We start from the raw sequence: 144179 nt of genomic DNA, 5'->3' as shown, positions 1-144179 counted from the left end.
GTTGTTTGTGGTAAGAACACTTAAATTGAGATCTACCTTCTAAGTGTACAATACAGTATTATTAACTCTACACACAATTTTATATAGTAGATCTCTAAGACTTTCCTTTTTGCTCTTTTAGTGTTATTAGGTTATAATAAACTAATATTGAAAGTGAAATAACATTTTTCATCCATCAGATTGTCAAGAATAATAAAGATTTATAATATATAATATTGATAATGATGAGAGAAAATTAGTATTATGCACTTTTGATGAAAGTGATATATTTTGAAATACATTGTTCTGGGTTACTAACATGAGGCTATCACCGTAATCCCAATTAGGAACCCCTTCATTTTTCATAGTCTGCCTTAGACCTCTCCCATCAAAATTTTTAAATCTCGGAAACAGGAATTACTCACCTATATGGTTCCTTGACCGAAACTCAGTGTGTTAGAGAACATGGTTTCAAAGAGAGTATACTGCTGGCTCATTTTCCTCCAGGCTCATCACTCTTAACGCATCTGTTAGAAATGTGGTGAGAGCTGGCCAGGATATCAGCTCTACTTTATTCAATGCTCTTATAATGTTAATTTTTTTTTAATTTTCTTCACATTTTCTTTTTACCTAAAATTAAATTCATAGAAGTGAAACCAGATGGACACTGATTTTGCCTTCTCTGAATTGAATAAGTCACTTTTTTGATTAAGTCCTATTAATTTGTCTTTATATGTTAAGCAAGTACTAAAACACCAGAAAGTCCACATTACCTGTTATCCCCATGGATGCAACCCAGTTATGACTCTAAGAGTCAATTTCACTTCCCACATTCTTTGAATTTCTACTATTACTAGTGTATCTGGTTACAGCATGGTTTATCAATATTAGACTGGATATTAATTATATGACAATAATATTGAGTGAAATAAATGAAAAATCAGCACATCCTTTTATGGTCTATAAAATTTAATTATATCTAAATATATACAAGGCACAGTGCAAAAGGCTATATAAACATAATACTATTCTAACTTCTATTAGTTACTGTTTGCATGGGATAGCTTTTTCCCATTCTGTCACTTTCAACCTATTTGTACCTTTTGGTCTAAGGTGAATCTCTTGGAGACTGCATAAAAATGAATCATGAGAGGTGTTTGTTTGTTTGTTTGTTGTGGGTTTTTTTTTTAACCCATTCTTCTAATTTATACCTTTTTATTGAGGTGTTTAATCCATTTATACTTAAAGTAAATATTGGTAAAGAAGGATTTACAATTGCAAAAAATATACCTTATTGCTAGTTTTGTATTTGGGATTTACTTACACATTTGTCTTCAATCTTTGAAGTTTGCCTACTTAACACTGACATTTTCTGATGAGAGGACTTACCATTTCATTAAAAAAATATTTTTGTCTATTTTTGACAAATACTAAAAATTTCTGAAACGTAATCATCTTATATAATTATACCTGTTGAATAGAAATTCCCCATTTTCCCCTCCTCTCTGCCCCTGGTAACCACTACTCTCTGCTTCTATGTTTTTGACTATTTTATGTATGTCATATAAGTGGCATCATGCAGTATCTGTCCTTCTGTGACTGGTTTATTTCACTTAGCATAATGTCCTCGGGAGTCATCCATGTTATCACATATGGTGGGATTGTCTTCCTTTATTTTTAAAGCTAAATAATGTTCTATTGTATTTTCATACCACATTTTCTCTATCCATTCATCTGTTGATGGAAATTTGGATTGTTTTCACATCATTGCTCTTATAAATAATCCTGCAATGAATACAGGAGTACAAATATCTTTTCAAGATCCTGATTGCAATTCTTCTGGATAAATGCCCAGAAAGGGGATTATAGGATCATATTTTTAATTTTTTTGAGGAACCTCTATATTGTTTTCCATAATGACTACACCATTTTACATTCCCAATAGTATACAAGGAAAACAAAATAGTATACAATTTCTCCACATCCTCATCGACACTGCTATCTTTTGCTTTTTTGCCAATAACTATCCTAACAAATGTGAGGTGATATCTCATTGTATTTTTTTAAGATTTGTTTAATTTTTAGAGAGAGAGTTCACGAGCAGAGGAGAGGGGCAGAGGGAGAGAGAGAGAATCTTAAGCAGACTCCACACTCAGCATGAAGCCCAACACAGGCCTCTATCCCATGACCCTGGGATCATGACCTGAGCCAAAATTGAGTCAGACACTTAACGGACTGAGCCTCACAGGTGCCCCTCATTATAATTTTAATTTGCATTTCCCAAAAGGTTAGTGATGTTTAGTATCTTTTCATATACCTGCTGGCCATTTGTATATTTTTTTGGAGAAATGTCTATTCAAGTCCTTTGCTCATTTGTGTGTATGTGTGCTATTGAGTTAAAGATTTCTTTGGATATTAACCCTTTGTATTGTTAATATACCAGCTAATATATCATATATACTCTATTTATTGTTTGCAAATATTTTCTCCCACTCCTTAAGTTGTATTTTCACTCTGTTATTGTTTCCTTTGTTGTGCAGAAGTTTTTAGTTTGATATAAACCTAATTGTCTGTTTTTACTTTTGTTTCCTGTGCTTTTGACTTTATATCCAATAAATCATTGCCAAGACCAATGTCATGAAGGTTTTCCCATATGTCTCTCCTAGAAGTTTTATAGTTTCAGGTACTGTGTTTAGGTCTTTGATCCCTTTTGAGTTGCTTTTTGTGTACCAGTTAAGATAAAGTTCCGATTAATTATTTTGCATGTGAATATTCAGTTTTTCTAACACCATTTTTTGAAGAGGCTGTCTTTTCTCTATTGTGAATTCTTGTCACTTTTGTCAAAGATCAGTTGACTTTAAGCCTTTCCACATCATGTTAAACAAAGGCTAGGATCTCTAAAACATCTTCTTCTATGAGTTTTAGGGCTTATGATATTATTGATAATGCCTAGTGGTATAAAATAGAGATTAAAATACTGATAAGCACAGCATCCACGGCCTTGACAGTCTACTACCACCAGTGGGTAATTTATGTTTTTTTTTTTTTTCTGATCTAATTAATCCCTCTGCCTTTTCCCCCACTCATATAATTGAGATAATGTTTATAGGCTGTGCTTTGGGATACTCAGATGAAGGATGTTATTAAATGTATAGAATATTTTGGAGATATAATCTAATTAACCACCACTTCACTTCTTGGGTTAAGTGTCTCTAATTATTTCTTTGTAAATTTGTAAACTAGAAATGATGAGGTTAAGTGATATGCTGAAAGTAATATTGTAAATTAGGTACTGTGTTAGAAATACAGCCTAATGATTATAAAACTTACTGGTATAAATCTGAATAGAATCAAATAAATTCCTTGACTGTTTTAGCTAGATTTTTCTGACTGGTTTGGTTTAAAAAGAATGCCACTCTAATGTAAAAAACGAGAGTATTACAAAACATTGTTTTCTTTTAAAGTCCTTATATTTAATAGTCACTGCTATTATAGTTATGCAAAATCTGTGAAAATTCTACAGACAGAATGAGATAGTAATCCAGGAATGGAGTTAAAATGAAAATGCTTTTGAGGTACCTGGCTAGTTCAGTCGGAAGAGCATGCAACTCTTGATCTCAGAGTCCTGAGTTCGAGCCCCATGTTGGGTGCAGATAAATAAAATGAAAATCCTCTGAGTGTTAATTTGAACAGTGAGTTTAACATCTAACTTCTATTCCTTTGGTGAGAGAAATCGTGAATTTTATACATCTTGAATTAAAATATTTGTTCTCCATCCTTTTTATCTCTTGAATGTTTTCTTAAACTTTATTCTGTACATGTTTTGGAATATCTCTTTTACATGATATATTAGCTTTCTATTGCTGTTGTAAGAAATTACCCACAGCTTTAGTGGCTAAAAACAACACAGATTTATTATCTTATAGTTCTGGAGCTCAGGAGTCCAAAATGGGTTTCACTGGCCTAAAAGCGAAGTGTCAACAAAGCTGTGTTCTCTCTGCGCTCTCTAGGGGAGAATCTTCTTGCCTTTTCCAGTTTCTAGAGGCTGCCCACATTTCCTGCTTATGGTCCACTTCCATTTTCAAATCCAGCAATGGCTGGTCTAATCTTTTCCCTGTTGCTATTTTACTGGTTATCTCTCTTTTGTTTTCCTCTTACACCTATAATAACTCTTAAGATTGCACAGAGCCCCTCACCCAGATAATCTAGGATAATCTCCCCATCTCAAGGCCAAGTGATTAGCAACTTTAATTCCATCTGGTTCCTTAATATTTCTTTGCCATGTAAGGTAACATATGTTCCCAAATTCTGGGAACTACAAATATAGACATCTTTGGAGGGCCATTTTTCTGTCCACCACAGATGCTAAGAAATGAAGACTCTCCAATGAATAGTAGGGATAGGAAACTGTTGCCATAACTAATCTTATTAACCTCAAAAATTTTAACTTCTTTTTAGCATGTCTAAATATCATTTTAGTTGCTTAGGAAATATTTTTTGAATATCAAAGCTTTTGTTTCTTAAATTTTTTATGATTAAAGAAGATGAAAATATTTCTGGCTGATAATTATCTGAAAATATGCAACAAATTAAATAATGTAATTATATGTGACTGATAACAATATCAGCTAGTCAGCATACATACATAGAATTTGTAAATCTGCCTGGTAATAAGAATACAATCTTAATCCAGGAGAAAAGTGAGAATTTTAAAACAGAAAACACAGCCTTATAATGATGGTGAATGGTTCCTTTCTTACAAAATTATATTTGAAAGTGATCACAGACACTTCATACATCTTGAAGACTTTGTTCTTCTCCTTTTTATTTTTCTAATCAATAAATCTCTGCATTCAAGCTAGAGAGAAACTTTGTTACAGGCAATTTTTAATTATAAGTATAATTTATATCCATATGATTATCAAAAAATATTGATTGAAATAAATACATTTCCAAAGAAATTTTCCAAATTTACCATTTGAAAACATGAGTCTGGGGTGCCTGGCTGGCTCAGTCCTCAGAACATGTGACTCTTGATCTCAGGGTTGCGACTTCAAGCTCCATGTTGAGTGTGGAGCTTAAAAATAAAATAAAATAAAATAAAATAAAATAAAATAAAATAAAATATAAAATAAAATAAAATAAAATAAAATAAAATAAAATAAAATATAAAATAAAATAAAATAAAATAAAATAAAATAAAATAAAATAAAATAACAAAACGTGGTAGGCTCTAAAGCATTTGACATTCGAAAAATGTGGGTTCTTTCCAAACGTCGTCATTGTTTGTTGAGGACAGCCATCTTCTTCTAGACACTCAGTGTCACCATGTACACTTCTCTTTCCTTTATCCAGGTATTTAATTTTGTTATTCTTTTTTTTTGGAAATGATATTCTCACAGATGCCTTCCATAAACCCTAATCAACCTATACCAAGATTACTATAAGAACATATCACAAGGATTAGTCTACATTGATTCTTTTTTATTTGAAGGTGAAGGGGAAAACATCATTGTAACATTTATTGAACATTTTACTATGTCCTAGGCTGCATCCCAAATGTTTTAAAATATAAAACTCATTTGATGCTCACCTGGCCCTATGAATTAAGTACCTTTTTAACCTTGTTTACAGATGATAAAACTAAGATACAGGGAAGTTAAATAATTTGTCCAAGCTCAGGCAAATATAAGTTGTAAAGCCAGAATTCAAAATCAGATAGTCTGGCCTGAGAATTTCCATCAACTTGCTCATGATTCTATCTGGAAAGTTCTATAAGGCGCAAGTAACTCTGTGTCTTGGGGGCTTGTGTGACCAACCATACTAATTCTAATATTTTCTCACTCAAACAGATTCCACAGGGACCTGGAGGGCATATTTAATAGAGACAAGTGTCCACTGTGTAAAAGGGCCTCCATCACCAAAGGAGGAGAGAGGAGTAACAAGTCTTACCACTGTCAGACACAGACCAGCAGAGTCCTGCCTCGTCCTCCTCCTTTCAGCCTGCCAGGTGCTCCCGTAGTACCTCTTACATCATGTTATTCTCCTCCCCAGTAATCTAAACTGACTTTGTAATGCTTACAGGAGCAAGTCTGAACTACTCATCTGGCACTAAAGATTCTTATTATTCAGCTCCATTGTATTTATCTAATCGTCCACTTCTTTCAAACAAAGATTTTGTAATTCCAAAACCTGAGTCATCCTCAACTCCTCTCTGTCTCTTACATCTCATAGCAAGTCTATCAGCAAATCCCACTGACTCTAACTTTGAAACATATCCCAAATTCAATCATTTCAACACCTTCACTTCCACCACCCTACACCATGTAGCTATCATATCTTATTTGGACCATTGACATAGCTGCCTAACTGGTCCAGCTGCTTCTCACCCTTACCTTTCTACAGAATCTTCCAAAGACTTCAGTGGAAACACTGCTTTAATATAAATTATTCCTCTGGTAAAATCCCTCAAGTATCTTCCTATATCAACGGTATAAAAATCCAAAGGCCTTACCAGAGTGTGAAAGGCTTTGCATAATCTGGCCCCAGCAATCTCTCTGACTTGATCTCTTTCCACTCTTGTGCTTGGTCACTTTGTATTAGTCATATTGGTAAATAGTATTGTTAGTAGATGCGTATTTAGGAGCAATTTCTGAAAATAGAGTGTCACTCCCTGCAGTGTTAGGATAAAGTAAAATGGAAACCTTGGGTTTTATATAAAAATATTGGCTGAAAATTCTAGGGGTAAAAATAATTATCATTATAGTTGAACTTGTGGTCTTTAGAAATACAGTTTTTTATACAGTTCTGTTTACAAAAAAAAAAAAACAAACAGATTAAAGGTCATCCTTAAACTCTTTTCTAGATTATGAAAAAACTTATTTTTATTTTAGCTAGATATAATGTATTAAAGAAATAACATAGCATAAGAGATGTTAATAAATTTTCATTTTCTGGAGAGAACTTATGAAAAGAAAAATCTGACTCTGACTTATCTTTTATCTGGTTTGAATTTTGGCAATTCCTAGCACAAAGTAAGCCTTAGGGTATCCCCCTTTTTTCCCCTTTCTGAAATAAAATCGCTATTAAAAATAATAAAAGCAGATTTTTTTATCTGCCCCTAAAATAGATATTTCAGAAAAGTCTTCATAATGGTTTTTTTAAACCTTAAAAAATAAATTCGATTTTAATGGAATTAGTATACAAGCTGAATAAATTAATATAAACAAATCAGCATAAAGCTGAATAAATAAATATCATTTTTAGCATTTCTTATTCAAAATTGGCCTGGCTCTTGCAACTGAACAATGGATCCAACATTTAAATCAACAAAGTTAAACTATAAAGCTTATTAAATGATATAAGGGAGTAATTCTGCTTGCTTAATTGTGGTAAAATATACATAATATAAATGTTAGCATTGTCATTATTTTAAGTGTATAATTCAGTAGAATTAAGTGCATTCATATGGATGCCACTTAATTCCATTTTCAGAACTTTTTATCATCCCACACCGAAACTGTACTCACTAAACAGTAACTTCCCAGCCCCCTCCTACCAGGCCCTGGCAATCACGACTGTACTTTCCATGTCTATGAATTTGCCTATTCTGATTACTGCATACAAGTAGCCTCATATAACAGTTGTCCTTTTGTTCCTGGCTTATATCATTTGGCATGATGTTTTTAAGGCTTATCCATGTTGTATCATGTATCAAAATTTCCTCCCAGGGCGCCTGAATGGCTCAGTCAGTTAAGTATATGACTTTGGCTCAGGTCATGATCTCATGGTTCATGAGTTTTTGCCCTGCATCTGTCTCTCTGCTGTCAGCACAGAGCCTGCTTTAGATCCCCAGTCCCCCTGTCTCTCTGCCTGTCTCCCACTCTCTCTTTTTCTCAAAAATAAGGAAACATTAAAATACTTTCATCCCTTGTTAATGCTGAATGATATTCCATTGTATGGATGTACCACATTTTGTTTATGCATTCATCTGTGGATAGGCATTTGAGTTTTTCCACTTTTTGGCTGATGTGAATAATGTTTCTTAAATATCATTCAAATTTTTGCTTTTAATTCCTCTGTGCATATACCTAGAAGTGGACTTACTGGATTACATGGTAATTCTCTGCTTAATTTTTTGAAGAACTGCCATATTGTTTTCTATACAAGCTGCACCATTTCACATTTCTATGAGCAAATGCACAGTGGCTCCAGTTTCTCCGTATCTTCTTCAACAATTACTGTTTTCTGTTTTGTTTTTTTTTAATAGCCAGCCTAAGTGGTATAGGGATAATTCTCTTTTTTTTTAATCCAGCTTTGTTGGGAAACAATTGGCATACATCACTATATATGTTTAAGGTGTACAATATTATGGTTTGATTTACATATATTGTGAAATGATTACCACAATAGGTTCAGCTAACATCCATTTTTCATAATGATACAATAAAAAAAGAAACAAAAAGGAAAACAAAATTCTTGCTTTGAAAACTCAAAATTAACTCTCTTACCTTTGTTATATATCATACAGCAGTGCTAGCTATAGTTATCATGCTGAATGTTAACCCCTAGTACTTATTTATCTTATAACTGAAAGTTTATACCTTTTATATGCCTTCTTCCAACTCTCCCTGCCCTCTAGTAACCATAAGTCTGATCTCTTTTTCTATTAATTTGTTTGGTTATTTTTTTTCTTTTTTTAGATTCCACATATAAGTGAGATCATACAGTGTCTTTCTCTGTCTCACTTATTTCACTCAACACTTACTTCATTCAATGGCCTTAAGATCCATGCAGGTTGTCACAAATGGTAGGATTTCCTTGTTTTTCAGTGCTTAATAATATTTTATTGTATATATATACCACAATTTCTTCATCCATTTATTCGTTGATGGACACTTAGGTTGTTCCCATGTCTTGGCTATTATATACAATGCTACTGTGGACATGGGAGGGCAGATATCTTTTTGAGTTAGTGTTTTCATTTCCTTTGGATAGAATCCCAGAAGTGGAATTGCTGGATCTCATGGTAGTTCTATTTGTGATTTTTTGAGGATCCTCCACACTCTTTTCCATAGTGGCTGTAGCAGTTTACAATCCCACCAACAGTGCACAAGGGTTCCCTTTTTGCCACATCCTTGCCAGCATTTGTTATTTCTTGTCTTTTTGTTCATGGCCATTCTAACAGGTATCTCATTGTGGTTTGGGGATAATTCTTTTTTAATCTCAGAATGAGAAAGACTTTTCCAAATATAATACAAAAATAAAAAAAGAACAGAAGCTGTGAAATAATATATCAATGGATTTCATTACTTAAATATAGACAAAGTAGAAAATTATTGTAATTTTCAGACAAAGGGTTAATTTCCCTAATTAAAAAAAAATTCCTTCAAATAAGGAAATAATCATCAACCAATTGAAAAGTGAAAGAATAAAAATGCTAACAGAATAAGAAAGGCAAATAGATCTTAAATATATGAAAAGATAGTATGTGTCTCAGGTATATAGTTCAAAATGGTCTAATGATATTAATTGTATTAGGCTAATGTACAGAATCAATAGTAATTAGTCAATAAATTTTGTATGTTTTATTTAAAAATTTTTTTTTAATGTTTATTTATTTTTGAGAGAGAGAGAGAAAGACAGAATATGAGGGGGGAAGGAGCAAGGAGAGAGGGAGACACAGAATCTGAAGCAGGCTCTAGGCTCTGAGGTGTCAGCACAGAGCCAGATGCGGGGCTCAAACCCACCAAGGAGAGATCAGGACCTAAGCCGAAGTTGGAGATTGAACTGACTGAGTCACCCAGGTGCCCCTTGTGTATTTTAATTAACAATCTAGAGTCTCCAGGAAATAGAGAAACACAATCTACTTAGGACTAGGATAAAAGAAAATTAAAAGTTCTTAACTTGGAACTCAGCTTAAAAAAAATTAATTTCTTTAGAAGCAAGGTAAGAGATAAATAACAACTCTAAAGTATTAAAATATGAGCCAGATTATTGAATTTGATTAAGTCAAGTTAGTTTCAGTATAGTTGTAATTACAGAACAGAAAGAAGATAGGGGAAATTTTCAACCAAACGTCTGTTTCTAGAAGAAAACTTGAACTTCTTAGATATTAGTAATAGAAAACTATTGGAGGGAGAACTACAAAAATCTCATTCAATACTCCCATCATCAGAGTTTGAAATACCTAATCACATCATTCACATACATGAAGATCTCTAAAAGCCTTTGCTCACCATAAAGTGTGGCTTTAGTGAGTCTTTAACTATTTAGGTATAATCCTAAGAAGCCTCATTAACTTTGAGAATGATTTCTTCTTGAACGAAACTTCTTGGCAAGGAAAATCTATTTAAATTTCATAAACGTTTGATATGGAGGTATGTGTTTAACTGTCTTGTTCTGCATCAGGAGATCAGAATGATCAAAAACATTCACATGGCAGCACTTCTAATCTCACCCATGAAGCCATTATTAAATGAGTAATTAATATTCTTATAGATGTCTACATAAAAGCAAAGCTAATGAACTCAAAAAAGTTATTTTCTGCAACAGACTTTAACTTTTTCCCACCTCCCATCAATAAACTTAATTTACTCCCTCATTATATCCTAAATGCCTTCTATGTGCCAAATGCAATTCATCACAAGCATGATGAAGTCTCTGCCCTTGAAAAGACTACATACTAATAGGAAGAGATCACAAAAATCAAACAACAACAACAACAGCAAAAAGTTACATAAGAGTAGGTTTATAAAGAAAAATAAAGAAGGGTGAAAGCAACTAGTAAATGAGTGGAGATGGTTCTCTTGTGTAGAGTGGTTGGAAAAGACCTCAGTAATGAGGTCAGACCTAGGAAGCCATGTGAATATTGAGGGAAGTCTAGTCTAGCCAGAAGGAATGCTGGGTGCCAAGGCCCTGCAGTGAGGCTACATTGTGGGATGTGTAAGCAACACCAAGGAGGACAATGCATGCATAGAATAGTGAGCACGGGGAGGGTGGGTGGGAAGTCAACGACAAATTAAATCATAGAGGTAACCAGAGGAAAATTTGTATATGACCTTTCAGGTTACCGTGAGAACATCACCTATGACTCTGAGTAGTATGAGATGCCATTAGAAAGTTTTAGAATGATATGATCAGATATATACTTAAATTTTCACTCTAGCTCCTCTATGCAAATAGCCATTAGGGGGGCAAGAGTCGGGAGATCGGCTAAGAGGCTCTTCCAGTAATTAAGGTGATAGTCTTTTTCTAGTCATGTAGTGATTAGGTATCTGGACGGTTGTTTCCAAAAACAGCTACAAGTGCTGAAAAATACACTGTGGGAAAGTGTGGCAGAAACTGTTAGATGCCTCCCAATATTTACTTTCCTCTTATTCTTCGGTAATAGATCATTAGCTCAAGATATCAATGGAAGAATAAACGTACTTCCCCAGTTCTCTTATTGTTAAGCATGGCCAAGTGACAAAATTCTGGCTAATAATAAGTGAAATTTTATGTGAAACTCCTTAAAGAGTGGGAATAAGCTCTTTTTTGTGCTCTTCCCATCCAGCCCCTTGCTCCTCAGAATACAGACCAGTGCCCAGGCTGGAGCAGACATCTTAAATTGTGGGGCAATTCTCTTAATATGATGGAACAGTGAGATAGAAGTCCCTGCTGACTGTGGAACCTCCTGGAAAGTTCTTTCTTGTTCATACCACTCCTTGTGTATTCCTATTAAATATAGTGAGATGAATGCAGGTTGACAAGTGTGGAGGTTTGTGCAACAGTCCAAGTAAGAAATGACCAGAATTAAGAGACAGTGGAATAATAATAAGTGGGGAGATTCATAATATATTTTAAAGAACAATCCAACAATATTTGTTGGTGGATTGAATACAGATTATATTGTAAAAGGAGGAATCAAACATGCATCCATATTTTTATCTGAAATAAAAAGAAATGGAGTTACTATTTACTGACTTGAGGAAGATTACAAGTAGGGCAGAATTTTGTTTTATTTTGCTTTGTTTTTGAAGTCTTAAAATAACCAAGACTTCATTTTGAATATGTTGGTTTTAGATGCTATTATACTCCCAAATTGAAATATGGTGGGGGCATCTGATAAATAATTCCACCGTTCAAGGGAGAGGACTGGGCTGGAGACAAAATTATGGACTCATCAGAGATCACTAGGGAATAAGTATAGATAAAGAAGTGATCAAAGGATGAGCTGAGAAGCATCACTGTATATGAATCCAAAATATGAGGATGAATCTGCAGAGAAAAATCAGAAGGGACAGCCAAGGAGGTGCCTTAGAGGCCACAAGGCATGGGGTAGGGGATTATGTTCCAAGGAGACTAGAGTGACCAACTATGACAAATGCTGCTGATTAAGCCAGTTAAATGTAAATCAAGAACTGACCATTGGCACTGGCAGCATGTATGAAATGAACATGGATGATTTTGTCAAGAGTTGTTTTTGTTAAGTGGGGTGGGTGGATGGGGGTCGGGGTGGAGGTCCTCATTGGAATGGATTTCAGAAAGAATAAGATAGGCATTAGAGACTCCTGGTACAGACAACTCTTTTTAGCACCTTTGTTATAAAGGGGAACAGAGAAATGAGGAAGTCACTTTTTTTTTAATTTTTTTCATTTTATTTCATGTGGTAAATACTATAATGTGTTTATATGTTCAAAAAAATATTTAATAGAGAACATCAGTAGAAATAATGAAGCAGGAGAGAGAAAGCATGTCCTGCCTTTGGGTGGGTGCCAGGGGTTGGAATCCAGTGCACATGTGGAGGAATTGGCCTTTAGCAGGAGTAAAAATAACTCATGCAAAGGTTAGAGCAGGATTTTATTTTTAAGTTTTTACTATTTGGTTGCTGGAATGTTGGGACATTTTCTTCATGTTTCTTCAGTTCTCTCAGTAAAATAAGAGAAAATGTCATTAGTCAAGATTGGAAAGATATTTGAGGTTCAGGGACAGAGGAGAAAATGGGAAATAGAAAGTACAGTGTGGAGTGAATTATACAAGGGGAGTAGGGGGGTTGCTCTAGGTGTTTCTGGAAGTTAATAATCATAAATATAAACAGGGACCAGTCAGCATGGTGGTGAGCTTTTCTCCAGCTGTAGTCTCTCCTTGGGTGTAGGTGTAGAATAGGTGGAGGGTTGTATTCACTCAGGATTGGGCTCTTGACCAGGATAATACCATGGAGGGAAGGAGGGCAAGGGAATTGGGAGTATGCATAAGGAACCACTGTAATGATGAACTGTGGAATCTAAGGCAAGGAGGGGAAAAGTGAGGGATGAAGAGGCAAAGAAGAAGGGAAGGTGTTGGAGCTGATGAACTGAAGGTCTACTAGAGTTAGAATCTTAGATATCAGAGGTGTAGTGGGAACAAACAGAAGAATGAAGGTGGTGCTTAGAGAGTGTGATGTCTGGCATTGATATTATAGAAGGGGCATCTTTGAGGGTAATGGCAAAGTGCAAGGTGTGACCAGGAGAGTGGTTCCTTGAGATAAATTGAAGGCTAAAATTGTTGAAGAGATTAAAAACCTGGTCACCGGCATACACTAGAAAGTTGATCTATGTGGATATTCATTCACCAAAGAATTCGAGAGCAAACCAGGTACCAGAATCTTTGAAGAATTAGAAAGGATAACTAAGTAATCCAGATGGCAGCAATAAAGAGAGGTGATAGGTAGCCAAACAACTCATGTACTTCTCAAACAACTCATGTACTTCTCAAACTGAACAGCCTGAGGTATGTGAATACACTGGAACTCTGAGGTAATCTTGTATTTAATATTGATTCATTTTAACTGTTTTTATCAAGTGCTCACAATGTACTAGGCACCATAGAAGGAAAGGCAAATAAGGGTGGCACAGTTTCTGATACTAAGGAAATCATTCTAACAAGGGAGATAAACATGAAAATAAGTGGTGATGCAGTGAAAACGCATTCCAGCAATCTGTGGAACATTAACAAGAAATTGTGATCATAGTGAATTGTTAAAATGAAAGCTTTCTGGACCATATAAAAGTCATCCCTGGGTGCAGTTCAAATTTGCATCTACCTTTCATGGATTTTCTCAAAAATATCTAGTGAGTACTACGTAAAAGTGTACAAAGTGTGATGGAAGATACAATGATATATTAGATTCAAACCCTGTCGTTATTTTGGGTTATTTTATGATGAGTCATGTCATTGGTAAGATTTCCTATGGTTGACCTTTTTTTCCAGATAATTTTATTTAGGCAGTCACGTGAGCTCCGTTCAGCAAGGGCAAAACTGTTCTTTCATGTTACATCAAATTGTCTGAGTCATGTAAGCGTTTATTTAAAATTTAAAGCCAGAACTTCAGCTAAGAAAAATATCAGGGGAAAACAAAACTGGGTACTGAAGACAGAATGCACTAAGTGCTATCTCTCTGAGCATATTCACAAGATTTTTACTGAAAACTTAAAGCAGTGGGGTACCATTTTTTGTTTTGTTTTGGGGGACTTTTTTGGGATCTGATAATGGAGTCTGTCAAATGACTCATAATGCCACCTGATGGCTGATATTTACCTCTTAATAACTATCATACTATGCTAGTGAATAACCAATTCCAACAAAAGAACTTGTTCTCTTCCTGGGATTTATTCCTTACCTTTTCTGTTGGAAGTTTATATCACAGTTTATTTAAAGGAATTAGATAGTTATTGATTCTTTAATTTGTGATAATAACTTACTTGAAGACTTTCTCAATGAGACACGTAACGCTATACGTTAACATTCATTTCATCACATTTAAATTGGGGATAATAACGTCTATCTCACGAGGTTATAGTGAGGATTAAATGATCAATGTGAAACTATGAAAAATGCTCAGCAAATTTTAGCTAACGTGGCTATTATCATTACCATCAAATTATTATTATAACACAGTCATTTTATTTTGAAACATCTGGCTACAAGTGAACAGAAACCAACTACTAGTAAGGCAAGAACACAATGAAGCTTAATTGAATGTGCAGAAATCAAAGAACGACATAAGGGTTGGAATGGCATTGAGCCTCAGAAGACAATAGGATTAGGCCCAGGAGAGCCATCAAATTTCTCTTTCCGTCTCTTTTGTTTAGCCCTGCACATCTGCATCAATATTTCATCTCTGCATAGTGGCTCTCTCTGCTTTTCTCTGAAAAGGCAGTTTATATGTTATGACAACAGGTTAACTCACAGGCACTGCCACAGCCCCTGTGTTTACCTCAAGGTAAACTCAATGTTGTAGTTCAGGTCACATGCCGGGACTAACTACCTAACTCTCAAAAACGTTTCTAAATAGAAGAGAAAATGTGATGAGTCCAACTGGATTCAGGAATCTCCTCCTGACCTTGTTAGGATCAAAGAGTTGATATAATTTAAAAATGACTGTCTTCTTGCCCTCATGATGTTTAGGACAGCTTCTGGACAATGGAGAATTATTTGTAGCACTGCAAAAAAGACCTACTATGTCTTGCTCTTGATTTCTTAGCACACATATGTTTTTGTTTCCATATATCCAAATATATTCTATCCATGCTTCACCTGTTTGATGCATAACAATGCACACTCAACTGCTCCATCACTGGAGGAAACCTGAAACAAAATCTGTCATTTCACCCAGAGGCATGCCACAGGGCACGTATCAGGACTTTTTAGGAGAGAAACAACTCAAATTAACTTAAAATGGAAACTTATTAAATCATTTAACTGGGAAATCCAAAGATATTTCTAGATTTAGGCTCATTTAGATTGCAAAGTTCAAACAATTTTCCAATATGTGTATCTCTACATCCACTGCTTCCCTCTGTATATTGCCTTAATATTCTTTACTTCAGAAGGACTTTATCCATGTGTCCAGGGGTGACAGATCACTATTAGATTCATGGTTTATTATCCCAGTTTTCTCTCCACTATCAAATATACATTACAGAGAAGGACTCTTCTGATAGATCTTGATTTGGTCATAGGCCCACTCAGAATCAGTTGTTTTATTTAAGAAAAATGGTGTTCTGTCTATGTGCAGGCCTGCATCATCTGTTTACTTCTGAGGCTGGGCATATTTAGGAGCAGTAGGGACGTGCTCTATGATTGACAGCCCCACTGGAACCTCATGATTGGGAAGAACAGATCCACAAAGGTAGAAGTGCTGGCAAAATACTTCCCAACTCATTTCTAAATTCCAACCATGGTTTCCCAGCATCAGCATTAAGACCAATTATTAAATGTTTTCACCTAACTTGCTATACTACTTACAAATGTCAGCAAATATATACTCAGTCCCTCTCCAAAGGACAACAAATCAATATCACCTTTAGATGGCACAGCCACAGATGGGTACTCCTCCTGGAACAGGTCCAGATGTGGGTCTCTATGATGTACTTAACCACAATGAGGGGGGATGGGATAAGCCTCTTATTTGTGATAAAGGGGAGAAGAAAAAATAGATAGCTGTTACTGAACCTCAGCATAAATCATATGCTGTAGGAAGTGATAGTAAGGAACTCCTCTTTGGCTGTGGAGTAAATTCTAGGTCTGGAGTAAATTCTGATCTGCCTCCCTTTGCTCTCACTGCTAGGAAGATTACAAGGGTCCATTTTTTCACAGTGGACATGTCTAAAAGGAATATATAAAGGGCTCCCTCCATAGCACTGTAATTGCTTAATCTACCCATTTTCTTTAGATATGGTCACAATGACTTGAGTGTTGAATTAATGGTTGAGCAATAATAGATCCCTGTTTCCTGGCTTGAGGGTTCTCTGAAAATTAAATTTTCTAAAATTCCCACTCTTCTACTTGTTAATTTATTTCTGAAATTTCCACAGAATAATTAGCAGTAGAAATCCTGGATCAAGAACACTGAATCCACTGATTTTTCTCCCCATAATTGTTCTAATGCTCTGCTTATCTCTCAAAGTCACTGCTACAGGGCTTCCACTTAGCCCTCAGCTGATGGTAGTAAGGATAAGCCCACCTCTGCCCTGTCCTACTACATCTCAGAAGATAATGCGTTCATTATTTGCCTCCTAGAGAGAGTATTAACTCTGTCAGTCTGGGTACAAATATTAGGAGATGTTTGGAAGATGAAGTCTGTAACTTAAACTATTCCTTGATACCAATATTATTTTCTTATCTCTACTTTCACTTGTTCTCACTTTATGGGGGGGCAAATAATTTGTTCTGTTTTACGATTAACAAAACACTGGTTCTCTTTCAGCCATCTCAGATTCCTATGTTGTGCTTTATCAACAACTCTAAATGCTGTTCTCCTTCTGCTTACAGATTTCTGGCTTGGGAATCCAACCTTGTCCCATTCTTGCAAGATCTCACTGGAGGCTGCTAAATTTGCTACTATTCTCGTATATTTGCTAGGGCTCCAAAGGTTCCACCTAAGGAAGGCAGGGGGTCTGAATTCTAGGATACATCAGAGACGTATCAAATATTTCTGCCTTTCAGTCCAGAGACAGAGATCATTGCTGATCACAATGACATCTGGACTCAATTTCCTATTTTAGGGTCCTGTTACCTGCAGAATTCTTTTTCAAGATACTGTGGGGAATCAGCTTAGGAATCCCCTGGGCTTACACCAATGGGTTAACAAGGCATAAAGAAATACAAAGCCATTGAATGCTCACACCTGAATTTGGGTAAACCAGATTGGGACCCCAAGAATAGGGAGGTGCAAAGGCATCCCAGAATATAGAGGGAGGGTCAAAGACCCAAAATAGGAATGGGCACAAAGTATCCCAATACAAAGGTATATGAGGTAAACAAAGTTAGGCATGCAGGGAAAAAATGGCCCCCAATTTAGTACTATATCAGAAAAGCTGCTTTCACAGGAGGAAAGGGCCAAGTTAGGTAAACAGGTGAATTGGACTATGGACCACTGCACTGCAGGCAAAGCAGCCTAGAGCGGAGATGGTTAACAAGAGAAAAAGTGCCTTATTAACCCTGAGGTTATTCCCCCTATCTGTCTCATCCCCTAGGCTAGCTAAGATAAATGGACCCAGCACCTCCTGTCTGCCATTAACAACCATCTGCCCATTTGTCCAGCACCAGGATTTTGTTTTATATTGACCCAAACCCCAAACACTGTATTCCTTCAAAACCCCCCTTTTCCCTCACATCCCCAAGTTAATGTTCCCAGTTTCTTTGTCTCTTTATACACAGCTATCATGTTTGTAAACCTTCTGATCTTAATAAATATGGGGCAAGGACCCTTATTCGGGGCTCTTGTCTTTTCCCAGACATTAGCAATCTTTCACTTTAATCCTGCATCCCCCCCCTCTTGCTAGACAAGAGAGAACATTAGACTTAGAATCTACGACAGACACCACTTTATATATGAGGATTCTTTGAGGTGAAAGTGTCGAAACACAACTTGGATAAAATATAGCACAGAATGGGTTTGATGCTTTTATACTTGGTTGTATCTAGAACTCAATCATCATATAAAATTCCTCCCTCCCTCACCCTCCTATTTATGGTTTATTTTTCTTCATAAATTGGTTTAATTTCCTCCTCCATCATTCCTTCATGCAGTTAAGAAAGGAGTCCAGTACTCCCGGCTCCTTCACCTTAGAAGGAGCTTAGTTTGACAATCTCAGGAGAAAGACAGCTTCTAATTCTCTAGTTGCATTGCGATATTTTGTTATAGTTTTAAGCTTTACAACATAATCCTCTATGTCACTTAGGGATGCATACATATGTGAAGAAAGAAAGTGTCAGGATACACATGAGAATGAGAAACAACAAATCAGAGAGCATGATTATCTCTGTGAGACCACGGGAGAATGAGCTATGGTGGGGTACCTAGGAACTTTAGCTGTATTGGTTTACATGGATCTTTGTTGTTTTATTCCTTATACATTTTAGTATGCCCAAGATATTTTATAATTTAAAAAAGAAAAAAAATGATGTTAGTGTTGGAAGTTCGATTCCAGAGACAATCTGATTGGCCCTATTTAGGTGATTTGAGCAGCCTGTCCCCCAATTTTTTCTTTTCCAATAAAATGTGGAAGGCTAGGTCATATGCTGACATCATGGATGTGGGTGGAATGAAGAGGTGCTGTGATCCTCAACCCGTTAGCTACAAAAGGAACAGGAGAAATATGGTTTTCCAAAAAAAGGGGGTTATTGGTTGGATAAAAAACAATTGAGGGGCTTTTTAATGGGTTAATTTTCCCCAAATGAAATTCATTCCTTCTCTAGTTCATTTGAAGCCTATCCCGGTATGGATTCTCATCACATTATATCTCATGACCTAAAAGTAAAACATTAACCATGGTCAACATACCTGATAAACAATGATGGGGAAAAAAAAAACAAGATGAGTCTTTAATGAAGTAAATCTTAATCTTTTCCTTGTGCAGTACACTTCCGGGCCACCCCCGAGAGGAGCATGAGGAAGGCTCCTCCGTGTGTGGGCGTGTGTGTATGCACACACACATCGGCATGCAAACACCCCTTACTTCCTGGTGGTGCTTGGATTTGGGTCTGAGAGTGACCCAAGTGGATAACACTCCCCATGCTATTTGTTATCATGGCTCACTGTTCCTCAGAGTTTCACACTGCCCTGAAACCTCCTGGACTGTCATCTGGCTTCATTTTGGGGAATTCAGTTTGTTTAAAAAACGTTTCCACAAGACACTACCTGTAAGGACGCTCTCCAAAGCCTATTTTACCATCAAAGTTCTCTGCCTGTAATCATGGGCTGTCACCATTTCTCAACCATCCCCATTTCTCTCTGATGTTGGGCCTAAGCCACAGATCATGATGGGTAACAGTGGGATCCTTCCTTACCAGGACCCCATCCTGGTCCTTTCTCATGACAATGTAGTGATGGAATGAGCTTTACACTGAAGTGCAGAGATCATTACTATCAGACACAAATGTCTGAAGGCTGCTTTAAAGACGTAAGAGTGGGAGAGGGTGATCAGGTTTGATATATATGCTCTCAATATTTGGATTCTCTAATTTAAAAAAAAAATTTAATGTTTATTTATTTTTAAGAGAGAGAGAGCAAGCTGCAGAGGGGCAGAGAGAGAGGGAGACACAGAATCCGAAGCAGGCTTCAGGCTCCAAGCTGTCAGCACAGAGAGCAATACGGGGAACCCACAAACTGTGAGATCATGACCTGAGCGGAAGTCGGATGCTTAACTGACAGAGCCACCCAGTCACCTCTTTTTTTTTTAATGTTTATTTTTATTTTTGAGAGACAGAGGGAGACAGAGCATGAGCAGGGGAGGGGCAGAGAGAGAGGGAGACACAGAATCAGAATCAGGCTCCAGACTCTGAGCTGTCAGCACAGAGCCCGACGTGGGGCTCGAACTCACCAAGTGTGAGATCATGACCTGAGCTGAAGTCAGATGATTAACTGACACAGCCACCTAGGCCCCTGGATTCTGTAGTTTTTTAATCCGTGCCTCAATTTTATCCATAGTACCGGTAAATCTACCAATTGCAGTTCATGTGATTCATGATTTTTTTATTTTGTTTAAACCTCAAATATTTTAAATAAGTGACCCAGGTTTTCTTTATATGCTTGCAGCTGAATGAAGGACTGAAGCATATCCTGGACTAAACCTAAAAATTTCAAGGTGCAAACAACACACTCCCACCCATGCCCTTATTTCCACGAATGTTCGTCATTGGTAGGTGCTCAAAGTCTCAAGAGCCAGCAGATAATAGCTCAATCAAATACTTTATTGTGGTATGGTATGGACTATCAATTTCTTCCTCTGGCATGAGAAAACCCTCCCTGAACCTGACCCTTTACTGACTTAGCCAGTTCCACATTCTCTGAAGGTCTATTATTCTCGCCTTTCACCTGATACTAAAATGAGTCATTAGTTAGAATTTCCTAGATCACAGGCAACAGAAACCAGCTTGTATTTACAAACATAGGAATGGAAAATACATTATGAAACTGGACACATGTCCCATGGTCCCAGGGCAGGATTGCATTCAAGCCCACAACAGAATCTCAATTTAGGAAATGGAAAACAATTAGGACAAGTAGTGTCGTCTTTTGTTCCTACTTTGCACTGCCTCTTTGTGTCCCCATCCTCTTTGCAAATCAGGTTTGTTTTTCTGTCTATATGACTAAATACAGTTACTCCACAGACTGATTTGATAGCTCCAGACACACACTGAAGTTGTCTCTAAATTCCAAGAGAAAATCCGATTGGCTTAATTTAAGACAAATGCCTTCCTTCCCTTATTTCATAGGTTGTGCAAAGTGAAAAATTAATTTCTGGGGGGTTATTTTGAGATATCAGATGACCACTTTAGAATATAATCATCCTAAATGAAGCATCAGAATGCAATTCTGAGACATAGATACTAAGACTGTGTTTCTGTTTTAATTCATCATAGAGCTTGCCTTGGCTTTGATGTTTGCAATAGATGCAAAATGTCTGTAGTAATGATATCCATAGTAATATCGGATTTTTGTATGCTAATTGCAGGTTTTCTAAGCTACCCAACATCAATTTAAGATCAGTCAGCATTATTATAATTATACCAGATCTAGGGATGTGGAAACACAAGAATTTAAGTTGCCATGTTAAGGACTCATGAGTCACCCAGGATTTGAATGAAAATCACGTGGCTCTAAAACATGGGCTCAGTAAATTTAGGTAATGGTATTATAAATCAATCTCTGTTCCATCTGAATTTTTATTATCTTCTTACCATTTTTTTTATGCCAGATGCTCAGTATCCCAATAATTGCTTTTTATAAGAGATTTTTAAAAAGTAAAAAACTGTATTCCTTGTATAGTAGCAAATACCATGTAATCTGTTTATGGAAATAGTATTCTATATATTTTTGTAACTTTTTTCCCTTTGGTTAAACATTCTCTCTTAATTCTCTCTTAATTCTTTTTTTCCAACTAACAACCATAATGATGGTGGATTTTATTTTGCCTATGTTTGTAAGCAGAATTGGAGCCTTAGGGAACATCTGCTTAAAGTGAAGTTTAGTGTATTTAAATTAAATTCCAGTTTAATCTCCACTAGGGAAATATACTTTTGTCATAAGGGGAGAGTGGTGAAGGCAGAAAAGGGCACTGTTCGAAAGTGTTTCTGCTTGTGTTTATGTATGAATAACTACTCTCTAGTGGTTATAAAAATGATTAAGAGATAAATTTTGATATTGAAAGTTTGATATTGAAGAATGTAGAAATCACATTTTTGAAGCTCACAGTCTCTTCCATTTATCCTTTTCACCCTTGTATCAATTCTCAATTCTCAGAAGGAAAGAGGAAATGTCAGCTACAGGAGTTGTTAAGAGATAAAAAGGGAGAGCATGCCAGCATTACTTGTAACAATGAAAGACAGGGCATACTCAGGTATAACACTTAATGAATTCATTTACTTCATTCATTCTCTCCTTCATTCTTCATGTATGTATTGAGTCCCTACTATGCACTAGGGGTACAATGATGATGGGAACAGATGGATGCTTCTCTGGGAATTAGTGGGGGTTCTCTGGGAACAAGAGAAGTCAGGCTTTGCATAAATAAACCTACAATTATAATTTTGATAGTTTTTTTTTTTAAATTTTGATGTTTATTTTTAAAGGAAAGAGAGACAGAGCGTGAGTGGGGGAGGGGCAGAGAGAGGGGGAGACACAGAATCCTAATGGGCTCGAATCCTGTGGGGCTCGAACTCACAGACTGTGAGATCATGACCTGAGCTGAAGTTGGTCGCTTAACCGACTGAGCTACCCAGGTGTCCCAATTTTGATAGTTTTTAAAAAAATGTTTTAGTGTTTGTTTATTTTTGAGAGAGGGAGACAGAGTGTGAATGGGGAGGGGCAGAAAGAAAGGGAGACACAGAATCCAAAGCAGGCTCCAGGCTCTGAACTATCAGCACAGAGACTAACACAGGACTGGAACCCACAAGCCGCAAAATCATGACCGAAGTTGAAGTCAGACGCTTAACTGACTGATTCCCCCAAGCGCCCCTAAGTTTGATAGTTTTTAGGAAGAAAAGGAACATGAAATTTTATAAACCTAGAACTCATCTGGCATGAAAAGCCAGAAGGCATTCCTTGGATGAAAGCATCGTTTAACTCTGAAGGAGGAGCTCATAGATTTTTTTCTTTTTAATATATAAGAATATTTAGTTCAACATTGTAAAAAATAGAAAAAATATCATCAACATAAAATTCTAATAAATAGGGGAATGCCACATATAGAATAGATATCCTCACAAAAGGATAATTTAAACCCACTAAAAAAAACTAATTGGCGTATTACCTTTGACACAGGGATTTCCATGAAGTGATATTGAGTAAGAAAAAAATACTTTTTAAAACAAATACAGGAATAGTTTTACAGAATAAGTTCCTCAAAGAAAAAGAAGGGGAGCAGGGTCAAGATAGTTTTTTAGGCAAAAGAAAGATCATTTGCAAATGCCCTGAGGAAGAGAATCTGTTGAAACAAATTAACTGAAAGGGTTGATAGGGCTAGATCTCAGAAAATAGCAAGTGTATGGGGCACCGGGGGTTCAGCTGGTTAAGTGTCCAAGTCTTCCTTTTGGCTCTGGTCATGATCTCATGGTTCACGAGTTCGAGCCCCACTACTCTGCTTTGACAGTGGAGACCCTGCTTGGGGTTCTCCTGGCTCTCTCCCTCTCTCTGCCCCTCTGCCACGCGAGCTGTCTCTTTCTCTCTCTCTCTCTCTTTCAAAATAAACTTAAAAAAGGAAAGGAAAGGAAAGAAAAGGAAAGAAAAGAAAGGAAAAGAAAAGAAAAGAAAAGAAAAGAAAAGAAAAAAAGAAAAGAAAAGAAAAGAAAAGAAAAGAAAAGAAAAGAAAAGAAAATGGTGGGTAGAGGGGGGTGGGGGAGGAGGGGAGGAGATGCCCTGTGGAAGCAGAGTAGCAGGCCAGACCATGCATGAATATCCATGTGAAGGACTTAGTTGTTATCATTCAGTAAATGTTTTATATTTTTGAACTATTCATTCTTTTATCACTTAGCAGTTCTATGCCATCACTATGCTGGCCCTGTCAAGTACCAGGTATATATTAGAATCTAGGATACCATGCACGGTACAGAGAAATTCCTCGGTGAATCCTAGTTTTCTACTTGGCTAACCCCTCCTTTCTGTCCTGCTTCTCCCATAAAAGGGCATATAATCTGTTTCTGTGGTTCTCACCACTCAGACCCAATGCCCCTCTATGATTCTGAACAAATTAGGTTAACAAGGTCAATGTCCCCTTATTATAGTGAAACAGAATGAAATTTCTTGATAAAATAACCTATGTACATATTTTTAAAAAGTGATGTCATGCCTAATTATTATAAGTATAAGCAATTTACAAAACATGCTCTTTTGTTTTAGTGTATAAATATCCACACACAACTAAGACAGAAAACATGAAGTTGTGAGAGGCTTGACGTACAGTCTCCTACATCAGGAGACGGATGAGTTTTATTGGTAACTCTGATGCAGTTCCATTAGTACTGTGATTTAAAAAAAGGAAAGAGAAAATGTCTAAATTAAAAAATATAGTGTAATTGGATTCCTAGGATTCAATATATGTTCAAACTGTGCAAAAAAAAAAAAAAAAGTCTTGTATTTGTATGCAAAAAGAGAAGTCCTAGTCTTAGCTAGTCTTAGGTAATTATTAATGGCATTTTCACCTTCATTATGTCCAGCAGGACAGCTGTTATTTGTACAAGACATGGGGTAATTTTCCATTGTGAAGGACATATTATAGGACATATATTATTCCAGACCTCATCCACCAAGTTCCTGTAGAGCCCTGAATCATTATAGCGTTTTCCAAATATCCCCTATGGGTTGGTATCTCTTCTACCAAGAACTACTGATCTGATTGGAAGACAAGACAAGACAGAGGGAAGATTAAATTATACCAGAAGATAACAGCCCAGAAAACAAAACAAAACAAAACAAAAAGCAAACAAAGAAAACAAATAAACAAAGACAATAATAGGGATGTTAAAAGGTCACATATCTTTGGTAGCAAAGTAGAAAAGGGATTAAAGCTTAAGCATTTTAAGGAGCCCACACCAGCAAAGCTAAGGTTAGAAGCGATGGAATAGAGGTGAGTCTTGAGTGATGGCTATCCTACAAAGAGGCAGAAAGGAGCAAGGGGGCATCACAGGCTGGAGACCCACTGAGCAGGGGTAGACAAAGGCATGCAGTGCAAATAAACCTGCTATATCTGGGAGACATCAGTGATCCAGAGTTGCAGACATCTGCAAATTAGACCTTCCGGAAAAGGCAGATGGAATTGGCAGTTCACTGATTCTCCCTCTCCTCTCTCTCTCTCTCATTCTCTTTTTCTTTTAATTACAAAAGTACAATTTATATTGCAGACCTCAGTTGACCTCTGTGAAATCTAGTGCGGGTAAATATTGCCTCTAAGGACACCTAGAATGATCACTGCTGATGTATTCCTACATAATTTATACAACATAGGATAACAATGGATGCCTGTGATTGTGTTAGTTAAATTGGAAAATATTCCTATGTTTTAGCAAATACTGACCAAAAAAAAAAAAGACTAATAATGAATATTTAAAACGTTGAATAATTACAATAATCAGTTCTTTATATAAAATGTCTTCTATTAGCATTACTTCATATTCTGTCCCTCCACTTAATTGCATGACTATGCATTTTACCAGTAATACTGGCAATATTTTAAAAACCCCTGTGTGTGTGTTATGGAAAATGCAAACAACCTTATACGTCTTTTCATATATTTGATCTGCTGAAAAGAGAAAGAAAAGAAGGAATGTCTTCATGCGAGGATAGGACCTAATGAGTTTACCTATTAGAGAGGACCATGGTTTTCTCCTGTTTTGTCATTTTATTTCTCTACCCCATTCCCTGAAATAATTTGTTACAATGATCTAACATTTTAGATACTTACAGATTAAAAAAAAAAAAAAAACAACTACATAGTACTACATAGTAATTTTGAAGAGTGGAGAAAGTACAAAGTATAAAAATGTATTTTTCCAGGCACCTGGGTGGTTCAGTTGGTTCAGCATCTGACTTCAGCTCAGGTTGTGATCTCCCAGTTTATCAGTTCAAGCCCCACATCAGGCTCACTGCTGTCAACATAGAACCTGCTTTGGATCTTCTATCCTCACCCCTCTCTGTGGCTCCCCAGCTCACACTCTCTCTCTCAAAAATAAAAATAAATGTATTTTTCATTCATTCTAAAGGAATTCAGTGATGGAAAATAATTTTTAACTTATATATCTAATTTTATTTAATTATATTTTTCCACACCTCTTTTTCACAACTACTGTAACATCTTTTTGAACTTTTTTTTTAAAAAAATACATCTTTGTAGACTTTAAATTGAGTTTAAGTTGTTCTATCTTGACACACACCATAAGCACACACAAGAATTCAGATAAACATGAATGAATCCTAGTTACATCTACTATGCTTTATTAATCTTTTTATCCTCTGCCTAGTGCCTGGCACAATGACTTTCCTACAGAAAACGCTCTATGTGTTGAACTAGTAAAACTTACATAATACCTTATGTAACAATTTACATGTGGCAGATATATGAAATGATTATAAAGTCAATAGTTTTCACAGCAGTCTTAACATGGAACGTCTCAAGACTATGAAACTAATGTGATGATTCAGCCAGTAGTAGGTTTTGCCAACACTATTAGTAATTTTACTTCCTAACTTCCCTCCAAGTACATGGGGGAAATGTTGTGTTTCTTCTTAAATGTCTATTTATTTTTGAGAGAGAGAGAGAGCATGAGCAGGGGAGGGGCATAGAGACAGGGAGAAAGACGATCTCAAACAGGCTTGGGGCTGCCAGCGCAGAGCCTGACGGAGGAGGAGCTTGAACTCACTAACCATGAGATCACGACCTGAGCCTGAGTCTGACACTCAGCCGACTGAGCGATCCAGGCGCCCAGGAAAAATGTTTTTGATAAACACATCTAGTTTATTACTCTGTGTGTGTTTTTTTGAAGAGAGAGAGAGGCAGAGAGACAGAGAGAGACAGATAGAGGGAGAGAATCCCAAGCAGGCCTGCACTGTCAGTGCGGGGCTCAAACACACAGGGTCATGGGGCTCACACGGGGCTTGCAAGGGCTTCAAACTCACAAACCGTGAGATCACGATCTGGGCCAAAATTGAGAGTCTGATGACTAACCTACTGAGCCACCCAGGTTCCCCTAGTTATTGTTATAGGTGACATTCTTTCTGTTAGGGGTGGCTTTATCTGCCTTGAAGCCTTGTCTTAAACTGCATTAAAATATGTATATTTTAAAAGTCTTGAAGGGGGGCACCTGGGTGTCTCAGTCGGTTAAGCGTCCGACTTCGGCTCAGGTCTTGATCTCACAGTTTGTGAGTTCGAGCCCCACGTCGGGGTCTGTGCTGACAGCTCAGAGCTTGAAGCCTGCTTCGGATTCTGTGTCTCCCTCTCTCTTTCTGCCCCCTCCCCACTCACGCTCGCTCTTTCTCTCTCTCTCTCTCTCTCTCTCCCAAAAAGAAATAAACATTAAAAAAAAATTAAAAAGAATAAAAGTCTTGAAGGGACACAAGCTTAGTCTATTGATACTCGCTTTTGTCATTATTCAGTTCAAATTCCAACAGTTCTGTGAAGCCATCAGCAATCCTTAATGATGTAAGCAGTTTATCATTTCTTCCTCTTACCTGTTAAATAAAGATCAACGTGCTTTCCACTTCTAGTTCCTCACACTGGCTTGTGCTATTAGCTCCCTTTCCCTGAGCTTGTGTCCCCTCTTCACCTGGCTTAGGCTCCTTAAGGGTCAGGTCAATTTTACATCTTCCATCCCTCTAAGGGCAGAAAGCCTTTAGCATAGTACCTTTAATAGATTCTCCCTCTCCACTTACACTTTCCTCTCTTTTATTAGCTATTTAATAATTAACACTTTAGTAGATATCCTTCTTTGAGATTTCACTTGATTTATGTATGAATGAATATCTTAACAAAATTAGATTTCCTATGGGCCCATTGTAACTTATGTGGTCTAAATATTCTTGCTATTTTTAAGTAAGTGTATATTTATGAATGCAGTCCCAAATGCTCATAAGAAACATTCAGAATTATTTTTGCACATTGAGAAAGCAAACCAGTAAGTGAAATACCACACAGATAACATAAATTGAGTGAGTCGGATGATTGTGTATCAGAAATGAAGACCAGGATTGCAAAAACATTGGGGTGCTTGGGTGGCTGAGTCAGTTAAGCATCTGACTTCGGCTCAGGTCATGATCTTGCAGTTTGTGAGTTGGGGCCCAGAGTCGGGCTCTGTGCTGACAGCTCAGAGCCTGGAGCCTGCTTCAGATTCTGTGTCTCCCTCTCTCTTGTCCTGCCCTGCTTGCACTCTCTCTCTCAAAAATTAATAAACATTATAAAAATTAAAGTATATATATTAAAAGGTTAGACATGTAAATTACAGGAACAGAAGACAAAAGTCACATATATAAAAACCAAGATAATTCTCTAGATACTGTGGAAAAAAGCAAACTATAAATCACAGATATCACAATCTGGAAGCCTACTTTTGTTCCTCTTGGAACTTGCTTTTACTTTCTGACTTAGTCCTTTGCTCGCTGCTGCTTCAGCATCTAGAATATGTAAATCTCATCCTCCAGTCTAAGTCTACTTACTCATCAATCAAGACCTAACTCAAATCCCAATAGTTTCACATTTTCCCCAAGTGTTTTATTCAGGGCAAAATATCCACAAAAGTCATTTTTAAGGTCAATTCCATTTTATGATAATTTACATACCATGCCAAAAGCTTAAAATGTGCTTATTATGACCCTAAGTTTCATTTTTCCCGTACTAGGCTGCATTTTTAACGTTTGCTGCAAGTGGCTATACTTCGAAGACTATATGGTTATACAATCATCAGAAACATTCCTAACAGATTTATGGAGCTATAGACAAATTTTTAAAATAAATTTTATTTAAATTATTAATAATTGCTGTAATTATTTTGTGTTGAAACCAAATTGTAATGCCTCTATTCCCCTAACCTTGCTCCTAGAGTGACCTGCTTTTCACGCAGGTATTCCTATTTTAAAGAATATCTTTTCATCTCAAGTCAGCAACCACAACAGTCCAGAGTGGATGCCCAATCTTTGATGATGTTTAAAACTGCTCTTTCACACAAAAAGGTACCTGCACAAGTACGGTTTCTACCGCCTTTCCACCTCCTGGTCTTTTCCAAGACTGGAAACACTCAGGCGGTTGGGTAGGGGCCCGCATTGCTGGGCTGATTGGAATTATCTACTGCAGGTCCCGTCCGCCCCGCTGTCCCGAGGGCGGTGCAACCCTCCCCTCCCCCCCAACCCTGCGGCCCCCTCAACCTTCCCCCCCACCCACCGCATTCCAGAGCCTAGGACGCAGGGGGGCGGGGGGTGAGAGCTCAACCCGCTCTCCCGAGGCCCACCCTTCCCAGGTAAGCGCGGGGGGTCCTCTGGGGTCTCCAGGTGTCGGGACTCGCCATCTCCCGAGAGCCCGGAGGGCGGAGGGGAAGGAAGACTTTGTACTTGGCGGGTGGAGGGTTGGGTTTCTGAGTTCAGACAGGTTCCGAGGCGCTTTCTGGCAGCGCGGGGTTTGGCGTGACACGACTCGGGACTTGTTGCAACTGGTCCGCCCGCCCGCGCTCACTTAGCTGTGCACCCAGGCCGGGGAGGCGCGGTCGGGGCCGGATCCCGCTTCCCTCCGCCGACCTGACGCGCGGCAGGTAACTCCCCTCCTCTCCCTCCCTCCGCCTCGCCGCTTCCTGGGAGGCAAACGTTCGGCGGCGGGCACGGCTGCGCGCGGCTCCGGGGCGCTCCTGGCCGTAAGTGGGGCTCCGGGCTGCCCTCCGCGGCCCGGGCGGGCGGGGGCGGCGGGGTCCCGAGGCTGCACCCACCGCGGGCCCGCCCGGCAGGGGGAGGGGAGGGGAGCTCCCCTGGGGAGCCCGCGCGGATCGGCATTTCGGTCTCCTCTGTTGGGTGTACTTTCTCTCATTCGCGTGTAGGTGAGAGTGCGTCGGGAAGTTTGAAAAGTTGTCTCGGGCGGGGTGTGGGCTCGGGTTTCCCAGGGGACAGGCGCCGCCCACCGTGGACGCGGGGTCTGTTTCCCCCGCTGCTGTCCGTGCAGGCGGCGGACCCCGGGAGGAAGCGGTGGCGAGGGTCTGGGAAGCGCCTCGTGGGAGGAAGTACAGGGGGGAACGTGGTCGGGCCGGGGGCAGGGGTGCAGTGGGGGGCGTAGGCTGGAGAAGGGCCAGAGTATTCTTTCGATCTCCCCTGGGGTTTGCAACTGGAAGGGAAGGTTACTCTTGACCGAATCTCGTTTCTTGTTTGTATCCAATCCGCCTCTTCCCCCGAATTAGTCCAGACCTGTGCTTCCCAACCTCGAGTCGGCCGGCCTGAGTGTGGGTCTGGGTCCTTGGTTCGCTGGTCCGCTGGTACATACCGGATTTTGAGAACCACTGCTCTAGAGGGAGAGGAGTTTGTTTCTGGAAAGGTACTTGGAAAGGTACTCTTCTCTGTGACACGTTGGGGGAATTATCACCTATATAATAAGGTGTGTGAGGAGGCAAAGTGCCTGTGTGTTCAAGCTTCTGCGTTCGTATGTAAAGAGACAGTGGTGCTTTGTAGGGAGGAGGGTGTGGGGACACAGGATATCATGCTGATCATGCATGGAGTGATGAGGTTCTTGGTTCTAGGGTCTCGACCCAGAAGTGGAGATGAGAGCTCAGGAGGCCAGAACACTGAGAAAAAGCCATGCTGGCGACAGGAAGTCAAGGCTGTAGACCAAGATGGCCAGCAACTCATTTCCAGATTCCCACACATTTTGCCAGGTCACTGGCAGACACCTCCCCTCTTTCCCTTTCTCATCCCCAACCAATGCAAGAGCCCCAGGGAAATCCATGACTGAGGCTGAATCAGTCCCGACAAGAGATAGGACAAGGCTACAGCGATGAAAGGGAGGGCCTTAGAAGAGAAAGTTACTTAAAAAAAATTTTTTTTATTTCGTTTTTCAAAATAATTAAATAAGAATGCTGTGAAACAGGATGGAGTCAGGGTTGGGGGTCGGTCTTTGTTATGTTTGTTTTTTTCCCTGTCTTCCTGCAATTCCCAGAATGGTGACAGTCCCCACACCTTCCAGTTTCAAATTCGCCCCCTGGCTTTTGGGTTTAGGGCACACGTGGTGGACACGCCTATTAAGGCTGCTGGCTGCGCCCTGCACAGCTTGCCTGAGGGGCTGGGTGGATCCTACCTTTAAAAGCTGGCACATTCTAGACCACAGATGCTCAGAATTTATTGTGGGAAGCTGTACCTATTGAATAGTTGCTGAAAGGGATTGCACAGGAGACAAACCACACCTCTGGTGCTGACTCAGTGATGTGTTTTGTGATTACTCTTCCGAGATTATTACTGTAACTATAACTGACTAAACTCTTTTGGGATGGGTTAATTTTATTATTCCTTCTGTTGTATCTCCTCCTGCTACCATATCCCCTGTTTATACATTGAGTGTTTTCTTGACCGGGACTTCCCCTGCACCTACTTTGTTTCTTATTCCATTCCATTATACAATAATAAGTTTCCAAGATGTAACATTGTAGCTTAAGTCTTGAGAATCTGGTGGCAAAAGTATGATCCCAGCAAAGCAGTCCTCTTCTCCATATCAGGTTGGAGAAGAGCTTTTGAAAAGGCCCCACTTAATCTTAATTTAACTAATTATTTGTCAAATTACAAGTTGTCCTTGTTTAGCTAGTTAGGTAAGTTTGCATATCTGTCCCTCTGTAACTTGTAAAATATGAGTGCTACAAGGATGTTTCACAATTCAGAGTCTGTTCCACACAATGTTACTGCTAATTTTGCAATGCACTTTTGTTTATTTAATTATTTCTAATCTGGAAGTGGCATGTATTTTAGAATTTTGTTGGTGAGTTTATCATTTGAGAGTCAGAATACATTCTCCCCACCACCCCCCAAATAGCGTTCTAACTATGGATTTCAAGATATTGTGGGTTAAATTTTATGCAAGTAGCACCTAAGCTCCATCACAAATTAAATCCACTGACATTTCTCTGAGAAAACATGCTGGAGCCTTCAGATGGAGCTTCCTTGTTACTGAGGTAGGCCAGTGGGCATTAGCATTGTTTTGTAGTGTCTGTCTCAGCTCACAAGGGGCATGGGTGGAGGTGGAGTGGGAGAAAGTTGGCTCCAGGTTTGGGAAGAAGGGTTTATCAAGGAGCCAGGAGGCTAACGTATATAGGAGGTAGGGGTAGGGTGATGAGGGAGGCAAAAGAAGTTTTCAGCAGCTATGATGCTATGAGGAAGATGAGACTGGATTGGAGAGATGATCCAAATATAAGGGTTATTTACCCATTGGGCACATCTATGTTGGGAAGTGTTTGAATAGTGTGATCATGTCTGATATGAGGAACCTTTTCCTCTGGGGACATCTAATTACTACCCAGTTTGTAATTTCGTTTTCTTTTCATACTGTCCTTAGGAGTGAGGCTAGATGTCCCCTAAAGGCACATGACTTTTATCTTTTGAGCTGTGTATGAAGTAATTTGTAGACAGCACCCATCTCTGGGAAAGGTAAGTTAGGGACAGTCAGCCTGTTGAGAAATGGCATAGGGTCAGGTGTAATCTCCATGTTACTGGCAGTGGCCTATTCTAAAGAGTTTACACAAAAGTTATGCAGTCCTGATACCTAAAGGTTACGACTCTGTGCTCTTATACTCTATCCGTTCATTAAACATGCATGTATTGACTATTTTGTGCCTAGCAGTGAGTTCCACTCTGGGTAGGAAGGTAACAGGATACTGTTCCTGGATCTCAGGAAGCTGACATTTAAGGGACTTAATAACAATTTTAGTCCATTCACTTAGTGTTTCATTCCTATTCTCTGAAAGTTCCAGTAGGCACTGTGTATGTTCATTAATCCTCTGTGAAACTGAACACTAGCAGACCACTTCGTCATGATTTTGGACAAAGTGCCTAAATTCTCTTGGTGTCTCAGGTTTTCCACTAGCCTGTCCCATCCTGCTCTGAAATTCTCTGTGCTTATTGAGGGTACCATAAAATAACGTTACCTAACATCTCCCCATTGTATCACTGGGAAGCTCATTGTTTTCACTTCTTCTGTCAGATTATCATTTCAAAGGGTTTTAGTTCTCTATCATCAAGTTGCTTCTCTGATTGTATAAGCATTACTCATTTGGGGAAGAAGAGGCAGTTTTCAAAGCCCTAAAAAGTGGCCTCTTCCACCTCAATGGCGGTAGTAGAGTCGCTCAGCGGCATGTTCCGCTGTCCTTTATTTCCTGCACAAGCAAGCGAAGGCTTCCGTTCTTCACAGGACTTGGCTCTGACTACTTAGCCTCCTTTGGCTCCTTCAGCAGCTGTTTACAGATGTTTTAAAAGGATCATCTTTTTCGATAAATGTAACTTCTGAATTGTTAGAGAAGGGTGAAATAAAGCTAAGCTGTTCTTAGATTAAGGAGCTGTTGACCGTGTTCCCCACCGATTCCTGGCTTCAGGTGCATTTCTTCCCTTCCTTTCTCATCTCTTGTCCCTCCAATCTTCTGTCTGCTCTTATGGTTTCTGGCCTCTTTCTTCCTGCTTTGTGCTTCTCTTCCTTTACTTTCTTTTCCTCTGTCTTCTCTTCCCTTCTGTCCTCGTCCCTTCTCATCCTTTGGCTCCTCTTCTTTCTCTGTGCCACATTTCATCTTTTCTTTTTCCATCTCCCCCATTTCTTACTTCTGTTTATTTGTCTAATTCTCCATCTGTTCATCCATTTATTTGTCTTTATTTCTTGCTGTCACCTTTCAATAGCAGCACAGTTTTTTATTTAGGTACATTCTTTCTTTCTTTTCTTTCTTTCTTTCTTTCTTTCTTTCTTTCTTTCTTTCTTTCTTCCTTCCTTCCTTCCTTCCTTCCTTCCTTCCTTCCTTCCTTCCTTCCTTCCTTTCTTTCTTTTTTCTTTTCTTTTCTTTTCTTTTCTTTTCTTTCTTTCATGTTTATTTTTGAGAGACAGAAAACAGAGCATGAGCAGGGGAGGGGCAGAGAGAGAGGGAAACTCCGAGCTGTAAGCACAGAGTCCAACGCAGGGCTGGAACTCACAAACCACGAGATCATGACCTGAGCTGAAGTCACATACTCAGCTGACTGAACCACCCATGCGCCCCAATTTTGGTACATTGTTTATTTCTAAAAGTCTGTAAAATTCAAATAGTATTTAAGTCAAATAACATATTATGGAGGTAATTCTGTTCTCTAATAGTTAAAGTACATTCTAAATAAAATTGCCAGTTCTATTTTAAATGTTTGATACCCTTTTCAACAGTCATTTCTGGCATTTTATACATTAAAAAATATTATTTTCCTTCACAATGGAACATGTGTACAATGATCATCTGATTAAAACTAAATTTTGGCCTTATTTGCTATGTTCAATAATTTCCATCTTTGCCTTTGTTATACTCAATTTATTAGATAAGCATTTTACGAAAATCGAGACTTTCATTTTTCTGTTTTCCAAAAACTAAAAAAAAAAAAACTAAAGTTGCAATAAAGTATTCAAGTAAGAGTACAAATAAGACATTAAAAAAGAAGGATAATGATGTTATTGAAACTGGATATTGATATGCCCATACCCTCATTGTGCAGTAAGTTGAAATATTTGTTAATTGATGGATTGAAAAGTGGATTTATCACAGGAAAGTTACTTTGAGAGTTATTGTCTAGTGTAGAATGGTTCAAAGATCAAAAGTACTAAGTAGAGGGCTACAATACATATAAATGAACTTAAAAAAAAATCTCAGTAGGAAAATAATACTAATGAAAATTAAAATTACAGCATATGTCTACAATTTGTGTCTGCTAACGTCAGGCAAAAAACATCAGTCCATATACAATGAAAGTAACATAAAATGTGCTTTAATGCAAAAGTTTATTTGTGCAATACTAAGCCAATTCTTGTATACTCATACCTGAAGGTATTCTCTGATAAGTCATTCATGTCTTATGTATACTCAAAGCCTTGATTCAATACCCTGTTATTAAGATAGGGTCTTCCCAATATGTTAAATTCTGTGTTCTGTTTGTAGACTAGATTTACTTCCATTTATTAGGTTAAATCTTACATGCAGAGAAGTTAAAACATGAAATATTAAAAGAAAAGACCATAAAATCCCTCTAAGGTTTGGATCTAAAATATGAGTCCACAAAAGTTTGGACAGGAGCCCATGAACATCCTAAGTAGATGTGTGCATGTATCACAAATAGAAGTGATTGATAAAAACATTAATTATTGGAGTGAAAGAAACTATTATTTTTGGTTTTAAGATCCTAACATAGTGGTACCATTATTTGGAGTCTCTTCTCCCTTCTCCCTCACAGTTGCACTGACCTGGGCCTGAAGGACAAGTGGGAATAAAACAGAAGAGCTCCCAGGTGCAGTTTCTGGTCCAGGTCTAGAGCTTTATAAACACCCACCTTCACTCAGTCATTACAGTCATCCAGGGTAGAAGCACTGTCAGAGGAATCAAGCACAGTTGTGAGGAGAGATTGCAGGGAACGCTGTTCACAAGTAATCCACAGGACCTAGAAATCCATCTATACAAATCGAGCAGCATTTCACACACTTTAAAAAAAAAAAAAAGTATTTATTTATACTTTTTTTGCTTAACTTCCATGTGTGTGAGTGAGAGAAGCCAATGAAGAAGACAGTAAAACGTCTGAACTAGAGTGGGCTAGTTTTCCAATCTGATTTTTGGGGGGAATTTCTGAGGGAAAATAAAAAAGAAGTACTTCATTTCAACTGTGATATAGCTATCTAAGCAGGCTTAATTAAAAGGGAATCCTGAAGGAAAAGACTAATAAAGGATTGTTAGACGTTGGGATTGCTTTGCATGTTTTATATATCTATAGGGCTCTTTATACAAATTAAACTAAAATCTTTCCAAGCTAGATATATTATGACATTTATTGGGGGGGGCATTTTAACTAAATAAACTTGTGTCTACTTGAGCAGTTTCCACAATATTATTTCTGTTTTAAACCTCTACTTTTTAACGGTCCAAGATTTTTGTTGTTGCTGCTAAATACTTAGAACCCTGACTTTTGATAGCCATTCCCAACATACATAAGGAAAATACATTTTCTTAAGACATTTTGTTTGCGAACTTTCACTTTAGCATAGATGAAGCACACTGTTTTTGTTACACGTAGTTGGAAAGCCACTTTCATAGTTCATATTGGAGCACATGTTTCTGATGATTTCCTACAGCACCTGCCCCTCTGTAATGTCAGCGTGCACCAAGATTGGCTTTCTTGTTGTCTCAAGTAGACTCAAAAGGTGGGACAAGAGTGTGTATAACACACATTGAGTATTTCACTCCTTGGGGCCCTTGTAACCTGCATTGTGTGCATGCTCACCTAAATGTATCAAGTCTTTGTTACATATTCTATAGAGGTTCAGAACTGAGGTCAAAAGATCCGAACCCATTTCCTATGGTAATAGGATTTGTAGATAGGTGTAAAGTGGGGAGGGTTATTGAGGCAAACGATGGAGGGAATAGATAGATCCCTAGTAATTTCACCTTTGTGATTGATTACAAGTGAGGGAAGAATGGATCATAGATCCCAGCGTACTTAGAATGTAAGACAGTAGGCCTTATCTATGACAGCAGTGATACTCCAAATGAGGAATACCCAATATGACTCAGGCACAGATAAATTAGAATAAACAGCTTGGTGGCCTTCCAGGAACTTCGATTTTGGTGAGGGGGATATGGACAATGGCAAGTAAACAAACACCTTGATTATTTTACATGATGGTAAGTGCTAAAAGTTAAATAAAACCAGGTAATAGAATTAAGCATAGCTGAGAGGTAGGTCTTGAAAAAAAAAAATTAAGTTTATTTATTTTGAGAGAGAGACAGTGCACAGGCACTCACACAGGCACAGGGCAGAGAGACAGAGAGAGAGAGAGAATTCCAAGCAGGCTCCATGTACACCATCAGTGTGGAGCCCAGTGTGGGGCTTGAACTCAGGAAGTATGAGATCCTCACAAGAGCTGAAATCAAGAGTTGAATGCTCAACCAACTGAGCCACCCAGGAGCCCTGGTTAGATCCTTTTTTTTTCTTAATTAAATTTTTTAATGTTCAATTTTGAGGGAGAGGGAGAGAGATGGAGCATGAGAGGGGTAGGGGCAGAGAGGGAGGGAGACACAGAACCTGAAGCAGGCTCTAGGTTTGAGCTGTGAGCACAGAGCCCATCGCTGGGCTCTCAGGAACTGTGAGATCATGACCTGAGCTGAAGTCAGACACTTAACTGACTGAGCCACCTAGCACCCCTCCCTTGCCCACCCCGGGTAGGTCCTTTTTAAAATGGGTAGTCTGGAATGACACTCTAAGGAGGTACGACATGAGTAAGACAGGAATGAAAAGAAAGAGAATTCTAGGCTGTTGGAATGACTAGTGCAAAGATCCTGAAATGGGAATTAACTTGGCATGTTTAATGTAAAAAAGTGAGCCTATTAAATAGCAGGGAAGGTGTCCAGAAACCAGTGGAATATATGAGTCTGGAGCCTAGGAGAGCAGTCCCATCTGGAGATTTTCGAGAGTCATTGAAAATTGATATAGAATATTTCCTGCTGTAAGACTGGATGACATTATCCTGGGGAGAATATTGACAGAGAACAGTGAAGGTACAGATAAGTAAAGTTCTGAAGTCTAAGCCCGGATAGTAGGAACACATTTGAAAGATACTCTTCGCCTCCTGTCCTAGAACCCAACATTGAGGCTATCTCAGCAATGATTTTCTGATACCTTTGGCAGTGACAGTAGTCGTATTAAAAACCATTTCCCCTGGTACTATAGCATTGTCAAGGGAGAAACAAACAAAACAAAAGAAAACAAAAACAACAGACACTTACCTGTTGCAAGTTTTGCCTACCTTTAGAGTAGAGAGATGGATAGGCTTCTTGAAAAGAGAATCTGGGTTTTCATCTGGATGATGTGTTGGATAAACTTAAGCATCACAGTGTTCTGTTTTACCATGTTGGAAAATACGGTCTTTTAAACTTCTCAGCACTGCTCTGGAATGTATAGTTTAATTGCATCTTAATGATATACCAAACATCTATAATCATAACCTGTTTAAACACCCAGTGAATCCTTTCTTTCTGCTGAAATAAGTTCATATAATAACAGAACTGATACAAAAAACAAAGGAGAAATGAGTCCCACTTTATAGCTAATTTGTATCATGTTGAAAAACAAGACTTAGAACTTTATTTCATGAAGATTAATTTAAATACATAGAAACTATTTTCATAATGACTTTAACATAATTAAACATCTCAAAATACAGTTCTTAGGCAGAATTCCCAATTGATACTTGATAACATTTCTATCCTTCTGACAAAGTGCTCATTTGAAATTAGTATTTATGTTTATTTTTTTTTTATTTAAAAAAATTTTTTTTAACGTTTATTTATTTTTGAGACAGAGAGAGAGACAGAGCATGAACGGGGTAGGGGCAGAGAGAGAGAGGGAGACACAGAATCGGAAGCAGGCTCCAGGCTCTGAGCCATCAGCCCAGAGCCCGACGCAGGGCTCGAACTCGCGGACTGTGAGATCGTGACCTGAGCCGAAGTCGGACGCTTAACCGACTGAGCCATCCAGGCGCCCCATGTTTATTCTTAATAGAGATCTATGGATTTATCTATTTACTTTTACAGTGCTCATTAGGTTTGTAATTATTCTTTTAAAAGCCCATTTCAACAGGTAATATTTTGTATTATCAAAAAATTAACCTCCATTTAATTGAAACAAATATGTGCTTCAGTGTTAAAAAGTTCTGCATGGACATTATCATTTTTTTTTTCTTTTTTACTCTCAAGTTAGTTAACATATAAATGTAGTTTTGGCTTCAGTAGAATCCAGTGATACATTTCTTACATATGATGCCCAGTGTTCAACCCAACCAGTGCCCTCCTTAATGCCTGTCACCCATTTAACCCACTCCCTGCCACTTACTGCCATCAACCTTCAGTTTGCTGTCTGTATTTAAGAGTCTTTTATGGTTTGTCTCCCTCTGTGTTTTTATCTCATTTTTTCTTCCCTTCCCCTATGTTTGTTAGTTTCTCAGATTCCACATGTGAGTGAACTCATATCTGTCTTTCTCTGACTGACTTATTTCACTTAGCATAATACTCTCCATTTCTGTCCATATTGTTGCAAATGGCAAGATTTCATTCTTCTTCATCACCTAGTAGTATTCCATTGTGTGTATGTACGTATACATACATACATGTGTATACGTACATACACACACACCACATCATCTTTATCCATTCATCAGCTGATGGACATTTAGGCTTTTTCCATACTTCGGCTATTGTTGATAGTGCTGCTATAAACATTGGGGTGCCTGTGTCCCATTCAAATCAGCATTTTTGTATCCCTTGGATAAATTCCTAGTAGTGCAATTGCTGGGTCATAGGGTAGTTCTATTTTTAATTTTTTGAGGAACCTCCACACTGTTTTCTCACAGTGGCCGAGCCAGTTTGCATTCCCACCAACAGTGCAATAAGGTTCCCCTTTCTCATAAAACAAATAATCCAATGAAGAGGTGGGCAGAAGACATGAATAGACGCTTTTCCAAAGAAGACATCCACATGGCAAACAGACATAGGAAACGATGCTCAACATCGCTAATTATCAGGGAAATACAAATCAAAACTATAGTGAGATACCACCTCACACCTGTCAGAATGGCTAAAATTAACAACTCAGGAAACAACAGATGTTGGTGAGGATGTGGGTATGATCATTGAAAAGAATTTATACTTCAGGATTTTTTTTGACGTATCCTGTTCAATCAACTCATTCTGTAATGCTGAGTTATTAAAGCGGTATATCATTAGCTTGCTATGTGACATTTATGTAGTGAGCATTGATAATTGTGCTCACCACACATAATCTCAACCATCACAGAGCTTACAGTCTAGTGAAGAAGACAGAATAATGCATTTAAATAATGCATGGAAAGTGATAATATGTGTAGAAATTACTTTGGGAGCTCCTTGCCGTAGCTCTGTTCCTAGCTGCCGGGAGCTGGGGACGACAGGGCACATCAGTGAGCTACTTACTCAGACCTCATTAAGTGTATGAGTTATTTTTATTTAAGTTTTTTCCTTTTTGATCCCTGAACCCATATGGCTTTAGTTTCTCATATTCTGTACTTGTTCATGTGTTGTGCTGTAAGACTTACTAAACTGTTTTATATGCAGGGTTTTGAATTACATATGACAGTCAACTTAGAAAGTGAATGGAAACAGAGGAGGGTATTCTAAAGTAAAAAATAACTATTGGAGTAATTCCCTTAAAAAATTCCTTTTTTTTTCCTGTACCAAAACTATAGATTGATAGATAGATAAACATTTGATAGGAACAGAAAAGTATAAAGAAGGTTTAAAAAATCACCCATAAAACCACCAAGGCAGCCATTATCATTTGTGTGTATGTGTTTTTATTTTTGCTTTTGGATGAATTTTCTTTAATTATAATTCTGTTCTTATATGGTTTGATAGCCTGCTTATCATCCATATAGCATCATAATATAAGCATTTTTGCTTGCTATCAAAACTGCTATGGCAGCTTTTGACTTTCTTGGCTTTTTGTTTGACGTTTGAAAATGGATATGTAGAATATTCTTCATTTAACTTCGAAAAAATGAAGCTGAACTGTGAAGGCTGACTTAGGAGAAACTGAGGACAGCAGGCAGTTCCTTGTCACACTAGAGTAAGAAACTTACTTTCTTTCTTTCTTTCTTTCTTTCTCTCTCTCTCTCTCTCTCTCTCTCTCTCCCCCCTCTCTTCTTTCTTTCTTTCTTTCTCTCTCTCTCTCTCTCTCTCTCTCTCCCCCCCTCACCCTTTCTTTCTTTCTTTCTTTCTTTCTTTCTTTCTTTCTTTCTTTCTTTCTTTCTTTCTTTCTTCTATTTAGAGAGAGAGTGGAGAGAGAGAGGGAGAGCATGAGTGGGGGAGGGGCAGGGAGAGAGAGACTCCCAAGCAGGTCTGTGCTATCAGCATAGAGACAGATGCAGGACTCCAACTCAATAATCAGCTGATGCCCAACAAACTGAGCCACCCAGGCACCTCAGGAAACACTTTCTTAACCACCTCCCTCTTCCAAACAACATTAGCAAGTTTGTGGGTATATCAGATCTTTTCATCAGGCAAAATAAGTTATCATCTTAGAATTTTGAAGCCAAAGGTGCCTGGAGCACAGCTTGTTAAACATGATAGGACTCTTTAAAAAAAAAAAAAAATGTCCTCTGCTTGATTACATACAGAAAGAGGATACTCACTAAGAAAGTAAGAGAAATATAGATCCTTATTATTAAGTGCAATTCTCTCCTATATTGCTGTGACCAGGGTGTGGGGGTGCAAGAACACCTGTCTCAGGGTTCGCAAACAGACCAAATTCGGCCACTCGCCACTGACAATGTCCAGAGCAGAGGCCAACACTGGGAAGATAGAGGATTAGCCCGAAGACAGTGGACTGGGATCTTGAAGACTATCTCCAAAGGGCTAAAATTACTTCCTGGTTTATATAAAGCAAATGTGGGACAAAGGTTAGTGGATACTTGCTGGGAGGCATGAAAGTTCAGGCCCCTCCTTGTCTTGGGGTCAGTCACGCGGGTCTTGCTGGCTCGGAGTAGGCCTTACTGTTTGAAAGCATAGTTTCATTTCCCCATCACAGGATGCTTTGCCTGCGGGGTCTTTTGCCTGAGTTAACAGATAAGCTGGAAAGAAGAATTTAGTCAATTAGAAAATGCACACTGAGGTCAAAATGGAAGTATTTGAAGTTGTGTTTCCTTACTATGTAACAATTTATTTTAGCGGATTTTAAGGCTGATACAGAATTGAGGGCCTCTGTCTCATTAAACCCGACAGGAACCCTTTGCCGTCAGTACTGTTATTTTAACCATTTTTCTGATAAGGGACATGAGGCTTAGAGCCCTGAAGTCACATGACCAGAATCTTAAACCTATTTGTGGCAGAGCCAGAGACAAAACTTGGGCCATCTCACCCACTCTGAGTCACTGAGCCAACCAGTGATTTGTCACTCAGTCCTACTTTCCCACTTGACACAATTAAAGACTACTCTTCTTTGTCTCTTTCAGTGTTCTCTGTAGATTAAACACTAATTTTTCAGCTGTTCTTCAAGATGTAATCTGTCTTAAAGTCTGCTCAATCCTGTAGTTGTATGGTACATTTTTCTTGTTTTTAAAGAGAGAACCCTAAGCAGGCTCCATGCCTGGTGTTGAACCTGATGTGGGGCTCGATCTCTAGACCATGAGATCATGACCTGAGTTGAAATCAAGAGCTGGACATTTAACTGAGCTACCCAGGCGCCCCATCTGATTAATTTTTATTTTGTTCAATTTTTAAAAATTTTTTAATGTTTATTTTGAGAGAGAGTGAGAGAGAGCAAGTGGGGGAAAGACAGAGAGATGGAAAATTCCAAGTAGGTTCTGCACTGCCAGTGCAGGACCTGATGCAGGACTGGGGCCTTGAACCCATGAACCATGAGATTATGGCCTGAGCTGAAATCAAGAGGTAGATGCTTGACCAACTGAGCCACCCAGGTGCCCCTTGTATGATTAATTTTTAATGTAAACTATTACTTTTACATTTGTTGTATTGAATTTAATCTTGTTCATGTTGACTTATTATTTTACCACTTTAAGGTCATTTTGAATATTAATTGTGGCATCTGATGTTTATGCTATTTATTTCTGCAAAGTGTAGCAATGCTTTTCTATTTATTCATCTGAATGATTGATACATACATTGATCAGGATCAGGACAAGATGGAACACTTTACAGTACAAGATGCCACCCTATTAGGATTACCTTATCCTGTTCATTGGACCTTCTGGAGTACTAGTATTATAATATAATGAAATTTAGGAGTAGTTTAGGTGTTGGTAAAACAGTAATTTGCTTTAATTCCACTTGCATTTTAAGCCGTGCTTAGAGTATTCCTCTGCAGTTTGACTATCTAGTATATGATCTCTGAGAAAAGGTTTGTTTGTTTGTTTTTTTCCTCCTGTGGATTTCTCTGCAGGAATCACTCAGTGATTCTAAGTGTCAGTGAATGATGATGTTTTAATGCCATTAACATATTTGGGGGCCTTTATATTCTTATATCTGGACTAGAGTTTAAACTGGGGATTGAAAATATATTGAATAATGGGTGTGTTTTTTTTTTTTTTAGTCTTTATTTATTTTTGAGAGACAGAGACAGAGAGACAGAGCACAAGTGAGGGAGGGACAGAGAGAGAGGGAAACACAGAATCGAAAGCAGGCTCCAGGCTCCAAGCTGTCAGCACAGAACCCCACGCGGGGCTCCAACTCCTGAACTTCAAGATCATGACCTGAGCTGAAATTGGACACTTAACGGACTGAGCCACTCAGGCGCCCCTTGAATAATGGGTGTTTTTTGAGTTAATCTGATAAAGCAATATTGTCAGACCATCACCCAATGAAAAGAAATGAATAAATGTTTAGATATTGAGCAAATTGAATTTTTATTTGGGATTTATAAAATGGATTAGAGATATTTAGTTTCCTTTTCATAAGTCTGATAACATAGGTGATTCTGTTTGTGATCTACACCTGGAGATATTTGCATCCAGACCCCTGTGACTGAAGTGTGCTATATGTTTGTGTAGTCCTTGGCCTCCTGAAAAGCATACCCTGTGGAAGACTGTAATCTGTGCTAATGGACCATTTTGTTGTATGATTATAAAGCCAGCTGAGAAATTTTTAATAAGTTAGGATGCCACAATTTGATATCAAATTGCACTTGGCAGCTTGAATATTATAGTAAATTTTTAATTTAATAGTACCTTCTTTAATGTTTTAATTGTCATCTTAAATTTCTGGTAATCAAATTCAAAATCAAAGACAATCTTGACAGGTAAAAATTCAAAGGAAAAAGAGATCTATAATTTTTAACTATTGTGGACCATGGATTATGATTTTATAAAGCAGAGGTGTTCTGAAATACTCTTTAATGAAGCATTTTCTCATATTCTCTAGGTAGGTATTTTGACATATAAAGTCAGTTATCCCCTCCCCAAAAAAAGGTTGATCGAGCTTTTTTGTCAATATTTGAAAGACTATCAAATGTTCTTTAATAAATTTGTTCAACCTTAAAGTGTGTCAGAGACCTAGTTTTATATCATCACATAAGCTAGAAAAAAAAGTGCTTGAAATCATTTCTGGATGGTAAATTATTTTTTTAAAATTTCTTTAGTATCTCTATTTAAAATTTTTAAGGTTTAAAAATAAAGATGATTTTTATATGCATTTGTATTAGCTTCTTGGTGCCACTATAACAAAATATCACAAATTTTGGCTTAAAACAATGGAATTTATTTTCTCATCGTTCTGCAGGCTAACAGTTCCAAATCAAGGTGTTACTAGGACAGTGTTCTCTCTTAAGGTTCTAGGGAAGAATCTGTTCCATGCCTTACTCTCAGCTCTAGTGTTGCCAGTAATCCTCAGCGTTTCAGTCTCTGCTTCTGTAGTCACTTGGAATTCTCCCTGATTATTTGTTTGTGTCACTCTCCTTATAAGGGCACCAGTCATATTGGGTTAGGCCCCACCCTAATTAAATATGATCTCATCTTAACTTGATTACATTTGCAAAGAAGACCCTATTTCCAAATTAGATCACATTCCACTGAGACCAAGGCCTTCGACTTCAACATACTTTGTTGGGGGACATATTTAACCCATAAAAGCATTCAGTAGTTGAATAGAAACAGCCTAAGACAGAAGTTGGAAAATGGACCTCAGAGACGACAGCAGCTGTGATCCTTTTTGTAGTTTTTTAAATTTGTTTATTTTGAGAGAGGGAGAGAGCACAGGAGCAAGAGAGGGGCAGAGAGAGAGGGAGAGGAAGAGGGAGAGGGAGAGAAAGGGAGAGAATCTCAAGCAGGCTATGCACTCTCAGTGCGTAGCCCAACAGGAGGCATGCATCCACAAACCATGAGATCAAAACCTGAGCCGAAATCAAGAGTTGGGACACTTAACCAACTGAGCCCCTCAGGCACTCCCCTTTTTGTATGGGTTTCAAAGTCTTGACTTTGGGTCACCTGCTTGCACATTGCTAATCATAACCTTGGACTATTTGTGATCTAAGGAAGTTATAATTTCTCCTTGGAGCATTTTTCCATTGACCTGTTATTTCACAGGTCTTTCCCAATGAATCTTCTCAGATCAGAAACCATAAACAAGTATGCCATTTACATATTTAATTTTATAGTGAAACTACTGAAATGTTTTCCAGAGTAGCCCATGAATTGAAGTCTAGTGTTCACTATCTTGTTTTATGTCCTTTGTATTTACAGATTTAACATTTGGAATTTATACTTTCCATGAGTGATACCAAAGATTCAGTATCAAATGAATTTGTAATGCTTTTGAGGCATGGTTTTGAATCCCATATTTTATAAGCTTGTTTTTTTTGGAATGAGTCACTTAACTAGCACATGAGCCTACTGATCCGTTTAGCTTTTATATCATGGTGAAATTTTATTTTTCTCTACTCATTAACTCTATTACATATGTTTACATAGTTTCTAGGAGTTTTAATGGTTATTAATAAAATAATACACCTTTGCATGTTTAAAAACATACCCAATTAATTTTGTCCTCAAATTGAACTCTTAAAATGTTCAGTGATTAAACTCCTGAGAGTACCGTATTAAGTCTATAACTAAATACAAGTGCTATTTTATTGCAGTACCCATTTATGCAAGTGCCATTACCTTACTATCTTCCCTTAAAATTTGTTTATAAATGGTTCCTCACAATTATCCCTTGTATACAGGTTTTGTGATAATTGTGTATCTCTAGACAGTGGTTAGAAAGCATAGCTTCTCTAGCAGGACAACATCAAGCATATTTTTATTTTATTTAAAAAAATTTTTCATGTTTATTTATTTTGAGAGAGAAGAGAAAGTGTGCCCATGTGCAAGCGGGAAAGGGGCAGAAAGAGAGAGAGGGAGAGAGAATCCTAAGCAGGCTCCATGTTGTCAGCACAGAGCCAGACATGAGGCTCGATCTCACAAACTGTGAGGTTATGAGCTGAGCTGAAATTTAAGAGTCAGACGCTTAACTGACTGAGCCACCCAGGTGCCCCAAGCATATTTATTTTTTTTATCTTAATTCTTTTACATAATAACTCAATTTCAGTGCTCTTAGCTGTTGCATTTTTTCTATGATGTCTTTTTCTGCATTGTATCTGGCATTCCTATTTAATTAGTCCCACAATGTTTTCCTTTTTTTTTTTTTATCTTCATTTGTTTTTTTTTTCCCCTCATAATTAACTTTTCATCTGTGTCTTTATGGTTTTATTTTGCTTTCATGGTCCTTTTGATCTCTATGATTTCTCAGTTTACCCATAGCTGAAGAATGAATTTTTTATAGTTGCAGAGTATATATTTACGTAGGTAAAGCTCAGAAATCAATACAGTGTTTTCAAGCATTGTTATTCATTTTAACTTCCAAGTAGATAATTATAGTGTTTACCATCACATTACAGGAATTCAAAAGTTAAATTAAAAACTTTAGGAAATAAGTGCTAAGGAAATTTAAAATTGTTACAAACCAGTAGTTAACTGCTATTTTAAACAATTACAAATAATAGATGTAATTTTCATGTGATCACTGGATGCCTGTCCCTTCATGGACTGGAATTGTCAAATGAAAACCACAACTCACTAAACCTTAGGGAAATACACTTTAATCAAATGGATTGATTCTATGAAGAAAATAAAAGCCTATTTTTTTTGTTAAAAATGAGTCTAGTATCATGTACAGAAAAGAACCTTAATGAACATCAGAAAGGTCATAAATTTGTAGTGTGATACCAGGCACATTAAGCGAGCAGCTTGATGAAGATTTCTCAACCTTGGCACCATTGACATTTTGGGCCACATAATCTTTTAATGCGGGTGGCCATCCTGTGTATCCAAGAAGTATGTTTAACATTATCCCTGGCCTCTATGTAACACATGCCAGTAGCGTAAACATGTTCTTTTTTTTTTTTTTTTTTTTCTTGTATCAGATTTAACCTTTAGGTTTTCTATCCTTTTAGGCTTTGTTGGTAAAAATTTTGAGCCTAGGGGACAGGATTGTCTCCACTAAAAGAGCCAAGTGGACCCTATAATCTTCTTTCTTCTTTAGTTCTGCCTTTGTGTTGATTATTTTCTGATCCCTCCACCCTTTAAGCAAAACTTGTGGCACTATTTTCCATTCCTTCACAACTGTCTCTCTGATTAGTGACTTGTTATATCTTTTGAGCTAAGGAGTTAATAAATGGTTATGGCTTTATGGGTTATCCTCCCAAATCAGATTTGAGTTTCGGTAGTCCTGAGTCTGAAAAGGCTGAGTTAAGTGGAGAATTTTAAATTAAGACAGGGCCCTTAACAAAGATGTTTTTGGTCAAATTAGCCCTTTAGTGCTTGTAGCACATCATAGAACTTTATTTTGTTTGAATCTGCACAATGGAGAGCATGGCTTCAAAAGATTGGAAAGGCCCTTATTTGAGATAAAGTCTAGTTAGGTATCTTATGCAGTGAATGAATGACAGTTTGTGAGCATTGAGAGGGCTGGGGTATGAGCTTGGTTAGGCAGATTTGGATTCCTAAGAGAAATCCCTGAATTATCTTTGATATCTTAAATTTCTTTATCACCTAAATGCTGTCAAAGCATCTAATCTCAGGAGTTCTTACTTTGAATCAGCTCAGAAATATTGTCATTTCTTCACTGGGTGTTTGAACACTGAAAGACCTAGCTAGTTGTCTCTCCTCAAGTCCCTAATACTGCCAGACTAACTGTTTTAAACACTGGTTTTATTGAATCGCAGAAATCTGTGTCCCTCCACCTGGCTGCATCGTGTCTATTCAAATTTATCTCCTAATGAAAGGAGCATACTTTTCCAGCAGACCAACTTTTTTTTTTTTTTTTTAACTAGCTCATGAATATACCAAGCTCATGACTGTTCTGTGCTTTTGTTACGTTTTCACTCTTCTGTGGGATTAAAATGCTCCTTGCTGCCTGATCATATTCTTACTCATCACCCCAGGTTCACCTGAAGCCTGCGTCCTGCACAGGGCTATCCATGGCTTGTTTATTCCACATTGATATCTACTTGTTTTTATGTGAAAGCATTGACTACAAGCAGTGCTCATTTTGGTCCTTAACAATATATGGCTTTGTTCAAAGTGATAATAGATTTGTGTGCATGTTTCATTTTGCCTCTTCAGCTAACTCATACATTTCTGGAAGGCAAGTGTTTCATGCTTTTTATATTTTTAGTATGGGATTATATGCATAACAGGTACTTAGTAAAAGCTTCTATTAATGGATGGACAGGTACTGATTGTATTCTATTAAAAAAAAATTGTAAAACCAAAATCAAGAAAACTTATAGAAACAAACGACCATATGTAGTCCCAGATTAAAGTTAAGAAGGGTGATCTTTCTGGATGTCATTGAAAAGAAGGTGTATTTCCTTAGGTGAGAAATTGAAAGTAAAGGTACCTTGGAAAAGAGTAATCAACTAGTGGCCTATAAAAGGAAATCTGGGGGTGCCTGGGTGGCCCAGTTGGTTAAGCGTCCAACTTCAGATCAGTTCATGATCTTGCAGTTCATGGGTTCGAGCCCTGCGTGGGGCTCTATTCTGACAGCTCAGAGCCTGGAGCCTGCTTCTGATCCTGTGCCTTCCACTCTTCTCTGCTTCTCCCCCACTCACACTCTGTCTCTCTCACTCTCAAAAATGAATAAATGTTAATAAATAAATAAATAAATAAATAAATAGATAAATAGATAAATGGAAATCTGTTTAGCTCATTTGTAATACATCTGTGAATTATGGTGCAATTAATGCCACTTTGGTCGTGACATGTATGTCCTATTGAGCTACTGGTAGTGGAAATGAGTAAATGTAAAAATAATGATTGATGTGGGTCATAAAACATTTCGTTACAGAATTCTAACTGATCTTCATTTCTTTCTTTTTAAGCACCCACATACCTCTCGTCACTGCACAAATGGACATTTGAAAGTGTTTGAAAGTGCTGGTTGTCAAACGCTCGCGAGCATGGAAACCTCGTCAATGTTGTCCTCACTGAATGATGAGTGTAAATCAGACAATTACATTGAGCCTCACTACAAGGAATGGTATCGAGTAGCCATTGATGCACTGATCGAACATGGGTTAGAAGCATACCAAGAATTTCTTGCCAAGGAACGAGTATCAGACTTTCTAGCTGAAGAAGAAATTAATTACATTTTGAAAAATGTCCAGAAAGTTGCACAAAGTACAGCATATGGTACTGATAACTCCTATGATGATACCTCATCTTCAGGGACTTACTGGCCCATTGAGTCTGACGTGGAAGCTCCAAATCTTGACTTAGGCTGGCCGTATGTGATGCCCGGACTCTTAGGTGGTACCCATATAGACCTCCTCTTTCATCCACCAAGAGCACACTTACTTACAATTAAGGAAACTATTCGGAAGATGATAAAAGAAGCAAGAAAGGTAATCTTTTCCGTTTCTAAATGAAATTGTTTTTTAGTGAAACTTTTTTAAATTGAAGTATAGTTGACTTACAATGTTACATTGTTTCAGGTGTGCAACATAGTGATTCACCAAGTCTATACATTATGTGGTGATCACCACTAGTGCAGTTACCATCTGTCACCATACAACACTATTAAAATACCATTGACTGCTTTCCTATGTTGTACCTTTCATCCCTGTGACTTACTCATTCCACTCTAAATGAAAAATATGAAACGTGGAAAAGCATCAAAGTAGTATAACAAATATGTATGTTAAAGGAATCTCTATACGTCTGGACCATGCCTGTTATTCTCAGGAAATATACCTGTGAATACAAATACATGGGAGGATTGTACTTCCCATATCTTGTGTATATTTAACAGAGTGGTGTTAGGATCCTGTTCTAGGTGCAGATTTCCTTCTCTTCGTACTGTACATCCACCTTCTTCTGCCCGCGTGGACTGGGAATGGGATGGGACACATTGAGTTCAAGGCACTTCGATTTTCCTTAATGTGTTTTTCGTAAATCAGTTGAAATTTGTTTTGTACTCAAAAGGACTGAGCCCAATTCTTGCTGTAGATATAGTTTATACTCTTAAATAAACCATAGATGTACTTATTTATTACCTCACTTTTGTGGAAACAGTATGAAGTCAGGCGTGATAATGTAAAATTCTGAAGTTAGATCCTGAGGTGCTTCGCATTTTAGGGCCTCTGTGCTCTTTATTAAATATTTATATTGGCTTATAAATCTCAGAAATTCTATTTCAGAGCTTGAATTAAACTGTAGACATTCTCTTTTAATCAATCAAATAAAAGTTACTGAGTATTTTCTAGGTACTCAGTACAATCAGAGAAAATTTTGAGATTATAACAAAATTTCCTAAGCTGTTCATTTAACTCAGCCTAGAGTTTTGAAATGAATGGATAAAGAATTAATATTTTTTGCTATAAAGTGTCTATTTCTTATTTACTGATACCATGTAACATAGAAATGTGACCTAAAAGGAACCCGAGGATCCACACATACATGGCATGGCTTTATTTCATGTCAACAAGACCTAGAAATGCTTCAAAAGCTTGCTTTTATGAAGTACAGAAATAGAAGACCCTTGAAATCCACAGTGACATTGTAGTTTGCAAGACAGGCAACTAAAAGCCTCGCAATCATGTCAGGGAGACATGATGTTCTGAGGCTAATGTCAAATGTAGGCTTTGCAAAGTAAGGAGATTTTTTTTCACCCCCAAACCTTTTGAATTCAAACAATCTGACTTTTAGCCATGAACTTAGCAGTATTACATTAAAGAAAGTACTAATCTATCCCATTTGCTAAAAATTAGCTACAAAATCAGGTATGTGGTAGGGGTCCAAATTTATTGAATGAATTGGACTGTGAGTTCAATTTACTATGGGTGAGTATTTTTAAAACTGTACTATCCTATGCTCTGTGGACACATTATACAATTGTGTTTTGTAAAACAGCAGAAGGAAAGTCAAGAATATAGATGAATCCTTATAAAGGTAAAATAACAAATATCTTGTACTATAGCATTTGCTAATTTCTGTTTAGGGAGACAGTGTATTTTTGAACTATAATAATAATTGAAAATTGATACATCAGTGAAGATTAATATTATTACAGTAAACTTAGTAGTTATGAATTCATCAGCCTACACCACAGCTGGTTTCCTTTGGAGCATTGCATTTCTCTGATGCAAATGAGTCAGGAGATACCATGAGTTTTTTGCTTAGCATTCATTGGAAACTGAACGTAGTCATGACTGTTGTATTTTTCTTTCTAATGTGACAGCTATTTATTTAGTGAGCCTCTAAAAGTAATATCCTCTGCTTGCTCATTGTCTGCTGGGAATTCCCACTTGCAATGGCAAGATGAGGATCTTGAAGTCCATACTGTAAAACAGTGATCTAATATTCTGCTTCTCTTCCACAAAGTCAAAATGTCATGATATAAGAAAGAATTGTTCCTGTATTTGATTTTGTGTATACATATCCAAGCTAAATTCAAAGAGAATTATTTAAACCTTGTAAATTGAGTATATAGCAATTGAATATAAATCATACCAGATAACTTAGAGTTTTGTTTTGTGTTATTTTGTTTTCCACAAGCATTGGAGAAAATTTTAATTTCAACTCAGATGCATTAAATATCGAGGTCAAGTGGTCTATGTATGTATGTAATGTATATTTCTCCAGTCTTTTGGAAATATCTTCATGTGCCACAATGTCTATTTAAGGATTTTTGAAGTACTCCAGAAAAGAGTTATTGACCCCATTTTTACAAAATGTTACACTGTTTAGCCCATACCAGACAAGGTCTTGTGAAAAAATTGTTAAATAAGAACAAATATTATTTTAAAGTGAAAGCTTATCAGAACACATTGCTTTGTAGATTAATCATGGTTTTTATGGCTTTTATGACTATCATTTACTCAGCAGATATAAGTTAGTTTCTTATAATTTCAGAATGAATGGGAGCTCTTTAGATTTCAGGATCAACTTCGTGTTTTCAAACTGTTTTCAGAAGATATATTCTCTTTATTCGATAACTCTCAATGAATTGTCATGGCATTATGAAGAGGATTTTTTTTTCATTAAATGTTTGAGTAATGTATATTTTGATGAATAGAACAAATTTTCTTGCCTTCACATTTCTCAGGCAGATTCTTTAGGGTAGTCAACATTATACAACTGTTGAGATATGAGGCCAAACAAGTAGGGTTAGGAACCAGCAAAGCAGAACCAACGAAGTGATCTCAGAGAAGAATTTCAGTCCATTTTCAGTGTTGTTTGCAGTTGACATAAGGTATTATGAAAATAAAGGTCATATTATGGGACAATCTTAAAATAATGGAAAGAATCCAAAAGCATTTTTCTTAGAGGTCCAAGCATTAGAAGTGTGACCACCAAATTAACTTTCTAGTCCCTTGAGAATGGAAATAAAAATGATAGCATATCATATCCATCTTTACTGGAAGTATCTTGTTTTTAAACTTCACTAATTTATGTGTTCTTGTTTCTATCTAAAGTAACACAGACTCTGAATCATTCTACTTTGATAAGCAGAATATACTCTTTATACTATTTTAAAAATCCATAGATTTGTTTTTATTCATTTTATTTTTGCCAGTTGTCACTTAGAAGTTGTAAAGAGGTTTTTTTGTTTTGTTTTCTTGTTTTTTTTCCTTTTGTTTGTTTTTTTCTTTGCTTATTTTCTTATTAGAGAATCTTCCTCTGGGAAAATCTAGTTATAGGTAACTTCTTACTTGTGCCCTAAGGGGGCCATATTTTCATTTACTGGCTCTTTTCTCTAACTCCTTCTTAGGTTTCCCTGTGCGCTTGCCATAATTACATTTGGGTCGACTTTATACAGTCTGATAGCGTCTAGCAAGACTTTTCCCAGGTAATTACTTGTCTCTCAAGAGGTGTTCCCAAGATGATATATGTGTGTATTCCTAATTACTGTGAACACCTCTTATGAAAGCATCCTTTCTAATTACTTTAAAAAGCTATCTTTCATTAAAGTCATTTTTCTTCTAGCCAACCCAGTGGTGGATATTCATAAAGTTATAATTCCTGATATGTGAATGCTTAACCAGAATGCTGTTTGCATCTGTTTTCTTATTCTAGGCTAGCTTCTTCTGTGACGTGTGAATCTTACTCTTGTGAAATAGGGACTCAGGAAGACACGTAAGCAAGAGTCTAGTGAGAATTAGGGCAGAGTAGTACCTGAGGTGTTCTGTACTGCCTGTCTTAAGTCTTGGTTCCTTCCTGACTCACTGTTGTTGGGTGTGGCTGTTATGGCCTGGGGAGCTATTAGTAATGCCTAGAAACTTTAACCACCAATTGGCCCATGGCCACAAATGGAAAGGTGAACAGAGGATGGGGCTTTTCCTGGGATTTGCCTGGCATTATAAAAGCAGTACTAGACTAGAGGCTCTTTTATCAGGGGTCTACCACTAACTAGTTAGAGATTGAACAAGTCATTGTAACTTCATTTATTTAGTGAAAGACATGAAGCAAAGCCTTTTAGTGTTTTGTCGTTGTTTATTTAAATTCAAGTTAGTTAGCATACAGTAGTACTGGTTTCAGGAATCGAATTGCGTGATTCATCACTTACATGTAACATCCAGTGCTCATCCCAACAAGTGCCCTTGTTAATGTCCATCACCCATTTAGCCCATCCCCGTACCTCCCCTCCTGCAACCCTCCCTCTGTTCTCTGTATTCAACAGTCTCTTATGGTTTGCCACTCCTCTGTTTTTATCTTATTTTACTTTTCTTTAACTTCCCCTATATTCATATGTTTTGTTTCTTAAATTCCACCTATGAGTGAAATCACATATTTGTCTTTTTCTGACTTATTTCACTTAGCATAAAACACTAGTTCCATCCACAATTTTGCAAATGGTAAGATTTCATTCTAATATTCTTGTCCACATCTCTGATAGCGCTTACCAATTCAAGAGTATTTCAATATGTTATACTCCTTGCTGAATTAGTTCATTATATGAATAATTTTAATTGTGTCATAGTGTGTCACTTCCATCTTTATGACTTTGTGATCATATCCTGCCCAGCTGAGTGATATGGATCTATTTATCAATGCCTTTATTAGGCTAGGATCATCACTCTCCTAATGTTCCCAATTTTTTTTTAAGACTTTCCTCTTTGCCTTTCTTATTACAACTCTTACTGTGAATACTTTCATGCTTTGAATTTGAGTCAAAATTATTTCCAGGAAATGTGTTTTGCTTAGATTTAATGACATGTTTCGATCTTGTGACATTAATTTGAATACCTCTTCTCTAAATAAAATGCATTACATGTTTATATATGAATGATATATAATATATAATATAATATAACAATATAACATTGTATGTGTATGTATATGTGTATGTATGTGTGGGAGAGAGAGATATCTTGTTAAAATTGCACAGACCCTGCTATACTAACCATTGCTATCTCTGAATGGTAATACTCTTTAAGCTCCTGGAGCTATACAGGAAGAAAACAAACTCCCCATTCTTCTCATTTCATTCACTCACTCCCTTCTCTTACTATTAGTAATAGCTCTGATGATATTAAGTATACAATTTTTAAGACGGTTACTTATTTTTTTTTTAAGTTTTTTTTTTTTTTTTATTTTTGAGAGAGAGAGACAGAGCACAAGCAGGGGAGGGGCAGAGAGAGGGAGACACAGAATCTGAAGCAGGCTCCAGGCTCCACACTGTTAGCACAGAGCCTGATGCAGGGCTGGAACTCATGAGCCATGAGGTCATGGCCTGGGCCCAAGTCAGACGCTTAATCTACTGAGTGACCCAGGCGCTCCTTAACACAGTTACTTAAGGGAGAGGAGAGAGGAAAGAAGACACTATATAGGGACTCTGACCTTATTGTAAGATCAAGTTTCGGGCTTCCTCAGTTGACTTGGAAACTTTTATAGACATAAAGCTGCAGCTTCTCTCTCTCATTCTCTCTCTCTCTCTCTCTGTTTCATTCCCCCTCTTACTCTCTTTAAATTACCCAAATTCAAATAATTAAACTAAGTTGATTTTAATAAAATTTATTGTCAAGTTGGCTAACATACAGTGTATACAGTGTGCTCTTGGTTTTGAGGGTAGATTCCCATGTCTCATTGCTTACATACAACATGCAGTGCTCATCCCAACAGGTGCCCTCCTCAATGCCCATCACCCATTTTCCCCCGCCCCACCCCATCAACCCTCAGTTTGTTCTGTGTATTTAAGAGTCTCTTATGGTTTGCCTCCTTCCCTCTCTATAATTTTTTTTTCCCCTTCCTTTCCCCCATGGTCTTCTGTTAAGTTTCTCAAGTTCCACATATGAGTGAAAACATATGATGTCTTTCTCTGATTGACTTATTTCACTTAGCATAATACTCTCCAGTTCCATCCATGTTGCTAAAAATGGCAGGATTTCATTCATTCACATTGCCAAGTAGTATTCCATTGTATATATAAACCACATCTTCTTTATCCACTCATCAGATGGACATTTAGACTCTTTCCATAATTTGGCTGTTGTTGAAAGTGCTGCTGTAAACAGTGGGGGTACATGTGCCCCTATATATCAGCACTCCTGTATCCTTCGGATAAATTCATAGTAGTGCTATTTCTGGGTCATAGGGTAGTTCTATTTTTAATTTTTTGAGAAGTCTCCACACTGTTTTCCAGAGCGGCTGCACTAGTTTGCATTCCCACCAACAGTGCAAGAGGGTCCCCGTTTCTCCACATCCTCGCCAGCATCTGTTGTTTCCTGAGTTGTTAATTTTAGCCCTTCTGACGGGGGTGAGGTGGTGTCTCAGTATGGTTTTGATTTGTATTTCCCTGATGATGAGTGATGTTGAGCAATTTTTCTTGTGTCAGTTGGCCATCTTGATGTCTTCTTTGGAAAAGTGTCTATTCATGTCTTCTGCCCATTTCTTCACTGGATTATTTGATTTTGGGTGTTGGGTTTGGTCAGTTCTTTATAGATTTTGGGTACTAACCCTTTATCTGATGTCATTTGCAAATATCTTCTCTCATTCCATCAGTTGCCTTTTAGTTTTATTGATTGTTTCCTTTAAATAATGCTCTTCTTTAAGAGGTTCATGGAATGGTATGAAGACTCTGAATCTTGGAGTCAGTTAGGGCTGGTTTGAATCTCAACTCAAACAGCTGTTTGTATTAGGTATTATACTATAACCTCTCTAAATTTTATTTTTCCCATCTGTGAAAGGGAGATGCTTATACTCCCTAGGATCCTTGTGAGGATGGAATGAAGTAGTTGACATGTCTAACATGACACATACCACGCATGTAATACAGTGTGTGTGCTGTTGATTCCTCCTCGTTTTTCCATCACCTCCTCCTCCTCTTACTACATTATTCCAGGCCTTTATTAAAAAAAAATATTTTATATACATATATATAATATATAATATATAATGTATAATGTATAATATATAATATATATATTTTATATACTATATACTATATAGTATAATATATATTATATATGTAATATATATGTAATATATATTTTATATATTATATATATTATAATATATTTTATATATGTAATATATATTATATATTATATAATATATTTACATATATTTTATTTATATTTATTTATTTTATTTATATATTATATACTATGCATATAATATGTGTATATTTTTATAATTTTTAAATGATATACATATATAATATATTTTATATGTTTATATGTTATACATATATATTTTACATATATTGTATGTATATAGTATATTATATATATATATTATACATATAATATATATAATCAGTCTGTTTTTTTGTATCATTGTGATTTGGCATTTGTTTTTTAAAAGTGAGAGCAACATTTGACCAAGTTTGATATCCAATGAGATAGTGTGTTACTAGGAATGCCAGCTAGGATTATTAACTCTTCATGAAAAGGTTATTCCTAAAAAGACTTAAACCCATCTCTGAGGTATTAAAATGATTATAATGATTATAATGATTATGTGTACCACATCAGCTGTAGAGCAATACAACATTTTCCCAATGTTTGCTTAATATTGATTAAGAGGCAATATTGACTCAATGTAAATATATTTGAAAATAAGACATATACAAAGCCAGCTTCAGAATGTGCAAAGAAGGTATCCTTTTTTTATAGAAAGTTGTTGAAGAAAAAATTCTAAATTATCCTTTCTCACCTAAAATCTGAAACCTTGAAAAGAGATAGTGCTTTGGTGAAAACCTAAGGAGGGGGGGTGAGAGGGGGACATATTACTATAGATCAAGGGGAAAAAAATCATTCCATTTTTATCTAGAATTTTAAAGTGATAATTTTATTAGATTTTTTTTTTTTTTTAAGAGAGAGAGTGGGAGCGAGGGGGGAGGGGAAGAGAGAGTCTTCAGTAGGCTCTACTCCCAACACCTAGCTGGGTGCAGGGCTCCACGCAAGGCTCAATCTCACGACCATTAGATTATGACCTGGCTGAAATTGAGTCAGATGCTTAGCTGACTGAGCCATTCAGGTACCCCAATTTTATTAGATTTTTAAAGAAAGGCATTATACAGGGGTTTCATATTTATGAACAAGAACAAGATTTTGTAACTTTTAAAGTTTATATTTATTATAGAACTGTCATTTGATGTCAAAGTTGGTTTAAGTAACTGAGTTCATGAGATAGTATCACTTGCTGAATATTTCTGATATAATTCAAAATTGATAAGGAATATTATTTAAGGCTTACCATAATTAGTCTTTTTAGATGTTTTATCAGACACTGTGTTATCAGGTGAAATCTAAAGATCACCATGATTTTTTAACAGATTTTCATTTGAAAATTGGCAACTTAAGAAAGAACTTAGCTTTTAATAAGAAAAATTAGAAAAACTTAACAGGGGGTAATAAATTTATCAGAAACTCTGTCTTGATATATTAACGTATTATCTCCATTAATATTTGGAAGGGAACAATATAAAATTTGACTTATTTCAAAGTGCATTTGACTTCTCTGATTAGGGGAAAAAATAAGTTTATATTTTAGAGAGAGAGTGAGAGTGAGGGTGAGCATGAGCAGGGGGGGAGCAGAGAGAGAGAGGGAGATAGAGAATCCCAAGCAGGCTCTGCACTGTCACCATAGAGCCCAATGAAGGGCTTGAACTCAGGAACCCTGAGATCGTGACCTGAGCTGAAACCAAGAGTCCGATGCTTAACCAACTGAGCCACCCAGGTGCCCCATGGGGAAATATTTTTAAGACTGTTTTCTGTACTCAATTATTGCCCTTTGGTGCTCTGTTTTTGTTTGTTTGCTTGTTTGGGGCTTTTTTGTTTGTTTGCTGGTTGTTTTCCCCTTCAAAGTAATCCATGAGAAAGTTCCTGTACGGATTGCATGTGGTATGTACAATCTGTATTGAACTTTGAAGTACAATTATTAACATTTGGTTCTGTGTATTCTGGGATCTCTGAAGTAGATGCTTATTTTTTATGATCAGTTCTGTTTAGTCATTTTCCTTCCTATCACAGGATTAAAATAAAAACCAAATACTTATGTAGTTACTGAAACGTGTAATATTTTCCTGACAACACACTTTTAGTAGTTTGTTGGAGTGGCTAAGCTAATGGTCACCATAACACATTATGTCCCTAAGATACCAGGTTTTCTAATGTTTGAATAACACCTAAATTCCAAAAGGATAGAATTGTAGAATCTTACAAACTCAGATCCCTTTAGAACCAAGCTAGAAATGTAATGAGTGAAGTGTTGCTCATGGCTAAATGAGATAAACCTGGGACCTGAAGTGCACATTGAGGCATCTTATCAAAAGTTAACTTTCATAAGAATAAGAGGATATAACTGTCCTTTACTTATCTGTCCTTCTAATGAAATGTAAAATGTAATGGGGGTTTCCTGCAGGAGCCTTTGAGATGGTAAGGGCTGTAACACCATATTAACATTTTGTACGTAAAGGATTCTGCCTGCTTTTTTATAGTTGCCACAGATTCATCATATAGTGTATACCTTTATATTAATTATTCTTTTTTTAAATTAGTTACTCTTCAAATTATCTCAAAAGAAATTGTTGGCTTTTATCATCAGGACTGAAACAAGGATCTGATTTTGAGTAATGGATTTATGTTATGTAATCTAGTAACAGTAATAGCTACTATTTATTGAGCACTTACGTGTCAGGCACTGTGTTAAGCACTTTACATGCATTACCTTAAATTGATCTTCACAACCACCCTGTGAATTATGTACTTTTTATCATCTATATTTTACTGATGGATAATCTGCTTTTTTGTGAGAGGTATAACTCTAGAGAGTGGTAGTGATCCAAAGTGATCATAATTGGAAAGTAGTGGTGACAGGCCATTTCTAAATGGAGGTACCGGAAGATATGATTGAGAGGGTCTAGGATTAAGACCAATTGGTGGAGATGTGGAAGCACTGGTTTCTAAATGAACCACATACAAAAGCCTTTCTGGGATTGCTATTAGAAGTCAAAATAACGTACCTGCCACTGACAGAAGGTTATGATAGCTTGAAGAGATGTAGCACCTAGAATGCAGACTCCATCAGGAGGCACGAAAAAGAAATGGGTTCTCTTGAGTTCAAATGCAGGGGAAATCTGAAGAAGTGAGAAAAGGGCAGTATGATAATGAAGTTGTCCTTTGGCCCCTTCAGGCTTCAACTATAAGGGGTCAGTCTTTGGCCAACCTTATAGGTAAAAAATATGGCAGGATGTTCATTCATTCAAGCAAACATTTAATGCCTACTGCATGTCAGGTACTGTTCTAAATTCTATGGGTACATACATACGAGTGTAAAGTACATTAGAAATCCTGCCTTTGAATGGAGCTTACATACAAATGAGGTAGATAATAAGCATAAGAAATGAGGAGTGCTATGAAGAAAAAGAAAACAAAACACAAATATGGTTGGGTAAGAAGGATTTAGAGTGGTGGTGGCTGTTTTTCTGCATTTTAAATAGGGTGTTCAGAGTAGGCCTCATCAAAAAGTGACTTTTGAGGAAAGAGAAAATGAGCCATCCATCTATTTAGGGCAGAGCAGGCTAGATACAGGGTAAGCTATAGGCCAGGAACATGGCTTCCTATTTGTTAGAGGATGCCAGTAAAGGTGCCAACTGCTGGACCCAAGAAAACAAAGGGGAGATGAGTAGGTGAGTAGGTGAGTTTAGAGAAGTAACATGGAGGTACTCATGAGACATTATGAGGATCTTGGTTTATGCTTTATGTAAAATGGGGAACCACTGGAGAATTTTGAGCAAAAGAGACACAGTCGTTTTCAAAAATGCTCTATTTTAAAGAATACATCTGGCTGCATTAGTGAAAGTTGACTATAGGGCTTAAGAATAAGTATATCAGAGGCTTTTAAAATAATTCAACTGTGAGATGATATCTTAGTTGGTCAGATGGCAGCCGTGATGGTTAGATTTTTGGATATATTTTAAAGACAGGGGTGTGAAATAAGTTAAAGAATACAAAATTACTCCAAAGTTTTTGGCCTGAGCAATTAGAATGATGGCATCGTTATTTGAAGTCAGTGTAACTCATCAGAGAGTTGGAATCAGGAAGCAAAGAGACCAAGTTACAGAGGCCTCAAAGTTACTGTTTTCACCACTTTCCCAGGATGGTTAACAAGTAACCTCACCACCAAGACCTACAGACATCTCTGAGTGGAGATTCAGGTTCACATTTGAATCTAAGCACAGAGAGACTGGACTTGGAGATCAGTCCTGATCCAGAGGGCACAGTTGAGGGATGGAAAGTAACTTAGATAAGATTAGGATACAAAGAAGTAGATAAATAAGGAGCAAGAGATAAGACTGGCTGGCTCCTGACCCTGACCTGGGAAAGCAGGAGCTTATATAACCTGCTGAGAAGTGGAACCTCCCAAAGGCAATGGTTTAGCCACTCTCTTATACTGGGTCAGGTGAGCGAAAGGGAGAGTTGCTAGGAAGATGTCCCTTGCGAAGTCACTTTTTTCATTGGTTGTTTAGGTGAATAAATTTGGCATTTTCAGACAGTAGGGAGTGTGGGGCCAGTAGAGTAGGTTTGAAAAAAGGAAGTCAGGGGTTGGTGGGAGAGGTCCATTGACCTCAAATTGTGGAGATCTTTCAAACCAGTTCAGTGGATTTGCTGGTAGGAAGTCATGAAATGTTTTTGAGTAAGTCAGTGATGCCAGGAAACCTGGCCTTGGACATCATAACATTTAGTTGGTTAGTTAAAACAAAGGGGAAAATATAAAACAGCTTGTAATATATGCTGGGATAATGTTCACCAACAGGCTAACAATAACTTGAGGCAGACTAAAATTCAACATAAAACAAGATGTCTTTCTGAAGTGAAAATATATGTACTGTTCTCTTCTAGAATAGAAAAATAGAACTACTTAATTCTGTATCTATAGGAAGGTGATTTTGAAGTGTCTTTTTTAAAAAAAAATTTTCAATGTTTTATTTATTTTTGAGACCGAGAGAGACAGAGCATGAACAGGGGAGGGGCAGAGAAAGAGGGAGGCACAAAATCCGAAGCAGGCTTCAGGCTCTGAGCTGTCAGCACAGAGCCTGACGCGGGGCTCGAACTCATGAATCGTGAGATCATGACCTGAGCCGAAGTCGGACGCTTAGCCGACTGAGCCACCCAGGTGCCCCAAAGTGTCTTAAAGCTACTATTTAAATGTCTTAATTACAGATTTTAAGTCAAAATGTATTTTTGACAAAAACTTTACCTGGGGGTGCCTGGGGGCTCAGAGAGTTAAGTGTCAGACTTCAGGTCATGATCTTGTGGTTTGTGGTTTGAGCCCCAAGTTCTATGCTGCCAGCTTGAAGCCTGGAGCCTGTTTTGGATTCTGTGTGTCTCCCTCCCTCTCTGCCCCTCCCCCACTCACACTCTGTCTCTCTCTCTCAAAAATAAATAAAACGTTAAATTTAAATTTTTTTTTAATTCAAAAAGTTTACTGTATATGCATAATTTAAATCTGTACGTACCTATTGAATCCCTGCTATATGTAAGACACTGTTATGTCATATAAATGGAAAAGGAAACACTTCAAGTGGTTTATAGTATTAATATTTGGAAGCTGTGCTAACAGATTCATAGAGATATATTGATAAGATGCTGTAGGTGTATGAACATTATGTGAGTGACCTATGTATTATAAAGGATCTGAATTTTTTCCCCCACCTTTTTACTTTTAGGTATTAGCAGATTATGGAGGCATTTCCTAAAGTTTCAAAGCAGAAAAATTTTGATATAAATAAAATACCTTCAAAATATTTATTGGCAAACACAGCTTACTAGATCAATAAATGTATTTAAAAATGGTATATTTTTTCTTATTATCAGAGTACAGGTATTCCTTATAGAAAACATAGAAGAATACAGGAAATAGTTAAGGAAATAAAATTTAGAAATGTTCTTCTCTGTAAGGTAAATAGATGGATAGAGAAATCCATGGGCACACAGGTGTGTGTGTGTGTGTGTGTGTGTGTGTGTGTGTGTGTGCGCGCGCGCGCGTGTGTGCATTTTAATGCTTATATAGATCTCTGAAATAGAATGTTTATAGGTAACATACTTGAAATCATGCTTGAAATTATGTATAAAAATTTGCCTCCTATTTTTTTTCACTTAGGATTTTTACCATAATAAAATAATTGATTTCCTGTACTGATAAGCAATGGCTTAAGAAAACAGCAACACTGGGAGTTGCCTGCCCTGGATGCAGGTAATAAGGAAGTTCATTATCTCCAGGGAATTTAAAAACAGGATTCACTGAAAGTCTGCTTTTTATGACATGCTGGCAATTGTAAACAGTTCCAGTGATAACATACTGCTCCTCATCAGAGCAGACCTTGCTGCAGGGAGACCAGATCCCCGCTACCCCCACCCACCCTCACCCCTTCTACCATTCCTTGATACACCAGTCCTGACATGATGAGAGTCTCATGGTAATATTCCTTTAGGAAAGAACAAAGCTTCATAACTGTTTCTGTCTAATCATTAGACACTCAATAATTAGTTGATTCGTGAAGCTTTAAAAGCAGAAAACATCAGTAACTATACATTTTCTTTCACAAACCAGAACTTTCCTTTGGTCTGTATTAATTTCTTACTAATAATCACCTTTCAATTTACCCCTTAAGAATTCAAACAACTATTTTAAACAAGTGAATAAATGTGAAAAGCAAATGTGATATTTAGCCATTTGGTTAAATATCAATCCAGTAGGGGCTACCGGAAAATCCATAATCATGGGGGGGAAAAAAGCATTGTCTGTGTCGTAGTAGTCATATTGAAGCCTGCTGAAATTCTAGAACAGTTTTTGAAAAAAAAAATAAAAAGAGAACTGGGGTTTGTGGCTATGTACTCTTTTTGACAAATGGGCAGTTGGAAATTAAGAAAGTCTTAAAGTCCACAGTCACCCAACCGATTGGTAACTATTTGGGTAGATGGTATTCAGCTTCTAGATTTCCATTACCAGACTTTTATTTTGTTGCTTCTCTGCTGGGGAGGAGAACTAAATTTCTTCACCACATTAATGACATCTAATGTTTATTGAGTGGTATGTGCCAGGCAGTGTTATAGGCTCTTTGTATGTATTAACATATTTCCAATAGCTCCTTTCAGGGGTGAGGAACAAAGAGGTTAAATAATTTACACTAGGATTTAGAAGTAGGAAATGGCAATGCTGATATTTGAGCCCAGGCAGGGGGCCCAGGCAGGGCTCAAATTACCTCTAATAGACTCATCAGTATTACCTCTAGAAGACTATTTCATGTTGCTATCATGCAAACCAACTGAATATGCAACCACACTTGTGCAGGTACTGTTACAGTTGATCCCTGATGATCTACCAGATAGAGTCCAACTCAATAAGCATGGCATATATGAGACTTTTTATATATGAAAGAGACTCTTCATGAGTCCTTTGTGCTTTATCTCCTTCCTCCTTCCATTAGTCACGTTAAACTCTGGTGTTATTAAAAAAATATTTATTTTTATTTATTTTTTTACATTTTATTTATTTTTGATAGAGAGACAGAGCACTAGTGGGGGAAGGGCAGAGAGAGACAACGGAGACACAGAATCTGAAGCAGGTCCAGGCTCCAAGCTGTCAGCACAGAGCCCGATGCGGGGCTTGAACTCACAAACCGCGAGATCATGACCTGAGCCGAAGTCGGATGCTCAACCGACTGAGCCACCCGGTCGCCCCTAAAAAAATTTTTTTTTAATGTTTATTTATTTTGAGAGAGAGAGAGAGAGAGTGAGCAGGGAAGGGGCAGAGAAAGAGGGAGACATTATCCCAAGCAGTCTCTGCACCATCAAGCCCGATGAGGGGCTCGAACTCATGAACTGTGAGATCATGACCTGGGCTGAAATCAAGAGTTGGGCACTTAACTGACTGAACCACCCAGGTGCCACAAACTCTGGTGTTATTGAATTGCCATTTTCTGGTCTTTCCATGGTAGCTTATTCCTTCTTAATTTTGTAATGATTATTCCCCTATTTGGAGCCCCCTTTTCTGTAGTTTTTTTTTTTCTTTTTGCCTCCTATTCAATTTTTAAAAATCCATGTTAATTTTTACTTATTTGAGCCCTGATCATTTCTCTTGCCAGACTTTGATTAGTCACCTCCTGTGATATTGTCACCTTTGTAATTGTCCTTTGATTTTAGATGAGATATAGTCTCCATTCTGTCATAGGGCTTGGGATTCTCATTCTTTTCTTTCTCCTTTTTTTAAACTAGTTTTCTTTTTAAGATTAGATTCATTTTTTAATTGAAATTTAATTAGCATACAGTGTTATTAGTTTCAAGAGTATAGCATATTGATTCAGTAGTTCTATGTTGCACAATAGCGTAAGTGTAGTCACCATCTGTCACAATACAGCATTACTTTTTTTTAATTGATTTGTAATAATTTTTTTTTCTTTTTTGGATATGAATTCTTGTTATATACATGCATTGCAAATATCTTCTTTGGTTTACTTTTTTACCCTGGTAATGATATTTTTTTGATAAACGAAAGTTCTTAATTTTAATGTAGCCTAATTTGTTAATCTTTTAAGATTAGCTATTTTGGTGTTTCTTGGGGGAAATATTTGCCTACCCTAAGATTTGTTGGCTGTTAGAAGTTTTATCTTTTATATTTGGGTGTACAGATCCTTCTAGCGTTGATTTATGTGTATGATATGAGGTTGGAGTCCAAGTTAATGTTTGTATGAAGATCTAGTTGACGCTGCAACTTTAATTGACAAATCATCCCTTCCATGTTTTACTGCAATGTCATTATTGCTATAAATCAAGTAACCACTTATACACTGGTATATTTCTGGGCTCTGCTCTGTTGATCTACTTTCTCTCCTTGTGCCAAGACCACAGTATTTTAGTTATTACCATACCTTTATAGCAAACACCTCTGTGTAGTAGTGTAAGTCCTCTGGTTTTGTTTTTCTTTATTACTGCCCTTGCTATTCTAAATCCTCTGTTCTTCTGTAGGAATTTAAAAACCATCTTGTCAATTAAAAAAAATCTAAGATTTGCATTGACATTACATAGAACAGTTTGAACAGATTTGGGCTTTACAATATTGAATCTTCCTATCCATGAACAAGGTATGTTCTTCCATTTTTTTAGTTATTAGTTTCTCTCAGTGAGATTCTGTAGTTTTCTGTATATAACTCCCATGCATCATTTGTTTGTTTTTTTTGTGGGTTATTTAGTATTTTTCATCCTATTGGAAATGATACCTTAAAGTTTTTTGTTCTGGGACACGTGGGTGACTCTGTTGGTTGAGTGTCTGACTCTTGTTTTTAGCTTAGGTCATGATCCCAGGGTTGTGGGATCGAGCCCCGCATAGGCTCCACACTCAACATGGATTCTCTCTCTCTCTCTCTCTCTCTCCCTCCCTCTGTACCTTTCCCCCATTCATGCACTCATGCTCTGTTTCTCTCTCTAAAAATAATTGCTTTTGTTTTAATTTTTAATCTTCTTTGCTAATATATAGAAATACATTTTTTTTTTTTGTATTTTGACTTGAGTCCATTTATTTGATAAATTCACATAGTCATCTAGTAGATTGGAAATTTTGTAGATATGCTATCATATCTGTAAATAATGTTAGTTTTATTTTCTCATATAATTTTCATAGTTCTTGATTACCTTATTTTATTGCTATGTCTTCCATTACAATGTTAAATATAACATGAAATATGAATAGTACTTACTGTGGATTTTTTTTTTAAGTTTTATTTGAGGGAGGGAGAGAGAGAGAGAGAGGAGGGGCAGAAAGAGAGAGAGAGGGAGAGAGAGAATCTCAAGCATGCTCTGTACTGTCAGTGCAGAGCCCGTTGAGGGGCTCGAGCTCATGAACCATGAGATCATGACCTGAGCTGAAATCAAGAGTCTGGATGATTAACCAACTGAGGCACCCTAGGTGCCCCTTAACAGACTCATTTCAATTATAAAGTCAACTGACCTTTAATGTTATTTATTTAAAGATAATGTATTTTTCTGTGTCTGATTTTAAGATTTTCTTTTCCTCTCATTTTCAGTAGCTTTCATATGATGTAACTATATGAGTACTTATTTTTCAAATTTTTTCCCTCTTGGACATAGTAAAGCTTCTTTTTTTTTTTTTTAATGCTTTTATTTATTTTTGAGAGAGAGAGAGAGAGAGAGAGAGTACAAGCAGGGGAGGCACAGAGAGAGAAGGGACAGAGGATCTGAAGCAGGGTCTATGCAGAGACCCTACAGCAGAGAGCCCGATGCAGGGCTTGAACTCACAAACCATGAGATCATGACCTGAGCCAAAGTCAGACACTTAACTGACTGAGCCACCCAGGTGCCCCTGGACATATTAAAGCTTCTTAAGTCTTTATCTTAAAATATTCCTGCTCTTTTGGAAATATCTCAGCTAGCATCTCTTCAAATATTGCTTCTGTCTTACTCTATTTCTCCTCTTCTCTTAGGAATTCTAATTCGAAGTATAATATACATCTTTGTTTCTTTATTTAAAACATCCCATATAAATTTCATATTCATTTTTGTAATTTCTATAATTTTCTCTGCTTCATTCTGGTTAATTTCTGTATAGCTAGCTTTAAGTCACTAATCCTACATTTAAGTATAATTTACTCTTAAACTTGTCTGTTTAGTTCTTAAGTTTGGAATTGGTATTTTTCAGTCATATGATTCTTGAATGCCTAAATAAGTTATTTTAAAGTATGTTTATGATAATACTAATATCTGGATCACCTGCAGGTCTACTTCTACATTTATTTTTTTCTTGGTGTTTGGTCATTTGGTTCTGTCCTCTCACATGCTTGGGAGTTTTTGATTGAATGCTGGATATGTAGTATAAAAAATTGTAGAGATTATCTCCTTTACAGAGGATTTAGTTTTCTTTGGATTGATAGCTAGAGCAAGGTTAGATTCCCTTCTTCCAGCTAGGGCTTGAAATATAATGAGGCTGAGATCTAGTCTTGTAGAATAGTGATGTATCTTCAGTTTTCACTTACCTCTAGGATAATACTTCTGGGAGCCTCTTTCCTAGAAGAATCCAAACTCCAATGTGATATTCATAAAGTTTTTTAAGACTTCTCCCCCTCTTATCAGTTTCCCTTTGGTTTCTCATCCTTTTATTCAGTGAAAAATTTAAGATGTGGCAAATGTCTTAAGGGCAGTACCGTAAGGAATTTTGAGTTCAGTTTATTGTGATTCCCTTTGCTCCGTGATTAGAGGTTTGTCAAGTCCTTTTTACCTTTGTGGTACTGGACTCCAGTTTTGTTTGTTTGTGTGTTTTCTCTGTCCCCATGAGATTGCTGAAAGGTCTTCACCATAAATTACTGTTTGGCATCAGTGGCTTGCTCTGAATTGGCAAATATGAAAAAGTGTTAGATGAAAAACTGGAAGAAGAAATTTGTCTTACCTTGTTATTTCTCTTCCATCTATGATCTTGGCCCCACAAATCCTGGCTCCCTTATTATTTTTTCCCAGAGCTTATTATATCCAGTAGGAGAGTTGGTCCCATAAAACTACCATTGTCTTGTATTAGAGAAGTCCCTTTTATTATATTTTGAATGCATTAGTATGATTAAGTATCACAAAATCTGTATGTGAATATAAGAAAAAAATACACATAAAAGATATTAAAGGAGCTTAAAATAAAAACAAATGATAAGGTATCACTATTTGAATGTTTAGAAAAATATTTAAAATTTATATCTAGTACTAAACTACAGGTATTACTCATTCAGTTAAAGGCTAGTTTTATTTTACTCTTATTTTGAGCATTTCCAACATTTTTATGAAAGGAAACCATCCTGTATCTTATTTTTCCTTCTTATGCCTTACTTTTTCAACATTTTTCTGTGCAGTACAAGTCATGAAACTCATTATTCTAAGCATTTTCCCAATGAAATTCTGTCTGTATAACCTACAAATGATAAATTATTTTGTTTAAAATATTACTCAAAAACAGGGTGCCTGAGTAGCTCCGTCAGTTAAGTGTTCGACTTCACCTCAGGTCATGATCTTGTGGTTTGTGAGTTTGAGCCCCACGTCTGGCTCTGTGCTGACAGCTCAGAGCCTGGAGCCTGCTTCGGATTCTGTCTCCCTCTCTCTCTGCCCCTGCCCCACTCCCACTCTCACTCTGTCTCTCAAAAAATGAATAAATGTTAGGAAAAATAAAAAATAAAATAAAATAAAATAAAATACTGTTGAAAAATAATATACATGTGAGAATGTGTGCACATATATGCTATCTATGTAAGAATAGACATCCATGTGTACTTATGAAGGTATATGTACAGACTTCCAGTTTCCCATGTTTCAAATATTAGAGACCTGCAAGTCCTTGAAACACTTACAAATGTTTAACTGTTTGGGAAGTTTCATAGGATTTAAGTTCTCGTAGGTTTAAAGCCTTAAAAAAAATAACTCCATGTATCATAAATGTCATATACATATATAATTTAGTAATAAAGTTTATATATGTATAACTTTATATAAGTTTATATATAAGTTTATATATATCATATAAGTTTATATAAGTGTGTGTATATATATGTGTATATATATATACACACACACATATACGTGTTATATATATATATGACTTCTTTATTACATATATATATATATAAAACTATTTTAACTGTTGCAGTTAAGCTTATTTTTTAAACAAAAACATGTAGATGAAAACAAAGAACCTTGAATGAAACCAAAAACAAGAATTTTATAGCATTATGTTCTTCACAGTTGTATTCTAGGAAACATGAGTTTGGGAAAGTGCAATATTAATTTTTTTTCAAGTGTATGTTTATTTCCTCTTTTTTTTTCAAAAACATTTGCCACATTCAAACAGTAAATGTATTCATTGAGCCAAGTATACTAACCTTTTCTCTTTGGAAGTTATATTCCAAATAGTTTATTTCAGTTAACAGTCCAATTTAAAAAACCATGCGGCTCATTACTAAAATAAAAGATTGCCCTGTCAGCTGCCATTTCATGTTTTTGTACAAGTAGACCCATTCTGATTGAATCAGTGTGGCTTTTAGGATTTATTTACATAGTTTCACAGTAGCAAAATCCCTAGAGCTCAAAGTCACAGATTTCCCAGAACTTAGTTTCACATAAATGTGTACATACACACTGTTTTATTTTTAAAGGTAAGATCAAAGAAATTGAGAGGCCAAACAATTATTTAAAAATAATATTTCAGGAAATGTGCCCCAAAGAATGCACTCATGTGTTACTCACGTGAAATTCTCCCAACATCAGAAGTAAAAAAAAAGGTCCATTTTTCTCCTGGTTACTACTGAAGAAACTGCTACAGGTTGTTGTAATCTATGTAACAATATATTCAACTCATGTAGTCCTATTACTGAGAAGAAACTGTGATAGAACAACTTTTAAAAGCTACACGTTTATCCTGGGGCTTACCATTTAAAACTGGCCTGAACAACTTTGTTCTCGAATGCCAAGGGCTGCTTTGATAAAATCCCCACAGCTTCCTTCCCAATTGGGCATTTTCCAGGTGAATTCCTTTGCATTTTCAGCTTTTTCGCCTCAAATGCTACCCTCTCTTCTGATCTGTTTTCTTCAGAGGAAAAAGAAAAATCTGTGATCTTGACCCCCACCCCTGCAATTCTATTACTTTGATTTTTTGTTTGTTTGTTACTCTAGTTGATGTTAGATTAGTTTCAGGTGTACAACATGGTGATTCAATGACTTTATATGTTTTGCTCTGCTCGCCCCAAGTGAGTTCCCATCTGACACCATACAACACTGTTGTGGTATCATTGACTACATTCCCTATGCTGTGCCTTTTATTCCCGTGACTTGTTCATTCCATAACCGGAAACTGTATCTCACACCCGTTATACCCATTTTGCCAATTCTCCCACCCCAACCATCAGTTTGTTCTCTGTAGGTCTGATATAAGTCTGATTCTGCTTTGTGTCTATTTGTTTTGTTGCTTAGATTCCACATAAAGGTAACTTCATATGGTATTTGTCTTTCTCTAATTTATTTCACTGGACATAATATCCTCTAGGTGCATCCATGTTGTCACAAATGGCAACATCTCAATTTTTTCTGTGGGTCAGTAAATACCCCCCTTCTCTCTCCCTCTCTCTCTCTCTCTCTCTCTCTCTCTCTCTATATATATATATATAGATAGATATAGATATTATATATATATAATATCTTTAATTATAGATATTATATACAATTATTATATAACACATAATTTATATGTTCTATATATTCTATATAATAATATATATAGAATATGTATCTAATATATATATAGAATAACATAGAGTATATATAATATATATTTTATATATAATTATTATACATATAATATATAATAATTATACATATATAATAATTATATAACATATATATATATCATACCTCACATTTTCTTTATCCATTCACCTTATACGTGGCTATTGTAAATAATGCTGCCAAAAATATAGGGGTGCATATATCTTTTCAAATTAGTGTTGCCATTTTCTTTGGATAAACACCCAGTATTGGAATGATTGGATCATATGGTATTTCTATTTTTATTTTTTTGAGGAACCTCCATACTGTTTTCCACAGTGATAATACCGATTTACATTTCCACCAAGAGTACACGAAGGTTCCTTTTTCTCCACATCCTTGCCAACACTTGTTATTTCTTGTCTTTTTGATTCTAGCCATTCTAACAGATGTGAGGTGATATCTCATTGTGGTTTTGGTTTGCATTTCCTTGATGATGAGTGATATTGAACATCTTTTCATGTGTCACTTGGCTGTCTTTTTTTTAAATTTTTTAAAATATTTTTATTTATTTTTGAGAAGAGAGAGACAGAGCATGAGTGGGAGAGGGGTAGAGAGAGAAGGAGACACAGAATCCTAAGCAGGCTCCAGGCTCTGAGCTGTCAGCACAGAGCCCAACGCGGGGCTCGAACTCTCAAGCCGTCAGATCATCACTTGAGCTGAAGTCGGATGCTCAACCGACTGAGCCACCTAGGCGCCCATTTTTTGGGTGTTTTTTTTTTTTTTTTTGAAAAAAAAAAAAACAAAAACAAAACAAAACTTGCCTCCATCCTGCTATCTTCTACCATTTTTTATCTCTTACTTTTTAAGCATTATACTTCCTTAAGAAATAGTTTCCATCAAGTGTATTTCCTTATTTTTCTTTCCTCCCATTTCTGCAGTCTGGATTTCTGTTTCATTCTTCTCCAAACCTGGTGCCTTATATGTCACTGTTGTCCCCTGAGACACACTGGCAACCTTTTTTTTTTTTTTTTTTTTAACGTTTATTTATTTTTGAGACAGAGAGAGACAGAGCATGAACGGGGGAGGGTCAGAGAGAGGGAGACACAGAATCTGAAACAGGCTCCAGGCTCTGAGCTGTCTGCACAGAGCCCGACGCAGGGCTCAAACTCACGGACTGTGAGATCATAACCTGAGCCGAAGTCGGACACTTAACCGACTGAGCCACCCAGGCGCCCCTGGCAACCTTTTAATAACCCTCAGTTTCTTCTGTTTTACTGTCAGTAGTGTCCACTCTTAATTCTCTTGCCACCAGTTTCTGAGATAATTCTCTCTTCATTCTTTTCCGGTACTTCTAACCATTGTTTCTTAATGTTTCCTGGAAGTGAATGTTGAAGAGGTTTTTGTGCTCATGTCTCTCTCTGCATTTTATTCCTTAGTGCTGCTTTCAGCTTCCACACCTTCAGCCACCAGTGCTGTTTACAAGTCTGATGTGGCCTGTCTTCTGAACGCTGGCCTTTCATTCTAGCTGACAGTTCAGCATCTTTACCTCCTTGGCCCACGGAACTTTCACACTCAATGTGTCCACAATAGCAGCTAGAAGCTTCTGAGCGTCACTGTACTCTCCCTGCTATCTTCTCTCTGGGAAAGGTGTCATCGCGTTCTGACACCGAGGCCCAAATACTTTGGCATCACATTTCATTCATCTCTCTCTCATCTTACACCTCCAGTTCTGTGTAGAATGGACTTAGTGACTCCCTTGTGATGAAAAGAGCATAGCAGAAGTGATGGTTTGACCAGATTATAAGAGACATAATGCTTATTCCTTACTCTCTTTTAATTACTTTCTCTGGGGAAGCCAGCTTCTGTGACTTGAGGACACCATGGGGAAGCCCATGGGTGAGGAAATAAGACCTCATACCAACAGGCCTGTTTATAAATAAAGCCTCTTGGGAGCAAGATACTACTTCCCAGCCAATTCCAGATGACCACAACCTCGACTCTGAGTCAGAACTATCTAGTTACGCTTCTCTCAAATTTTTCTCTCACATAAAACGGTGCGATAATAAATGTTATTTTAAGCCACTGAATTTGGGGGGCAATTTGCTATGCAGGGATAGGTAACTAATACAGGAAGCCTGATCTCTACTGGTGAGATGAGATTCCTCTTTAGAATTCTCTTCATTTATACCACTGACATGTTCGTTGCCACTGTCTATTTGTATTGTAATTATTTGTCAATAAACTTTATACTTTGGTGTGTTAGGGCAAATTGCTTTACAAGTGTGAGCTGTCTAATAACTATGTGAATATAGGAGCCAAATTTCTTTATCACTTCAGTAACTTAACACTTTACGTCCTGGGAGATTCTAGATGTAAATGCTTACCATCACCTGGAAGTTCTTAAAAGATGGTCTCAGCATCTTAAGTTTTTTATATTTCCAGTTATGTTGTATGTCAACACCCATGAACCAATTAAAATGTTGTGATTCTAGTAAATCAAGTTACAAGTTACATAAAGAGCCAATTTCTAAATTAAATCTAAGATTGAATACTTGAACAAAGTGATATAGATGGGAAGTGATTCTTTTTTATAAAAAACCTTCAAAAGTTTAGCACCAAAAATTCTCCTTTGATAACATTTATAAACAGAGAAATATAAAAAGGAATCTCAAAGAGTACTTTATAATGGACATTTTTATGTGTGACGCCTCAATATTTTATGACTATAGTCTTCCTACTTCTCCATTTTAGAAGTGATTTGACAATCTAATCACTTGAAGTGTTACAAGTGCTAAAGTATAATTGGTTTTTTGTCATCTTATTTTAACCTGAATCAGTATGTTTTATGGTGGTCAGAGAACAGTACTCTTTAATTATTTCATGAAGAAAACTCTTCTTTTCAATTTGGACATTTATATTTGTAGAGGGTTAGTTTAAGGGTGAAGGAGAAGAGTTCTTTCTAGGCTCATATTTAACAGTGTGTCTTTTGCTCCCTAATCACATTAATTCTGTAGTACATGCAGCCAGTGGCTTTCCATGACTGTGGTGTCCGTTGCTTTAAATGGCTGTCCCGAACATTCCATATCTAAACTCAGGAAGCAATGGATCTACCAACAGCTTGCAAACTCCCAAGTCCTAGCACCATTTTTTTTTTTTTTTCCTCATAGAATAGTGGTCAGATGGTACACAGAGTCTATTGGTTTCTGATGATTCTCTTGATTTTGTTTAGGATGACAGTCTCCTAGGTAAATTGGGGAAATACAAGCTACTTTGTGCAACTTAACATATGTGTGTGATGTCTGCCAATAAAAAACACATATCTCAAGGAAATGGACAGATATAGTCTGGTTTATGCAGGTGTCCTATATTTGAGAGAACATACTTGAAGTGATTTTAATTAAGAATATGTGTCATCTTAGGGAACCTAACACACAGAACTGTACAGGGGTTTGTCCTCAACCATCTGTTATTAGAATTAACATTTTTGTTTTTGACTGTAATATAACACAAAGCTTCTTCCTGAAGTTTTAGTAGATGACATATTGGCAAGGATACAGCCCTTGGAATTTAGGATTCTAGTGGAGAGTGGCTTTGTTTGGCCAGAAAAGGCTTAGAAATCAGCAGGGACAAATCTGGTATTATACCTTTCAGAGAAAAGCCTCCAAATATACAAGTATATGTGGCAGCTCAAGGCAATGGTTTTGAGCATGGGCTCTGGATCCAGGCTGCCTGACTTTGAATCTACCAAATTAGCTTTTACTATGTGCTAGGTATGGTGCCACGTGCCTAAAAGAGTATTTCATTTAATCCTTGAAAACACTGGAGGGGTGTTTTATGTTCCCATTTTTCAGAAAAAGAAACTGAGATTTCAGGAAGTTAAGTCATTTGACCAGGATTAATAGCTGATACACCTAGGAGATCGAAGACTGGAACCTGTCTCTGCCAGAGGGTATTGCCAGAGGGTATTGCCAGAGGGTTTACAAATACTGTATGGTTGTAGACTTTGTAACTCAGAAGGGATGTGGGAAAAACAGTAACGACAATAATATCCAAGTACTGGAGCAATGAGAATGAGCATTACAAGGAGCTATTGAAGAAAGGACCACTCTTGAGCTGGAGAGAACAAGTTTTGGTTTGACTGGAACAAGCGTATTATTGGGATGGTAAAGAGATGTCAAGGCCCCTTCAGTCCTTCTCATTTTAGCCTTGCATAAAATTCTATTATACGTCTTTGTACTTCTTTTAGACTTGCATGTTTCTTTTTATATTTGTGTATCTTTTCTATACTCAGATACATCTGCCAGTTTGCGGTTCTGGCTTTTACTTTCACAAGCAGTATGTGTTCGAACATAGTTGTTTCACCTGAGAGTTTTAATACACACATACCAAGGCAACACATATTCTGAAAGTAAGCATGTAAGGTTCATGTTCACAGTTTTTACTTTGTGTGGGTTGTATGGATTGTGTATAATGGTTGTTTCTATTTAGAGACACTTTAACTAAATTAGGAAAACGTGTTTTGTTTTTTTTTTTAATGTTTCTTTATTTTGAGAGAGAGAGAGAGAAACCCCCTGCATGAGCAGGGGAGGGCAGAGAGAGAGGGAGAGAGAGAATCCCAAGCAGACTCCATGTTGTCAGCACAGAGCCTAACACAAGGGCGGAGTCTCATGAACTGTGATATCGTGACCTGAGCTGAAATCAAGAGTTCGAGACCTAACTGACTGAGGCACCCAGATGCCCCAGGAAAAATGGGTTTTAAAACCCATATAACCGGGGCGCCTGGGTGGCGCAGTCGGTTAAGCGTCCCACTTCAGCCAGGTCACGATCTCGCGGTCGGCGAGTTCGAGCCCCGCGTCAGGCTCTGGGCTGATGGCTCAGAGCCTGGAGCCTGTTTCCGATTCTGTGTCTCCCTCTCTCTCTGCCCCTCCCCCGTTCATGCTCTGTCTCTCTCTGTCCCAAAAATAAATAAACGTTGAAAAAAAAAATTAAAAAAAAAAATAAAACCTATATAACCAATAATATAGCACAGATTTTTAAAAATCATTGGTTAAAACACTTTATTGATTGCCTAAACTGAAAGTATACACCTAATTGCTACCTTTCCAGACTTGGAAACAGACTGCCTGTTTATGCTAGAATGATGCAAGGAAGCAAGAAATCAGTGTCAGTCCTGAAACAGCCAATATAGGACAAAAAACAACGTTTTGGTGCAGCATGACTCTGGGTCCTCCTCCAGACCTATTTACCTTTATTTTCCACACAAACTCCCTAATCTTTCCCAGCCTCGATCAGATTACAACTATTAAATTAGAATACAAGGAGCCATACTAATAAGAAAAGGAAAGGTTAGTTTGACACCTTGATAGCAAGAGAAAAACTGTTCAAAGCATACAAAAGATGACCATGGGCATAGCAGTTAAGGCTCTAGAATACAGTGATTGGCACCATCAACAAGTTTTTAAATTGTCATTGTCTTAAGGTACCTTTAAATAATTCCAGATTTGAACTAATTTCAGTCTACTACACTTGACAAGTCAGGGAAGATTATTCTGTATATAAGAATGTTTTTCACTTAAAAACAACAAAATTCTTTTGGTGCTTAGAGTCACATTTCTACAACTATCAGGAAAACGTACCTGGTTTGAGTGTATATATGTTAGCCAAAATCCTTAGAAGGAACTCCTTTGATAAAAATCAATCATATTTGTTAAAAATTAAACATAATGGAATATTATGGTCAAGCCTAGATTCTTAGAGGTCAGATGGAAAAAATAGGAATGCAAAATAATATAAAAATACATTTGACACTGTCCTAGTATTTAAGTAAAAGTTGTCTGTGGATTTTTTTCACGTGAGTCTTCTGTGTTGTTGTTAATACTTCATTTGTTTTTCTACTTAACACTGCATCCATTCCTTCCCATGTCCTCTCCCTGAGACCCTTTAGACTACTTACTTCCTTCCAACAGACCTGGACCAGCCTTACCTGCTAATTCTCCTGCTGCACTGGTGTGGCAATAACCCACCATGAGGCCCAGCGGAAAACAACAAGGATATCTGGAAAGTAGGGAAACCACAGATGGGATACAGCTCTGGGTACCATGGTTAATCTAAAATAATATTTATAATCTTGCTAATAGTGAAAGTCTTGATTACATCACTGTGTATTCTCAGTAGTTTAGATATTATAAATAGAAAGCTGCTTAAATAAAGTTAAATTTTTTGACATTTACTTACATAATATTGTATTCTCCCTGAATAGAATATAGGGGCAGAGGGTTAAGGAAATTTTCTTAGAACTTTTGGCAGAAATCCTAATAATTTCCATCTGAAATGTTCTGCAGATGTCTGGAAAAATGCAAAAGAACACAAAACCTAACTGCTAAGTTAGGTGTCAAATTCAGGTCAGAGTGTTTAAGCTTCTGTGTGGTAGATTTATATTCTGGAACTTCTTAGCAACTCTTTTTTTCTGGACTAGGAAGATAATGTGAGAATAAAGACATGGAAGTAACATGAAGCTATCTAACAGAAGAATTGAACAGCTCCCTTCACAGCAATGCTTTTGGCCAGCAGATAGGGGTTAGGCATGTATAAAATAGAAACAATGCCTGTATTATTTTCCAAATCAGCCAACCTTAAAGTTTCAGGGATTTCAGTGTTACAGCACAGTCAAGTTAAACAATCAATTTTTTGTACCAAAGAGAAGACCTGAATAAGAAAAAAATATCTGAATTACTGTATATTTTTACCGAGTATTAAGAGACATTTCCAAAATCAGGATATCACCTACATACTTTTCCTTATTCTACTCAGGTTGGCCTTTCTTAGAGTGGCTAAAGTTACCATCTTCCTACCCCTTTGGATGTTCAGCTACGTTTGTTTTTTTCTTAAGTAGCGTTTCCAAGGAAGCAACATAACTTTCTCTGAATATCCCCTGGGAGTTAATGCCTGAGATGATCAAGAAGCTTCTGGAACATTCAAACTGGCCTCTTGGTGCCCTCAGTTGCTCTTCTCCTCCCACGACGCCTCTAGCTCAGAAAAGAATTCTCTGCCAACTCCCAAGACTGTGTGGGAATAATAGGAATCCTCTGGAGACTCATCACTAGCTGTGTTCAGGTGTGAAGCAGGTTTGGGTTCTCATTATACTTTGTGGAAACTCAGACATGGAGATGGATGGCCTTGTAGGTCATTTGTTACTTGTTGAGAATTGGGACCAAAGCAGCAAGAACAAATTGCTGCCGATCACTAGTTCACAATCACTGTCTTCTGGACATCTCCTCCTGAGTGCCTCATGTACCCCAGACTTATTACTTCCTGAACTCTTTATCTTTACCTTCTTTCAAATCAGATACTGTATTTATATGTTCTGAGTAGGGTAATGGTATCGCGATCTTACTGTGCATTCAAAATAGTAAACTTGCAATCAGTTTTTAACTCCTCCGTCTCCCATATACCTTCCTTTCGTCCCATTTAAAATCTTTATCAAGACCTGTGGATTCTCTTCACCAACACATGCCAAATTGGTTTTATCTGCTCTGTCCCCAGTGCCGTCTGCTCTACTTTGGGCTTGCGTGGTCTCTTGCCTACATCGTTTTGGGAACCTCTTATCTGTTCTCCTGCAGTGTTCCTTCCTGCTGGTTTCTCCTTAACCTTCAAGTTTTAATTAATATGTCTTCTCTACTAAGCATTTCCTGAACTTCCCACCTTAGTCCAGTATTATCTTCCATACTCCCATGCACATCTTTGTAGTTCTTACTCATGCTGTGATTCACGTCTTTGTTTATGCCTCTGTTTCTCCAACTAGACTTTGAAGTCCTTGAGAAAGGACCTTTGTCTTGTATACTTTAAAATTCCTAGCCCATGGTAAATACCTAGCATGTTTCTTAAATAAAATTGATAGAAAAAGTTGTGATTTGTTATGAAATCCAAAATTAGTGGTATAAGTTGAGAAAGCAGCGTTAGGAAGGCCTTATTATTAGATTTTAAGCAGACATTATTATGTACAGCATTTATGTTAGTGGAAGAAGAAGTGGCAGGTTTTCCCTCACATCTCTCTTTTAGGTATTTTAAAAATCACAAGCAAAGAGGGGCACCTGGGTGGCACAGTAGGATGAGTGTCCGACTTCAGCTCAGGTCATTCTCACGGTTTGTGGGTTCAAACCCTGTGTCAGGCTCTGTCCTGACAGCTCAGAGCCTGCAGCCTACTTCAGATTCTGCATCCCCCTCTCTCTCTGCCCCTCCCCTACTCATGCTCTGTCTCTCTCTCTCAAAAGTAAACATTAAAAAAAATCACAAGCAAAGATTATTTTACACTGTGATTTTAGGATATAGTAGTAAATGCAGCAACTCTGTGCCTGAATCAAAATACACATTTTGTCTTTTGTCATACCTAATATTTCAGCACTCTGCTTAGTTCTGTCAGTGTCCACTTAGTTTCACAGCTAAGGGAAATTGTTCAACTGAATGCTTTTCAAGTGTTCATTCTCGGATATTGGTGACTGAAGATAAGTTGAGCTCCAGGGACCAAGTGACCCAGAGCACACTTTTTAATCCTAATAAAATGAAATCATTCAGGTAAAAAATAAGTAAAAATAAAACCTGTATATGAAACAGGTTTTTTTATTTTATACCGTGATGTCATTTATTCCATGATAAATAGCTTACAGATGATTATACAATGCAGTTTCACATTTAAAATTGGGTAAAATTTTGTGAACAGTTACATTTATGTGCAAAATGTAATTATGTACATAAAGTTATTAATGCAATAATTATTACAGCATACTTCAGCTTAATGGGCTTTGCAGCTTTTAGTATCCTCATGCAAATTATTACAAGGCATGACTTGAAAGCAAGAGCATAGAATTTATCTTTTTCTTTAAAGTTTATGTGAGAGAGACTGAGAAAGCACAAGTGGGGATGGGGGGCACAGAGGGGCATAGAGAGGAAGAGAGAAAATCCCAATCCCAGGCAGACTCTGCATTGTCAGCACAGAGCCCATGAGAGGCTCAAACTCACACAACTGTGAGATCACGACCTGAGCCAAAACCAAGAGCTGGAAGGTCAACCTACTGAACCACCCAGGTGCCCCGAATTTCTCTGTCTTTAGATCATTGCCTTTCAGTGGGGTGGAGGGATTGGAAGACAATGAGGCATTTCCAACCTCATCCCACCGTGACAGCATATCAGAATCTGTGGGGGCCTCTTCAAACTGCTCATTCTTCCTGTACCCAGTAGGAATCGCCATGTGTGATGACAGCTTTTACTTGACAGAAGTGTAGTATTCATAAAATAATTTCAGTGCCACAGATTCTTTTCTCTTACTCAAGTAAATGTTGGTGACTGAGGGGAGCAAAAGGGACATATCAGTGATATGTAACATATCACTCTAACATATACATAGCAAACAAATTGCTTGACAAAAAAGGCTTTCTCTGTGCTTGTAGCTAAATGGTGGCATGCCTCAAGTATGTTCCTTTAATAAGGAAGTGAAGGGGCACCTGGGTGGCTCAGTCAGTTAAGCTTCCAACTTTGGCTCAGGTCATGATCTCATAGTTCATTAGTTCAAGCCTCACATCGGGCTGGCTGCTGTCAGCACAGAGCCCACTTCAGATACTCTGTCCCCCTCCCCTCTGCCCCTCCCTCACTCACACATGCTCTCTCTTTCTCAAAAAGTAAATAAATAAATACATAATAAATAAAAATAAATATTAGTAAAGAAGTGAGACATACCAAAACTGAAGGGCATGATAGACTACCCATTCTACTGAGTAGGAATGGCTGGGAAATGTGGGTGCAAGACCATAAGAACTCTGTCTACATGTGTAACTGCTAAGTAATGTCACGTACTGGTATACTCAACATTCAAAACAACATTAATTGTGTATGCAGACATTGTGTATGCAGACATGCATTGTGTATGCATACGTTAATTGTGTATGCAGACCTATGCAGTCATAGGTCAGAATTTAAATTTTTTCAATAGAAGATGATTGTTCTGTGACACTAGTCAATTTTGCCGAGTTGCTGGCAACAAAAGCTATCATTGACACATGTGTAGAAAAAACTGGGAATCTGTCTATATATCTAGCCAAACCAGGATTCTTGAATGGTCTGAAAACAAAAAGCCTGAAGGTTAAAGATGATAAATGCCTCAGAATATGATTTATATTGCTCCTGCTTTTATTTTGAGGCTATTATCCTTGAAATCTGTTGCCCTCCTCTTAGTACATTTACCCCATTTTCCTAGATTGGAAACACCAACCGGGACTAGGGGATTTGGTAAACACCTAGCTGAATATAGTATGTCAGTAAGCAAAATGTATCAGGTTTACAGGGTTGCTCACCTTTATGAGAGATTTTGTATTCTTCTCCTCTTGAAGCAAATGTGGTAAAAGCCTGTTATGATAAGGCAAAGAGGTGATGGTCTTATTTCCTGAAACCATTATGTTAAAGAATTTCCTGTCCTATGAAGGAATATGTAACACATCACATACCCACTGAAAGAAGCTTTTAAAAATATTTTGGTGACACAGCATTGCCATGATAAAGGTAGTTAATAAAATAACCTGTAGGTTCTTATTAAAAATATAGCATTGCTTCCTTTATCGGTTCCTTCAGATTGAAACCAAGAAAAGGCAACATTTGCTGGCTGAAGTCATGCTGTTGAGGTAGTACCAAGTTCTACCTTGGAATGACTTTGAAGAGAAGTCAGTATTTTACATTCACATCATTTTTATTAACCAGTTTTATAAAGAAATAATTTGAGGTAATTAAGCACTTTGACAGGTCGATGTTGTTTAGTGACAGGTGTGCCATTTGTATGGCAAGTCGCTAATATGACAGACTGCATTTTCTTTCAGGAGTCCCTCTCCTTCCTTTCCAAATCTGTAGAAGTCAGCTGTCTTCCCATCCTTGGGTCTTTCTTGTTTAGGGAGGATAAGACTGACTTTATTTGCATTCAGAATATGTGAATGTTGCCACCATTTGCTTGAACCACTTTCAGGACAGTTGTTTATTTCATCTAATTTCATGGCAAAGGGATTGCCTTTTTGGGTCAAACATTGTTTCCTGTATCTCTCTGTTTTGTTTCTGACACTGAAATCAAACTGCATGTTGTGAGATAGCAGAGTAATTGTGTTTCATGATGTTGACTCCAAAATTGGAAGACAGTGTCCCCAAATGCCCCTAGATATCTATTTCAGAGGCATATGCGAATCTAAAAATCCTGAATTCACTTTCAGTAATTTTGGACCATATTTCCATTGTTTTTGACTGTACTGACTTCCAGAAGTAGAAATTTTATAAGTCTAATCCCCATATGGAATTTCATATTATCTAAGGACACATTAGTAGTAATTGTCCAGGTCTCTCATGAGATTCTTTAACCATGTTGTGATAATATCTTTCTGAGAATTCTAACTAATGTGTCTTGGTTATTGGAGAGACTATACATGCCCTTGTTAATTATAGTTCTCTTGTTTTTGACAATTTTTAATACTTTCAGGTTTGTCCTAAGATAAAAGAACTGCAGAATTCCAGGCAGAACTCCCTTGCTTTGTGTAAGAGTAAGATTGTTCTCTTCATTTTATTTCTACTACTCCACTAGTGATGTCCAAAATCTTTTATACATGTCACCCATGGTTCACTCAGGCAGAAATAAGTCTCATTAAGACAGATTTTTTCTAGGGTCCCTGGGTGCCTGAGTCAGTTGAGCATCTGACTCTTAATTTCGCTCAGGTCAGGATCTCACAGTCCATGGGATCTGGTTGAGCCCTGCATCAGGCTCTGTGCCTGCTTGGGATTTTTGCTTGCACTCTTTCTCTCTCTCTCTCCCTCCCCCCCTCTCTGCCCCTCCCCTGCTCATGCATGTGTGCCCCTCTCTCTCAAAATAAATAAAGATAAACTTAAAAAAATTAAAAAAAAAAACAATTTTCAAGGGTGTTTTTTCAAACATTCAAGTACATAAATCTCTCCATCTGAGTTATGTGTCCCCTTAGGCTAAGCCCAGAGAGTTGGTCAGGTGTGGTAAAAGGGTATAGTTTGTTCACCTACTAACTGTAAAGAATATTGTCAGATTGTCATCTAGGAAAATTGTTCCAGTTTGTACTCCTGCTGAGATTTCCATGTGAGTACCAAATTTTTTTTCTCATTACCTGCCAACATTGAGTGTTGTCAATCATTTCAGTTTTTTGACATGGTGATAGGTAAAACACGACAACTAGTTTAATTTGCACTCCTGTCTGTTATTGAGGTCTTGTACATCTTCTCCTATGTTTATTGGCCATGTATATTGGCTTTGATTATTAGAAGTATTAGTCTTTGTTTTCTTATTTCCTAGCTCTATTAATGTAATACATCATTCTTTTTCAACTGTTCTATAATCGTCTTTATCAAAAAGCACCTCGAATGGGTTTTTTACTCATTCTTCTTTCCTGTATTTTTTCTCCATTCCTTTCTACTATTTTTATATTGTTAGTATCATACTGCTTAATTTTAGTGAAATATTATATATCACAGTTACTCAGATTTCTGTGAATTTTTCTATATATTCAAATCTTATTTTCCAGGCAAATATTAGAATCGTGATCCACATATTTATAGATCATATACATATGGAGTAGGTTCTAACAGCACTACCCACTTCTTCCTCCCTAAGGAATTAGTGTCAACTCTTATTCACTATGACTAGGGGAAGACTTCTTTGTTATACTGAAAATTACCTCATGCACCCTAGATTGTTATTGTACCACCCCATTTAGCCAAGATATTTGCTTTTTATTTTAAGGCTCCTGTGACTAATCACAAATAGCTTAAAGTCTTTGTTTACATATTGTTTGTTCAATGTTCAGTTATTAAGTAATGAGTCAATTTTTTTTAAGTTCAATTATTTTGAGAGAGAGGGACTGAGCACAAGCAGGGGAGGGGGAGGGAGAGAGGGAGAGACACTCTCAAGCAGGCTCTGCTCTGTCAGCGCAGAACCTGACATAACACTCTGTCTCACACACAGTGAGATCATGACCCTAGTGCAATTCAAGAGTCAGATGCTTAACTGACTGAGCCACCCAGGTGCCCCAAATGAGTCAATGTTTTTAAAAATTATAATTGAAAGACTCTTTTTCTTATAAAAGGCTCTAAAAAGTAGTTGTTCTTCTCAGGTATTTAATCATGTTAAGGAGTAATGATCAGTAAATATGTTGATAGGAAGGCACATAACAACAACTTCACCGGAACAAACAAAATTTGTTCAAAAGTGGTGAGTAGCATTATCTTCCACAAGTCCTAAGGCACCCTGTCAAGTGAATTTACAGATATTACCTTTCGATCTAGAAGTAGTATTGCCCCAAAATTAAGTATTGTTGTTATCTAGATTATTGCCTCCCCACTCTTAAGTAATTTAAGATAAACAGTCATCCACAGAACCCTGCCCACCTTCCTGCACCAATAATACCTCTCACAGTGTCTGACAGAATGAAAGCTCAGTACACAGTTTTTTCTTTTAGAGAGCAAGAGAGAAAGGGAGAGAGTGTGTGTGTGAATGGGAGAGGGGGCAGAGGGAGGGAGAGGGAGAGAAAAAAAGGGAAGGAGGGGGAGAGAGAGGGAGAGAGAGAAAGAATCCCAACCAGACTCCATACCTAGTACAGAGCCCGACGTGGGGCTAAATTGTAGGACCCTGGGATCATGACCCCAGCCAAAATCAAGACCCAGATGCTCAACTGACTGGCTACCCAGACACCCCCAAATGTTTTTTTAAATAAAAAATAAACAGATGGACATAACCCCACCTCTGCCCATTTCAGTTGTATTAGTGTTTGTTTCATGGATGGGCTTAAGAGATTCTGACTGCTAAGACATTAAGAGATTCAGAGACTGAACCTATAGACGGCATTTGCAGTAGAGCTGTGAAGCCATGAATACTAAGACTCCAAGTCTAGCTTGGGCTACATGAACCTGACACAAGCCAGAGTTGCCAAGTGGGAGGCAAAAACTAACTTTGTGGAGAAGCCAATGGGGTCAAGAGAAGCAAAGAAAAAAATATATCCCGAGGGACAGAGAAAAAGGGGAAAAGAGAAACAAAATGAGAGAGGAGGAAGAGACAAGAGGAGAAGGGAGGGGACAGGAGGGAAGACTGACACCTGTAAGGAAAAGGAAGGATGTTCTGGTAAGGCCTGGGGACGGTCCCCAGAGGTAGGAGCCAATGTGGAAGGCAGGGATAGAGTAGGTGGAAATCGGGAGGAGCTGCACCTGCCCACGTCTTGCTGCTTCTGCTTCCTCACTGTGAAGTCTCTTCTGTTTCCCCTGAGGGTAAGAGGCAGAGGGTAGGAAAGGACTCAGGGTAAGCAGAGAAGATCGAAGGCTTTGGAGCAGTTAGAGGTCACTGTGGGCTTCAGCTATGCCTCTCAGAGCTGCTCTCATCATGACCACGTGCCAGGGATCAATCTACTCCTCGGGAAACAGGTGCCCCCGTTGTTCCAATATGAAGCCATCCATGTATGTGCGATTGTGCTGACAGAACTCAAGGAAGAATCTGAATCTTGCTTCAACTAACCATCCTCTTCCATCACTACAGAGAATCTAAATTCCACTTAAGTGGAACTTTAAAAGGACCACAACTTACAGAATGTCTAGTTAAGTTTAGAAATAAACTAGGTCATTTATACTATTAACAGATAAAAGCACCAGAGCCTGTGACAATGATCCTATATAGGTAATACATGGGCCTAACTGAGCTGTCACTTTATCTGTTTATCTGATTATATCATCTAAATTTAAAGTTAAAAAATCAGTGTTTCCTACACTTAGAACTCAATCTAACTCTGTACTATAGACTGTATGGTCGAAACCAGTTATTAACTATTCCCACAGTTGCTATAGATTTTTTTAAATGGAAATTTGATATAACGTTGTTAAAAATTCTCTTTAATTTTTGGTAAACTATTATGACTAAATAACAACGTGGTAAAATATCCATCCACGGGTACAGCAGTGATTACGCAATCTCTTTCATCCTATATATATTCATGAATGCTTTTGGTTAGATGTCCTTTTCTGGTTATATTAAAATTCATTCTGTTTTATGAAGTACCCATTTCCATTTTATTTTATTATTGCTGTGTATTTAGAGTAAACAATACCATCAAATATTAGCCTCATTACAGTTATATGGAAAAAGCCTACTTTTTAATATGTGCCTTGCATCCATTTTTAGCCTGTGCCTTTTCTTGAATGCTGGTTAAACATAAAAAACACAAATGTTGGAAACATATTCCGGCCTCTTGTTTTTGTTTCTTTAGTGCTGTATAGTCATTATCTAAAGATGTCATTATACTTTTAATTAGACTAAAGAAGATTATTCCTATCATTGTTTTATTCAGTGAAATAATATTTACGAATGTGTTATTTTTCTTAGTGTAATTGTATTTACTGATCTCAATTGTTTGGAAATGTTACCATGGAGAACAATCAAACTCCAAAGCATTGTTAAAATGTTGCTAAAATATAGAAGTAAAAAGTTTCATTCACTGTGGCTAACATTTTTGAGTAATGTTAGCCATTCTCATAAAGGAAATGCTGTATCTCTTCAGTTCCTTACTCTCTTTGCTCTTATTTGATCTTTATGTTCAGCTTCTGTACCTAACATCTCATTAGCTTGTAACATAAGGAGCCTACTGATAGCATGAGACCAAGGAAGTAGAAGTCTTGGTAATACTTTCATGGGGAATGTGTTTTATAAAGTTGTTTTTTGTTTTGTTTTGTTTGGGTGTGTGTGTGTGTGTGTGTGTGTGTGTGTGTGTGTGTGTTTTAATAGAAGCATGGAGTCTCAGAGTTTGAAAGAATTTCAGAGGTCAGAATTGACCTAATTTAAGCCTTTGATCAATGAATGAATTTCTTCTATTCTGTGGAGGGCTCCAGTTAAACATTGTAGGGTGACCAAATTTCAGAGAATGTATTAAAATTTGAAGGACTCTCACCCGAAACCAAGTTTTACTATATATATTAACTAGCTAGAATATAAATAAACACTTGAAATAAAAATTTTAAAGGCATCTCAATTTCTAAAGCTAACATTTCTGTATAATGACTTGGAAAGAGACCAAATATCATAAATGGTATGATAATATATTTTATTTGAGTCACCATATGATTTTTTAGGTTTATTTATTTACTTTGAGAGAGACAGAGATAGCACGAGTGGGGGAGGGACAGAGAGAGTGAGACACACACACACACACACACACACACACACACACACACACAAACACAGAATCCCAAGCAGGTTCCACACTACTGGTGCAGAGCCAACCTTGGGGGCCCAAACTCATGAAACCACAAGATCTCAACCTGAGCCAATGTCAAGAATTGGGCACTTAACTGACTGAGCCGCTCAGGCTCCCCAGAGTCACGTGTTTGTTTGTTTGTCAAAAGAATGGCATTAAACAGATGTGATACTGAACCTATTATGAAAGAAAATCCACTACAGGGGTTAAAAAAATTACCATTACTTATTTAAGGTTCTCCTTTACCAAAATTTAGAGGAAGAAAAAAATAAGTGGACTTGACACTTGCTACCTCGTTTGTTGACCAAATAGAGATCTTTGCCTTCTTGGGATTTCATGGAAAAAAAAAAAAAATGCCTAGCAAATGCTCGCAAAGATGTTGGGAAAAGATATTCTACTAATAGAAGTTGTAGTCAGTGATTTCATTCACTTTCATATTCCTTATTCCCTCATTCCGTTTTTCCCCCTCCATTTCTTTACTAGAAATGAAGCAGTTTCTTTCATGTGCCATTCTATTTATACTTTTGCAGTACTGACTCTTTAAATAGGTGACGTTCTTCCATTTTTAGAAATATTTATAACATATGGTCCTACCACAAAGAGAAGAGGTCCTTTAAGCATTCCGAAACCTGTCTTATTAAAATATCCTGTGAATTTTAGCATGGACCAGCATATCATTCGTTCTGATTTCTTGACTTTTTTTTTCTTAATTTTTTTTTTTTACATTTATTTATTTTTGAGAAACAGAGTGAGACAAAGCGTGAGTGGGGGAGGGGCAAAGAGAGAAGGAGACACAGAATCTGAAGCAGGCTCCAGGCTCTGAGCAAGCGGTCAGTACAGAGCCTGATGCGGGGCTCGAACCCACGAACCGTGAGATCATGACCTGAGCCGAAGTCAGACGCTCAACTGACTGAGCCACCCAGGCACCCCCTGATTCCTTGACTTTTAATTTTTAAATTAATGAGATAGATTTTTCAAATAACCACTTTTCAAGCTATACTTTTTAAGAAAAAAAGATCTAGCTATAATTTTCATATCTCATGTAACTTAGGCATATATGGGAAATCATTCATAATGGGTTTATATACATCTGGAATGGAGCCTCTCAGACTAGGCTTCTGCCCCATGGTGGCTTTAGATATGGCTCTACATAAATTGTAGAGATAAAGTAGAATTAAATAATAGTTAATTCTGTGATAATAACATGGAGATTGTCAGAAATTTTTAAACAAAATTCAGAACATACAGTACAGTTTTATTTCAAGAATGCAACTCTGCATCAAATTATACTTTCCCTCTTATTATCAATGAAGCATTTAATCACACAATTGGGATCAGGTTGGATTCTACCAAAAGAGATGGTGATGATGTCCTGGAGCCCCCTCAAGGATGCACACTTGCCCCTGATTCAGTCAGGACTGGGGTCATACGGCATAATAGTAGAGTGCTGAACTAGAAGAAAATTAGTTCTTGTCATAACTTCATCACTGTGTGATATTAAGTAAATATCTTAGTTTCTGTGGTCTTTACCTTTATGTCATGGGTGTCATTGGTGTGTGATACTACTTGTCCAGCCCAACTCATAGGGTTGTTTTGAGAAATATGATTCTTATTAACACCTTCCACAGTGCAAATGTTATTATTCCCAATTTACTAAGACCCACATTTTTTTACATGCTTACCTGCAGGACATACTGTATTTGCAAAGCAGGCAGATAACCTTTAGAAAGCTTCTAGCTTTTTCATACAGGTGCACATACATAAAATATTGCCTACAAACCAAAGAGCAGTAAACATAGTAACAACAGCAGTCAACAGGCTCCACCCATATCCTTCCCAGAACTCCCTCAGTTTTAAATGAAAAGCACCATGAGTTGTTTCTGAGACAGTGCTTTATTTGGAAAATCACAAGAATTTTGAGGAGTTCAAAAGAAGAAACGTAAATATTCATTTAAAATATTTGCTTGTTTACTATTTCAAAATAACTAGATGCTTTGGAGAAATGGTCGAAATTTAATAAATTTTATTGAGTTCTATTGGTAAATTGATGGGGACACAAAAATTATTGAAGTTTACCTCCCACCCTCTGGTAGCTTATTACTCCCTTGAAAGTAATAAGTAATCGACAGGGCTGAATGAAATAAATGCTATGCTAAAAGTATAAATAGCTTGTAGATGGAATATATGGAATTAGGATGTGGTTAATTTAGGCTCAGGGAATTGGCCAAGGCTTTGTGAAAGGGGCCTGCAAGTAGACTAAAGTTTGAAAGATAGGATTTTCATAGAGAAAAGGGGAGATGGGGATTTTAGACAAGAGAAACTGTACAAGTGTAATATGAAAGGTGGGGTGAGAAAATGGTCACAGAGGGGCACCTGGGTGGCTCAGTTGGTTAAGCATCTGACTTCGGCTCAGGTCATGATCTCCTAGTTTGTAAGTTCAAGCCCCACTTTGGGCTCTGTGCTGACAGCTCAGAGCTTGGAATCTGTGTCGGTTTCTGTGTCTCCCTCTCTCTTCCGCCCCCCCCCCCACTTGTGCTCTGTCTCTCTCTGTCTCTCAAAAATGAATAAACATTAAAAAAAAAAAAAGAACATGGTCATCAGAGGGGGATGCGTGGAACACGCAGTGATGTATGAAACTAAGAAGAAAAGTTAGATGGTGAATGCCTTTGTAAAGAATTCACATTTGATTCTGTAAGTTATTTTCAAATAGTCTGAAATGCAGAATGGAATCTATGAAATTGGAAGCTTTCTCCTGAATCCCAGACCCCAAAAACCAGTAGCCTATAAGGGTTTGCACCTACTGTGTCATAGATTGCTGAAACTCGATGGACCTGAAACCAAGCTCGTTCTTTTCCAACCTCCCATCTGCCTGTGTCTGTCATTGACAATAACAACTACTCAGTCACCCAATCCAGAAATCTGGAAGTTTTCCACAAGTATTGTCTCCTCATGTGCCCTGCCATCCAGTTGACTGTCATATGTTGTTTTTGTCACCTACTTCCTTAATATCTCTGAAATCTGGCTTCTGTTCTACATCTGTGAGCCTGTTCGCCTCTTGCTCCATGCTTGTCAGATCTCTTTTCCACCTTTCTCTGCCCTTTGGTTTTCAAAGGCTGTTGGAGTAGGCCACATCACCTGGGTCCTTGCTGCCTGCCTTCCTCTTGGGGGTTGGGTGCCCACTGGGAGATGCCAGCAGGAGAGTAAACACAGGACAGAGAAAAGTTCATTTTCTGTTTTGTTTTCTTTTGTTTTGTTTTTTGCCTGGCACACTCCCTGCTTAAGTGCCAGGCTTCCGTCTCCCTTCTTGGTACCCTTAATTATGCCCACATTTCTGTAAATAGTCTTCTTATAAATTTTTCAACATTAAAACTCTGAAGGAAATCTATTTTTCTGCCAGAACTCTGAAGATACAATCCTCTTTGCCAATTACTTTTCTGGACTTCTGCAGTGAAATTCTAACTGGTCCTTCTGTGTCCAGACTGCATTCTTCACACTGCTTTGGAGAACTATCTTTTCTGAACATGTGATGTTATGACAGTTTGTATAATAGGAGAATATTCTATAATGACCAATATACAGCATATGGCATTATGTGAATAACACAATCTCAATTTTGTAAAAAACGTGCATACTCCAGTATGAAAGGGAAATGCCATTGTCCCTGGAATAATTGCGAAAATATTGCTATTTTTCTTTATTTATTCTGTTTTTGGTTCATTTTGTTTTGTTTTGTAATTTTTACTCTGTGGATAGAATTAGACAAACTATATTTGTATAATAGACAAATATTGTATAACTTTTTTGATATTATAAAAATGTCGCTAACTGCTGGTGGTATGTTTACTTTCTGATCCAGGTGCTAGAATTGAAAGAGATGCCCCTAAATTTTACTTAGAAGGCTTGAGTTCAATTAAAAAAGGGCAAATCTAACATTAAGTCTAAAAAAAACTGTGAGATGATCTTTTAACTGGATATATGAAGTAAAGTTGGGAGTCTTTTCTAGATCCTCATGAATTGTACTTTAACTCAAAACTAAATATGTTACTTAAAATGAAGGGAAAACCAAAGGGAGAGATCTTGAGATTGGGAAGCAAACCATAAGATACTTTTAATGATCGAGAACAAACTGAGGGTTGCAGGAAGGTGGGCGGGGAGATAGGCTAAATGGGTGATGGGTATTAAGGAGGGCACTTGTGATGAGCACTGGGTGTATGTGATAATTCACTAAATTCTACTTCTGGAAACAATATTACACTATATATTTACTAAATAGAATTTAATTAAAGATTTGAAATTAAATGAATAAATTAATAAATTAATTAAATGATGAATTCTTTCAGATATTTAAATCCCCAAGAGTATTTTGCATAACCCTTTTCTACACTCTTCTCAGAGGACAAAGTACTTTGGGTCCCTTATCAGTTGGCAGTCTTGCTGCTGCATTTCATTAGCTTAACAATAAAAGCTTCAGGTTGGATTTCTTATTGAATTGCTCTACATTTTAATGATTTGGATAATTTTTTTCTTCTGCTCTGATTATCTGAATGTTTTAATGCCTATCTGGTGTAAGTTTCTTTTGCCGTTTGATCTATTTCCAACAGTGAAGCCTCTCAAGAAACCTAAATTGCAGGCATATTTAAATTAAAAAAAAAAATTATTTGCCCAAATTGAAACTCCAGTCTGATTTTTGTTAGAATGGAAGTACAAATTTGATGTATTATTCCAAGAGATATTTTGTATAGTTTCTCTGTTTTTTGTCCTTATCTCATTTTGTTCCTCTTTAATCATTGACTTTCCTTTTTCCTCTATTTACAGCTTGACTGACTGCTTGAGGATATATTATATGGAACACATTTTATTTTTTAAATGACATTTATATAGAATACCAATCAAAGGTGATATATAAAGGAATGGAACTTTCTTAATTTTACAGATGAAAAACATTTGGGCTTAATGCAATGAAAATGGTTGGAATAAGTGTGATTATTTCTGCTTCTAATGGCAATCTCATTTTGATAAAACCTCAACTTTCAGATGCAAAATAATAAAACAGAAATGGATTTTATGTAGATATCTGACCAGTCTCTTCTAATGAACTACTTTAGGAAAACAAACAGATTATAATTTATAATTTTCTTAGAGAAAGTGAAGATATTCACAATGGGATTTTAATAATATTGTTGAAAACTTAAAAATAAAATAGCTGCTAATAAAATACAAAATCTGTGTCTTCTTACTAGAGCCCAACTAAAAAACATTTGCTGTTTTGGTCTCTGTATCATTTGTTTGTATAGAATGACTGCTATTAGGTGTTCAAAATGCTTAACAAACGTGAAGTTTGTGGGAGAGGGATCACACAAGAAATGGTCCAAGTAATGTGGCTGAAGTTTTTCAAATTAGCTTGATGGTCTCCTGAAAATTATTGTCCATATCTGCTAGCTTTTAGAAACTCTGTTACCTATACCATAGGTATGCTATCTTGTAACTTTCAAGCTCAGTGAAAAATATTACACAACTCACAGAAGTCAGTATTGTGAAAATTACCCAATAGAGAAAAGAGGAGTAGTCGAATTAAATTATCAGGGGATGAAGTATAATTTGACTGTAGGGTAGAGACACTGGAATGATGCATTGTATTAAATACAAAAGCCATCACAATTATTTCATGCCTTTAATGGAACTCCTTGATATTTAAGTTCTTATTCAAATAGAAATTACTAGAATATATAGGATTTGTGGTATTTTTGCCATGAAGTAGGTTTGATTTTTTGTGTCCTGTTAATTAGTTGTTTGTAGTTGACATTAAAGGGAAATAGTTATTGCCCAAATAAAGAATGTAGCCTTTTAAAGCAGGAATAGAAAGTTTTGTGGTAGTTGTTTTAATTATTCAGGAATAATTTGGTTAAGGCCAATATTATTAATTAAGAGAACAATGAATTGAGAAATGTGAAACACTCTACTGATCTTCTTGTTAAATTAGGAACTATGACGTTCTGCTCAAATACAATAAAAATGTCTAATTCTTCAAGCTGTGTTATCACCAACATTTTTTCTTAATAATAGAACTATTTAATGATCCTTTGCCATGTGCGTATGATGCTTACCATCCTTTATCATGGGCCACTGACCAACAACTTGATACACATCATCTTAATTTCCCCAACAATCCCTACAGGATAGGAGTTATTTATTTGATTTGATAGATGAGAAATTTGAGGCTTACATTAACTTTTCTCTCTGGAGTTTACCCCGCTAGAAAGTGGCTGATCCCAGATTCAAATAGATATGTAGGGATAGACATTTGTAGAAGAAAAGGAAAACTCTAAAAGTGACTTAGGAAGAATGAGTACAAAAGTAAATGGAAAATTTAGCATGGATGACATGAGCTAAGAAGATAAACATAGAAAAAAAGAAGAGAGAGAGGTGATAAGATGGATCCTGTCAAAGTCTAGATAGTTTCAGGATTGCTTATCTTGTTAGGGAAGTTTTCAAACATACATGAAAGAGAAAACAATATAATGTAACTTCTTGTGCCCACCACTCTGTTTGCTGTCAATTTTGCCCCTTCCATATTTGCCACTGCTGCTGAATTAAGTTAAAAATAAATTTACATACAATGTCTATAATTGTTTCAGTTTCATTCTCTAAAACATAGGGCTTTTTAAAAAACTACATTATCAAACCTAAAAAAATCATTAATTTTATTAAATTTCCATTGTGTATTGGGACGCCTGGGTGGCTCAGTTGGTTAAGCATCCGACTTCAGCTCATGTCATGATCTCACGGTCTGTGGGTTTGAGCCCCACATCAGGCTCTATGCTGATTGTGCAGAGCCTGGAGCCTGCTTCGGATTCTGTGTCTCCCTCTCTGTCTCTGCCCCTCCCCCACTTTCTCTCCCTCTCTCTTTCTCAAAAAGTAAATAGACATTAAAAAGTTCTTTTTAAATATCCAGTCAATATTAAAATTTCCCTGTTCATTACATAAATGTCTTTGATAGTTGTTGAAAATTGCTGGGAAATTTCTCAAAAACTTGGTAAAATGTCAATGAGAAGTGTATTTTTTTTTATTTTATTTTTTTTTTAATCACAGTTGGTCTCTCACTTTACATTGCGGACTCTTTTCACGTCCCTTTAACTTCTTATGGGATTCCTGACACCAGCTCTTTTTCATTCCTGTGCAAGCCCATGGTCTAAGCTCTTCCTGGCCACACCTAAAGGAACACTTTACCTGCAACCGAGAAGTACTTGTTGTTTCTTTCAGATACCACCCGTTTTCTGTGCCCTGTGGTCTTAGCACTTTCGTATAACCTAATTCAAAGGCAGACTTTTCCTCCTGTGCTGACCTCATGCCATTCTAACACCACTGAGATCTTACACCATCAGCGAAGTCACCTCTTTCCTATTTTATTCTTTTGGTGTCCACCCAGCTTTTCAAGTTTGCCTAATGCTGAAGTTTCAATGGTTAAAAAAAAAAAAATTAAAAAAAGAACAAAGCATGGATGAGTGGGTGGGTGGATGGATGGATAGACGGACAGATTGGTGAATGGATCGATAGGTAGGTAGAAAAGTCAAAGAATACAACTTTTTGGCACATTGTCACATCATATGGGCTTTCCTTACATACAAAAATGAAACACTACTTTTGAATTTTAAGTTTTCTTATAATGGTGCAATAATTGTGCATTTAATTTAGGTCTCTTATCCCTAGTGATCCCTGGCTAGCTGCTCTGTGTTGTGTTCCTGAAGCCCTCAGCCACTGAGTCTTGTCAAAACATCCTTTGCAAATTTACCTCCACCCCTAATTTTTATTCTTGCTTCACCATCCACATTGGGATCCTATACGTTTATGCTGCATTAGGATTGAAACCCCCCTAACTCCTCTACCTGCAAGTGGGTGTTCCAGTTTCTAACTCGTCCCATATATACCAGCATATTAATCTTCTCAAGTATTGTTTTGATCACATCATTCTTTGGCTATAAACCTTTAACTGTTAACCCTTTGTGCCTTATGGAATCTGATTGGATGGGCTTTCAAGGACTTCCCCTGCATTCTGGGCCAAATTGGCCATTCTAGTCTCGCTAGCCTTATGGCTAACTCCTCAGCAGATTTCCAGTCTCAGCAGAATTGGATCACTAGCTGTTCCCACTCTAGTGCTGCCTTGCCTCTGAGCCTCCCTTATGATTCAGCTCCCATTACCGAAACCCTTCCTCCTCTTGAGGCACAGTTCTTTAAAGTTCCTAACACACCTTGATTTTTACTGTTTCTTCCCTCTTTCTCTTTCTGACTCCAGTGCCCTTCACTCCTTTCTTCATAACAGACACCCCTTTATATTGCAGAAATTCACATACACACCATTTCAAGCACATGGATGATTCTGTTTCAGAATAAAAAAGACCTCCCAGGAGTCTCAGGAAAAAAGTTAACTTTAGTCAACTTAACAAGACCTAAATTCTGGACCTTAGACTTAAGAGCCTCATCCATTTCTTTAAAGTAACATTCTTTGGGGGGGGGGCGTTGGGTGGCTCAATTGGTTGAGCATCTGACTCTTGAGTTCTGCTCAGGTCATGATCTCGGGTTCATGGAATCAAGTCCCACACCAGGCTTCACACTGAGCATGGAGCCTGCTTAAGATTCTCTGTCCTTCTGCCCCTCTCCCCTGCTCATGCACTCTCTCCCTATAATAAAATGAAGTAAATAAATTTATTTTAACCTAAGTTTTGAATAATGATGTCTGTCATCAGATTGCCATTTTAACAATACCAGTTCTAAGGGCTCACTGTCCTAACACATTTTAGTTATCTAATTGTCTCATTCTCCCCCTGTGGCATTTTGCATAGTAAGCCCTCATATACTTGAAGATCACAAAATTGGAATAAGAGGAACTTGTCACATGACATTTGAAATGCATCTGGCTCAGATGCCATTATTAAACTAACTCTACTTGGCCAATAGTACAGAAAGGTCAAGTTCATGCCTTCGGTCATTCCCCTGTCCTTCTGGACAATAATACTTAAATGAACATGGGCAGTATTTATCTCTGTGACTCTGATCCCACAATTTACCAACCAACTGCCATTTTCTTCTGTTGAAGCATCTACTCTTGTTTATGTTACTGTCATTTATCTAGATTCATTTGGCTGTAGTCATATTGTTCAGACCTCAGTCTCTCTGCTAACAGATGCTGGAATGGTGCTTTGATCCACTCTTTAATGACATTTAATTCTTAGAAGGTAGTGTCATTCCCTTATTTAACAAGATCTAAGGAGGCACCTCCCTCACTAGGCTCCAGGTACCGATGACATACAATTCTTAGTTAGAAGGAATTTTTCCCTTATAGTAGTTTGGTCATAATTTTATTACGGCAGATAACACATTGATAGTTCTACAAATGAATCTCTTATAAAATGGTGCCCTTCTTGAGAGCAGACACCATGTAGCTACTTCATCCCCACAAAAATTAATTAAACACCTGATCTGTTTCAGTTATACCTACCTTGGGAGCTAGTTAACAAAGTAAACACACTCAAGTTTTTGGAGTTAATTACAGAAAGACCTAACTAACCCAATAATTATAGAATACTTAGAATAATTAAATATATTTTAGTCTAAATAGAGGTTTTACTTAAAATTACAGTTTTTATAAGACTATAAGTTAATTTTTTAAGAATTTTCCACTCCTGGGGCACCTGGGTGGCTCAGTCAGGTCGGCGTTTGACTCTTGGTTTCAGCTCAGGTCATGATCTCATGGCTTCGTGGGTTCGAGCCCTGCATTGGGCTCTGCGCTGACAGGGTGGAACCTGCTTGGGATTCTGTCTTCCTCTCTCTCTCTCTCCCTCTGTCTGTCTGTCTGTCTGTCTCTCTCTCTCTCTCTCTCTCTGCCCATACCTGACTCATTCTCTCTTTCTTTCTCTCTCTCAAAAATAAACATTAAAAAAAAATCCTTTTGACAGATGGAGTTGGGTTTTGCACCAAGTCGGGGGGATTATAACTTGCTGGTTGAATGGAACCAGCTTTGGGGCTGTCTCCCCCTTGTTTCAGCTCCTAGTGTCATTACTGGGGGGAGCTTCTGCTTAGGCTTTGTCAAGCGGACTGTTATTGTGGTCATATAGGCTTGGAAGCCCTGGGCTCTTTTTTCCCCACCATCACCAACTCTCCAACACCTCAGCTCTGGAAGCTCATGCGAGGAGACCCTTGCCAGGCCAGATTTCAGGAAGAATCACTTTAGGGAAAGTACTAGGGAAATGAGAACATGTAAGAGGACTTAACTGAAATCAGAGAAAGGAATATGGCTCTTCTTCGTACTTGCTTTCAGGATGGTTAGGCCTGCTTCTAATTCTTTTTTTTCTTTCTGATTTCTTGAGGTATTAGGGTAAAAGCTATTTTAAAAAGCAAAGATGCCTATGGGGCGCCTGGGTGGCTCAGTCAGTTAAACATCCGACTTTGGCTCAGGTCATGATCTCACGGTTTGTGGGTTCGAGCCCCACATTGGGCACTGTGCTGACAGCTCAGAGCCTGGAGCCTACTCTGGATTCTGTGCCCCCTCTCTCTGCCCCTCCCCCACTCATGCTCTGTCTCTCTCTCTCTCAAAAATAAATAAACATTAAAAAAAAAAGCAAAGATGCCTACTTGCACAGAGCTGATAGAAGGCTTTGCTAAAATTATTCATTTCTGTAGCTGTCTCAATGCATCCTGACTACATAAAAATACCTCAGACCGCGTAGGTTAAGTAGCAGATGTGTATTTCTCACAGTTCTGGAGTCCAAGATCGAAATGCTGGCCAATTCAGTGTCTGCTGGGGTCTCCCTTCTTGGTTTATAGCAACTGTCTTCCCACTGTCCTGACATGGTTGTAGGTACAAGGAGCTCTCTGGGGTCTTTGTGATAAAGTCACCCTACCCATTCACAAGGGCTGTGCCTTTGCGACCCAATTACCTCCCAATGTCTCTATCTCCAAATGCCATCACACAGGAATTAGGATTTCAACAAACGAATTTTGGGAGAACACAGATACATTCTTTAACGGTGTAGAAGTATTTTCAATCGTATAATACAACGTAAAAAATGTAGGAAGTAATTTTTGCAATGTCTGTTTGGAGTTGTCACACATGTATACTAGTTCTATAAATTTATGTTGCAGCCATAATATGACCCAAACATTCCCCCAGGGGTTGAGTAATTGGGAGTAAATCAACAGTTGTTGAAATATAGAATTTTAGAACTTAGTAAAATGCAAGATCTTCTCTGGTGTATTTAATGTATGATAGACATCAGTGAGATTCAGAATCATTTCAGTGACTTCCCTAAGGTAATTTAAGATAGACCAAGCAAATGATATATTAATAACAGTTATTAGTATAGATACTTAAATACCTGCATTCATAATGTAGGCATTCATAATGTAAAGCTGTAACTTCCTAAACAATAGTATACTGTGCACCATGTATGAAATTTTACACAAAATGAACATTTTTACTTAGGCTGCAGAGGATAAGGGCCAAAAGCACTTATTCTTAATATCAGCCTCTCTTTCCTCTGAAATCCACTTAGCTCATTGCTTTTGATATTACAGACTCAAAAAATATATATTCCCTAACTGAGCATTACTCTTGATTTCTATTACTCAATTCAAAGTTTTCTAATTGTGTTGAATTTTATTAAAAATATAGCTATTATAGAACTCCATCAATTTATTATTTTTTTTTAAATTTGAACTCCTTATTAGCTTTTCTTCTAGAAAAAATAAATCCTCCTGTATCTATGCAGGCAATTACCAAGGAAGTCCGAACCCTTTCAAATGGTGCTTAGTATTTTGAAGCATAAAAGGCATGATATTCAATTTTTCAATTTTGAGGATGATAATGACAGTTCTGTGACTACAGAACATTAACTCAAGGTATACTTACATTTCATGAAGTATCTAGGTCATATTAGAACATATTGCTAATAGCTTTCTTTCCTAATGGTTTACAATGAAAAAAATAAGATGGAGCTCAAAATTAACATTTAAAGATTGTGAAACACGTTTCTAGGGAAGTGCAAGTATTGAACATTAACATTGTGATAAACATTCTCTATCAAATCTGTCTAGAATTTTCAGTTCTTTTCATCCTATCGCTAAGTTCTGCCTTACCTTTATTTTTTTGGCATTTTAGTGCATTTATAGATATGAGCATTACACTAAGAATAATGACTTCATAATCTCCAGTCAATATCACTCAGTGGAATTTAGATATTTTCAATATGAATATTGCTATCAGACTCATTTTCTCAAGACGTTATTTTGGCCAGATATTTAATTTTTCAGGATTTAAATTGCACTCCATATCAAATCTAAACAGTGTCAGATTTACAAGACCTTTCATAACCTATATAAATCCTAACTAAATTTATTCCATATCCATAAATAATGACCTTTGTGTTTAACTTTAGGCTAATTCAATAAACATTTAAAAAAAATGTTACTATCATTTTCATTCTAATCTTTGCCTCTTTGTCTTTGCAATGCTGGTCTTCCAGGTTGGATGGCTAAAAATAATCTTTACCTTTTTTTAATTGATTGATTGAGACTTGGGGAGGGGTAGAGGGACTGGGAGAGAGAATCTTAAGCAGGCTCCACATTCAGCAAAGACCCCAAGGCAGGCGTTGATCTCACGGTGGAACTGTGGGATTACTACCTGAGCTGAAATCGGGTCAAACGCTCAACCGACTAAGCCACCTAGGCGCCCCTTTACTCATATGTAAGGCTTATCCATGAAGCTCTGTTAGTCTGTTTCCTTCTGCCCTGTACCCACCCCTAACAACCATGTACATGTGGAGCATTTGTTTTTCTTCCTCTGAATTACTCTTACAGTGTATTACTTAACTGATCATATAATCTCCTGAGTGACCTTAAATTGTGTCGTGATTATGAACTGATGAGAAATTTAGTGTCAGTGTTTATGTTAAGTTCATTCAGTGTGACCTCCAGTGTCTGGGTCACTTTGAGAGAATCTGCTACTGTGAGAAAGGTTAAGGGCAAACCAACATTCTTGAGTCAGGTTCTCAAGCTACTGAAAGATGTGAAGTTTCACTCATATTTTTTTTTTTAACTTTTATTCATTTTTGAGAGACAGAGACAGAGTGCATGCGGGGGAGGGGCAGAGAAAGAGGGAGACACAGAATCTGAAGCAGGCTCCAGGCTCCAAACTGTCAGTACAGACCCGAATGCATGGCTCTAACCCACGAACTGCAATGTGAGATCATGACCTGAGCTGAATGAAGTCAGACGCTTAACCAGCTGAGCACCCAGGTGCCCCTTCACTCAAATCTTAACAATGACCCAGGATTTCTTTCTAAAAATGTGCTGAGTCTCATGTGGCTGATGAATGCATTTATTTGTTTACTTTTTCAGTAAGAATAAAACAGGAAATAGTGAAGAAGCAAAAGGAGAATTTAAATAGTATATAATATCACAGTGGTTTAATAAATACCATTAATGTGACTGACTGGTTTCTTTATTGACTTAAAAAGTCAATTGATGTACCTTTTGAAAAGCCCTATACTAATCAGGTATATAATATTTCTTTCATTGTATATAGTCATTTCTACAGCATGATGTGATTTAGGTAACTAACTGGGAATTTAATACTTTCAGATCAGGTTTGGCATACTTCCTTTGTAATTATTATCCCTTTCCAGGAATATACCCACCATAAAAAAAAAAAATGAGCTACATTTTATTTTGCCTTTCTTGGCACAGCTGAAATTTTCTGTAGACTTTTTATAATTTTCCATCTAGTGAGGGTGCAGGAAACCAGAAGTCCTGATAAACTACCTGACTCAGTTGACATCAGATAAGCTTGTCAAAGATGTGTAATCTAGTTTCTTGGATCCTGATCCAGTGTAATATCTGTCACACAAGAGAGACTGTAATTTGTTCTACATTTAGTATGCTAGAATCATCCATTGGCTGACTGACTTCAATTACTTTTTGCAAACAGAAACCTTTATTTATCGTGGTAATGTGTTTTGTTCATTTCCAAAGTCTTAATTAATTTGTTACATGAGACTCTATCAAATAAAAGATAAATTCTTTAGATGTGCTGATTAATTTCTTAAACAATACCATGTTGCATAATAGTATTTCCTTATTTAAGAAAAAGTCCTCTCTTTAAAAAAAGACTGTTCTATACATACATTTTTAGAATTTATTATGTCAAATAAGTTTATAATATGGACATTTTATTTTCCTTATGTCATTGTTCTACATCATCATACCACTTGTTATTGCATAGTAAATGCATTAATTAATTTGATGTGATTTAAAGGTTTTTCACATATTTAATTTTATAAAGAATATGCACAAGACATGAATGAGGTTGTTATCACTATCTGTTTCCTTCTTCTGGCACCTCCTACCATTCATAAATAAGAAAGGGGGTCATGTGAGGCTACTTAAATGATTGAAATTGTTCTTCCTAGAAAAATATCTGATTGAAGTATGTTTCGAAGGTAGTTTGAAGAATATCACCAACTTGTGTTATTTGGGTGCGGTCCAGTATTTTGTTATAACACTGTATTAGAGTAAATAAAAACAAGTTTACATATTATCCGTGGTTTTCTTCATCTTCTAACACATTCACAATGGTCCATGACATTATTCCGACTCTTGTTGCCATGTGTGTCTTCCATTCCTTCTCATTTCTTGACATGTTTTGTTCCTTGGTCTCCATCACTCTTTTCAATACTATTCCTGTCTCAACTGTATATTAAGAGACCTTCTAAAGACCAGTTCCTTGCCTCCCATGATCTGTCCTACCTATACGTCAGCCATTGACTCCCAGCCATATCCTTGATAATAGCATACCCTTAATGAAGCTCCTTTATAACCTAATTCAGGTATCCCCATCTGACTATCACTTCTACATATATGTCTGCCTTATTCCCTCTGGTACCTACTAGTATCTAATATTCCTTTATTTATTTCTTTTTCTAAACTGTATGCTGTGGAAGCTTCCAAAAATAGAAAGTTGTATATAGAACCCTCATGTACTGTCAGCCACTTTCAACAATTATCAATTCATTGCCAATTTTGTCTCATCTACTGTAATGTGAAGTAAATAAAGGTAACATTTCATGTTTATATTAATAACTGTATTTTAGATAATACATGTTTATCTTTTTTATTATATTACTATCAACATGAAAAAAACAATAATTTTTTAATAGTTAACTGGTCTTTTTTTAATTTAAAAAAAAATTTTTTTTACATTTATTTATTATTCAGAGACAGAGTAAGACACAGCATGAGCATGGGAGGGGCAGAGAGAGGACGAGACACAGAATTTGAAGAAGGCTTCAGGCTCTGAGCTGTCAGCACAGAGCCCGACGTAGGTCTCGAACCCACCAACTGCAAGATCATGACCTGAGCTGAAGTCGGACATCCAACCGACTGAGCCACCCAGGCGCCCCAATAGTTTTTAACCCCAGCCAGACTTCATATTCATTGATCCCACCGCCATTTTACTGCCTGTCACATCCATGACATCCTTTTTCCTCTGTCTAGTTTATTTGTTTATTTTTTTATTTTTATTTTGAGAGAGAACAAGCAGGGGCAGAGAGGGAGAGGGAGAGTCCCATTATAATCTAATCTCCTTATACTCTCATGGCCACAACTACATCCAAGGTTACATCAAACTTTTAGCCTGCTCCATGTTTGTATCCCTGCAGCTGACTAAAGTTGGAGAGTAACTGACAACTACATTGACTATTCTCTTCCATGCCCTCCCATTCATAGTACAGACCAGGCAAAGGGCCTGGGCTGTGGTGTAGATGGGTGGATTTACTCCTTTCTGTGCAGTCAGTATAAGAATACAGGCTGGGGTAAGCACCATGAGGCTGACTGTTCTCGTTTTAAATTTATGGTGAGTCCTTATTACTGCCCTGTAATTAAACTGTATTTCTGTGGTCTACTCTCTTTCCTACCATCCTATTTAATACCTCTTTCTTGATTTTTTAACATGTCTTCCATAATCTAGGGTGTTCTTAGTTCCAGATCTTGCTTCCCAGTTCACGGGAAAAATTGAAGCATTCACAAGAGATCTTTCATAGCACCATTACCACACCTGCCTTTCCACCAGCATCTGCACCCTCATAGTTGGTTTTCTGTCTTGATGTTATGGATGATCTTTTACTGGTCTTTATTCTCTGTGCTCTGATTACTTTATGTTTACATTAGATTCTTTTATTACCTACTCAAAGACATTGTTCCAGCAATTCTTTCCTTCCCCACCCACCTCCCACCATCTCTTGCATCATGAATTTTCACTCTTCACTGGAGCATTTCATTAGCATACAGACATGCTATTATTTCTCTCACCCTAAAACAAAACAAAAAATTACAACTCCTCTTGACCCAGCTTTACCCATGGCTACCTCTTCATTTCTATGCTTCTTATTACAGCCAAATTACTCAAAAAGAGTTGCCCATACCTGCTATTTCCAGTATATGTCTTCCCATTCCCTCTTAAACCCCTTACAGTGAGGCTTTTGCTCTTACCACTCCACAAAAACTGAAGTAACCGTTGCTGGTTCCTTCCCTTGTCTTAGGACTCAGTCCTTGGTCTCCCTTTCTATTTATCCAGTCTCCCTTGGTGACTTGGATTTAATTGTCATCTCTACACAACTGACACCCCATTGACATGTCTGGCCTAGACTTCTCCAATTAGTATTCCACTTGGCCTGTCAAACTTAGCTAAAATTTAGTGTAGCTGGATTCTTCCTTCTCTCAGTTGATGACAACTTGGTCCTTTAGGTGGATGAGGCTAAACATTTTAGAGTCTCCCCCTTTCCCCCCTTTCCTCTCCCATCCTATGCTCAATCCATTCAGAAATCTTGTGGCTCAAAGGCCAGCATTAGGCCATTTGATGGTGATGTCACTGATGGTGACTAGGACAAGGACCATCCTTCTCCTAGCTAACATCACCCCTCACTTAAATTGCTCCTTTAGTTCTAGCTGGTCTGCCTGTTTCTACCCTAGTTCCTACCCTTAGGATCAACACAGTAGCCAGAAGAATCCTTTCAAACATAAATCAGATATATTACTACCTCAATTTAAAAGTTTCTAATAGCTTAACAGTCTTATTCAGGACAGCATGCTGAAGGCTTTATAATACCTTCAAGGAATTGTGATTACTCTCCATTTTTCATTCCATTTCTGCTGTCTACTTGCTGTTTCTTGAATATGCCAGGCAAGCTCCTGATGTTGGGCCTTTGCACTGCTGGTACCCTCTCTCTGGAACACTGTTTCTCAAGATATCCACGTTGATGACTAACTCAATTCCTTTTTATGTCTCTGCTCAAAGGACACTTTCTCAAAGAGACTTGCCCAGAAAGGCACAAACCCAACCTTCTCAATTTCCAGGGGCTCATGATCTCCCTTATTCTGTTTTTTTCCCCAATAAACTTATCATATGATAGCATATTACTGAATTTATCTATTTATTATATTTATTGCTCCTGATTTCTTCCCCCACCTAAAATGTAATCTTCACCAAGGGCAGGGATTTTGTGTTCTTCTCTAGCGCGTAGAAGGTGGTCAGTCGAATAATTCCCCTTTTTTTCGGCATTATTTCACTCCCACTGCTTCTCAGAGTCAATAATGGTTCTCTTGCCAATAGTTAACTTGGACTGTCTCCATCTTAGGGGCCTGTTTTTAAAGAAATTTCTCTCTTTGTTCATCTTCTTAATCATACTGCCTTTGTGACCTTTTTTTTTTTTTTTCTTCCACTTATTCTGTCTGTTAAGCTTATTTTAGGCTAATGTATTTAATTTTCTAGTCTTCAAATCCTATACCTTTTCTCAGCTTTGGCCCCTTCCTACCTAGTTTCCATTTCTGTAAGATTTTTTTTATGTTTATTTATTTATTTTGAGAGAGAGAACAAGCAGACGAAGGGCAGAGAGAGAGGGAGAAAGAGAATCCTAAGTAAGCTCCGTGCTGTCAGTGCAAAGCCCAGTGCAGGGTTTAATTACATGAACCATGAGATCATGACCTGAGCCAAAATCAAGAGTAGGATGCTCAACTAACTGACCGAACCACCCAGGAGCCCCTGTAAGATTTTCTTTCTCTGTCCCAGTACTGCCAAGACATTTATTATTGACAGCTAGTTTCAGAGAGCTTGCTTTTCCCTAGAAATGCTTCCCACAAAAACATGTAACACTTGTTTCCACCTTCCATCTACCTGTCCCATCCCGCTACCCTACTTGCACCCTTGCTATCTGTAATTTGGATTCACCCTTTGCTCAGCATCTTACTAAACTGCAGATTTCCTTTTATTTAAAGCCAGTATGAAATTATTTTGTGCTACAGATCTGTATGTAGTCACTTGTTTATTTTCAATATATTTTTGTATCTTCTATTTTAGGAAGCTGCATACACATTTGTGTATACATTTATAAGTAATATGTGTTTCATTATTTTCTGTTTTATCTTATTGCTGGAAGCAAGCAATTTATAAACTTTCCCTATTGGGTATCTAAAATTGTTTTACCTTTTTATCTTTAATAGGTCATTGCTTTAGTGATGGATATATTCACAGATGTGGACATTTTCAAAGAAATAGTGGAGGCATCAACTCGAGGGATATCTGTATATATTCTTCTTGATGAGTCCAACTTTAGTCATTTCCTAAATATGACTGAAAAACAGGGCTGTCAAGTTCAACGACTCAGGGTAAGAATTCCATGTTTGTTTTTTCTTCAATTATTTTGTGTACCATTTTTATCTCAGTTGAATTTAAGGCAAGTTTAAGCTATATTATTCCAAATATATCTGTATATAATATGTATCTATGTCTACATATATGTAACACACACAGAAATATATTTAAGATAGCATAATGATTAATTGCAGAAGGGTATGCTTGTACTTTTTGAAATGTGACTGAAACCACACATTCTCATGATGGTCTATAAGATGCTTTTCTTGATGATGGAGCACTTAAGTTTCTGAGTTAACTTTGCTCAGTCATAATGAGTGCTTCAGTTTCTCCATGCATATAACCTTGAAACCACTGACTCAAGTGATTCTTTCATTCAGATGTTACTTATCACAATCATTAGGCATAGTGTTTTCAGTTACATTTGGCCTCTTAAAAAAAAGTGTGGATTTTCATTGTAGTTATTGTGGAATCATGCCACTATAACCTGAAAGGCTGTCTTACAATAGGATCCTAGGTGGTTTATAAAACCGTTCTGTATAAATGTAACATAATGCCTCCTGTTTATGTTATGCTAAGATACATCTATATTTTTTAGTGACTTTTTCTTAGGTGTTTTTGGGGGGGTGATGTTTTAAAATGTGCTTTTACTATTTTTTGTTGTTATGTGTTTTTTACAAAAAAGATTATTTCAAGTATACTTTTTTGGTACTAAGATTTTATATTGACATATATTTCACATTCAAAATATCTCTTTTCTAGTTATAACTTTATATTTACATGTAATTCTAGAATATTCGAGTGCGGACAGTAAAAGGCCAAGATTATCTTTCAAAAACAGGAGCAAAATTTCATGGAAAATTAGAACAGAAGTTTTTGTTAATTGACTGCCAGAAAGTTATGTATGGTTCTTACAGGTAAGATCATTGTGTTTACCTCCAGCATCATTAATCATTTATAGAATTTATTAGTTTCAAATATTAATGTAATCTGTTTAGATATTTCTTAGAAATAAAAAAGAACCTTTGCATGGAAGCTTGGAGACTTGGGTTTCAGTTCTGGCTGTACCTCTAAAGAACATTAAGACATTGGGGAAGTCATACAACTTCCTCATGCTCCAAGTTCTTCATCCCCAAATTGAGATGGGTAACAAACATTTCAGGTTCCCTATAGTTCTCTAATGCCAAAAGTTTTTGTTCCTTATGAAAATCGTTGCAGTATGAGCTTAATAATAACATTTGTTCATAAAAATAGAAGCTCTTTATTGCTTTGAAGAACCTGTCAGACAGATTATTTTTATTTTAGTATTATTAAGAATCTGATAGTCAGTCATGTAGTCACTATGTATAGTACTACCCAAAACGCATTTCAGAGTCTGGCTGTTAAAAATGCCATAATAGACACTAGACAAGGTTACACAGGTTACTATTATCGGCATCATTCAAGGTCCCCATTGGGAGAATACCTCCTCCATTCCTCAGTTCCGGCTTGTCTCTTCTACATATGTCATCCCCAGTCCTTACCACTTATCTACAAAGCAGTTGTTTGCATCTACATTTATCAGTGATGAAACTGAAGTTCCAGAAGGTTAAGTGACTTGTCAAAACCCCACAGCTAAAGGCCAACAGCAGTCCAGGGCTGGCAGCCCAGTCCAGGCTCTGCTTGTTCCAGAGTAAAAGTGCTGCCCTAATACTCTCACACATTCCGGGCATCGGTCCTGAATGGGATGTACAATCAGATTGTATCAACAGGCAGATTAAAATACCAACAAGCACATGTGAACTTCTAGGTCACCAGGGCAGCACAGACTCTCAAGGAGCCAGGAGAACTATGGGGGTAAACAGGGCAGTGCGAGGGGAAACTTTTGCTTCTTCCCTTAATAATTTAAAAAGTCCACAAGAAGGAGCCAGTATGTTGATGTGATTGGCCATGGGCAAGTTGTTTAACTTGGTTCCACTTAGGTTTGCTCCGCTGTAAAGGATAATCCTCGAGCCTATCTCACCTTCTTGTTGTGAGAATTAAATGAGTTAATGCATCCGTAACCCCTAAAGTCAGCTATTATTTTAGGTATATTTTAGCCACTACTACCTGGTAACTTTCCCTTTAAGCTCAGAGACCTTTTTTTGAAAGTGCTGTTTGTAGTTCTAAAGGAAAACTTGTTAAGAGCAGAAATTACAACCAGTGCTTGAAATTAATGAGTCCCTTTAAAGACTCATTATATGTGTATGTATTTGTTCAGACCCACTTGGTTTTACAGGGCTTTTAATTGAAATTTTAATTAAAATTAGGAGTTCGCTTGACTTCTAGAATGGTATTTATTAATCTCACCATAATGAATGCTTTCTGTCTTTATTATTTAACTTGACTTTTAAGATTACCTTGAACAATAAATTCACCTTAACTTTGTTTTGCTACCACTAGGCATTAATAGGTGCTGTATATTGAGATGACAATGGCTAAACTACTTTCGAATTGATATTGGGAAAAGCAAACAAACCACAGGAACAAAAACCCTTTATCTTTCTATGTACATCATAAGCCAGAGGCAGAATTTAAGTTACTATTTATGGAAGTGAGGATCGAATGCCTAGTACTGCAGATGATAAAAATTCATCCAAACTCTTATCTAACAACTCTAATTTCCTTATTAGTCCATGTTAATTTTAAATACACTTCTTGAAAAAAATATGGTTGTCAGCCCTTTTTTTTTTTTTTTTTTCTTTTCTTCTTTCTACTAATTATCTTGGACCTTTCCTGTTAACAGTATTCTAACAGGATCTGGTGGAATAATTATGAACCAGTCTTCATAGAAATTGGTTAAAAATTTATTTTTGGTGAAAACCAGTCTTTGTCTCATATTCCAATATCACCATCATTTTCCTTATAGCCCAAATCAAAATGCCACTGTCTTTAGTTCAAAAGTCTTTGCCATAAAACGTCTTCCTATTCTAAACTGCAAGCATTTATTTCCAGAGAGGCCTGATGTCAGCACTAACCACAGTCACACATTGTGTGACGGTTCAATCATTGTGATGACAGTTTTATCGCAAGAACAGGACAAGTGTTTTGGTCTCTCATGATACTAACATTGATGAGATAAAACACATATACTTTTTATCAATGTGTGCAAATTGAATTGTGAATTGGATGCCCTTGTTTGAAATTGTCGTATGAAATCTGGAACATATTTAGTAAAGTAATGTCTACAAATTTGACTGGGAGAGAATTTTATAAGCATTTTTTTAAATCTTGCTGTCTCTATAAAAGCTACTTTCACAAGACAAGTTTCACCGAAGTTGTTGGCTTCCAGGTGCCATCTCTGGTCAGACTTGAAGATTGTCACGTTGAGAGATCCGTGCTACAGCCAGCAGCATGTCACTGCTTTCATTCCATAGACTTCCCTGTGTGATCCCCAGCCAGGAACTCAGAGTTTTTGAGCCTCTTTTTAATAAGTAAATTCATAATCACATTCCCAACTGCAGGAGTGTGACAGTGGGTCTGGGGGGAATGGGAGTAGTAAGTTCATTTTATTTTTTATCCAGGTAAATATGTGCACACTTTTTTAAAAATCAAATATTACTAAAAGATATGTAATACAAAAGTTTTTGTTCTCCATGTCTCTCCATTGCTGGATCCTGATCTCCAGGTGCAATTGTTTAATTCTTTGAGCTGGTTCTTCCCATACTTACTCCATTCTCTTACATAATGTGATTATACTGTGAATGCTCAATCTATCACTTTTAGGTATTATGTCTTGACTTTATAGTATGATGACTGAAGGGTTATATTTCTATTCACCCATATCCACTTTCCCTCCTGCTTGCCATTCACCCCGTACAGTTTTATCAAAATTGTTTGCTAAGTAAGAAGTCTCAATTTACATTACTAAAGTTGTGTCAGAATTGATAGCTGATGAGCCATAGAGTCATTTGTGATATGCTTCCCTTTTTTATAACAAAGTTAATAATGACCATTTGGCTTTGGTTTTATTCATTGTCTTTGCTTTCTGTTTATCTATTGCTATGTTTTTTCCAGTTGATTCTGAAGATTTCTTAGCACATGAACAACTTTTCCAAAGGCTCAGTTACTGCCAACAGTTTGTCATGTCCAATCTGGACTGGCAGATCTTTAACCTGAAACACTGCTGGGGTTCTGCAATTTCCCGTATTCCTGGGCAGTTTGAGCCACAATTTCTTGTATCCCATCTTAATCCTATTTTTCCTTCTTTTTTGTTTCTAAGTCATAGTTTTTTCTCTCATTTGCTCAAGAATACTTTCCGTCAGCATGGAATTTTTTTTTTAAGTCCAGAAATTTATAATTTTAGGTGGTTAATGACTTAACTAGAGATGGAACTCTAAGCTGAATCATTTTTCCTTCAAATTTGAAAGACATTGACTGGCAATCAAACATGCTGTTGAGAAGTCTCAAACAGTTATTCTTTTTATGTAACTTTTTTTTCCTCCTTTCTAGAAACGTCTAAGGTTTCTCTTCTATTCCCTGCTATTCTCAGATTTGTTATGTTTCTAGATCTAGGTCTTTTTTATTTATTGTTCTAAGCAATCCGGGTACTCATGTCTTTCAATTCTGAAACAATTTCTCATATATTCTTTGCTCATTTCTTCTCCTCAGTTGTCTCTATTGTCTCTCTCTCTGGAATTCTTATTAACTGGATATCTGCTCCCATTGTTTTTTTATTTTTTTCCCCTATGATTTTCTATCTGGGAGTGGATAGAATTGTAATGTCTGGGGGATTTTCTCGATTGTTAATTCTAACACATCTATTATAACTTAATTTCTTTTTTTTTTTTTTTTTTTGCTATAGGGGCACTTGGGTGGCTCAGTCGGTTAAGTGTCCGACTTCGGCTCAGGTCATGATCTCATGGTTTATGGGTTCCAGCCCTGAATCAGGCTCCATGCTGACAGCTCAGAGCCTGGAGCCTGGTTTGGGTTCTGTGTCTCCTCTCTCATCTCCTCCCCTGCTTGTGCTCGCTTTCTCTCTCTCTCTCTCAAAAATAAATAAACTTTGAAAAAAAAATTTTGCTATCAAATATTTTGAATATCTGCAAATTGCACCATTTTCAAAGTATCCTTTGTGTGTTTTTTTTTTTTATAGATGCATGATCTTCTCTATTGCTTTGAAGACACTGATTATAGTTTTTATGTGTCTATGTTTTTATACATATTCTTATTTGTGCATTTTCTGTTTTCTCCATTTGTCTTTCTCCGGTTTGTTTTGGTCTCTGTTTTGCATCTAAGTTTTTAAGCTTTATAAGGAATCTTCTAAACTTTCATTAAATGTTTGCTGATCTTTTGCTACGTATTGATAAGGGACTCAAATGCTTATTGGAAATCGCATGGGAAATCCTTATCAACTGTTGGGTTTACAGGAGGGTGATTGGCTGGGGTTCTCACATTTTATAGGAAGTTCCCTGAAGGTCAGTAAAACAGTTCTTTTATTTGGGGCTGTTCAGTGTTTCCAGAGAATAATCTTCAAATTGAATATATACCCTTGAGTGTCTTCCTTTTACATGCAGTGATATCACAATATTGTTTTCTGATTTACCAAACCTGGAAAACTTTTCCAGTTGTAACATATTCCCCAGTACCATTACCTTGTCAGTTTCCTAAGCTCAACACGTGGAGGTTATTTTTATTTCACAAACTATACACATCCTTTAGGACATGCAAATATTCTGGTTCTCTCTTCTTGTTACTGGCTCAACATTTTTACTCTTTATTCCAATTTCTGTACTGGCTTAGGCTCTTATCACCTTATGTCAGTTCTTTTACTCATCACAGTAAATGCAGTCCCTCATCCTTCACATCTGTGTTACAAAGAGCTACCGGGAAAAAAATCAGTCCTCAAACATCTTTTTATTTTAATTGATCTGAATTTGGAAATAAATCCTACACAAACTCTCTGCTTTGCTTTCCAGATTTTCCCCCTTTGTTCATCAGTCTGTAATATAACTTCTTTACTTCAGCTAAACAGAATTTGTTTTCTCTGTTCAACCAAAATAGGGCCATTCTTGCTTCCTTTCTTTTCCTGTATGTTTCTTCTTCCACACAAACTGTTCCATGCCTTTCGTGCTTGAACTTCGGGGTTATCTGGCCTCTTTCAGAATACAGCCAAAACCCTGCTTGTCTCTGGGGCTTTTCTCATAGGTGATAGCTGACTATTCATTCCTTTACTTGCTCTTTCCCACAAATTTTGTACTCATATCTGCAGTGGGGTTGAAAATTCCTTTAATCGTTCACATTGTGTCACTTATTTTAAGTCAGCCTGGTGGCCCACACATCTGCACAAAAAGAGCACCCAGTAAATAATTCTTCTCATACCATGCTTTCAGTAAGCATACTAGATAAAACTGAGTATATCAGAATAGTAAGATTCTTAAGTTGTACACTCTTTATCATATTTTGTATATTTTAAATTCTTACTCTACACATTCTCTTAGTATTTTCATCTGCCTTTGCTATTGTGTCCCGTCTATAAACAGTAAGCTCGTTCATAGTAGAGAATGTCTGTCTCCTTTTTCCTTTATTAACCCCTATTATATCACGTACAGTATTTGATATATAGCATACTAGAGATTCCTTTTTTAGCTCAGTGACTCTGTGTTACATTATCTAAATTTTTACATGTCAGATTTATATTTTTATGTGAAATTCCAACTGTCATTTTTAAATTGTAGAAATTCCACAAAGTATTATAAAGTAGTTACAAACATTAACTTCCTAGAAATTGTATTTTATATTAAAAGATCTCACTTGGCATCCCAAAGCCCTGGCTTCCCAAAGTATACTTACTAAGTAGGCCACAGAGATAAAATGCATGTATTAGCAAAGGCCTATCTTGCATTTTAACATGCTAGAACTATAGGGAATGGTAGGATTATGCTAGCAATTTGGACATGAGGAAACTGAGGCCCAAGCTCATGTGGGTGGATAGCTCAGCAGAAGCCAGGCCTCTCAACTTTCCTACTGATACTGGCTTGCCTGCATTCTGCCAGGATGCTCTATATAAAATACAATGTTTTTTATTCCATAACATCTTAGTAGGCAATGATGCAAAATGTACAGCAGGCTTTTCTTTGGACTTCTAGAAAGTAATGTCAAAAATTATGGGTAGTTTCAAGGCCAGGACTTGAATTGCTTCGTTATTTAAAGTATGAATGGGGGCTGGCACCTGGGTGGCTCATTTCGCACCTGACTTTGGCTCAGGTCATGATCTTGCAGTTTATGCGTTTGAGCCCCACATCGGGCTCTGTGCTGACAGCTCAAAGCCTGGAGCCTGCTTCGGATTCTGTGTCTCCCTCTCTCTTTGCCCTTCCCCTGCTCACACTCTGTCTCACTCTCTCAAAAATATACATTAAAAAATGTTTAGGGGCACCTGGGTGGCTCAGTTGGTTGGGCGTCTAACTTTGGCTCAGGTCATGATCTCATGGTTTGTGAGTTCAGGCCCTGCGTTGGGCTCTGTGCTGACAAAGCCTGCTTTGGCTTCTGTGTCTTCTTCTCTCTCTGCCCCTCCCCACTCATGCTCTGTATCTCTCTCCTTCAGATATAAATAAACATTAAGAACATTTTAAAAAAATGTTAATTATGAATTGGGGGAGTAGGGATTCCAGGGACTGCAAGCAAGTAACGATTGAAGATGTTCTAAATTGTCGTAGCTGAAGAAAACAAGCAAAAAATACTCTTGTTGACATTAAATGATAAATTTTGCTTAGTGGATTTATATATTGTCCTTAATCTTTTAACAGCAAAATTAAAATTTTCCCATTTTGATTCTTTTTCAGCTACATGTGGTCGTTTGAGAAAGCTCACCTCAGCATGGTTCAGATAATCACAGGACAACTTGTTGAGTCCTTTGATGAAGAATTTAGAACTCTCTATGCCAGATCCTGTGTCCCAAGTCCATTCGCCCAAGAAGAATCAGCAAGGGTGAAGCATGGCAAATCACTCTGGGAGAATGGCACCTACCAGCGTTCAGTTTCTTCACTAGCTTCTGTTTCCAGCCAAAGAAACCTTTTTGCCAGACAGGACAAAATTCACAAACTAGACTCTAGTTACTTCAAAAACAGAGGGATATACACTCTAAATGAACATGACAAATATAGCATAAGAAATCATGGCTACAAGCCTCATTTTATTCCAAATTTTAATGGTCCAAATACAGTCCGTCAGTATCAATCCAGTCAATTAAATGAAAATTGGAAGAGGCATAGTTATGCTGGGGAACAGCCAGAAACAACACCATACCTGCTGCTTAACAGGGCTCTGAATCGAAACATCAATCCTCCAGGTAATTGGAAAAAGCCGTCGGATAGTCTGAGTGTGGCATCCTCATCACGAGGCGGCTATGCAGGTCACCGTAATACACCTGCCCAGAGTTTTGCTGATCGGCTTGCCCAGAGAAAAACAACAAATCTTGCTGAAAGGAACTCAAATGTGCGGCGGTCTTTTAACGGGACAGATAATCATATTCGCTTTTTGCAACAACGAATGCCAACCCTTGAACATACCACAAAGTCGTTCTTGCGTAACTGGAGAATCGAATCCTACTTAAATGATCATTCAGAAGCTGCACCTGATTCAAATGGATCAGCTCTAGGTGACCGGTTTGAGGGCTACGAAAGTTCTGAAAATTTGAAAGCCAACGCCCTTTATACTCATTCTCGGCTTCGTTCCTCCTTTGTGTTTAAACCCACTTTACCTGAGCAGCAGGAAGTTAACAGTTGTACAACCGGCTCCTCAAATTCAACTGTCGTCGGTTCCCAGGGAAGTGACACACCTAAGGAGGTCCTGGACACCCCTACGAGTGTACAGCATGTGACAGACAAGCCCTTGCCGGAATCAACCCCGAAGCTCCCATTGCAGTCGGAGGCACCCAAAATGCACACCTTGCAGGTTCCCGAAAACCACTCAGCTGTCTTACATCAAACTACAAATGGCCATCCAGAGTCAAACAACTATTTATATACATCCTTGTGTGTAAATAAGCAGACAGAAAATCCAAAGAATCAACAAAATGAGAATCTGCTCAAAAGGCGAAGTTTTCCATTCTTTGACCACTCAAAAGCCAATTTAGATCACGGACACAGTAAGCATTATGTATATAGTACACTCACCAGGAGTCGAGTTAGACAACCAGAAAAACCCAAAGAGGATTTGCTGAAAAGTTCTAAGAGCATGCACAATGTGACTCAGAGCGCGGAAGAGGACAGGGAGATCATCAAGAGAGACCCTCCGAGTGGCACTACCACCAAGTCAATTTCCATTGCTGCTTTGCTTGAAATGAATAAAGATGAACCTAGCAAAGAACTGACTTCAAAAAAGGAAGTTAAAGGTTCGCCAAGTTTTTTGAAAAAGGGGTCTCAGAAGTTAAGGTCATTACTTAGCCTTACCCCAGAAAAGAAAGAAAATCTATCCAAAAATAAAGCACCTGCCTTTTATAGAATGTGTAGCAGTTCTGACACGTTAGTTTCTGAGGCTGAAGAGAATCAAAAACCAAAGAAGTCAGAACCAAAAATTGATTCATCTCCCAGAAGAAAGCGTTCTTCCTCATCAAACTCTCAAGGCAGTATTCACAAGAGTAAGGAAGATGTAACAGTTAGCCCATCCCAGGGGATCAGTTCTCCATCCGAGGAAGGTAGTAAAACAATACCTTCTTCAGGTCCAGTTGAGAACAAGTTCTTGGAAAGGGCAGGTGATGCTTCTGCCCCTAGATTTAACACCGAACAGATCCAATACCGAGATTCAAAGGAGATTAATACAGTTCTTGGTCCTGAAAGAAAACCAGCTTCTTCTCCAAGACCAAAGCCCAATGAGCTTCTAAGATCTCACTCAACTGACAGGCGCGTTTACAGTCGTTTTGAGCCATTTTATAAGATTGAAAGCTCTATTCAGCCTGCAAGCAACCTACCAAATACTGGTGTGCATCGCCCAGAAATAAAATCCACAACTGTGGGCAATAGTTATGGCAGGTCCAGCCCACTGCTTAATTACAATACTGGTGTATATCACTCATACCAGCCAAATGAAAACAAGTTCCGAGGATTTATGCAGAAGTTTGGAAACTTCATACACAAAAATAAATGAAATACTGTAACTTCAAATAGTTTTAAAAATATAAATGACTGTAACTATAAATATTTGTCCAAAGAACCCTGTGGATGGTTTTTGTAACATGTCAATAGATTTCTATAGGGACAGAGTTTGGGGGTATGATGTAAATGTTTACCAGTGTACTAATGTATACAGTAAAGTTCTCTGTGATAAAGTTAGTTGTACTTAATTGCAGTGTAGATGGAATGTCTCTATACACATGACTTTTAAATGGTAGTGGTAAAAAAAAAAAATGTAATTGTTTTCTTCGGACTGAAGATCTTCTTACGTCTCAAAATAGAAACTGTAGTGGAGAGATGGTGTATGGATTTTAAGCATTCATTCTAAAGCCTTTCCCTTGAAAAAAGGATCATTATACTCTCAATGGCCCTTTATAATATATCTTTATGGGTTCTCATATCTTCACATTATGAGAAAATAGGACAAAGCCTTTTTGGGTTTTAATTATCTTTAAATTCTACAGGGTAACTCATTATATTTTATTAGTGTTTTATTAATTTTCCTGTGGAACATATGCAACTGGTTGGGCAGCAACAGTACAATTTAAGTTATATAGCTCAGCACATCTTTCATTTTAACTGAGGTGTTTGCAGACTCTCAGCCTCATATAGTACATGGTAGGAATTTCTTTTCCTAATTTTTTGAAAACCATCCAGGTTGTGTTTCTTTCCACTCTGGACCAAGGGAGCCTATATTCCACTCACCAGTCAGCTGCTGAACTTTTATAACCATTCCTTCTTTGAAACTTAGAGCAAGCAATAGATATTTGGGAAACTTGAATTGTAAACTTCTGCCTAAATTTTTATCTTGGATTAGTATGGCAATGCTTAGTGTTTTGCTTACAAAAATCCTTGATCTTTTTTACACTGTGCCAAATACAATATGACTGTGCACTGTTTTCATAAAAGTTCTGTGATGAAACTGAGAATTGGTATCTGGCCCATTTCTTCCATGACAGTCGAGCCTGGTTGAAAGTTTTAAATCCTTCGATATCTTAATCTGATGATGATATTTACATCAGAAGATACCCTTTGCCTTTCTTAGAGTAATGAAATTAAAGGCCCACATCCATTAAAGAGATTTAACTTGACTTTACTTCATCCACAAAGTACAGAATTCAAGAAACAATGCATCATTTGAGAAGTGTGAAGTGTTTCTATAAGACTTTAAATATATTATTTAACAGCTTCTGAGCTGCAGTGTGGCCAGTATGTTGTTTAAAAATTCAAGACTAAGTTAAATAATGTCTATGTCATTAAAAGAACAGCCTTAAAATGTCAGTCATTAAAATAATTGTCCATAGTATTAAAATACCATGATAAGAACATAAGAAGAGAAAACATGACAGTAGGGAAAATAAAACCTAACATTTATTGAGCGCTTTTATAGAACCTATAGTTCCCACAACAATTATTTTGCGGTACCTTTGTCCTCATTATTTGTAGGTGATGATTGAGGTGATAAATGAGAGGTAAGGCCCCTAACTCACGCAATTAAAAGATAATGGTGCTAAAGTGTCTAACATGCAGTCATATCCCTCCCAAATGTGTTCAATATTGGCCTCACCTGAACTATTGAGAATTAAATGAGAGAATGTTTATATTTTCTGATTCAACAGTAATCTGCTAAGAAAGGTTTAGTTGAATTCCACTGGACAACAAGGACACGCAGGGGCTTAAAATAATCATAGTAGGTGAGATAGGGAATGAAATTGACATTAATTTCCGATTGTAACTTAGCAGGCCAGGTTTAATTGCTAGGCCACCATTTTGATCTTGTGCTGGTTAACCTGTGACAACAAAAAGAAGGAAAAGGAACTATAAATGAATTTAACCTGTGTTTGTGCTAGGGAAAGCAGTTCATTGGGTTAGGAAGCTGGGCAGGGAATGGAACTCAATGTTAAATATATGATCCCCTTAACTCTTGACGATGGCTCTGTGAAGTACGTACATCCTTTTTTGCAAATGAGGAAACTAGTCCTCAGAGAAGTTACAAAATCTTCCAAGAGTTGCATGGCTCTGAATTGGTATAACTGGGTTTAAACACAAAAGCCTGTAGTTTTAATACCTTTTTTTTTTCTTTTTGAGAGAGAGTGTGACCAGGGGTGGGGTACAACGGGGGGTTGGCCAGAGGACCGAAGCTGGGTCTATGCTGACAGCAGCAAGCCCGATGTGGGGCTCGAACTCATGAACCGCGAGATCATGAACTGAGCCAAAGTCGGACGCTCAACCAACTGAGCCACCTAGGTGCCCCCTGTAGGTTTGGTACTATACCTTACCATACCTTGTTGGCTTCCACTCCACCATGATTGAGGAACCTTTCCTGAAAGTTGTCTCTCTCCTTTGCTCTATCTTTACAAATTGTAGAAATATACCAGTAACTGTACAGCAATAGCATTTTAAAAACACAAATCCAGAACATAAACTCAGTTTAACATTATTCATAAAAGTGGGTTTTAAGACTCATAATCTTATTGTTATAAGAGTCCCATTGTTTTGGAAAGCTGTGTAATAGATTGGAAATTTGGCACAGTTCCTAATAAATTAATATCATAAAAATAAAATTGAGAAGGAAAGTTATTTTTCTTTCTTGAAAAATAATAACAGGAAAAGTAGCCAGTTGTATTTACAAAAATTTTGCGTTTTTTAAATGACCTTTGGAATGTGCATTTCCTTATAATCAGATAAATTCAGTTGCAATGAAAAAAACCTAATTGCTAGTGGGTTAGTTTTCAGAATCCTCTGGCAATTGTATAATCTTCATATATTAGTATAAAATTATTAAAAATCATTAGAATGGGAGACCAGTGAATGAAAGAGATTTTTCATTTTGCTCTTAGAAAAAGTCACTTTTGTAATTATGAACCATGGTCCTTTACCCACTCACCAAAGGCAGAACCCATAGCTAACCAAACCAAATTGACTTTAATATTACCCATTCTTTGTCTCTTAGATGGGGCAAGGGGATAATGGGCTAAGGGGATAATGGGCTAATTGTCTTTAGGCAGCTCTGAAATTGGAGGCCCTAAAATGTAGAGCAGGATAACTTTGAAGCTGAAATTACATAGACTAGTTTTAATCATGTTTAATTACAAGCAAAAGCTTGTTGCTTTTTTGTACAGCCACTGCCATCATTTCTGGAAGCATAGATAGCTTTTAAATAGTCCCTGAATCCCTCCTCTCCCTAGTGGAATTGAGAAGTGCAGGGTGCTTTATTTCACCCACCTGTAACAAGTAGCTTGGGCTTTTGCACAGATTTATATTCTTCTACCTTTTTTTCCCTTTTATTTATTTATTTTTTCCTCCAGAAGCATCTGTATTTCAGAATCTATACTTTCCAAAGTTTCTGTGGCTGAGAAATTCCTCAGGGTTAAGACTGAGTAAGCACGTAATACGATAATTTACTCAAGAGTTTAAGTTTTAAACAGACACTATCCAGCTTTATGGATATAATCATTTCGAGCAAAACACTTTTTCTCCCCATATCAATATTGGTGGAAAGATAATGGCACTTAGATGTATTTTCATATTACGGTTTGGTAAGGCAGTTTTTACTCTCTACGTCGTACATTAGTTTGTACGCAGAAACTCAAAAAGATAGGTACAATTTCAAGGTAGTTTTGGGCAGATGTCTTCAGAATAGTTGAAGTGCCTACATCCTGAACATGCTGGTATCTCTCTACTATTATGATTGGGATTAGCCACATTTCTAATGTGGTGTGTTGAGTGATGGGTATATGTTGGCAGTCTACTTTTTATGGAAGCAAATGACCTTGTTTAATCAAGACGACATCTAGTGTGATCCAGACAAGCAAGGGAGAAGTTGAACTCTGGCTACATTCAACTTTAACTTTACTCCAGATTATCCAGTTATTGAACTCTTATTCCACAGATACTTGTCTTTCGTGAATATCTGTTGACTCAATGTGACTATGGCCAACGGATGTAAAGAAGAGTCTTTGTTTCGCATTAACTACATGAGTTACTGTTTGAAAAAAAGTTTGTCTTAATAGTTTGGTTCTAGAATACTTTAAAAGGATGAAATTATAAACCAAAGAGTCAATTTTTGTATACATAAATGTTATCAAAGAAGTATTCTTCCAAATTAGCCTGGTTTTAGATCTAATAAATAAATATTAACTAATTTTGTACAAACATCAATATACTGTATGTTGTTTGTTTTTTATCTTCAGATATATATGCATTTCTCCATTTAAGCACACGTTTTCACTTAGCTTTATATCATGAATTTAAATTTGTGCACATTTTAATGTTTATGAATTTTGAAATAATATCTTAAACACTTTAGGTTTTATTTTTGATTAGCAATTATATTTCATACAATAATTTATCCATATTTGATATCCAGTGACACTCTCCCTTAAGCACAATATCATATACATTCATTCTCTATTTCTATTTCTACCGGAATATATAGTTATTTTAAATAACTTGGCACTTTGAAAAATAGAGGAAATTTTGTTAAAAAATTGATAGCTTACCTTTGTATAATGTTACAGCATTTAGCTTGTGTAAAATATTCTTAAGGTGCATTTGTACTAGATCAATTAGTGACATTAAATAATCTAGAGTCTGAAAGTTATTTAAAACTCAAAATGCATTTTTTTCTAGAAAAAAATGCCCTTTATATCACAGATTAAGATGCAGTCAAATACTGCGTATTGGGAATTAAGTAGTGTTGTTTTAAAGGCAAATGTAAGTAAGTATAATTTAAGTAGGTAAGTATAATTTTAAGGAAAAATCTTGAATTTTTCTCCATTTACCATAAATATAGATGTTTAACAAAAACCTAGTTCAATGGAATGATAAGGAAAATAGATAAGGTTTTACTTTTGTGACCATACTAAGACCGACCTGAGGTAATTGGACTAAAGTTGAAAGGGGACTGAAAGGAGTAAGCGTGTGCCCTGCCTGTGGGAAAGAATTACACGAGGTGAAATTACCTGAGCTGAAAGCAGTGAGAGACTGAAGCAAGAGATATAGAGATGAAACTCCTCTGAGTTAACAAAATGCAACATGCCAAATGGGACATTTCTCCCATAATAATCTATTTCAACAATCTGCCTTTTTTGTTTGTTTTTTGATGGTCACACATATGCCTTTATTCTGAACAGCAAATAGGACACTTCCAGCAGTAGTAAAAAAAATAATAATAATTTACAAAAGTGAGAATTTGGTGAAGTCTTCTGGTTGGAACTCTTGGGAGCTCATATGTAGATGACAACCCAGAGCAGCAAGAAGCAGGACTCCAAAGCCCATGAAGAGCGAGGCAACCTAGGAGATGAGATCTTTGCTGATACCCCGACTGTACTTGGTACCTCATAAACAAAGAACTAAGCACGAAGAAATGCAAATGGCCAACAGCACCACAGTCAGATGGGGGAAGACAGCCAGCTTCACTGGGCTGGTTTATCTACTCACAGCCTCAAGATCCATTTTGCTAGGCACAGAGTAATCCACTCCTCTGCCACTGGAATCCAATCAGGCTCATTTTAACATGCATACTGGGAACCTACTTTGTTCCAAGTATGCAGGTTGTAGTAGAACATTGATATAAGGGAAAAAAAGAGAATGTCTGGATAATCAGATGTTGCTGCAAATTTTCATGAGTGTTTTAAGAATAGCCCAAACTAACAGCAAAAATGTGTATCTTACCCGAAGTCTGTCCTAATTTGTGCCTTGATGTACTCCTAGTGTCTAGCAAAGTGCACAGAAGAGTTGCCTGATAAATAGTCTGTGTATGCATTCTATCATTTCCTTAACTGTAGTTAGATAAATCCATACATTAAAATGTACATATTATAGGTATCTAAATAGCCATTTGTACTAAAAAATATGGATGGATAAATGCAGCAGGAGTCCTAGCTTAAATTTCAGCCACGTTTACCCTACAATCTGGACATCTTTACAGGTCCAACAGATCCGTTTTCTGAGGATACATATATTGGAAGAAAGGAAACCCCTGATGAAGAATTCATTCTGAAGGCAAATGGAGTAGAGCTGCTCAAATTCAGCTCAGAGAAACTTGGCGCACAAGGGAAGGAAGTGGTGACCATGTGTAAAGTCATTCAGATTGTCCAGCAATGTCAGTCATCTATGTGGAACTGCAACAGAAGAGTGACTTCCCTAAAATCTCCACGGATGGTACATGGAGAGTCCAGTGTCAGGGTCGCCGCCATGGGTGCCTTCACCATGACCCTCAGCACACAGCCTCCCATTTTCAACAGCAGCGTCTCTGCTAACGTTAAGTTATAGCTACAACTGCAGACTACGCTGAACAACAATGAGGTACATCTACCAATTTTGGTGTGAGCAGCGATTGGCCACATTACCACAGGGGGCCAGAGCAGGAAAGAATAGGTACCATGAGGAAGCCAAGATAGTAAAACCTTCTAGGGAGTCCTAGAACATATACAGTGAGGAATTAGGAGGGGTGGAAATTCCACCAGAACAGATTTAGATGGGAACTTACCATTCCCTTATTACTGAACTAGAATGGCTTGGCCAATACAAGTCATGTCTGTCACATATCCACAACAAACAAAGTGTTTATGACAAAATTCACAAAATGAATTTGATAGAATGGTCTCCACTGTTTTAATCAGAAAGAGGTAAATGGGAGGGGGGGAAGCCAATCCCACCCCCCAAACAAAATAAAAAGAACCTTTTATCAGGGACTTAATTTAGAGAACAACTTTCAGGGTACATCCTGATATCAACACATTTTACCTTTACACTTTTTTTCTAGCTGTAGGAATAAAAATTTTTAACAATCTTTATGTGTCTCGATTACCAGGGACACTCAACTAGATTTAATAGACCTTTTTTTTTTTTTTTTTAATTTTTACTTTTATTTATTTATTTTTTGAGAGAGAGCATGAGCATGTACTCCAACTAGGGAGAGAGGCAGAGAGAGAGAGGGAGAACGATAATCCTAAGCAGGCTGCACACCCAACATGGAGCCCAGTGCAGGGCTTGACCTCATGAAGTGTGAGATCATGACCTGAGCCCAAATCAAGAGTCTGTCACTTAAGTGACTGAATCAGCCAGGCTCCCCTAGTAGACCACATTTTTTAAAGAAAGTTCTTTTGGTGTGTGTGTGTGTGTGTGTGTGTGTGTAGCTTTACAAACTACCAAAATTTAATTTTGGCTCACTACTAAGACTAAATAAGATACTCATTGCATTAAAATAAGTATTCTAGTTAATAAGGGTCTACGATAAAGCTCAGAACCGGATGTGTTTTTATAAATGGGCTGTCAACTGAAAGAAAGCCAATCTCAAAATAGGTTAGTAAATGCTTTATTTGTTGTCTTACTGAGAACCAAAGCCCAGCAGTTTTTTCAAATTGCTTTGAGGAACTTCTCCCAAGCTTGTTAGCTTCAGGGGATGATATTTACAAAAAGGGGAAAGGGGTGTACATGCTTGTAAGTAGTTCTCCAAGTATGTGTGTGTCACAAGGTATAACTGGTTACATTTACAAAAATTAGGGTTTTCTGATTTCCACATAGACAGGAAAGCAAGACCCTTAGGTCTTCTTAATACATTGGCTTTTGTTTTTGTTTTTGTTTTTGTTTTTTTAATCGTATCTGACTGTCCAAAAGTACTGCCTGTTTACCTCTACTTAACTAGTTTTCTGGTTCTTCCCGTTTGTGATATCTCATTGAGGTCACTTGACACATTCACAGAAGTGGACATCAGTTACCTACAGCAGTTTTCGTGCACATTTCCCCTCTTAGTCAAATTGCAGCTTATGGCAGACAATGGTGACTAAGTATCTCTTTGTCCCAGGGCGCTAGGAAGGTTCATGCCTAGTCGGATAAATGGGGCAAACATGTCTTAAAAAGGATAACCATCTGCAAACTTCTAAATTTGCTAAAGTTTAGGAATTTTATAGCCTGAGGTATTTCATTGTGTCTTGGTATAAACTGCCAAACCTTATACAGAACGGTATATATTATTTATATTATCCAGACGTTTGACCATCATTAGCTCAGTGCAAGTCTGAGTAGAGCCGTGCACACAACAAGAAGTTAATTTGTATAGTAAATATGTTAACAGTAAAAAGGCTAATGTCTTAGCTAGAAACATTAAAATAAGTTTAAGTCAAGAATATCAGAACTAAACCAGTTAGCTAACATTTCCCCAAGACTGGGTGTTGGGTCACTTAAACCTGATATTTGGTATGATTAGCTTACTCTGGCATGGCGGAGCCCCCTGACTTAATCTACCCTCATGGGGAGTCAGCCACACAAATATGTCCCATATCTGGAATCAGTTTTCACCAAAAGTCCTTGTGGTGTGGTTACAAATTAACATTCTCCCCCCTTTTGATGATTTTTTTTTTTTCCTTAGAATAACATCACAGATCAACACTGTTCCCTCTTAGCTGGAGTTTAACTGTACTGTTCTGGACCTGGTAAGAAGTCTGTTTCATAGCTCCTGAACCAGTCTTAGTCTTGGGAACAGGTCAGTTCAAACAGTTGTCTCATTTCAAGAGGTGGTCCTACAGATGGGTTCTCAAAGTTAGCCCACTGTGCAAGCAGTTAGATTTACTAAGAACAGAAAAGAAAGAAAAGAAAAGCACAGGTTAATGGAGCAAATTATAAATCCAGTGTCTGAGTCCTGAGTGCTATCAGTGAGATGATTTCTATGTTGGCTCCAAGCATCTTCAGATGGAGTGAGGGCGGGCAGTGCAGTCTGATAGATTTTCCTGATTCAGTTTGAATGTCTCTGGTGATCTTTCTGTGTGGCCCATACAGCAACAGGCATGAAGATTATCTAAAAATGGCCATTGTGAAAACTAAAGTACTAAGCAATTGTGAACTGTTTGTTATACCAGTATTTCTTAGATGAACGAATTTATGAATACATTTAATACGTTTTAGAAAGATGCCTTCTTGTAGCAAATTTATCAGGATGGTACAAAATATGTTTCTTTTTTTAATTTGTTTTTCAACGTTTATTTATTTTTGGGCCAGAGAGAGACAGAGCATGAACGGGGGAGGGGCAGAGAGAGAGGGAGACACAGAATCGGAAACAGGCTCCAGGCTCTGAGCCATCACCCCAGAGCCCGACGCGGGGCTCGAACCCACGGACCACGAGATCGTGACCTGGCTGAAGTCAGACGCTTAACCGACTGCACCACCCAGGCGCCCCCAAAATATGTTTCCTAATAGACCCAAGTATCTTTAGTTTCTCTATATTAGGAAGTCAAAGGTAGATAACTAACCTATGTTAGTAATTAATGTTTTAGTATCTTATCTTATTTGAAAATGATGTAGGTATTTAGTGGCTATCCTTCATATAATTTAACTTAGCAAACTCGAAAGTTTTAAATTACCAAAACAAACAAACAAAGAAACAAAATCAGGGGACATACTTTAAGCAGACACAAATATTGCTGAAAAATTTATAAACTTTTCTATCTACTTATTATTAATAAAAAAAATTGAGATGTTTATCAGGTTTATCAGCTATCATTTTTTAAATTATCTTTCTTGCTGGTAAATTCTGTAACAGAGGTAAGATGAGCTTATTTGAGTTTTAGTAAACCTAGGTAGAATACAAGTATTGTATTCAATGTTGACAACTAAAAAAAATCCTATTTTAATTCAACCAACAAACCTCAATTAGCGTTTTTTTAAGTTTTTTTATTTATTAATTTTTTTTCTAATGTTTATTTTTGAGAGAGAGAGAGACAGCACAAAGCAGGGAAGGGGCAGAGAGAGAGGGAGACACAGAATCCAAGCAGGCTCCAGAAAGCTTGCAGGGGTGGGGGTGGGGCGGAGGTTGGGATCAAACTCACAAAACCTGGAAATCATGACCTGAGCTGAATCAGCTACTTAACCAACCAAGCGACCCAGGCGCCCGTTTTGTTTTGTTTTGTTTTTTTAAGAGAGAGAACCCGCCCACCCCTGTGAGAACAGGAGAGGGACAGAGAGAGAAAGGGAGAGAGAGAATCTCAAGCAGAGATGGTATTTGTGTCCCAGTTTTCTCTCCAGTTAGCCTGGTGAAATCTGAAGTGCTCCGAATGCTGAGCAAGCAACTCTCTCGTGCATCCCTCGGCAGAGCAGCTAAATTATCTGTGTTGTGAGCGGGAATCCCCACCAGACCACTGCAGGGCATACGCTTAATGTCTGCACTCTCCAATGAGACGAGCTCCTGGCCCTTGAGTCTGGATTTCAGAATCTCATGTATGTCATTGTAGCATCGAGTATTCAAATTGCCAAGATTATGAAGAATCTTTGATTTCTGGGATGAAGATTTGTCTCTCCCCCAGAACTGCAACCTGTGCTCCACACACAACAGCGCCCCCTTCTGAATGATGCAGGAGAAAGGAGACAATGTGTGGGTCCAGGAACCTGTGTTAGGAACAAAATGGCACTCTTTCCTGACTGTAGGAGAAAAAAAGAACCGTTAAGACCCGAAACCCGTGTCACACACGGAATGGCATCTTTTCTTGACGTTGCAGAAGAAAGAAAAGAAACAACAGTGAATAAGCTCTGGACCATCTACCAAGTTGGGAGGTCCAGATCCCAGGAAGAACTTAGTCTATTTATTATACTCCATCTAAGGAGACTGTTGGGCACAGGAGGCCATGCCAGTACCAAGGCTCCATTTCCTGGTGGAGTGCAGCTGAGAAAGTGGTTGTCTCTTCTGGGGTCTTTGTGGTTGCCAAATTGTCAACGGAAAGCAAGCCAAGCTCGAAATAGGTTAGTAAATGCTTTATTTAATTGTCTTACTGAGGACCATAGCCCAGGAAACAGTCTTTGAGATTGCTTTGAGGAACTCTTCCAAAGCTTGTTAGCTACAGGAGGTTATATATACAAATCCCTAGAGAGAGGATTCATGCTTGCAAGCAATTCTCCAAATACTTGTGTCACAGGTAAAACAGGTTACAGTTGTAAAACTTAACGTTTTCTGATTTCCACATAGACAGGAGAAAGACCTTTAGGTCCTCTTCATACATTATGTTTTTGTCATATCTGGTTATTCAAAAATATTGCCTGCATGCCTCCACTTAACTGGTTTTCTGGTTCTTCCTGTTTTTGATATCTTGTTGAGATCACTTGCGACATTCACAGAAGGCTGACATCAGTCACCTACCGCAGTTTTAGTCCATGGGGAGTCCACACTTGGCTCGAGTTTTGTGTTCTCCCCCAAGCAGAATATAATACTGCTTTTTTAAAGACAAAAGAAAATTCCGTTGTTTGTTTTGCTAATTTAAGTATAACATAATGTGCATTGAGCTTTGCAAAGCATTTCTTAAAATGTGTTTTATGTGAATCAGAGTTAAACAACCTTTGTTCTATCAAGTGTTTTCACAGTGCTTGGCACAGGGAAGGGACTGACTGTAAGTGCTAATCTCATTTGATTTCCAGAGGAAAAACTAGAGAATATCTTGCATTCTAATCATGAAAAGATGAAAGGCCTTGCTTTAAAATAAAATTAGATAAACATAAAAGGAAGAGCAGAGGGAAGGTGAAAACCTGAATGTACTTCTATCTTCTGGCAAAACACTTTTTGACACTGAACTTCTTTGTACTTGATTTCCTTTATAATACATGTAAATAATTATTTGATACTTTGTAGAAGTATTTGAATATTAAAGATGTTTACTTTGTAATTTGGGTTCCCTCGAAAAAAGGGCATAAGATAAATATTAACATAGCAGGACCAGCATTTTTTAAGTGAGGTTATGTAGTTTTCTCCAGTAAACTCAAAGTTTGAGAAAGAGGTTGATTTCCAGATGTTGCAAATTAAAACTTGAAACATGTGAAGGTAAAATATATGTTTAAATATCATCTAGCTTAAAATGTTTTTGAGTGGGTTCCAAAAAATCAAAAACCAGAGGTTTGGGGCACCTGGGTGGCTCAGCCAGTTAAGTGTCCAACTTCAGCTCAGGTCATGATCTCATGGTTCCTGAGTTCAAGCCTCACATTGGGCTCTGTGCTGACAGCTCAGAGCCTGGAGCCTGCATCAGATTCTGTGTCTCCCTCTCTGTCTGCCCCTCCTCCACTGATGCTCTGTCTCTCTCTTTCTCAAAATAATAAACATTCAGAAAAAGAAAAGAAAAAAGAAAACCAGAGATTACCAGTTGGCTAGAATGGAATGATGGCGCGGGGTGGGGGGGTGTGCGGGGCAGGCCCATGGGCAGCAGGTGCTGCTCTAGCTCCTCTCGCTGCCCAGGTTCTCCTCGGGCTTTCTGTCACTTGCAGGGAGTTATAGCTCTTCCATTTGTAAAAAGGACAGCATCCCATTTCCTCTTATTGGACTCCTAAATGCAATGGTTTTAGCAACTGTGAGATTTCTCAATGTATAATGAACATGAGAGGCCAGTTTTAAGTTACCTTTATCTCAGATCATGGAATCCTAAAAACTTTTGGGATTCTGACTGACTACTACCATAGCAATACACCTCAGTTTGGCTAGTGGCAAAACATGTGTTTAAAGTGTGGCAACCAGGAGTGATCCTTATCCACACTAAATTGTGGATTTTAGACTAGTTGCATACTTTTCTACATCTGGCTCCATATTGACTTCTCCAAATTCAAGTCAGTCTCTCTTTCTTTCTTCTTTCTTTCTTTCTTTCTTTCTCCCTTTCTTTCTTTCTTTCTTTCTTTCTTTCTTTCTCCCTTTCTCCTTTCTTTCTTTTTCTTTCTTCTTTATTCTTTCTGTCTCTCTCTCCTTTTCTTTCTCTCTCCCTTTCTTTCTTCTTTCTTTCTTTCTTTTTCAAATCATTTTAGTAACCTGGCAGTGGTTCAAAATGTGGAAAGAAGATTCAAACTGGTTCCCTTAAAGGGGATGCTACCATGATTGCCTGATACAAACATGACCAAAGGCAACAATGAAACTGGATTCCAAAGAACATAGGTGGTAAGAAGGCTTGGTTGCTGGGTCAAGAGCATCTTGAAATGTTTCTTGATGGTGATTTGGTGTTGAGAGTATTAGTCATTTGAAGATAACCAAGCAGGATGAGCCGAACAGCTTTGTTGTCCCAAAGGGTCAAGCTTCTTCAGTGTTGAGGTAATCCTGGAGAAAAATGATCACACTGAAGCCAGAGTTGTAATTTCATCTTCTCATGAAAAGTAACTTTTTTAAATTAATTTTTTATTTTTTATATTTTATTTATTTATTTGTTTATTTATTTATTTATTTATTTTTGAGAGAGAGAGAGAGAGAGAGCAGAGGAGGGGCAGAGAAAGAGGGAGAAAGAGAATCCCAAGTAGGCTCCACACTGTCAGCATAGAGCCCAGTGTGGGGCTCAAACTCACAAAATGTGAGATCATGACTTGAGCTGAAATCAAGAGTTGGATGCTTAAACAAGTGGGTCACTGGGCACACCTTGTCTGCAGCAACTTCTAACTCAAGTTTTCTTACTTTTTTCAGGTTTTTTTTTCTAAATATTAGTCAATATATAATCACCAAAAACCATTTGAAGGTGCATTTTTTAAAGTACTTAACAAATTATTTTTTCTGTGCCTGGAAGTTATTTGTCTTTATATCTTCCTATGTCAGAATACTAAAGAAATAAGATGAGTTGGATTTTAATTCATTATGCATAGTATTAAATTACATCATCATACATCAAATACCATCTTTCACATTAGGGATAACAGGCCTCAAGGATTATAACATCTATTTGTGGAAATTATGTGAACACATAAGAACAATTATAGAAGGTGAGATGATAACATAATGTGTAAGCTTATTTATTAATTTTTACCAAGGCTTATGGTTCTTAAATATGGTACTGTAGATGAATGCCTATTAAATCTTCCCCAAACTGTTACATTTGTCACTTTTTAGATAATCTATATGGTTTACTCTCAAGAACTTAGTTGTACTCAGCTGTTCATTATTTATTACATTTATTTGATCAGTTGAAATAGGTTTGAGGCTTGAAATAAAGTGTCACTATGTTGAGGAGACAGTAAAAAAGGTGGTTCAGTGGGACCACATAGTATTCAACTTTATCATCCTGTGGAATTCTGCCATGTAAAAAGTATGTATATTTTTGTAGATGGCACCATCCCAGGAGGCCTAGCTTGTGCCGTAGAAAATAAGATTGAAAGTGACCTTGGTAAATGGAAAAGTATTTAAAACTACAGAATGACATTCAGTTTTTAAAAATCTGAAACACAGGCCATCTAAACATAAGTCAGGAAACAACTTGGATGCCTGGAGAGTCTATGAATCTGGACATTTATTTATGGTTGTAGAGCTAAGGAATAATCAGAACATAAGGCTGGAAAAACCAAGAAAACAAGGAGAGTGCAGATGCTGGCACACAGGGTGGAATGTAGGGAAGGGTGGGTGTTCAGGACTCTCCTTTTACACCAGGGTCAAGTCTGAATAAAGGACAGAGTTTCTTCGCCTGGAACAACACTGTTTTGGCCCAAGTAATGTTTCTGTTCAAAGATATAGTCAGGGACATAATTTTAAGATGTCACATTTTTTTTTAAGATGCCATATTTTGCCATGTGACAAAATTAGAGTGACATCAGGGAGATGAGGTACTTCAAAGTCTGGAGCCTTAGCAGAAGGTTGATATTTAATAAGAGAAAACTAAAGTGAGCACTGGAGGGGGGGAGATGAACACATGAAGAACTATTCCACTATACAAAACAGTGTTTTCCATTACCCATTAGCAAAAACAAATAAATTTAGTGGGTCAGTATTAGTATTTTTTTAATTTTTCATGTTTATTTATTTTTGAGAGAGAGAGAGAGAGAGAGATGCAAGCAGGGGAAGAGCAGAGAGAGGGAGACACAGAATCTGAATCTTTGTATCAGTACAGAACCCGACACAGGGCTTGAACCCACGAACTGCGAGATCACGACCTGAGCCAAAGTCGGATATTTCACCAACTGAGCCACCTAGACTCCCCACATTATGTTTTTTTTTTAAGTCATTATTATTTTTTTAATAGAATAAGGGAGAATAAAAATAGAAAGTTCCAGAGTGCATCACAAGTAGCAATAACAAGTATTTAATGTCACTTTAATCGTTCACAATTGGGTAGGCATTGATCATGATGGAAAATCATTTTTAAATACATTGAGAGAATTTCAAACACATACAAAAGTGGACAGATATTTTAATAAATGCTCATTATCCATCATCTGTCCTAAACATGCATCCACACCAGCTAAAGCTACCATAAGCACACTCTTAACTACCTCACCATTTCATATTATTTGGGAAGCAGTCTTTGTTGTCACACCTGTGTTTTCATTCTGTATCACTAAAATTTAAGGATTCTTTTCTATGTAAATACAATACCGTTATCAGTTGTTCCTTAATATCATCAAAGACCTAAACATGTGTTTCTGTGTGGTATTCATGGTCACCATCTATCTCTCACTTAGGAGAAGTATGGGGCGCTTGGGTGGCTCCATCAGTTGAGCGTCCAACTTCAGCTCAAGTTATGATCTCGCGATCTGTGTGTTCGAGCCCCACATCGGGCTCTGTGCTGACAGCTCAGAGCCTGAAGCCTGCTTCAGATTCTGTGTCTCCCTCTCTCTCTGCCCCTCATTCACTCATGCTCTGTCTCTCTCTTTGTCAAAAATAAATAAACATTAAAAAAAATTAAAAAAAAAAAAAAAGAAGTGTGCCTGACATTACTCATGGGAGATTGAGTAGGTGTGAAGTAGCATTCTCTGGGCTGCTTTCCATGTGGAATCAAGATTGTCCTCATTCTGCAAGGAAAAGAGTAAAAATGGTATCTTTCCAGATTTTCATCCTTTCTTAAATGTATGCATCTCTTGAACAATTTACTACTCACTGATTTATCAACTTTATTCTAAAATCACAAAAATCCTTATTTATAGATGTAATTACTATGCATTTGCCTTGGATTCATTTATGTAGTCAGTGAAATTAAATGTCTATTGTTTGCTGGATGCCCATAGTTTACTTATATTCCCTTCCCTCCGGGAACACATTTTAGTGAGCAAAGAGTCATAAAAAAACAGAATTGCATGTGAGAAGCCATTCTCACATTTAGAAAATACTGAATGTCAGTAAAATGAAGTAGAGGATATACTCTAGACACAAGAGAAAGCATATACCAAGAAATGTATAAAAGGCATGCCATTTTTCTAAAACAATGAAGAGGTTTGTGTAGTTTGATCTGAGTGTTTATGGGGGTGCAAGGAAGGAAGAGTAAATGTCAGAAAAGAAAGTTTAGAGCCAAATTATATATCCTGTGTGTCAAACTAAAGCTTAGACTTCATCTTGGAAGCAGTGAGCAATCTTTGAAGTCTCCGAAGTATGGGGGACCTGCCTTTACTATGGTTGTGACTGACTGGTGATGATGATGATTTTGCAAAAAAGAAGTCCAGGAAGTGATGTTGAGAATTGGTTGGGAGCAAGAGTGGAGACATGGGGTTCAACGAGGTGGCTATTGCAGTAAATCCAAGGAACTGTTAGTGGGGGAAGAATTAATGGAGAGGCACTCAAGGATGAATAAGAGGGAACCAAATGGCTAAATAATTTGGAAGCAGAAAAAAAACATGGTAACCAAATATATGATTCGTATTGAAAGAAAGGGGTGAGTGTTGGATATGTCTGAGGTTTTAGCTTGGAAGACCTCATGGTCTTCTTATCTGAGATAAGGCATAAAGGAGTAGCGGGCTTGGTGTATGTTGCACTTGGGGTGACAAGGATGAGTCATGTGCAGTTGTTTTATGTTTCAGATGCCCATGAGATGCTCACCTGTATGTAGCCATTAATGGTGTGTATGTGGAGGTCAGGAGGGGACAATGAGACAGATATGAAAGTAATCCCCATTGTGGGTGCCTGGGTGGTTCAGTCGGTTGTGCATCCGACTTCGGCTCAGGTCGTGATCTCACAGTTTGTGAGTTTGAGCTGACAGCTCAGAGCCTGGAGCTTGCTTGGGGTTCTGCATCTCCCTCTCTCTCTGCCCCTCCCCCACTCATGCTCGCTCGCTCTCTCTCTCTCTCTCTCTCTCTGTCTCAGAGATAAATAAACATTAAAAAAAATTAAAAGAAAAAAAGAAAGTAATCTCCATTGAACTGGATAATTACACTGGGTACGATTGCCCAGGGAGAGAGGGAAAAGAAATAGAAAGAGAGAAGAGAAAATGCAGTTTTTATCCTTATTTTTTTTGCACTAGTGACCACAAAATAAATGAGTCTCCCCTGCTGAAAATATATTTATTTTTCTATTTGCTGTATATTTTATTTTTTAAATTAATTTTTTAATTATTTATTTTTTGAAAGAGATAGAGGGACAGAGCATGAGTGGGGAGAGGCAGAGAGAGAGGGAGACACAGAATCCAAAGCCGGCTCCAGGCTCTGAGCTGTCAGCACAGAGCCCGACACCAGGCTCAAACTCATGGACCATGAGATCATGACCTGAGCTGAAGTTGGACGCTTAAATGACTGAGCTGGACAGGCACCCCTTTATTGTATATTTTAAATAGCCAATGAGACTTTTCCCGAGATCTTTCCTTGAATACCTCTGATTCAAATCCAAGATGCTGGCTATCTTTTCTTTTCTTTTCTTTCTTTTCTTTTCTTTTCTTTTCTTTTCTTTTCTTTTCTTTTCTTTTCTCTTTTCTTCTTTTCTTCTCTTTCTTTCTTCTTTCTTTCTTTCTTTCTTTCTTTCTTTCTTTCTTTCTTTCTTTTTTTAATATTTTATTTTTGGGGGCACCTGGGTGGCTCATTCAGTTAAGTGTTCCACTGGCTTGGGTCATGATCTCAGTTTATGAGTTCAAGCCCTGTGTTGGGCTCTGAGCTGACAGCTCAGACCCTGGAGCCTGCTTTGGATTCTGTATCTCCCTCTCTCTGCCCCTTCCCCACTCACACTCTGTCTCCCTCTCTCAAAAATAAATAAACATTAAACACTTTTTTTAAAAATTAAAAATAAAGATTTTATTTTTTAAGTTATGTCCACATCCAACATGGGGCTCAAACTCACAACCCTGAGATCAAGACTTGTGTGCTCCATTGACTGAGCCAATCAGGCGCCCCACTGAGGGATGCTGGCTGTGTTTCTTAAATACTTCTTCACATTCATGATGTGGATAAAAATGTGTATAATACCTACCAAAATTTCTCAAGATGGTAGCAACTGCAAAACTGCATTAGGCTAAATGCAACAACCAAAGACACTTTTGATAAAGTCTTTAAGTGTTTTATCTGTTGAGCTCTTCTTATCCAGATGGCCTTTCATGATAGAAACACAAACTCAAAGATGAGGCATTCTCACAAAGTCATTTGCCAAGTAAAGTTACCGTATTTCAAAATAAGATCGGACATGGACCGAATAACTACGGCACAATTGTAAAGAGAGATCTAAGGCCTAGAGCTAGAACTATAATCACTTCTAATGACACATGGGGAGAGTTTGACTACTCTAGTTGGAAAGATGAGAGGTGTGAAAAACTTAGAACATTGGAATTATAACAAGAGACCACAGTAGATAGTCTAAAACATAATCCAACATTTGGAAGTACTAACAAGGAGTAAGATGTCCCAAAGGCAGGTAAGTAGAGCTTTTATACTGCTAATTTATCTGAGAGTGGTTGGCGTAGAAGGTTATGGTTGGCCACAGGGACCTGCTCATGACAGGGTTTCTAGTACATATTCTAGTTAATCTGGGTGTTTATCAGAGCAGAAGCAGTCCTTCAAGACTGGACATATTTGGTTATCCAGGATGAAATCTGGATTCAGAGAACAAAACAGGGACTAGATCTGCAAATTAGGGTTTCAGGGAGTGCAATTTAGTGTTTGAATTCTGTACTTTATTCCTCTGCCTTCTCTGATAAGGAAGCACCTGATACCATGGCAGCCATTCCCTCACCACATTCAGGGTTTGGCTGAAAAGTAGTGCTAAAGCTTAGATGTAGGTATCTATTGGGTGCTTCCTGCAGTACCTCTGTTCCTCTCCACCCACCTTTCCTGCCCACCCCCATTATTCATCCTCTTACCAATACACACAGTATTTTTGCATGGTAGTGAAAAGTGGCCATTCAATGACTTCCTTTCTGATTAATCTTACTAATCAATCCATTCTCTCAGAGTAGCTAATAAGTTGAGTGGTCAGAGGCACATGCTTGGCTCTGAGGACATTCTATCCTCAGTGGGAAGGGGTGGGAATATGAAAAGAGGGGCATTTATGTTTTACTCTTTTCTAGAAATAGGAACTCAATTTGCTAACTACACAAAGTAGAACTAGCCCGTTTGGCGAGTCAGATTGTCAACGAGCGTCATGACACTGAACTTCAAATTACTGATCTAGAGTTTACTTGAATATCCTGGACTATGATCAAGATCCATCTTAAAGACCAAAATGAGGTTGGGCTTAAGGTTGTTAACACAGAGAAAGGAACAGGTATGGAGAAAGGAGCAGGCATTGTTCTCTAATTAGGCAAAGTAGTAAAATAGCTAGACAGGACCTGAAAGGATCTGGAAAAAGCATCAATGACATACACACCACTTAAATTAATGATTTGTGTTTGGTCCTATACGTTTTGGCAAGTCCTATACTTCTCCCAAGGAATTGGATGAGACCAGAGGTCCTCAAACTTTAGTGTTCATCTAAATCTCTTGGAGAGCTCATGAAAACACAAATTTCTGGATTTTACCCCTACAGTTTCTGAGTCAGTAGTTCTGGGGTGGGGCCTAAAAGCATGCATTTCTACTAAGTCCCCAGGTAATGCGTATGCTGCTGGCCTAGGGATCACATTTTGAGAACCACTGAATGCTTAATTTCTCAGTACTTCTAAGAAAATTCCTAAACCTTAGTAATTTCAGGAAAGATGACACTACCAAAATTTAATGTTGAAATCACAATGTATAACCATCATATATTATACCAAAATAAAATATTAAAATTTGTTTCTTTAGGAATGATTTACTTCCTTCATTACCTCCTACAAAACCTTCACCCACCCACCCCCCCCACACACATCATGTACTTCCTAGGATCAGTATTTTCAAAATGACATATTTATTAGTAAGAAATCATGCTTCTTCCATCTCTAAGCTTAGAATAGTTTTGCACTAGAAGGTTCCCTCTTCAACTTACGCAAAGGTAGTGAATTTACCTACCCAATCCAAACTTGTGGATTTGCTTACTCAGCTGTGAACACTGTGTATATCAGAAGTGGAGAGGGGTTGCATGTATACTAGTTTGCCATATTGGGACAAATGTTATTTGCCTCTAGGCGAATGTAGTTTATTTTTTAATAAATGATATCTGAGGGGCACCTGGGTGGCTCAGTTGGTTAAGCTTCAGACTTTGGCTCAGGTCATGATCTCGTGGTCTGTGGGTTCGAGCCCCAAGTCAGGCTCTGTGCTGACAGCTCGGATCCGGGAGCCTGCTTTGGATTCTTTGTCTCTCTCTCTCTCTCTGTCTCTCTGCCCTTCCCCAACTCATGCTCTATCTCTCTCTGTCTCAAAAATTAGTAAACATTAAAAAAATTAGATAAATGATATTTGAAATTAGATACTCTATATCATTTATAGATCATAAAACTATAATTTAATTTGCCATCTGAGAATGGAATTTCTCTCTCTTTTTTTTTTCCTAAATGTTTTGCTATATTCACTGACAAGGGAGCTCCTTCGCTTTTGCTCCAGAGTCCTGTGGTTGCAATCATTTTCATCTAGCTACCCGTGCGGCAGGAAAGACATTATTAAATAACCTGGACATCAAATGTGAATTCTGAACTTCTTTTTAGCTATTCCTAACATCAATGATAATTTTAATAAGCTTGAGTAGAAGCCAATAAGGTGCTCCTCACAGAAACCTCATTTTTAGAAATAATAGTAAGATTAACCATTTTAGCTGATTAAACTAGCCTATCCCTCACTTCTTCAATCAGTATCATATGTTCACAGTGAAGAGATTGTGAGTAACTCTGTTGACATACTTAGAAGACTTAACATTCCAGAACTACATTTTAAAAACACTCTTTTGGTTTATATATTGTATTCAGATTAAATACCTAATGAACTATAAGATATACTTGAACACATCATATTATTTATAGCTGACTTAAAAATGAAGATAAAGATGGAAAGATCATCAAGATTAGGGATTCTGTGATCTGTTAAGTATGGAGAGAAAATGCCAAGGACTCACAGGCCTGGGACAGTTCTATTTATATAAAGCATTCTGAATGGACAAATAACAGCTTATTAAAGTGCAGTTAATAAATTCAAATTGTATCAACATTAACTATCCACTCAAAAATGTCTGCCCCAGAGGTCAAGGAATCCATAATAGGAACAATTGTAGAATAGATCAACACTAATTGCACTATTATTAATTGTATTTATTGAGTACAAATAATATGCAGGGTATTTTAAATGCATTGTTTCCATTGATCCTCACAGAAATGTTATTGGCTAAGTTCTGCTAGTATCCCTGTGTACCCAACAAGGAAACTGAAGCTTATAGAACTTCCTTAATGATCTCAAAGTATAAGCAGCTAATACATGGAAGAATCAGAATTTGAACTAAGACAATTAGCTTTCAAAGCCTGTAAAGAACAAAATATTATGTTTTACAATTGGCTCATCTTTCATTGGATTGCCTATAGTTCAAAACACATGGCATGGCCGCTAGTCTTAACCACAAAGTCTGTTCAGATCAGATTCATTATCATGAATTAGAATAAACAATCATTTATCTATCCATCTAAGCAAAATTAACTTAAGGCGCTTAGAATACAAAATATGATGGCTCCTAATACACAGTGTTCTGCATATACTAAATGTTTAATAAGTATTAGAGACAGGGTAAAAGAGAAGCATGCTTGGATGCTGCGACTATACCTGGAAGGAAGATCATGCTGTAAACTATGTTCAGATTGGTCACTTCGATGCTTCCAATATGACATCTTGTGCATTTCTCGCCTTGGGGATGGCAAGTTCTTTTCAGGTAATCTAACCTCTTTCTGAAGTTCCCCTCCCCTTTTCTTACTTTCTCCTAAAAAAATAAATTCTGCTCTCTACTTCACATTTTTTCTAATTTTTCTCTTTGCAAAAGATCAAAGCAAATCAGACATTAAAAGTGGACAGGTGTCTATTAGTTCAACACAAGAAACTGTGGTGCACAATAGTTTCCCTCTGTCTATCGAACAAAAGCACAGATCTTTTCTCATAATGTACATTTCCACAATTAAATGTTTCATCCAATTTAAGCCAATGATTTTTCATTAAACCCCTATAGGAGAAAATAAATATTACTTTTTTAAGCTTAAGTACCTGCCCTCAAAGAGTTAACACTAAATATATGGAGCTTGGGAGAATGAGTCAAGTAAATAAACAGCAATAATAAGAAACAAAAGCACAAGAAGAGCCATTCAGACAAAATCCTAAGAGGACCAGGAAGAAGGAAGAAACATAACCAGGCAAAGATTCCTAGCGCTTACTTACTATATGAAAGTAAATTAATTTTGAAGCGTTTCGTCCAGAAAATGAGCCTAAGACACTAAAAATAAGAAGACAGTTTAGGGATATCTTATTGGTTTTAACATTTCTTATTTAAAAACTTTAAGAGCAGTTGTAGGTTTAACAAGGTTGGGAGGTGAGTACAGAGTATAGAATAGTACAGAGATTTCTCATATGCTCCCTGCCCCCCCTCCCCTGCACATACTTATCCTCCCCTGTTAGCAACAACATTGATCAGGGAAGTGTGGTGAATCTACGTTGACACATCACAATCACCCAAAATCCACAGTTTACCTTAGGATTGACTCTCGGTGTCTTACACTCCATGAGTTTAGACAAAAGTATAATGATGTATATCGATCCTTATAATAGCAGATCGAGTATTTCCTCACCTTAAATATCCTCTGTGCCTTGCCTATTCATCTCTACTCTCCTACTCTCACCCTCTATAACCACTGATCTTTTTATTGTCTCCATAGTTTTGCCTTTTCCAAAATGCCATATAGTTGGAATTGTACAGTATGCAGGATTTTTCAGGCTGGCTTCTTTCACTTAATAATATGCATTTAAGTTTCCTCTATGTCTTTCAATGGCTTGATAGCTCATTTGTTTTTAGTGCTAAATGATATTCCGTTGTCTAGATGTACCACAGCTTATTTATACCCTCACATCCTGAAGGACATCTTGGTTGCCTCCAAGTTTTGGCAATTAAGAATAAAGCTACTATAAACATTCATGTGCAAGTTTTTGTATGAACATAACTTTTCAGCTCCTTTTGGTAAATACCAAGAAGTGCTAAGGGTGGATTGTATGGAAATAATGTGTTTAGTTTTGTAAGAAATGTAAACTGTCTTCCAAGTGACTACCGTTTTTGCATTCTGGTCAATGAGGAATGAGAGGTCCTGTTGCCCCACATCTTCACCTGTATTTGGTTTATCCATTGTTTTTGATTTTGGCCATTTTAATAGAGTGTAGTGGTATTTCATTGCTCTTTTACTATATCAATTTACTGATCTTTTCAAAAAAACAGCTCTTGCTTTTATTGAGTTTCTCTGTTGATTTCCTATTTTCACTTTCATTAATTTCTGCTCTAATCCTCATTATTTCTTGTCTTCTGCTTACTTGGAGTTTATTTTTTCTTCTTTTTCTAGTTTTCTAAAGTAGAAAATTAGATGATTAATTTTGGATCTTTTTTCTTTTCTAATATATACATTTCAATGCTCTAACCTTCCTTCTAAGCACTGCTTTTATTGAATCTTAGGAATTTGGGTAAGTTGTGATTTCATTTTCATTTAGTTCAAAATATTTGTAAGTTTCTCTTGAGATTTCCTCTCTGACCCGTGTGTTACTTAGAAGTGTCCTTTTTAATGTTGAAATATTGGAATTTTCCAGTTATCTTTCTGTTAATGACTTCTAGTTTAGTTCCATTGTGGTCTGGGAGAGTAGACATTGTATAATTTCTATTCCTTAAATTTGTAAATGTGTGTATTATGGACCAGAATGTGGTTTCTCTTGGTGAATGTTCCATGTGGGCTTCAGAAAAAAAAAATGCATATTGTTGCTGGATTAAATGATCTATAGATGTTCATTACATCCAGTCAATAGATAATGTTGTTGAGTTTATTTATATCCTTAGTGATTTTCTGCTTTCTGGATCTATCCATTTCTGAGAGAGGGATTGTAAAGTCTCAAACTATGGTAGTGGATTCATCTATTTTTCCTTGAAATTGCATCAGGTTTTGCCTCACGGAACATGATGCTCTCTTGTCAGGCACATTAAGACAATGTATTTTTGGAGAATTAATCCCTTTATCATTTTGTACTGTCCTTCTTTCTCTCTGATGACTTTCCTTAATTGACATCTGTTCTGTCTGAAATTAATTTGGCTACTCTTGCTATCTTTGGATGAATGCTAGCATGGTATTTTTTTCCCCATACATTTATGTTTAATCTATATGTGTCTTTTTATTTAAAGGAGATTTCCTGTAGGTAACACATAATGGTGTCACGTTTTTTGGTTCACTCTGATAATGTTTTTAATTGGTTCATTTAGACCATTAACATTCCTAGTGGTCATTGATATAATTGGATTAAGGTCTACTATGTTACTATTTTCTGCTTGTTCCCCTTATTCTTTGTTTCTGGTTTGGTCTTTCACTCCTTTTCTCACGTTTGTGGTTTTAATTTAGCATTTTATATGATTTTATATGCTTCCATTTTCCTCTCATTTCTTATCAGTTATACTTTTTGTGGTTGTCCTAGAGTTTGTAAAATACATTTACAAGTAGTCCAAATCCACTTTCAAATAACGCTATACCACTGCATGTGTAGTGTGAACACCTTTTAATAAAATAATTCTAATACCTCTCCCATTCTTTGTATCATTGCTATAATTCATTTAACTTATATATTGAAATATATATACATATGTATTAAATACATAATTTTTATTATTTTGAACGAACTGTTATCTGTTAGAACAATTGAGAAAACAAATAAAAATGTTTATTGTATCCTTACACTTCTTTGCTGAGCTTCCTTTATTGATATAAATTTGAGTTTTTGACTATAATATTTTCTTTCTCTCTAAAGAATTTCTTTTAACATTTCTTTAAAGACAGAGAATAGGTCTACTGGCAACAATTTCACTATTAGCAACTATTTCCCTCCAGTTTTCTTTGTCTGATAAAGTATTTCTCCTTCATTTTTGAGGGATAATTTCATAGGGTACAGAATTCTGGGTTTGTGGGGGGTTTTCTCTCAACACTAAATATTTCCCTCCATTCTCTTCCTATTTGCATGATTTCTGAGTTGAAGTCAGATATAATTCTTATCTCTGTTCCTCTGTAGATAAGGTCTGTTTTTCTTTACTGTACTTTTTTTTTTTTCCTCCTGGCTCTTCCCCCCGCCCCCCAGGATTTTTTTTTTACCTGATTTTCTCTAATTTGAAACTGTTATTTTGTGGTATAGTTTTATTGATGTTTATCCTGCTTGGTGTTTTTCTGAGCTTCCCACTGATTATTGTTTCAGATCTTTTTTCTCTTCTTTCTCTCATTCTTCTTCTGGTATTCCCGTTATGCATATTTTAAACGTTTGTAATTGTCCCACAGTCTTTGGATATTCTGTTCTGGTAATTTTCTGTCTTTTGTGTGTGTGTGTGTGTGTGTGTGTGTGTGTGTGTGTCTGTGTATGTGTGTGTGTGTATTCTTTACAGTTTTTTTTTAGGATTCTATTGATATACCTTCTAGCGCACCAATTCCTGCCTCAGGTGTATCTAGTCTCCTAATAAGCCCATCCACCAAAGGTATTCTTCATTTCTGTTACAGTGGTTTGTACCACAGCATTTCTTTTTGGTTCTTTCTTAGGATTTCCATCTCCTGTTTATATCACCCATCTGCTGTATACTTTATCCATTAAAGCCCTTAGCATATTAATCCTAGTTGTTTTAAAGACTCACTGATAATTCCAACACCCCTGCCATGTCTGGTTATGAGGTTTGCTCAATCTTTTCAAACTGTGTTCTTTGCCATTTGGTGTACCTTGCAAATTTTTCTTGATAGAGGGAGTGATGTGCTGGGTAAAACGAACTGCTCTCAATAGTTTTTTTAGCAAGGTGATACTGAAGTTGGGGGGGGGGGCACAAAGCATTCGTTGTCCTATGATGAGGTGTCAGTCTTTTAGTGAGCCTACATCTCTGGACTGTGAACTACACAAGTATGTGTTGGTTTTTTCCTCCCCTCTCAGGTTGGACAGGAAGGCTAGAATGAGCTAAATTTGGTAGTTTCTCTTACCAAAGTTTTTTAGGTTCCAGTTAATTAGTTTTACATGAGGGCAGGTTAGGCTCCAGTTAATTAGTTTCACATGAGGGCAGGTTAGGCTGGCGTTAACTCGTTTCACATGAGGGCAGGCCCTGTTAAGAACAGAGTGTTGTGGAGTATTTCAAAATGGGTCCTTTCCCACTCACCCCCTAAGAATCTGACTGACCTCCTCTAGGTAAATCTCCTGATTCTATGGGGGCCCTCCCATTCCTGTGCCCCCCTGGAGTTTTCAACTCTCAGAGATGTTCACACTGAAACTCCAGCAATTCTTCACTTTCTGTTCAGGCTTCCACACTCAGGCCCTGGATCCCATGGTGATTTCTGCTCGGGAGTCTCTGCTCTGGTGAGTCATGACCTGTGTGTCTTTTCGGTCTTCGGGGGCAGCCATTTTCCCAGTGCCTTTCACTCTCTTATGGATTCAAAAGAGTTGCTATTTTCTGTCTGTATGCCTTTTTACGTGTTGTTAGGATTCAATGGCAACTTCTAAGCACCTTACAAATGGACCTGGAAATACTAAGTCCAGCTTTAATTTTTAGCAAGTTACTTTACCCTTTACAATGTTCTGATACGTATGTTCTTTCTTCTTACCTAGAAGTTGTTTTTTGTTTTTTGTTTTTAATTAAAAAACACAAAAGCTTTATCTCTTTTACTTCTTTACTAGTGTAACAAAAGCAGGGCTCATCTGAGATGTGCCATTTTCCTTTACTACCAAGTCACAAAGGCAAATATCCTGAGATCCAACATAGCAATGGTTGAAGGATGAAGCTTTTCAGAATGGGCAGCCATGACACAAAATAAGAATATTGTTTTTCAGTCCACAGGTCTTAATACCATTGGCAGTGAGGATAGCATGTGATACCAATTGCAAATTGGTTAATTGTAAGTCAGTGTATCACCACGATGCTAATTATTAGTTTGCCACTGTGCTCCGGTCTATGCAGGGATGCGGTCTACAGTTGTCCCTTAATCCTTCATGCCCCTCGTTTTATGCTCTAACGTGTGCAAATAGAATTCTTGAAAATCAGCATTATGTGCCACTGTGGTGAAAAAGAACAAAAACACATCGTACAATTATTTTCAATCATTGTCTCTAAAACTTAACAGCTGTTAAGGTGCAAATAAAATAATATAATAAATGTATTTAAAAGTTAATCTTAAAATGAATATTGGATATTAAAATGTCACTCTGAGATAATGACTATGATGATGTAATTTTTTTCCAGTTAATAAATGGATTGAATCCTTGCCGCTATTTCTGGCTCCTGAAATGAGGAAGGGATTACATTTTTTCTCTTTACTGGCAATTAGCTGAATGTATAATTTTGAATAATCATTTGTAATTATTTCTTGGGAATGGGCCCATACCTTTCATCCAATTCCAAAAGCCTAACATATGTGCTGAGCTTTTGAAGTTAGCTTAGAAGTGGAAGGGTTATAATATGGGGGTTGGCAATCATTTTACTTGAAGTAGGACCAAAACTGCACTGTGCCATGCAGATGTCAGCAAAGCAAAATGCTGTCCTTAATAAATTCAGCACACCATTTTACAGAAGTGGTAGCGGTCCCCTTGTGCCAAACTTATCTGCTATGGTCAGGATAGAAAATATGACCACAGAGTAATTCACTGTGATTGGCATTTTGTGGGTGAGATTCACTGAATTTCATAACAACCAGAACTACAGTAAGAGTGTCCAGTTGTTAAGGGATGATCTTTTCGATCAATCAGACCCAGCTTTTATTTTTTGGGGGGTGGCCTTTGGTAAGATACTGAATTCTCTGATCTTTAGTGTCATTGTCTGTAAATGGGGCCAGCAAAGGTGTCTACAAGGGACCAGT

The 144179-nt window shown here is 37.3% G+C and overlaps 1 protein-coding gene, 1 non-coding gene and 1 pseudogene across 2 annotated transcripts; 1 reads left to right on the top strand and 2 right to left on the bottom strand.

The window, feature by feature from the left end:
- Nucleotides 1–29565: 29565 nt before the first annotated feature.
- Nucleotides 29566–117002, top strand: FAM83B (family with sequence similarity 83 member B). The gene is made up of 5 exons (XM_027057553.2): nucleotides 29566–29829; nucleotides 49109–49630; nucleotides 105796–105960; nucleotides 106739–106863; nucleotides 113746–117002. Exons 2-5 carry the CDS (start codon nucleotides 49187–49189, stop codon nucleotides 116045–116047), a joined length of 3036 nt encoding a protein of 1011 aa, XP_026913354.1. The 5' UTR covers nucleotides 29566–29829; nucleotides 49109–49186; the 3' UTR covers nucleotides 116048–117002.
- LOC113598995 (small nucleolar RNA SNORA51) lies at nucleotides 103007–103121 on the bottom strand. The gene has a single exon (XR_003419749.1). It is a non-coding gene; the product is annotated as a small nucleolar RNA SNORA51 (small nucleolar RNA).
- A 4299-nt stretch (nucleotides 117003–121301) lies between the features above and the next one.
- On the bottom strand, nucleotides 121302–121530 carry LOC106973056 (transmembrane protein 258-like; annotated as a pseudogene).
- Between the last annotated feature and the right edge of the window lie 22649 nt (nucleotides 121531–144179).

The sequence above is a fragment of the Acinonyx jubatus genome, chromosome B2, assembly GCF_027475565.1.
Source record: "Acinonyx jubatus isolate Ajub_Pintada_27869175 chromosome B2, VMU_Ajub_asm_v1.0, whole genome shotgun sequence".
Classification (NCBI taxonomy): Eukaryota; Metazoa; Chordata; class Mammalia; order Carnivora; family Felidae; genus Acinonyx; species Acinonyx jubatus.
Note: the sequence above shows the minus strand (reverse complement) of the source record. Positions and strands in the feature narration are given on the sequence as shown.

What these genes read in the sequence shown, in the direction of transcription:
- FAM83B (XM_027057553.2), top strand. Translation starts at nt 49,187, where the DNA reads ATGGAAACCTCGTCAATGTTGTCCTCACTGAATGATGAGTGTAAATCA. An exon ending in TGATAAAAGAAGCAAGAAAG is followed by an intron (nt 49,631 to 105,795) that starts GTAATCTTTTCC and finishes TATCTTTAATAG; the next exon opens with GTCATTGCTTTAGTGATGGA. An exon ending in GTCAAGTTCAACGACTCAGG is followed by an intron (nt 105,961 to 106,738) that starts GTAAGAATTCCA and finishes ATGTAATTCTAG; the next exon opens with AATATTCGAGTGCGGACAGT.